Raw genomic sequence first — 129,227 nt, forward strand, 5'->3', positions numbered from 1 at the left:
GATTCGCCCCTCTGCCTCGTCCAGGCGCCCCGCGTTTATGGTTATCTTGTTGTTGATGTCAGGCAAAGCGTTTTCCAGGATTGTCACCTTGCCCCCTATCGCACTGAGCTGAGAGTTAATGGCATCTAATTTAGTGTTTAGTTCTGTACGTTGGGATCTCAACTCAGAAAGGATGTCTTCGACAGAGTGCGAGGTTGGCATTCGTTGTGCCTCGTGGGGGAGCGGGTTCTCTTGCTCCTGGCTAATGGCGCTAGTTTTTTCTGAAGCTAGCTTCTTCTTGGAGGCTTTTTCCGTCGCTAATACTCGAGTCCGGGTAAAAATGTCACCTGTAGTGTCGCCTTTTGTAGCCGCCATGACTTTTTCTTACTAAAGCTAAATGAGTTTGAACTTGAGTGGAGGTAAGATTAGGAATTGGAAACTACTTGTGCGGAGCTCTTAGTTCATGCGGCCATCTCGTCCAAGGGTCACGTGATCCCCCCACAGACATTATTTTAACAGTTTTGGAAACTTTAGAGTGTTGTCTATCGAAATCTACCAGATATATGCTGGGCTAAGCCTAAAATGTTTAGAAATCCTAGAAAAGCCCCACGGCATGTTCATAATGACACTCATATTCAGTCAAAATCACTAAATAAACCCACTTGTGTTTTGTCAAGGCATATATATCTGCAAAGTTTACCAAAAAATATAGGTTAATATAACAAAAAGATATGTTTCTCTTTATTTAAGCATACAAACCATATGATATTTAATACTGTTTGATAGCAAATTATCTTCAGTTTATAACATTCACACATTAAGCCATCCTTTGCTACACAACAATCCCTTTCTATTGGTCGAACAGGGTCTTGGGACCAATCAAAATACTTTGAACAACATAAATTGGAACACGTCTACAGTACACATAGAGATTGATAGATGGCGCACTGCCCATGCAGTTACAGAAACAATTAATGGCAAAATATAGGAGTGCCCTCTTTCTAACTCTGGAAAGAATTACTATTGCAACAACACATCATCAGTAGGGTAAAACTAACCTGTCTCACGACGGTCTAAACTCAGCTCAAGTTCCCTATTAGTGGGTGAACAATCCAACGCTTGGTGAATTCTGCTTCACAATGATAGTCATTAGTCACAGACAACTTTTCTCTAAACAGTAACAGTTAGAGTTAATCATTTTTAAATAAAGGTTGAAATCTTATTTTTTACTTATAGGGAGAGAAACATCTTTGCATGTTTTTTGTGCACATTGGGAGAGGAGGTTCGTTCTACAGTCGTGCAGCGGAGCAGGGTGGCGGTGAAATGGGGGTCAGGGGTGAGATTTCAAGGGTTGGAGAACAGAGTTCTTTCAGGGTACAGCTACTTTAAACGGGCTGCCAGTAACACTGTCATCCCCCCACTTGACGATAATGGTGTAGTTGTCCTTGTCTTTGACAGTGTAGGTGACGTTGTACAGGCGGTTGCCCATGTGTTTAACGTACACCTTTTCACAGGGCGTCCTGGGACCGTGCACTCCCACCAGTAACATGTTTGTACCTGGAAGAGGGGATGGTTAGGAATGGTACTAGAGGAGTGTGTGTATGTGTGTGTTACATATTGGTGTGGGTGTTACATATTCCTCGAGTCTGTTCTTCTCACCTGCTTTGCTGCAGTCCACATTGAATACATTCTTCTGTCCGACCAGAGCCTTGGTGAGCCCGCCGCCTCGACACACCACCTTGCTGGCGTCAGAGGTCAGTTTTGAGGAGGACGAGGTACTGTACGCTCCTGCTACCTTGGACGTCTTAGTAATCGTCTGTACCAGGACCGAGGACGTCTCGTGAAGGCTGTGACCACCAGACAGACGGGTACCTGAGGGAGGTTACAATGTTACAAAAGAGCTGCAGTAACAACTCAAACCAGACATTACATGATCTAACACCTCCCCTCCTCAGAACAGACAAGAGCACCATGAATGGGGGTTTCTTATGAGAGGGTGGGTGGCTACTTAGAACAACACTGTTAACCTGTAGGCTACTGTTTTCCCCATCTCAACATATTCATACAACATAGATTCCTCATACTCAGGGGGATTCTTTGTAACTTCACAACAACATACAGCATCGAGCCTTACTTTCTACATTTTGCCGGTGCTTCAGAGGATGCACTCAGTCTTCAGCACTGACGTCAGTGACTATTCAATTTCTCGTTTTATACCGAAAACCTCAACATCCTTTTCATCAAGATCTGCCAGTCATGCTGCACACACATGTCACACACCGAACACACACCTGTGACTTTGGCTTTGAATGGGCTGCCCACTATATGGTTGGGTCCTCCATATTTGATGGTGATGAGATAGTTGCCGGGGGCCATGGGTGTGTAGATGACCTTGTAGCCATCAAGGCAATCGGAACAGTCCATCTTCACCTTAGAGGGACCGTCGATAGTCACGGACAGGGCACCCGACCCCGCGTTACAGGTGTTCACTACAAACTCTGAGGCTACACCTAGAGGGAGAGAGAAAGACTACATGGTGAGGAGAGCTAGCATTCATAATGCATCATTTTCAGACAGCATCACAACTAGGGCTGTGGCGGTCACAAATTTCGTCAGCCGTGATTGTCAAGCAAATAACTGTCGGTCTAATGGTAATTGACCGTTAATTAACGTAAACACATTTAGCATCTCCTGGCTTCCACACATACCCTATACAAGCCACTGATGCAGACCTTTGGAACATATACATTTAGAAAAGTCTAATAAATCGATGTAATATAGCCTACACCTTCTCAATAAATCCATGATTTATTTTAGACAGGTCTAAAGAAGCATGATATGAAGAAAATGTAGTCTATTTCAGAAGAACAGAATAGCATACTCTGAGTTGTCCTTATGTTAGGTCCTGATCTGGCTATGCCAAATGGCTGTGGGCTACACTAGTTCATTTAGACGACAATATTTACTTAGAATTCCAAGGCATTATTTTATAGTATGAAGAATTGTAACGGCGTTCTTCGTTTGTTGAAAGAGAGGACCGAAATGCAGCGTGGTGGTTACTCATGTCTTTAATGAATGAAAATGACAATACATGAAATAACTTATAAATACAAAAAACAACAAACGGAACGTGAAACTTATTACAGCCTATCTGGTGAACACTACACAGAGACAGGAACAATCACCCACGAAAGACAAAGTGAAACTCAGGCTACCTAAATACGGTTCCCAATCAGAGGCAACGAGAATCACCTGACTGCTGATTGAGAACCGCCTCAGGCAGCCAAGCCTATACAACACCCCTAATCAGCCGCGATCCCAAATACTCCAAACCCCAATACGAAATACAATAACATAAACCCCTGTCACACCCTGGCCTGACCAAATATATAACGAAAACACAAAATACAATGACCAAGGCGTGACAGAACCCCCCCCCCCCCAAGGTGCGGACTCCCGGACGCACCTCAAAACCATAGGGAGGGTCCGGGTGGCCGTCTGTCCATGGTGGCGGCTCCGGCTCGGGACGTGGACCCCACTTCATTAATGTCCTAGTTCCTCCCCTTCGCGTCCTGGGATAATCCACCCTCGCCGCCGACCATGGCCTAATAGTTCTCACCCAGCACCCCACAGAACTGAGGAGCAGCTCGTGACTGAGGGGCATCTCGGGACTGAGGGACAGCTCGGGACTGAGGGGCAGCTCGAGACTGAGGGGCAGCTCGGGACTGAGGGGCAGCTCGGGACTGAGGGGCAGCTCGGGACTGAGGGGCAGCTCGGGACTGAGGGGCAGCTCGGGACTGAGGGGCAGCTCGGGACTGAGGGGCAGCCCGGAACTGAGGGGCAGCCCGGAACAGAGGGGAAGCCCAGTACTGAGAGGAAGCCCAGTACTGAGAGGAAGCCCAGTACTGAGAGGAAGCCCAGTACTGAGATCAAGCTCAGGTAGGTAGTAGGCTCCGGTAGATCCTGGCTGGCTGGCGGATCTGGAAGATTCTGGTTGACAGGCTGATCTGGAAGAATCTGGTTGACTGGCAGATCTAGAAGATCATGGCTGACTGGCGGATCTAGCTGCTCTATGCAGACTGACAGCTCTGACTGCTCCATGCAGGCTGACAGCTCCTTGCAGACTGGCAGCTCTGGCTGCTTCATGCAGACTGACAGCTCTGACTGCTCCATGCAGGCTGACAGCATCCTGCAGACTGGCAGCTCCTTGCAGACTGGCAGCTCCATGCAGACTGACAGCTCTGGCTGCTCCATGCAGACTGACAGCTCTGGCTGCTCCATGCAGACTGACAGCTCTGGCTGCTCCATGCAGACTGACAGCTCTGGCTGATCCATGCAGACTGACAGCTCAGGCTGCTCCATGCAGACTGACATCTCAGGCTGCTCCATGCAGACTGACAGCTCAGGCTGCTCCATGCAGGCTGGCAGCTCAGGCTGCTCCATGCAGGCTGGCAGCTCTGGCTTCTCCATGCAGGCTGGCAGGCAGCTCCAGCTGCTCCATGCAGACTGACAGCTCTGGCTGCTCCCTGCAGGCTGGCAGCTCTGTCTGCGCTAAACAGGCGGGAGACTCCGGCAAGCGCTGTAGAGGAGAAAGGCTCTAGCTGCGCTAAACAGGCGGGAGACTCCGGCAGCGCAGGAGAGGAGAAAAGCGCTGGCTGCGCTGGACAGGCGAGAGACTCCGGCAGCGCAGGAGAGGCGAGGCGCACTGTAGGCCTGATGCGTGGTGCTGGAACTGGTGGTACTGGATCGAGGACACGCACAGGAAGCCTGGTGCGGGGAGCTGCTACCGGAGGACTGGAGTGGATGGGCTAGACCGTGAAGGCGTACTGGAGATCTTGAGAGCAGTGTTGGCACAGGACGTGCAAGGCTAGGGATGTGCACAGGAGGCCTGGTGCGTGAGGCTGGCACTAACTTCACCAGCCGACTAACACGCACCTCAGGACGAGTATGGAGCGCTAACTCAGGTGCCATCAAATCCCCAACACTTTCCGTCGGGCGAATTCTATGCAAAAAGCACCAACACAGCAACTCCCTCATTTCTCTCTCCTCCAATTTCCCCATTAACTCCTTCACAGTCTCTGTTTCGCTCACCTCCAACACCGGCTCTGGTTCTGGTCTCCTCCTTGGCTCTTCACGATAAACAGGGAGAGTTGGCTCAGGTCTATCTCCTGACTCAGCCACTCTCCCTCTGAGCCCCCCCCCAATACATTTTTGGGGCTGCTTTTCAGGCTTCGCTCTGCGCCGCCGTGTCTTTCTTTTCTTTTCTCCAACTCCATTCGCCTATAGCCTTCTTCGCACTGCTCTAGCGAATCCCATGCGGGCTCCTGCACTCTCTCTGGGTCGGCCGCCCACCTGTCGATTTCTTCCCACGTCGTATACTCCATGCCATTGCTGTCCATAACGTCCTCCTTTCGCTGCTGCCTGTTAACATGCTGCTCGGTCCGAGTGTGGTGGGTGATTCTGTAACGGCGTTCTTCGTTTGTTGAAAGAGAGGACCGAAATGCAGCGTGGTGGTTACTCATGTCTTTAATGAATGAAAACGACGATACATGAAATAACTTATAAATACAAAAAACAACAAACGGAACGTGAAACTTATTACAGCCTATCTGGTGAACACTACACAGAGACAGGAACAATCACCCACGAAAGACAAAGCGAAACTCAGGCTACCTAAATACGGTTCCCAATCAGAGGCAACGAGAATCACCTGACTGCTGATTGAGAACCGCCTCAGGCAGCCAAGCCTATACAACACCCCTAATCAGCCGCGATCCCAAATACTCCAAACCCCAATACGAAATACAATAACATAAACCCCTGTCACACCCTGGCCTGACCAAATATATAACGAAAACACAAAATACAATGACCAAGGCGTGACAAGAATACAATTGAACAAAGCTAAATAAAATAGAAACAATATTTTCTCCAAATGAGATTTGAAGGAGTCCAGGTGACTCCACTGACGTGTAATGATGGTGACAGGTGTGCATAATGATGGGCAGCCTGGCGCGAGAGGGTGAGCGGGAGCAGGCGTGATGTTTGAGAGGTTTTTGACAATACACTCTAGATGTATGTGTTCCAGAGTAGAGAGTGTTCCAGAGTAGAGAGACCCACGGTAGTTACTTTAATTGAGTACTGGCAGTGTCTGCTGTGGCATGTGGGAAGGTGCAAATTACCTGAAAAATATCTAATCTCTCAATGTGTGTGTGTATATATATACACACAGTGGTGCAAAAAAGTATTTAGTCAGCCACCAATTGTGCAAGTTCTCCCACTTAAAAAGATGAGAGACGCCTGTGATTTTCATCATAGGTACACTTCAACTATGACAGACAAAATGAGAAAATAAATCCTGAAAATCACATTATAGGATTTTTTATGAATTTATTTGCAAATTATGGTGGAAAATAAGTATTTGGTCACCTACAAACAAGCAAGATTTCTGGCTCTCACAGTCCTGTAACTTCTTCTTTAAGAGGCTCCTCTGTCCTCCACTCGTTACCTGTATTAATGGCACCTGTTTGAACTTGTTATCAATATAAAAGACACCTGTCCACAACCTAAAACAGTCACACTCCAAACTCCACTATGGCCAAAATCAAAGAGCTGTCAAAGGACACCAGAAACAAAATTGTAGATCTGCACCAGGCTGGGAAGACTGAATCTGCAATAGGTAAGCAGCTTGGTTTGAAGAAATCAACTGTGGGAGCAATTATTAGGAAATGGAAGACATACTAGACCACTGATAATCTCCCTCGATCTGGGGCTCCACGCAAGATCTCACCCCGTGGGGTCAAAATGATCACAAGAACGGTGAGCAAAAATCCCAGAACCACACGGCCCCCCCGTGAATGACCTAGTGAATGACCTGCACAGAGCTGGGACCAAAGTAACAAAGCCTACCATCAGTAACACACTACGCCGCCAGGGACTCAAATCCTGCAGTACCAGACGTGTCCCCTTGCTTAAGCCAGTACATGTCCAGGCCCGTCTGAAGTTTGCTAGAGAGCATTTGGATGATCCAGAAGAAGATTGGGAGAATGTCATATGGTCAGATGAAACCAAAATATAACTTTTTGGTAAAACCTCTACTCGTTGTGTTTGGAGGACAAAGAATGCTGAGTTGCATCCAAAGAACACCATACTCTTTTTCTCGCACAATTGCATAGCCTACAGAAATGTTGCGCAACATGAGCTCATGGGCTTTCATGAAGTGTTTGATTAGATTTTTGAATACATTTGAATTGATGTCAGAGTGATTAGAGGGACAATAGAGTACCAGGCAGTTAGCACTTTGGTAGGCTACTAATGACCAGGAAAAGCCTAAATACCGTGACTAAACGGTCATGTGGAATTTGACTGCCTTCTTCATGACTCGTGAACGCCTGTGTGGCAGTAATACGGTCACCGCAACAGCCCTAATCACAATAGGCAAAACTGGTTGAAATGATGTCACTGCAACCAGATTACAACCAATGATTAATATACTGTATGTGTATTAATCATTGATGACAAACCTCTCCTACATGTGTTGTCAGTAGCAGAGGGTCTGTGTACAGCGGGAGTAAGAAGATAAGAAGAAGATATAGAGTAGTGTATGTACCTGTGGACCCTCCATCCAGTCCAGGCCCATAAACTGTCACCATGCCTGGGTCTCCAGCCTGTCCGGCCTCCCCCACCCTCACGTTGAACGGACTTCCAGGGATGTGGCTGCCATTGAACTTGACGTCGATGGAGTGCACGCCATTCTCACGGGGAATGAAGCGGATGGCGTTCTTGTCTGGGGAATATGAGTGATTAGATATAAATAAATATAATGTTATAAAGTTAATGTTTTGTTCAACATTAAGTAACACATTTGTCCCCATCTCTCCCATTTAATTTGGCTGAAGTTAGGAATAGTGTGTACAGAAATCCGAACCTCGAATTACAGTCTCTCCAGGCCCATGGACTACTTTCAGAGTAAGGAACCATATAACTGTGAGGTTTAACACCAAACCTATCCTTATATCTCACCACTGTCCAGGTCTGTGATGTAGCACTCCTCTGCTGAGCCGGAGGGGGTATGGACCTTAGCATCAACCACGCCCCTTGCCCCGTTACACTGTACAGCGAACAACGCTTCCTGGTTCACCTTTAGGTCCTTCTCCTGAGGGGAGGAGGAAGGAAAAACAGGGTCAGGGCCTGGTAAAGCTCTGTAAGCTTGCCTTGTGTGTGTAGAATGTGTGTTTTTAACTGTGACTCATCTTGTTTATGAAACTACAATAAGGAGGTAAGTCGAGAGATTCCCGGGCTGAGTGTGTGTAAGAGGGAGAAGGTGTTAAATGGGTTTTCTAGTGGGGGGTGATGAGCAGTACTGATAGCCATGAGTAAGACCCTTACATCCCTCTCACTCACCATTAAACAACAACACATTCAAATAGCCTTGGTTTCTGCTGTAGCCCACGCCTCCAGTTACAATTCCAAGGACAAACAAAGCCTGACCAACAAGCGACTATTGTTATGCTAAATTATGGTCTTGTGAGGAGTGTTCTAATACAATACTTAAATATGTGATTGTGTGTGTGTGTGTGTGTGTGTGTGTGTGTGTGTGTGTGTGTGTGTGTGTGTGTGTGTGTGTGTGTGTGTGTGTGTGTGTGTGTGTGTGTGTGTGTGTGTGTGTGTGTGTGTGTGTGTGTGTGTGTGTGTGTGTGTGTGTGTGTGTGTGTGTGTGTGTGTGTGTGTGCGTGCGTGCGTGCGTGCGTGCGTGCGTGCGTGCGTGTGTGTGTGTGCCTACCTGCAGGCTGGTGACAGTGAGTCGGCATGCCTCATCAGACAGCGTTGCTATGGGAACAACAAAGGGGCTGTCGGGGATGTGCTCGTTGTTGAACTTGATTGACACTTCATAGTCACCTGAGGACACACAGCGGAACCAGGGAGTTAGAGACAAATAACAGTGATCAGTTGATTGAAATCTAGCAGTAGGAAAGGAGAAAAACATGGCGTAAATTACATAAAAAGATCTCAGTTTAGTATGATCAGATCAATAGCTGTCATTGTCTCTGCTGAATATGAGAGCTTATCTGTTTCTTTGATAAACTGTGGGAAAGACTGATGCCTTGTAGTCAGTGTGTTTGTTTCTTACTGTGTCCTCATCCCTCTAACTGGGGACAACTGCTATGTAGCTTTTTAGACCAACTACTGCCTAGCCTACTGCTATGTAGCATCTTAGTGCTATGTAGCTTCTTAGTGCTATGTAGCTTCTTTGGATTTTAAATGCTACAATGTGGGTGAACCATTTAGAAATTACAGCACTTTTTGTACATGTTCCCCCTATTTTAGGGAACCAAAATATTTTAGACAAGTTTACTTATATGTGTAGTCAAAAGCTTAGTATTTGGTCACAAATTCCTAGCACGCAATGACTCCATCAAGCTTGTGACTCTACACATTTGTTGGATGCATTGGCAGTTCGTTTTGGTTGCGTTTCAGATTATTTTGTTCCCAAGAGAAATAAATGGTAAATAATGTATTGTGTCATTTTAATTGTAAATAAGAATAGAATATGTTTCAGAACAGTTCTACATTAATGTGGATGCTACCATGATTACGGATAATCCTGAATACACATACTGTATAAGTGAATTTGTTCAAATACTTTAGGTTTCCAAAAATGAGGGGACTATCAAAAGTGCTGTAATTTCTAAACAGTTCCCCCGATATAGATGAAAATACCCTCAAATTAACCTCACTCTCATAGTATAAATGAAAGTGCTGGTGTACAGAGCCCCCCTCTCAAAAAAAGTTTCACTGTCCAAATACTTTATTCAATTTTTGGTCCTTGGAGCTGGATGGGGTTTTTCTACCCTATCTCACCTGGATCCTGTACAATGTAGACCACCCTACAGGATCCATCCTTCCTGTCTTCAAAGGAGATCTCAGCCTTACTGGGCCCCTCTACAGCGATGGACAGACCGCCTGCACCGGCCTCCCGCGTCCAGATACTAAATTCAGCTACGGGGAGGGAGGGAGAGAGAGATGGGATTAACCTGGTTCAACTAAAGTAGGCAAAAAAATCACGTATTGAAAGTAAAACATTCTTAAAAAATATATGTGCTGTATGCAAAATCAGTGCTAGTTAGTGTAAAGGAAAGGACAAATACAACAGTTGTGTTTTTTTTTTCAAAAACAGAGAGGGTCAGGTCAGACTACTTACTTGGTGCTCCTGCCACTCCTCTCTCCAGCCCAGTGCCTCCGGCCCGAACCTTGTGGGACCCTCCTTCTCCCAGGGGTCCCACTGTAAACTGGAAGGGACTACCTGGGACGTGCTGCCCGCTGTACTTCACATTGACCGTGTGGGCCCCCATCTCCTGGGGCACGAAGCGGACACTGTAGGTGCTGTCCCCTCCATCTATGATCTCTGCCTGTTCTGTTTTACCCCCAGGGCTGGTAACCTGGGCCATCATACTACCCTTGGTAGCGGTTTCACCTAGGGGAGGGAGGAGCGAAGGATAGGGGGTGTCAGACTGGCTGGGAGAAAAAGGGTTCTTCGGCTGTCCACATAGGAGAACCCTTTTTGGTTCCAGATACAACACTTTTGGGATCCATGTAAAACCCTTTTCACAGAGAAAGGAACCCAAAAGAGTTCTCATCTGGGGACAGCTGAAGAAACCTTTTGTTATCAGTTTTCTTTTACGAGTGTAGTTGAAACAACCATATATCGATTATGATCATTGCAAGTAAAACCTTGCTCAATATTGTCGCTATCTGTAAAATCAGTAAAAGAAAAACAAGTACAACCGTTGAGTGTTCGTAAATTTGTATTTTTTCTTCATTCATTCTCACCTGGTGTGACTGTAGCGGGTATCCCAGCGAAGCTAGCCAGACTCTCTCTGCCCAGGAACTCTCCAAAAACATCTTTGAATGGACTGGCTCCTCCTGTTCCTCCCGTCTGGGTGCTCTCTTCGACCCTCACCTCCCTCTTCGTCTCGCCGCCCCGCATCTTGCTGATCTCCGTGCGCTCCTTGCGTGTGTACGTGTGGCTACTGGGTGTGAATGTGCGCGTCATACTCTCCTGGGCTGACACCATCTGGAACCAGTTTCCTATTGGTGGAGAGAGAGCAGGGATGGTTAGTGTTTGGTTAGTCTTAGATGCAAGCTATACTTGTGCTAGCTAGCTTAGCTTTAAAGCCAGCGAGCAAAAGCTGTATGAAAGTTGATTGAGAGTCGAGTGATAGGGGTAACAACCACCGTTGTGTTCATTCTATAGATGATATTAACACACTTCAGCACCATGAGAGTAATACTTGACCACATTGTGACCATGTTTAAAATGAAATAAACATCTAAATGTGTTTGTCACATGCTTCGTAAACAATGCTTATTTACTGGTACTTTTTCAAAAATGCAGATTTAAAGAAAAGATTTCACTATTTTTTTTAAATAGTGACAAGAAGAATAAATACAGAGAATACTGAATAACAATGACGATTAAAACTAACATGGTTATATACAGGGAATACCAGTAGCACATCGATGTTCAGGTGTAGGATGTTATTGAATTAGCTATGTACAATACAGTGCATTGGGAAAGTATTCAGACCCCTTGTTTTTTTCCACATTTTGTTATGTTACAGCCTTATTCTAAAATTGATTTAAAAAAAAATCCTCAATCTAAACACAATACCCTAAAATGACAAAATGAAAATGGATTTTTAGAAATTTTGGCAAATCTATGAAAATAAAATCAATATTATTGGAGCCCACTTGTGGTAAATTCAATGGATTGGACATGAAAGGATTTGGTAAGGTCCCACAGTTGACAGTGCATGTCAAATCAAAAACCAAGCCATGTTATCGAAGGAATCGTCTGTAGAGCTCCGAGACATTATTGTGTCGAGGCACAGATCTAGGGAAGGGTACCAAAAAATGTCTGCATGTCCACCAAGACTCTAGAGCTGGCAGCCAGGCCAACCTGAGCAATCGTGGGAGAAGGGCCTTGGTCAGGGAGGTGACAAAGAACCCGATGGTCACTCTGACAGAGCTCTAGAGTTCCTCTGTGGAGATGGCAGAAGCTTCCAGAACGACAACCATCTCTGCAGCACTCCACCAATCAGGCCTTTTTGGTAGAGTGGCCAAACGGAAGCCTCTCCTCAGTAAAAGGCACACGACAGCCCGCTTGGAGTTTGCCAAAAGTCACTGAAAGGACTCTCGGCATGAGAAACAAGATTCTCTGGTCTGATGAAACCAAGATTGAACTCTTTGGCCTGAATGCCAAGCGTCACATCTGGAGGAAACTTGGCACCATCCCTACGGTGAAGCATGGTGGTGGCCGCATCATGCTGTGGGGATGTTTTTCAGGAGCAGGGACTGGGAGACTAGTCAGGTTGGGGGAAAGATGAATGGAGAAAAGTACAGAGAGATCCTTGATGAAAACCTGCTCCAGAGTGCTTCGGGGACAAAGTCCTTGAGTGGCCCAGCCAGAGCCCTGACTTGAACCTGATCGAACATCTCTGGAGAGACCTGAAAATGGCTGTGCAGCGACGCTCCGCATCCAAACTGACAGAGCTTGAGAGGATCTGCAGAGAAGAATGGGAGAAACTCCCAAAATACAGGTGTGCCAAGCTGTAATCACTGACAAAGGTTCTTCAACAAAGTACTGAGTAAAGGGTCTGAATACTTTTCCAAACATTTGCAAAAATGAAAAAAAATAACTGTTTTTGTTTTGACATTATGGGTTATTGTGTGTAGAGTGATGAGGAAAACAAGGTGACAAAGGGGTGACAAAACAATTTAATCCAAAGATGAAAACTATTTAATCAATTTTAGAATAAGGCTGAAGCGTAACAAAATGTGGAAAAAGTTAAGGGGTCTGAATACTTTCCGAATGCACTGTAGGTGGGATAAAGTGACTAGGAAACAGGATAGATAATTGACAGTAGCAGCAGCGAGTAGCCATTTGATTAGCTATTTTGCAGTCTTGTTTGTTTAGCAGTCTTATGGCTTGGTGGTAAAAGCTGTTCAGGGCCCTGTTGGTTCCAGACTTGATGCACTGGTACCATTTTCCGTGCGGTAGCAGAGAGAACAGTCTATGGCTTGGGTGGCTGGAGTCTTTGACAATTCTTTGGACCTGCCTCTGACACCACCTGGTATGGAGGTCCTAGAAGGCAGGGAGCTTGGCCCCAGTGATGCAATGGCCATACTCACCACCCTCTGTAACAGTTGCCGTACCAGGTAGTGATGCAGCCAGTCAAGATGCTCTCAATGTTGCAGCTGTAGAAGTTTTTGAGAATCTGAGGGCCCATTGCCAAATATTTTCAGCCTGCTGAGGGGGAAGAGGCGCTATCGTGCCCTCTTCACGACTGTGTGGGTGTGTGTGGATCATGTTAATTCCTTAGTGATTTGGACACCAAGAAACTTGAAGCTCTCGACCCACTCCACTACAGCCCCATCGATGTGGATGGGGGCGTGCTTGCTCCTCTGTTTCCTGTAGTCCATGATCAGCTCCTTTGTCTTGCTAACGTTGAGTGAGAACTTGTTGTTCCTGGCACCACTGCCAGGTCTCTGACCTCCCCTTATAGGCTGCCTCATTGTCGTTGATGATCAGTCCTACCACCGGCGTATCATCAGCAAACATGATGATGGTATTGGAGTCGTGCATGGCCACGCAGTCGTTGGTGAACAGGGAGTACAGGAGGGACTAAGCACACACCCCTGAGAGACCCCCGTGTTGATGATCAGCGTTGTGGATGTGTTGTTGCCTACCCTCACCGCCTAGGGGGGGCGGCCCATCAGGAAGTCCAGGATCCAGTTGCAGAGGGAGATGTTCAGTCCTAGGGTCCTGAGCTTGGTAATGAAGTTGGAGGGGACTATGGTGCTTAATGCTGAGCTGAAGTCAATGAACAGCATTCTTATATTTCATGGCAATAGATGTGAGGGTTACAGGGTGATATTCATTTAGGCAGGTTACCTTGGTGTCCTTGGGCACGGGGGTGGGGACTATGGCACTGGGACTATGGTGTTCAGCTTGAAACATGGTATTGGTATTCAGGGATAAGTTTAACATTTCAGTGAAGACACTTTCAAGCTGGTCAGTGCATGCTCTAAGTATGTGGCCTGGTATTCCATCTGTCTCCGCAGCCTTGCGAATGCCAACCTGTTTAAAGGTGTTACTCACATACGGAGAGAGAGATCACACAGTTGTCTGGAACAGTTGGTGCTCTCATGCATGGCTCAGTGTTGTTTGCCTCGAAGCGAGCATAGAAGGCATTTAACTCATCTGGTAGGCTTGTGTCACTGGGCAACTCACAGCTCAGTTTCCTTTTGAAATCCGTGATAATTTGCAGGCCCTGCCACATCCGTCGAAAATCAGAGCCGGTGTAGTGGGATTCGATCTTAGTCTTATATTGACGATTTTCCTATTTGATGGCTCATCAGAGGTCATTGCAGGATTACTTATAAGCGTCCGTATTAGTGTCCCGCTCCTTGAAAGCGGCAGCTCAAGCCTTTAGCTCAGTGCGGATGTTACCTGTAACCAATGGCTTCTGGATCAGGTATGTAAGTACTGTACAGTAACTCTGGGGGCGATGTCGTCAATGCACTTATTAATGAAGCCAGTTACTGATGTGGTAAACTCCTCAATGTTATCGGATGAATCCTGGAAGATATTCAAATCTGTGCTAGCAAAACAGTCCCGTAGTTTAGCATCCGATTCATCGGACCAATTCTGTATCACTTGTACTTCCTGTTTGAGTTTTTGCTTGTAAGCAGGAAGCAGGAGAATAGAGTTATGGTCTGGTGATGGTTTTTGTGTGTGGAATAAAGGTGATCTAGAGTTTTGTCACCTCTAGTTGCACAGGTGACATGCTGGTAAAAATGAGGTAAAACGGATATAAGTTTTCCCGCATTAAAATCACTGGCCATGACAAACACTGCCTTTGAATGTGCATTTTCTTGTTTGCTTATGGCCCTATACAGGTTGTTGAGTGTGGTCTTAGTGGCAGCATCAGTTTGTGGTGGTAAATAGACAGCTACAAAACATATAGATGAAAACTCTTGGTAAATAGTATGGTCTGTAGCTTATCATGAGGTATTGTAATTCAGGCGAGCAAAGACCTGAGACTCCCTTAACATTAGATATCGCGCACCAGCTGTTGTTAGGCTGTGCTCACCAGGGATTTTGAGGTTGAGGCCACAGGCGCTGCCGACAGAAGCGATGGCGGGGGCAGTTCTCTTCCTGGTGATGCTCTCCTTCATCCTTCCTTCTCCTGTCACCTTCACTGTGAAAGGACTTCCTGAGGATCAGCCAATCAGAGAGTACCAGCAACAGCCAATTAGTGAGGTCAGGGAGAAGTGTATTAGCCAAGGAGAGGTCCGAAACCGGAATTGGTGCAGAAAAAAAATCACAGGTAACAGTGACTGACAATGTTGTTCGATAATGAAACGCAATCTCACCTAAACCAAGTTAATTTACGGATTTTACACATTTTTGATAACATTTACAAAACTGAAGTAAGACAAAGAAACACTAACCTGGGATGTGCTTGTCAGAAAACTTGATGTTGATGATGTGGTTGCCTAGCTCTGTGGGGCAGTAACTGACTCTGCACGTCCCATCCTCCACAACCTCACAGTTAATATCCACTTTACTCGGACCCTCGATCGACAACCCTAGACCACCATAACCTGAGAAAAAGAGAAAGATGTAAGGCAATGGAGAGAGCATTGTATCTGTCAATTAACTTTAGCAGATATGGGTTAGATTAGCTTAAAAGAAAGATATACCCATTTTGAATGTTGATGCGAAACTCGTCATACCGTCTGTATTTCTGCCTGCTTGAACGGCGAATAGCTCAGACACACATGAACACTTGAAATGACTCTGGGAATCGATAGAACATCACTCAGAGATGCACAAAAACTATAAACATTCAAAATGGGTGAATCTTTCCTTTAATATGTCTAACATGCCTTACCTGCATCCCTAGTGTCCACAAAGAACTCAGCCATTTTGAAGGTGTGTGCCTCCACCAGTCCTTTACCAAAGGCCTTGACCCTACTGGCCTCGCCAATATCTGACTGGCCAACCTGGATCTTGAAAGGGCTGTTGGTCACGTGCTTACCGTTCTTCTTCACGCTCACCTCGTGCTCTCCCACCTCCTTAGGGGTGAAGGAGATACCTGCAGATGGAGAGATGGAGGAGAGGAGTATGTAAGTAGATATTTGAACTGAATATTTAAACAGGGATTAGTTAAAGGATTCACAAATTCTGACAGTGCTGTCATCATTTTATGCTTCAAGAAAGTTGAACTCAGTGCTGTCTGTCTGTCGTGAGTCCCAAGACTGATGGTTTACACGGAGAAAAAGGTTACTTTGCTTCAGAGTAAGGAAACTAAACCATTTATTCTACCCACCAGCGCCATGTTATTGAAAGTCTCTAGCTCAGGCCAGACTAGTGGGTAGTATCTCACCTATGTATCTGCTGGGCAGTCTCTTGAGCAAACACGGCTCTTCGTTGCCTGATGGAGCTCTGATATTAGCCGTCAGCAGACTCAGGTCAGACTCTGTGATCTTCAGTGACAAGTCTGCTGCTGTCCCCACGTTGAGCTGGGATGTCCTGATAGAGTCATCACCTTGATAGAGAGAAATGGAAAACAGATTGACAAACCATTTATTAATATTTACTAACTACATAATAACATGTATTAACCATTTAGAAACCATTTACTTACCATTAACTAACAGTTACTAACATGTACAAACAATTACAAACATTCACTCACAATGACTGACCATTTACTTACACTTACAAATCATTTGCTAACCCTTTACTAACCATCCCGAATACCATTTTACGTAGTGCCCTACAACACATATGATTGATCAATATACCAGTGATTTCAAGGCAAAAGTATGAGTGGCATTGTGACTGCACCCCTGAGTGTTCTGGTCCAGACACACTCACCAGTGATTTTAGCAGTGAAGGGGCTGCCGGCAATGTGTTTGTTGTCAAACTTGACAATGATCTTGTAGTCTCCTGGTGAGGTGGGCAGGTAGGATACAGTACAGGTTCCATCCTTATTGTCTTTACAGGTGATCTTTGCCTTAGAAGGACCCTCCACCGCTAGGGACAGACCACCTGTGTGTGTGTGTGTGAGAGAGAGAGAGAGAGAGAGAGTTACTCTGTCTACATAGGATTAGATGGAGAAATGTTTTCCCATCATTGTGGACAGATAAGAAATAAGAAAAATAGTCAGAAGTACCTTCTCCAGCGTTTTTGGTGACCACAATGAAAGTGACAGGTTTGTTGATGGACCCTTGACAGAGACCAGGGCCGTGTGCTGTCACCAGACCACTGTTCATAGCATCCACATAAAACTGGAGGGGGCTTCCTGTGAGGGGGAGAGATTTAATGGAGGGAATGGACCATCAGAAAGTTTGTTCAATATTCATCAATGTTTATTTAACATTCATTTACATAAATACGCCTGTTTAAACACCTGAGCTGTCACGTGTGCTCCCTTTCTGGCCTCTAGGTCACCAGGCTGCTCGTTATGGTGCACACCTGTCATCATCGTTACGCGCACCTGGGCATAATCAGACTCACCTGATTATGATTATCACTTTTTGTTTTGGTGGGAATTTGGTCGGGTCTGGGAGCCGCTACAGGCTCTCATGCCTCAGACAGATCTAAAGGCTACCCTGCCTCCGTCGGTTCGTCAGGCTCTCATGCCTCAGCCGGATCACCAGGCTCCGCTGCCTCAGCCGGCTCGTCTGGCTTTCATGGTTTTGCCGGAGAGCCCGGCTCCCCTGCTTCTACCGGCTCGTCAGGCTTTCATGCCTCAGCCGGATTGCCAGGCTCCACTGCCTCAGCGGGTCTGTCAGGTTCCAGCGCCCCTGCCGGCGACAGGTTCCCGCGCATCAGCAGGGGTGACGGGTCGGCTCCTGATCCCCGGGAACGTCCCTTTGGTTGGCGTCCTGTGGCAGGAGCAGAACTCTCTGGGTAGGGGGAACCGTCACGTATGCTCTCTCTCCGGCGCTCTAGGTCGCAATGCTCCCGCTTCTCAGCCGGACTGACAGGTTTCCTGTGCCTCAGGAGAAGTGACCGGTCTGCTCCTGAACCGCGGGATCATCATTTTGGTCGGCGTCCTGCGGCTGGAGCCACGAGCCGGGGAGGGGATACTGTCACATGTGCTCCCTCTCTGGCCTCTAGGTTACCAGGCTGTTCATTCCCCAGGCGTTAATTATTTATTACATGAGCTGGATTTTTTGTCGTTGAAATATAAACATAAGAATCTTAATTGAGCATAACTACTTAAATTGAGTCTGGGTTTAAGTGTTTTCTCCTCTGGTTTTGACAGACACACTGTACCTTTAACGGTTGTCGTCTTCCTCTTCTGAGGAGGAGTAGGAAATATCGGACCAATATGCAGCGTGGTAAGTGTTCATCATATTTATTACACTGAACACAGGAAACAAACGAACAAGCGAATAAAGAAAAAACGAAACAGTCCCGAATGGTGAAAAACACTGAAATGGAAAATAACCTCCCACACCCAAGAGTGAGGAAACAGGCTACCTAAGTATGGTTCTCAATCAGAGACAACGATTGACAGCTGCCTCTGATTGGGAACCATACCAGGCCAAAAACATAGAAATATAAACACAAGAACAAAACATAGAATGCCCACCCCAACTCTTGCCCTGACCAACCTAAAGTAGAAACATACAAAAGGAACTAAGGTCAGGACGTGACAGTACCTGGGATGTGATTTCCTTCATACTTGATGTCCATCTCGTGCAGACCCTTTTCAGTAGGGTTGAATTTAACTGTGATGGTCCCATCATTGTCATTTATTATGTAGGGATGGGCAGTCTTACCGTAGGGCATACGCACCTCACCTGGAAATTCCAGGAAAGGAAAGTGAGTGTGTCATTGTGTCAGAAACAGTGAGAGTATCTACAGGTACCTGTGTACTGTTTTATGTGTTAATGAGTATCTGTTAGGATTACAACATTCTGTAAAGTTTCCCAAATGTCCAAGTTTTCCCCAAATCCTGATAGGATAATCTTTGCATCCTTGCATAAGTAGAGAGGGAATCCTTTAACTGGGGTTTTGGGGGAAAACCTGGGAAATTTGGGAAAGTTTCCGGAAAAGTCCCTGTACCTGTGATCGGTCCCTGCTGTACAGTGAACGGGATGACCAGGGTGAGAGGGCGGAACTGATCCATGCCGTCACTAAGGACAATGGGCTCCTTTGTTGCCTAAAAGGGCATATGATACATGTACGAGTAACTATAGCAAGCTATGTCGATACAAAGTAAAAATTTAACTTTAATGCAGCCTTTTGACTCAGTTAAAATGTTGTTAAACCCTTATAAGACATCATAAAGATTCATACATGATAACAACAAGTTATAAAGCATTAAGTGAAGTATTACCCAATGTTAGTATTGTCCCCCAGAATGCTCCACACCACTCTCTCAACAGACCGCCTTCACCCTAATTTGTGTCTCTGATTCAGGAGAAATGTATTTCTATTCCTGTGATACCCACCTAGCTACTTAAGATCAATACACTAACTGTAAGTCACTCTGGATAAGAGTGTCTGCTAAATGACAAAAATGTAAATGTAATTTTCAGGTAATCAAATTTTAGCTATTTTGTAGCTTTGGCAACTATGTGTCTGTTTTCTACCCCAGTTCGCTCCTCTCCCTGTAGGCTATACAGACACTCCCCACTCCTTGGCTGCTACCCTAATTTAGTGTACCCTGTGCGCATAACCCATGTGGAATTCCTGGTCTCTGGTAGCGTTTGGAACTGCCGATCTGCAGTCAAGAACGCCCGAGTTCATCTCAGTCTATACTGCGCTTCAGCCCCTTAACTTTTTGGCCCTGATGGAGACATGGATCACCCCAGACAACACTACTACTCTAGCTGCTCTCTCTCTTCATCTGATTATGTTTTATTTCATAGTCCGAGAGCATCTGGTCGTCGTCGTGGTGGCACATGGCTACTCATTTCTCCTAAGTGAATATTTAGGATTTTTCTCCCTCTCTCATCTGTCCATCCCCTCATTTGAATTCCATGATGTCACTGTCACTTGTCCACTCAAGCTTAACATTGTTGTCATCTATCGCCCACCAGGTGCCCTTAGAGAGTTCCTCAATGAGCTTGACACCATGATAAGCTAATTTCCTGACGATGGCTCACCGCTCTTCAGACTTGGTGACTTCAACCTTCTGATGTCTGCCTTCGATTAATTTCTTTCCAGCTCTCTCTTTCCCCTCATTGCCTCTTTTGACCTCAACCTTTCCCAGACCTCTCCCACTCACAAGGCAGGCAAATACGCTTGACCTCATTTTTACTAAAGGCTGTTTGCCCACTAATCTCACTGCAACCCCGCTCCAGCTCTCTGATCACAACTTTGTTTCCTTTTCTGTCTTCCTCTCCTCCAAACCTAGCCACTCAGGCCCTAGCCAGATGGTCCTACGCCGTCGCAATCTTCACTCTCTCTCTCTCCCACAAATCCCTCTCTCTTCTGCTAAATTATTCTCTCACCTGTCTCCTGATTCTGCTCTTCAACCCTACTCTCCTCCCTTTTTCTCATCCTATGACTCATACTGTCCCCTTTCTTACCAGCTGGCTTGGCCCTCCCCTCCTGCTCCGTGGCTGAGTGACTCATTGCAAGCTTACAAAACAGCATGTGGGCAGCTGAACAAAATTGGAGGAAAACTACAATTCCAGAGGATCTATCATCCCTCCACTCCATCCTGTCGGGCCTCTGTATCCACTGTTAAAGCCACTTTCTACTCTACATTTCAAGCTTCTGCCTCTAACCCTAGGAAACTCTTCACAGCCTTCCTTAGTTCTTCACCTCCTCCCCCTCCCTCCTCCATCTCTGCAGACTTTGACAACCACTTTGAAAAGGTTGACAACATCCGCTCCTCATTCACTCAGCCTATTGAGTCCACTGGTCCCACTCACACAGAACTACCCTACTTCTTGACCTCTTTTCCCCCTCTCTCTCCAGATTAAATCCTGCAACTAGTGTGGTCCGAACACCCGACAACCTACCCGCTCAACCCCACCCCCCCTCCCATTTCCAGACCATCTCTGGAGACCTTCTCCCATTCCTCACTTCCCTCATCAACTCATCTCTGACCACTGACTGCGTCCCCTCTGACTTCAAAATGGCCTGAGTCACTCCCCTCCTCAAAAAACCAACACTCGACTCCTTTGACGTAAAAACTACAGACCGGTATCCCTTTGTTCTGTACCTTTCAAAATACTTGAGCATGCTGTCTCTAACCAACTCTCTAACCAGTCATGCTTCAAGATGGGTCACTCAACCAAAACTGCTCTTCTCTGTGTCATGGAGGCTCTCTGCACTGCCAAAGCTAAATCTCTATCCTCTGTTCTCATCCTCCTAGATCTGTCCACTGCCTTCGACACATTGAAACATCAAATCGACCCTCTCAGGGCTGGGCATCTCTGCACACTCTTGGGTTGCATCCTACCTGGCAGGCCGATCCTACCAGGTGATGTGGAGAGGATCTGTGTCTGCACTACGTACTTTCACGACTGGTGTCCCCCAGGGCTCGGCCTCTTCTCTCTATATACCAAGTCAGTCAGCTCCGTCATATCCTCACATAGTCTCTCCTATCATTGCTATGCGGATGACACTCAACTACTTTTCTTCTTCCCCCCTTCTGACACTCAGGTGGCGACACGCATCTCTGCGTGCCTGGCAGATATATCAGCTTGGATGTCGGCCCACCACCTCAAGCTCAAGCTCGACAAGACGAAGCTGCTCTTCTTTCCGGGGAAGGCCTGCCCACTCAAAGACCTCTCCATCACGGTTGACAACTCCACAGTGTCCCCCTCCCAGAGTGGAAATCCTTTGCCGAGACCCAGGACAACACCCTGTCGTTCTCTGTCAACATAAAAGCAGTTACTCGCTCCTGCAGATTTATGCTCTACAACATCCGTAGAGTATGACCCTACCTCACACATGAAGTGGTGCAGGTCCTAGTCCAGGCACTTGTCATCTCCCATCTGGACTACTGCAACTCGATGTGGTCTGGGCTCCCGCTTGTGCCATCAAAGCCCTGCAACTATTCCAGAATGCTGCAGCCAACCTGGTGTTCAACTTTCCCAAGTTCTCCCATGTCACCCCACTCCTCCGCACACTCCACTGGCTTCCAGCCGAAGCTCGAATCCACTACAAGACCATAGTACTTACCAACTGAGTAGCAAGAGGAACTGCTCCTCCCTACCCTTCAGACTATGCTCAAACCCTACACCCCCTCTTACCAGTCCAAGCTCTTCTAGGTCCTGGCACACCAATGGTGGAACCAGCTTCTCCCTTCAGCTAGGACAGCAGATGCCCTACCCATATTCTGAAAACATCTGAAACCCGACCTCTTGAAAGAGTATCGTAAATAATCCCACAGCACCCTCTGTCACACTCGCTTACTATGACTGTGATATGTGGTTGTCCCAACTAGCTACAGTATCTTAATAAGATGAATGCACTAACTGTAAGTTGTTCTGCGTAAACACGTCTGCAGAAGACACAGACGTTTCTTCTGAAACTTGTCAGTCTATTCTTGTTCTGAGAAATGAACGCTGTGTACTACTCCCTTCACAGAACAGCGCAAACTGGCTCTAACCAGAATAAAAAGAGGAGTGCCTTAATTTCTCAGAACAACAAGTTTCAGAAGAAAGTTCTTTGTTTCTGGCCATTTTGAGCCTGTAATCGAACCCACAAATGCTGATGCTCCAGATACTCAACTAGTCTAAATAAGGCCAGTTTAATTGCTTCTTTAATCGGGACAACATTTTTCAGCTGTGCTAACATAATTGAAAAAGGTTTTTCTAATGATCAATTAGCCTTTTAAAATTGGAACACATGAGTGATGGTTGCTGATAATGGGCCTCTGTACAGGCCCATTAGGTAGATATTCCATAAAAAATCTGCCGTTTCCAGCTAAAATAGTCAATTACAACATTAATAATATGTACACTATATATCTGATCAATTTGATGTTATTTTAATGGACAAAAAATGTACTTTTCTTTTAAAATCTTAGTGACCCCAAACTTTTGAATAGTAGTGTGTATATATATATTAATTAACACACAAATCTATATTACTAATATGTACTCAACCGTAACATGGAAGGGGCTCTTGGGTATGTGCCCTCCTCCGAAGCGGATGGTGATGACATATTTTCCTGGTTCTGGAGCGGTGTAGTAGATGTCGACGGTTCCATCACGGTTTTCCTGCACATCCATGTCTAGCTCCACCCCCTCTGGGGTCATGACCGAGCAGGTCACCTTGCCCTTCCCAGCGGCCTTTGTGTCCACAGAGATGATGGCCTCCTCGTGCACCTGCATCTTAGTCAGACCTGATGCCAGGGCATGTCCTCCGATAAACACTGGGAATAAGGAGAGAGAAAATTGTCAGACTATTGAAAAGAGAAAATAAAATAGAAGAGAAGGGAAAATGAGAGGTGTACCAGTGAGCAGACACTTGCTGGCTTCTCCAGTGGGCAGGGCTAAGATATGGTAGGGAGAGTAGGGGATCTCATCGCCTCCATACTTGATCATGATTGTGTAAGGGCCGGTGGAGTCTGGTACGTAAGACACTGTGTAGGTCCCATCTCTGTTATCATAGATGGTAGCCTTCTTTGGCTTGCATTCTTGGTCCTACAGGGGAAGAAGATGTTAATGCGGTGTGGGGTGTGTGTGTGGGGGTGGGGGTGGGGGGTTACCCACCAGTATTTGTACAATGAGCAGTCCCTCTCCTGCGTCGCGGGCATCAATGGTGAACTCCACTGGCAGGCTGGCGGGCACACCTGACTTGTCCAGACCTGGACCGCTTGCACAAACCTTACTGGCATCATGACCAGGCTGAGATCTCACCTTGAATGGACTGTGGACAGAGAGAGAGAGAGAGAGAGAGAGAGAGAGAGAGAGAGAGAGAGAGAGAGAGAGAGAGAGAGAGAGAGAGAGAGCAAAAATATATAAATACAGTATATATATTTAATGACCCTATTGAAAATGTATGAAATGCATACAGAAAAGTAAATGAGGATATTACAGTAAGGGTTTCCGGTAAATCTAGTTTTGTCCAGTCTGTCTCACCTGCGAGGAACCTCCTGGTCTCCATATTTAACTGACACAGTGTAAGGGCCATCATGAACTGGAGTGTAGTTGACTGTGTGTGTACCATCACTGTTATTTTTTACAGCAACAGGCTCTGAACCTATGGGGAAAAGAGGACAGATTAGCTACGTTCAAATAAGTCACTATATGTAAACATTCATGTGTATGTGTGTGTGCGTGTTTATGGGTGTTTTTATGTTTGAGTGTGTGCATGTGTGAGTAAAGTCAAGTATGTCGAGTTCGTCTTACCTGATGGTCCTATGAGACTGACCTCCAGATTTGCCTGTCCTGCCTGTATAGTGTCCACAGTAAAGGTCTGAGGTAGGTGGGCTCTGACTCTGTCACCCAAACCTAGGCCTGAACATTTCACCTTACTGGGATCCCTCACTGGCACGCGGAACGGACTGCCTGCAGAAGACACATGTAGAGAGACTGTATGGTCAGCTTTATTATTAGCATGATAGGGAAGAAGGCAATCAGAGGCAGCCAGTGGAAGAGAGAGATATTGAGAAGTATTGGATATTGTGTTTTTGTGGTGTTTTTATCGTGAGAGCTGGGGTAAGATTTTCACTATTCATTATGCATAGCAAATAAACTTGAAACTTGTATTATGGTGATGATTCTGCTGCTTCTTCTCCATGCAGTGTGTATGTGTGTTTATGTGGGGACTATTAATTATTGGACTATCAATTGTTCCTCCCTGTATTATACTCACGCTAAAATATTGACTTTTTCCACATTTTGTTAGGTTTCAGCCTTAATCCAAAATTGATTAAATAAAGAAAATGCTCAGCAATCTACGCACAATACCCCATAATGATTAAGCGAAAACAGGTTTTTAGAAATGTTTGCAAATTTGTCAAAATAAATATATAAATAGGGAAATACCTTATTTAGATAATTATTCAGTTGCTTTGCAATGAGACTCAAAATTTAAACTTGATTGGAGTCCACCAGTGGTAAATTCAATTGATTGGACATGATTTGGAAAGGCACACATCTGCCTATATAAAGGTCCCACAGTTGACAATGCATGTCAGAGCAAAAACCAAGCCATGAGGTCGAAGGAATTGTCTGTAGAGCTCAGAGACTGGATTGTGTCGAGGCACAGATCTGAGGAAGGGTACCAAAACATTTCTGCGGCAAGGTTTGAGGAGGAAAAAAGCAATTACATCAATTGTACAATAATGATGTAACGTAACAAAATGTGGGTTCTGAATACTTTTCGAATGCACTGTATACATGTGAAGTGTCTGTCCCATGTTTCATGAGCTAAAAAAAAAAAGTCCCAGAAATGTTCCATATTCATAAAAAGCTTATTTTCCCAAATATTGTGCACAAATTTGTTTACATCCCTTTTAGGGAGCATTTGTCTCAAGATCATCCATCCACCTATCAAGAAGCTGAATAAACAGCATGCTCATTACAAAGGTGCACCTTGTGCTGGGGACAGTAAAAGGCCACTTTAAAATGTGCCGTTTTGCCTCACAACACAAATGCCATAGCTGTCTGAAGTTTTGAGGGAGTGTGCAATTGGCATGCTGACTGCAAAAATGTCTGCCAGAGCTGTTGCTAGAGAATTTAATGTTCATTTCTCTATCATAAGCCGCCTCCAACGTCATTTTAGAGAATTTGGCAGTACGTCCATCCAGACTTACAAACGCAGACCACATGTAACCCTGCCAGCCCAGGACCTCCACATCCGGCTTCTTCGCCTGCGGGATTATCTGAGACCAAGCCACGAGACAGCTGATGAAACTGTGGGATTGCACATACTATCAGAAACCGTCTCAGGGAAGTTCATCTGCTTGCTCGTCGTCCTCACCAGGGTTTTTCCTGACCGCAGCTCGGCGTCATTACCGACTTCAGTGGGCAAATGCTCACCTTCCATGGCCACTGGAAGAGTGTGCTCCATGGATGAATCCCGTTTTCAACTGTACCGGGCAAATGACAGACAGCATGTATAGCGTCCTGTGGGCGACCGTTTTGCTCCTGTCAACGTTGTCAAAAGAGTTCATCATGTTTCAGCATGATAAGGCACGGCCCTATGTTGCAAGGATCTGTACACAAATCCTGGAAGCTGAAAATGTCCCAGTTCTTCGCCTGCATACTCACCAGACATGTCACCCATTGAGCATGTTAGGGATGCTCTGGATCGACGTGTACGACAGTGTGTTTCAGTTCCCACCAATATCCAGCAAGTTTGCACATCCATTGAAGAGGAGTGGGACAGCATTCCACAGGACACAATCAACAGCCTGATCAACTCTATGCAATTTTGAAATTTGGTTGTGTATCAGCAGATTTTCTATTGTTATGTCAGTCACTGACAGTCACTCAATTTAGCCAATGTCTAGCCTGCTGTCAAAACTTGAGGTAATCATGGTAAAAATACTGACCGGGAGGCCCCCAATGATTTTGTTAGTCACTCTCACTAATATATCACAATCAAAACTACAAACATGTCTCTCCACCTTATGGCAAAATGAATAGAATTGCAGTAAATTAGCTGTTAAACTGCAAATTATTCTCTCCGCCCCATAGCAAAATTGCATGAAATTAAAAATAAATAAAAATAAATCTTCTCTCTGCAACATGTATAGAATTGCAGGAAATTCACTTTAAACCCTTTTTTTTCTCTCCGCAGTCATTTAGCCAGCCAGGCTATGGCTGTATGTGGGTGTATGGATGTGGGTACACAGACCCACGAGCCACTGCGGCCCCTCATGGTGAGTTCAGATGTTTTGTGGCCCCCACCCACATCAGCTGCCCATCCTTGATGTATACCATGTGTATCCTGTACAACTAGAATGTGTATGTGTATGAGGCATTACCTGGAATGGGGTGTCCTCCGAAGTTGATATTGACGTCGTACTCTCCAGGTGTGAAGGTAACGTACTCTACGCTGCAGCTGCCATCTTTGTTATCTTTACAGGTAATTTTTGCCTCTGACGCTCCCTCTATGGTCAGGTCCAGGCCTCCAGTACCAGCACCCCTAGAGAACACAGACAATGATCAACTTTAATGGTAATTTCACATCAATTACATTGCTTTCATAGGAAAGGCTTTCTCATTTTTGGAAGAATTGAAAGACATTGGAAATGTGTTCTTATGTGCTTAACTAGCTAAAATGTTATTGTCATCAATAAACCACATGGGAGCATAATAGATTGTAGTGTGCTGTCTCTTTTGAGCATTTACTGAACATATTATTTGATATCCAGCACCTGCTCAGAAACATTGGCTGTGTGTATGCAATATTTTCCTTTGCTGTGATTGTACCTGGTCTCGACGGTGAAGCAGTTGGGTATGTTGATGAGTCCTCCCTCGAGCCCTGGCCCGTAGGCCCTGACCCGGGTGGGGTCACATCCCTCCACCACTGACACCCTGAAGGGGCTCTTAGGGATGGCCACCTCGTCATACAGTACCTCAATCACATGCATACCTGGAACAGACAGACCAATCAGATGGTTTCAATATCTCACAGTGCTGTGTGTGTGTGTGTGTGTAGTGCTCTCAGTGGACAGATACACATGATTACAGGGGATTTTATGGCAGATATACTGTACATGATGTTGTATGATGGCCAAGCTGGTTTTACTATGCAGGCAATTAAGTTATATCTATTTAAGACGATTTTCAATGTATTTCTGATATTTTATCACGAGTGAACCTTTCTTCCTAAGATTCGTTCAGATAATGAATGAGACATGTGGTAACTATGGAGATGTGAGACTAATCATTAATACACAAAAATAACACATCTTCCCCCCGTTGTTATATTGTAATAACATTAACTTGACAGAACTCTATTAATACCTCCAGCTAGCCAATACTCCTGTATCTGAGAGAAGAGGCTCAGAGAAGGACAGAGCAGAGCATATATACCTGAGCTTCTGTTCTGTTCCAGCACTAACTCTATTTATAAAGCCCTCTCCCCTCTCTGCCTCTCTTCTCTACACCCCTCAGATCACCTCCTCTGCCTCATTCTGTATTTATACCCTTTCTATCTACTCTATCTATCTGGTCCTAAATGAACCCTCCTCTCAAACACCTGCATTGTGTCCAGCCACCCACCACCCGCCAACCCCTCTTTTACGCTACTGCTACTCTCTGTTCATCATATATACATAGTCACTTTAACCATATCTACATGTACATACTACCTCAATCAGCCCGACTAACCGGTGCCTGTATATATGTTATGGGATTTTTATGAATAATGACTAAATGATGTATACATTTAACGTAGAACTATAACTAACAGAATTCTATCCTGTCTGATGAAGAATATTTGTACATAGGCAAAGTGGAAGTGTTAACAGACTACTTGTGACAGACAACTTGTGACCACAGTGAAACTAACAACAGGAAAGATGTCTTGCCCCCACCCAGGGAGGGGAGAAACCATTGGACTTGCAGTAGATTGTGTAACATGTGGTAGCATATGATAAGCAATATGTATGTGTTGGAATGGAATTGAAAAGCAGCTTTGACATTGTCTGAGAGGAGGAGGGACATTTATGACGAAATGAGAGGTGTACATGAAATGATGGGCAGAACTCTCGAAAATAAACGTAACTGACTATTGTGGACTGGTCTGTATCTGATTAATTTAAACCAGAACCTTACAACTTCTGGGTCACAGACTGAGAATTCTAATTGAAGTTCAGCTTATGAACCTTGAGAATATATTACTCCTAACAATATAGCGTCCCTACTGTTATTCTTCACTGTATTTTTACTGTTGTTATTATTTCTTTACTTACCTATTGTTCACCAAATACCCTTTTTGCACTGATGGTTAGAGCCTGTAAGTAAGCATTTCACTGTAAGGTCTACAACCTGTTGTATTCGGCACACGTGAAAAATAAACTTTGATTTGATTTGAAAATATCTCGCTATCACTCTTTTCAAGGATTCCTTGTTGAACAAAACTGAATAAAATAACAAGTAACATGTGATGGGCTTGCCCTGTATACATCTACACTGTCCCTTTATGGTCCTTGGAGTCGGATAGCTATTAAACATATCCTACCAAGCAACCTAACTTTAGCTATCAGAAAGCTTTCAGAAAAGTTTTCATCTTCTACATGTTCTTACCATCCTCATAGGCGGTGTATTCCACTCTGAAGGTTCCGTCTCCCTTGTTTGTGATGTAGGTGTCTGTGTTGGTGCCTGAAGGGTTGATGATGCATGCTTTCAAGTGGTCACCAGAGGTCTTGGGCATTTTGCGGGCATCCACAATGAAGTGAGTGGTAACCTCCTTGATGACACCTACAGACATAGATGATCGCAAGGAAGGATCACAAGCTACTGTAATTGTTAGCATGTAATTGTTAGCTACAGTAGTGTTAGTAACCTTTTCCAGTAAGCTATAGTAGCTTTTTGCCAGTATGCTATAGTAGCCTTAGCTATATAGCCTTAATCAGTAAACTATACTTCGTTTTGCTCGTAAACTACTGTGTATAGTAGCTAGCTAGCCTTAGATTGAGGCATTTACCAAATTATAGTTAAATAGCTTAAGTAGCCTTTAGCTATAGGAGCCTTTGCCTACTTTGCCTACCTAAGCAAGGGTAATACTCCACCTTACCTCTGGGCTGCACTCCTGGTCCATAGACCTGCACACCGCCGGTATCAACAGCCGGCTCCACTTGGATGAGCGCAGGGAAGTTGGGAACCACATGACCCCCGTACTTAATGGTGATGGTGTGTGTGCCGTGGAAAGGTGGGATGTAGGTGACAGAGAAGGATCCCTCGGCTGTCTTCTGGATGTGGACCTCGGACTCAGCCCCGGACTCAGAGACAATCTCGATGGTGAGCTTAGCCTCTCCGGCACTGGTGCAGTCCACTGTAAAGTAGGCTGGTTCCCCTGCCTTGGCTTTATCTAGGCCTGGACCACTGGCAGTTACCTGTAGGTTTAGTTGATATTTTTAGAGATGCAGAAACATACACACAATCTCAAATTTGATGTCATACATTCCTGGAATGGAAAATATATAAACGATATAATCAGCCTGAATACACAACCAATAGGCATGTCAATAAATCAATAACTTGGCATATCGAAGGCATAAAGTATATTAAATAAAGTATCATCTCACCTGGCTGGGGTCCAGGCATGGCTTAACAGCTGCCTTGAAAGGAGACCCAGGGATGTGCTGCTTTCCAAACAGGATATTGATGGCATACTCTCCAGCCTCGGTAGGCAGGTAGGACACCGAGCAGGTACTGTGTCCATTGTCCTGGCACTCGATCTTAGCCTTGCACGACCCCTCCACAGTCAGGCCCAGCCCGCTGGGGCCCGCTCCATTGGTGTCAATGGCAAAGGGGGCTGGTTTACCCACAATGCCTCCCTTCAGGCCTGGGCCGTATGCACGCACCTGAAGGATAAAGTTAATAGATGTTAGAGAGACTCATAATGTCATGAAGAAGAAAGAAGAAGTCGATGCCAGTAGTGTAAACATTAGGACAAAAAACATCCATAATGCTTCACTAAGCTTCAGTACAGATTACATTTTGGAGTATCAGTCAGCGGACAGTTACTGTCTTTTCATGAGCCTCGCATTAATTTAGATCCCACTGAAGCTCATAGGGTCAAATGTTGTAGTCACTTTTACCTTTGATGGGTCAGCAGGCATCACTCCCTCCACAGCGAAGGGGGATCCAGGGACGGTGTTGCAATCATAGCTGACGTCCACCTTGTAAGGCCCCTCCTCTGGGGGGATGTACTTCACCGAGTTGGCTCCATTGGCTGTGTCCGAATCCAGCTTGTAAGGGATTGGTCGGCCAGAGGGTGAGGTCATCTTGACAGCCACCTCGCCCTGTCCTCCGGCTCCCTGGGTGTTGATGTAGAACTCTTGATCCTTGCCAACTTCCACCTCTGTAAAATAACAAGAACAAACATGCTTAAATCTTAAATTCATCAGTTTTAACAGCTACTCATTGAAACTATTGACAACACCATTGCAAATAAGAATTAACTATGGTATATAGCTATAATCTTGGGCAATGTCAGATGTACATGGTCCTAAGAAGAAGAAAATGAATAAGATAACAAGACCCAGTTTTCAAATGAATTACATTTTGGGCTCTACGTTGCAAAGTTACTGTGTACAATGTTGAGAACTTACTGGTGTCCAGTCCTGTAACCTTGACCTTTCCCAGATCTACAGGAGGAGCCACAGTAATATTGAAGGGGCTCTTGGGAATGGGGTCCCCTCCATGGGTGACGGAGATGGTCATCTGACCCTGATGAACAGCGGTGTACTTAACGGTGTAGGAGTAGTCATGGTTGTCTATGATCTCAAAGTCCCTGACAGCCTCTCCCTTCAGTTCTGCTGCTGATAACTGGACCTTTGGCTTGGCGTTGCCTGCTCCCTTTGTGAAGATGGTGAAGTGGGTCGGAGTGCCCGCCTCCACGCCTGTCTTGTTGAGTCCTGGACCCTCAGCCCTCACATTGCCAGCATCATGGGAACGATTCACCTTCACTCTAAACGGGCTAATGGGGATTTCCTGTAACATAAATATGGAATGGTTTTGCTGCTGTACGATTTTTTATAAAAATTAAAACACAAATAGAGATCCCAACTACGGCAACTTTTGTACCATTCGGGTCATCCTTAGAATGAATAGTTATAATTATTATAGTTCTAATGCTAAGCCACATAGTAACAGTAGGCAGGGCAAACCTGTTTTGGTGATTTCTGGTATATCATCAAAATAAATAAACCATAGCATAACCGATCAGGTACAATAACACTGGAAATTAATGCTGAATGTTCAATTTATATTCCTAAAACTTAAGTTGAAAATGATGCTGTCGCTGCTTCCTGTTGAGAAGACATTTTGATAAGAATGCCAATGTTAAAACAGAAACAGAAACAGTTTGTGATATACTGTATTGAAAACCTAAATATAAAATGTAGTATCTACACATGAAGTAAATGTGCAACAATAGTAATCATATTACATGTGTTTTTGTATAAACTGCACACGCACCAAAAACCCTATCGAATAGGGTTTAAAATCAGGTTGTACGCAATTGCTGAAACTAACACAACTAAAAAAACACATGGAAACTGGAGTTATTATTTACATCGCTGGTTAGATAGAGAACAACCTGCAGATGACAGTCAGCTATATTTTGGAGGGATGCATTTTGATTTGGGGGTCGCCAAAATGGAAAGAAAAACACAACACCTATTTGTCAATCACTCATGTCGATATCATGTTGAGTTGAATGGCGCTAGAGGGAGGAGATGAGGTTGCACGTCTTGTTAAAACGAATAAAGCTCAAAAACCACACAGGATCTCAAAATAATGTGTACATTCTGGTTAGAGGACAATTTGTAAAAGACAGCTAGCTACATTTTGAAGTGTTGCATTTGTTTTCAGGTGGCTCGCAAACCGGGTAAGTGTAACACAACACTTTTTTTTGTTAATCACTTCCATTGATATTACGCCAAAATCTATAGAACAGGGGACAAATGTTTGGGGTGTTGCACTGTTTAAACTAACACTATTCAAAGGGCACATGGAAACTTGGAATAACCTATACATGGTTGGTTAGATGAGAACTTATATCTATATTTTAATTTTGGATGTTGATTTTGGGAGGCTGCCATCACGGAAAAAGGAACAGACCACTTTTTCTGTTAGTTAACTTCAACATATCACGACGCGGCATAGGATATCAACAGGGACAACGGTTGGTTGCTATTTAACTGCTAGTTTGACTGTCAAAACCTTCTATTGGTGTGTGGCCAGCAACTTTTATAGAGAGACCACCCACTAATTTTCTGTGCCATTTCCTGGCCACTCCGCGTTCTAAGTCCGATGCGTCCCAGCACGTGTGACAAATTCAACGGATATTGATATTGATCAAAGATATTGATCTGTTTTAAGTAATCAATCTTATGTTATCATGATGACTAAACTTTTATTCGAACATCACCAATCTGAGGTAAAAAGGATGTTGAATTCCACTTAATTTTATGGTGAAAATGCAAGACTGTGAAGGTAGTAAAACAAATGTCCACATTAGGGAAATTAGTGCAAAATATACAATAATTGAATATGGCAAAATAATTCAACATGTCAATTTAAGATGATAGTATATGTTGCCCACTCAAACTAATGCAACAATGACATCTATTTCTCGCTCATTTAACAATTTAGAGAGTTAATAAAAAATGCGCTCAAACACAATTTAACTGGGCGCTCTAGATTAGAGCCTCCATAGTGTCTCCACATTTGATGTCCATTGTAACAGTAACTCTCTACTGAGGGACCCTGGGTAGTGTAGATTTAGTCTCACCTGTTCAGCGAACAACACCATGATGGTGTATTTCCCTGCACCGGGGGGGGTGTACTTGACAGTGAAGGTGTCATTGTCGTTCTTGATAATGTCAAAGTTGATGTCAGCCTCAGCTGGACCCACCACTCCTGGAGCACACTTGATCCCAATACTGATGTCTCCTGTGGGAGGTCAATATATATGTATATCTACCGGTCCAAATGAAGAAATCTCATAATACTGTGCCTATCAGTATCAATAACTTTCTGATCTTTTACAGTTGCAGGCACTAAAGTTAGGTTGGTATTGGCAGAACAAGTGCAAGACGATGCTCGTCCATATGGCGGCGCACAATAGGCCCAGCGTCGTTCGGGTTACGGTTTGGCCGGGGTAGGCCGTCATAAGAATCTGACTTGCCTAGTTAAATAAAGGTTAAATAAAAAATAAATAAACTGCCTTCTCAATGGAAGAAATGGTTTTAAAAGGGTTCCAGCAGGGTGAAAATGTTATACCTGGAACTCTACAGGGTTCTTCTACAGGATGAAGCCGAAGAACACTTTGAGTAGTATTTCCTATTAACACACATACCTTGTCCAGCCTCTGCGCAGTCCACAGTGAAGAAGTTGGGCTCATTTGCCTTGAGTCCTGTCTTCTCCACTCCTGGACCATACACCTTGACCTTGTCTGGGTGGCAGCCCTCTCCAACAATCACCTATACACACAGAAACACACAGTGTTATTCAGACATAGGCAACACTTGACACACAACACTATTGTTGCTACCTAAAGTACTCATATCCCTTTCTAGTGGAGTATCATTTTCCCTAAATAAGAGTAGGCTAGCTGGGCTTATGTAAACTTGTATGAGACCTGAAGACTTGTATTGGCCCTTACCTAATGCCTAGTCTTTAGTTCAGTGGGCTAACACGGTTTAGTGACACACAGGAGATCCCGGGTTCAAATCCCAGTGGGTCGGTCCTACTCACCCTGAAGTGGCTGTTGGGCACTTTGACATCTCCCCAGGTGATGATGATGGTGTGTTTGATGGGCTTGATGGGAACGTACACACACAAGAAGGTCCCGTCTCCCTTATCAGTTATCTTAATGTCGATGGTGACGCTCTCTGTATCCTTGGCGTAGATATTCAGATGGCCTTTGCCAGCCCTGCGGGCATCAATTGTGAACTCTGCTGGTTTGTTTACGATGACCCCTATGGGCTCCAGGCCTGGGCCGAAAGCTTTCACCTGCAACAGAGAGGTAAACATTAATGTGAGTTGCATATAGAGGTACAATTACATGTGTGTGTTGTTTGTACATCAGTGTGTTTTTGTGTGTCATAAAAACTACTCCTGTAAGGGTGGAGCTAGGCTGGTGTGGTGGGAGGAGCTAACCTTATCAGGGAAGCAGTCATTGGTTGCAGAGAGGATGTGGGCCATGAAGGGACTGCCCTTGATGTCTTCGTCATCACATATGACATGGACAGCATAGTAATCTGGCTTAGTGGGCCAATAGCGGACATCGCAGGAGCCGTCACCTTTATCATCACACTCTATTTTAGCCAGGGATGGACCCTCGATAGAGAAGCCTGGAGAGAGAACGTTTGACTTTAGTCTCCCAATCACTCGAGGCATATAGGTCATTTTCCTCTGCACACCTGTTAGAATACCAACTGAACTTGTGACTATAAAGAAGAAGTAATGTAAAATGTAAAGATAAATTCCACTAAAGAAGTTTGATTTTGTTACTGTCATCTAATCCATTACTCTACTTGTTCAACTACTTTACCCATAATGCCCCATGTCCCTCATGTCTTGGCTTACCCAGAGTTCCCACTTCCGTGCCGACGGCCTCCACCACGAAGTCAGCCGACTTGCCCACCCGGCCGGTCAACAGCCCAGGACCCCAGGCTCTCACCTTCTGAGGGCCTGCCACCTCACTCACCTCCACATCGAAGGGGCTGAAAGAGACACACAGAAATAGGTAAAGAAAAGGAAAGGAGGGTATGTTGCAGTAGACTATGTAGGTGCATTATGATAACTTTATAAATACTTTATATGCTATTATTAATTAGGATTTAATAATTAACAAACACTAATAGAACATTAAAAAAGCATTATAATTAATAAGCATTTCTACACATTACTAAGCATTTAAAACAGCTTATTGAAAGTCCTTACCTGTGTGGGATAGGCTGTCCTCCCCAGGTGATGTTGACGGTGTATTTACCAGTCTGGTTAGGAAGATATTCACATTCATAGACACCATCACCAATATCTTTTACTTTCACTGGCTCCTCATCTCCACATGGTCCAGTCACTGAGACCTTGAGCTCTCCGTTGCCAGCTCCCTTGGTGAAGACCTTGAAGTCTGCCACCTCCTTGACCCGCACCCCTTTTGGCTGAAGGCCTCTGCCCGTGGCACGACACGTGTCGGCATTGATGGCTGGAGAGAAGGAAAGGGGTGGAACCTGTTGCGACTCTAGGGGCGGTATTTTCATTTTTGGAAAAAAAAAAATCCCATTTAAAACGGGATATATTGTCAGGACAAGATGCTAGAATATGCATTGACAGCCTTGGATAGAAAACACTCCAACGTTTCCAAAACTGTAAAGATATTTTCTGTGAGTATAACAGAACTGATGTTGCAGGCGAAAGCCTGAGAAAAATCCAATCCGGAAGTGCCTCATGTTTTGAAAGCGCTGCGTTCCAATGAGTCCCTATTGAGCTGTGAATGTGCTATCAACCAGCTTACGCTTTCTACGTATTCCCCAAGGTGTCTACAACATTGTGACGTAGTTTTACGCATTTATGTTGAAGAATAGCCGTAGGCGGCTAAATTGCGTAAGTGGTCACCTGATGGCTCCCAGGGTGACTCTCGAGTAAAATACAGAGGTAGCCATTACTCTAATCGGTCCTACTGAAAAACGAATTGTCCCGACGGATATATTATCGAATAGATATTTGAAAAACACCTTGAGGATTGATTATAAACAACATTTGCCATGTTTCTGTCGATATTATGGAGCTCATTTGGAATATTTTTCACCGTTTTCGTGACTGCAATTTCCGGGGGATTTCTCAGCCAAACGTGAAGAACAAACGGAGCTATTTCGCCTACAAAAATAATACTTTGGGAAAAAAGGAACATTGGCTAGCTAACTGGGAGTCTCGTGAGTGAAAACATCTGAAGCTCATCAAAGGTAAACAATTTAATTTGATTGCTTTTCTGATTTCCGTGACCAAGTTACCTGCTGCTAGCTGGACAAAATGCTATGCCAGGCTATTGATAAACTTACACAAATGCTTGTCTGAGATGACAGGGTGATTAACAAAAGGCTAAGCTGTGTCTCAATATATTTCATTTGTGATTTTCATGAATAGGAATATTTTCTAGGGATATTTATGTCCGTTGCGTTATGCTAATTCGTTTCAGGCGATGATTACGCTCCCGCATGCGGGATGGGGAGTCAGTAGAGGATTTATTAAGGAGAGTGGTACACAGACTGACAGATTGACAGACTAACCTGGCAGGAGCATTCACATACGAAACAATGTCGTATGCAAACATGATGCAGGCAAGAGGCTATAATGAATTTCATTATTAAGGTCAATGAACATAATCAGTCAATCAATTCCATATGATGCTAGCTTTGAACTTTGACACAATGCAGTATAGGAATATCACAAGAGAGAATGCCAAGAGTGTGCAAAGCTGTCATCAAGGCAAAGGGTGGCTAGATTTGTTTAACACTTTTTGGGTTACTATATGATTCCATATGTGTTATTTCAGAGTGTTGATGTCTCCACTATTATTCTACAATGTAGAAAATAGTACAAATAAAGAAAAACCCTTGAATGAGTAGGTGTGTCCAAACTTGACAAGTACTGTATATCAATACAACTATGTATTGGTTGCAGCATGAAGAAACTAATTGAGCTTCCAGGCAACAACTGACTTAACAATTTGTCAGTCTAATAGAAACATTGATTGCAGGCTTGGTTACACTTAAAAGTTTGAAGCAATGAATACTAACCCAAATCAAGGAAACACAATAAGCCAAAACATTTAAAAATGCAACATTTCATAATGTAATCTGGGAAGAACTGACTCACTTAGACTAAAATCACTTTCCTGGAAAGTTTCCTACTAGTCAAGAACATTCACTTGGCTGCATAATAGAAATAAATGTATGAGATATCTGTCTCCAACACTAAGCTGCCACAGGCAAGGCAGCAACCGCCCAAGCAAGGCACTCTTTCTTGGCCCTCAGAGGGCATGGCATTGCCACAGGAAGCATACAGGGCATCGGGAAAATGGCATAGGGCACAGGACATAGGTATGGTGGGGGCCGGCTAGCATACCAATGGGCGCAGGCCTCCACCTAGACAACCCATACTAACTTGGTCTGCACTTTTTGCCTCTGAGGGTAGGGACACCACCCTTCTTTCCCTCTGGGTCTTTCTCCCCACCGGGAGAGGTGAATGCAGACTGGGGATTTATCTGAACTGGAAGAGGACCCACGATAGAGGGAGGAGTGAAACATCACAGACAGGAAGTTGGTTTAACTTCAACATAACACTGACTGGTCATCATGGCGACGTGTTGGCTGCGACGAGTGATTGAAATAACTGTGGAACTAGAGGGCGATAGATCAACATCAGAATGACACAATGCAACAGTAGTGCCAACAACAGTGATTTGTGTAGTGACAGTTGGTAACTGTTAGTGACAGTTGGCTCAGTGCTAACTTACCCTCTATGATTTGAACCTTGAAGGGGCTCTTAAGGATCTCCTGACCAGCAAACAGGATATGGATGGTGTGGGGGCCTTCCAACATGGGCCGGTAGGTGCAACGGAAAACACTGTCCCCCTTGTTTTCCAAGATCAGTTTCACCGTGTCTTTCTTCCCCTCAGGGTCCACGATGACAACGCTCACATCACCGTTACCAGCACCTAGACAGGATAACAGGAAGAGATCAATCAAAACACTGTTAACCAACCATGTGATCAAAACAAGGAAACGTGGGACATTGTTTTGGGCCCTCACAGTAAATTCCTTCTCTAGTTTTAGCAGTTTTGTAATGAACTCATCTGATCACTGCTACTAATGTGTTCCTTGTCTGGTGTGTCCCCACTCCTTACCTGCAGTGTAGATGTCAAAGTAGGTGGGTTTGTTGGCCATGTTGCCGGTAGCTTCCAGCCCTGGTCCTCTGGCCTGGACCTTGTTGGGATCACCTATGGCCTTGTCCACGTTCACTGTGTAGGGGCTCTTATCAACATCCTGCCCAGCAAATAGCACTTTCACCTGAGGAAAGAACCAGTAAAATGTTCCTTTGAAGGCCCAATGCAGACTTTAAAAAATATATATATTTCAAATAATTTCTGAGTAACAATTAAATAGCTTACTGTAATAGATTTACATTGGCAAAATTTGGGAGTGGTGTGAAATTTAGCTGTTATTGGCAGAGGTTTGGAACTTTGTTATTGGTTTTATTAACCAATTTACTGCATGGTGATGTCACCATGGAAAGCTGAAACTCCCGCCCATGCAAATCTGGTGATTAGAAGGCCCTGTGTAGATTGTATTTTCAACCAGAAGCTATCAGGAAATAACACTGATCACATATTTTCACACTTTTACAGTGTTAGTTTCATCAGCTGTTGTACAATATGATACAAAACAGGGGAAAATGACTTTTGACTGCATTGGGCCTTTAACTTTTCCTTTAAAGAGTTTCAATGGGCTAGTAGTACATTGTGATGATGAGATGTGTGTATAGTAAAGTCAAGTCAAGTAAGAATGTAAAGTTAAGTAAAATAAATCTATATGGGATATTGATGGTAGTGATCAGTTACCTTGTGGGCGCCCTCAACCTTGGGGATGTAAATAACGGTGTGGGTCCTGTTCTTGTCGTTGTTGAAGACCACCTTAGCCTCCTCAGTGTGTCCCTCAGGATCATTGACATACACCAGCACCTCAGCCTGACCTGCCTCTAGAGTTTCCACCGTGAACACTGCTGGCTTCAGAACCATGTTACCATTTGCCTCAATACCTATGGGAGAGAGAGGAAGATTACTTCATTGTACAATGTCCATGAATTTCCAGCAGAATTTATAGTTAGAAAAATATGTGTAAAATAGAGAGTTGGTGTAAGAAGTGCGTGACTGGCTGCAGGGAAGTCAGGTGCAGGAGAGCAGAACTGGGTAAAAACCGGAGCAGTTTAATAAGCAAAACCAACGGCACCCAGAACAACAAAATATGGTTACCAAATAACCCATTGCGAACCAGTCATAGTGCACAAACACTTGACAACAAACAATTTCACACACAGACATGGGGGGAACAGAGGGTTATATACACGACAAGTAATGAGGGAATGTAAACCAGGTGTGTTGCAAAACAAGACAAAACACATGGGAAATGACAGGTGGATCGGCAATGGCTAGAAGACTGGTGACGTCAACCGCCGAATGCAGCCCAAACAAGGAGAGGAACAGACTTCGGCGGAAGTCCTGACAGTTCGATGTGTTTGGGTCTATGGGCAGTATATGAAACAATACATTATGCTTATCAGAGATCCTGATTCACTTACATTACTTTAGTCATTGGGCAGGTGCTTTATCCCCAAGTGCATTCAACTACAGTAGGTAAAACAACCTCACAACTATCGCAAGTAAAACTTTCTTTATCTACTAAATCTAGGAGATGGAGATGATTGTGGACTTCAGGAAACAGCAGAGGGAACACCCCCTTATCCACATCGATGGAACAGTAGTGGAGAGGGTAGCAAGTTTTAAGTTCCTTGGCATACACATCACAGACAAACTGAATTGGTCCACCCACACAGACAGCATTGTGAAGAAGGCGCAGCAGCGCCTCTTCAACCTCAGGAGGCTGAAGACATTCGGCTTGTCACCAAAAGCACTCACAAACTTCTACAGATGCACAATCGAGAACATCCTGGCGGGCTGTATCACCGCCTGGTACGGCAACTGCTCCGCCCCCAAAATCGTAAGGCTCTCCAGAGGGTAGTGAGGTCTGCACAACGCATCACCGGGGGCAAACTACCTGCCCTCCAGGACACCTACACCACCCGATGTTACAGGAAGGCCATAAAGATCATCAAGGAGAACAACCACCCGAGCCATTGCCTGTTCACCCCGCTATCATCCAGAAGGCGAGGTCAGTACAGGTGCCTCAAAGCTGGGACCGAGAGACTGAAAAACAGCTTCTATCTCAAGGCCATCAGACTGTTAAACAGCCACCACTAACATTGAGTGGCTGCTGCCAACACACTGACTCAACTCCAGCCACTTTAATAATGGGAATTGATGGGAAATGATGTAAAATATATCACTAGCCACTTTAAACAATGCTACCTAATATAATGTTTACATACCCTACATTATTCATCTCATATGTATATACTGTACTCTATATCATCTACTGCATCTTTATGTAATACATGTATCACTAGCCACTTTAACTATGCCACTTTGTTTACATACTCATCTCATATGTATATACTGTACTCGATACTATCTACTGTATATTGCCTGTGCCGCTCTGTACCATCACTCATTCATATATCTTTATGTACATATTCTTTATCCCCTTACATTCTTTATCCCCTTCCCTTGTGTGTGTATAAGACAGTAGTTTTGGAATTGTTAGTTAGATTACTTGTTGGTTATTACTGCATTGTCGGAACTAGAAGCACGAGCATTTCGCTACACTCGCATTAACATCTGCTAACCATGTGTATGTGACAAATAAAATTCGATTTGATTTGATTTGAAATCAGTGCTAGATTCAACTCACCACTGTGGTAAAGTATGGTCCCTATCCCAGTGGTACCCACCTGGTCCGTAAAACTTGGCTTTTTTGGGGTACAGCTGAACCCCTTTAGGTTTGAGGGGAGCGCCAGGCCTCAGTTTAGACTTGGGGAACTGGGACAGGTAAGTCATCATGGACTGTTCATCCACTTCCGGATCTACAATCTCCTCAGGGTTGATCACCTAGGCCACAAGGAGAGTGTGAAAAATGACTTACCTAGTCAACAAGCAGAAAGTCATGGGTTAGGGAAGTGATTTTTAACCGGTGCCTTGAGGAACTCAGGTGTGCCACAAAAGTCTTCCTGATCTTGTACATTTTTTGGAACACACACCACGTGACCTGTGGAATGCATATGGAATTTGTATCACTGTTTCAAGTCTGGTGCATTGTTGTTTCATTATCATTTGAGCATCATGAGCAAAGGCTGTCATTTTACTTAGCCTGTGAGAAGCATTAGCACAGGCAGGTCTGATTAGGCTGATTAGGCTTAGCTGAGTGTCCGTGATTGCACCCCAATGCACAAAACCGCTCGTCTGTAGCCCAAAATGTTCAAAACTAAATTACTTTTTTACCAGAGCTAAACAAATATCTTCCTAGTGGGGAGTCACGGGACACTCTTAAAGAGGTACACACAAATGAATCTTCATGAGTAAAGAACTATGACAATAGTTCAAATAAACCCTATTTAATCTGTAAAAAAACATATTTGTCACTGAAAATAGAGGATTTGCACAATGGATCTGCCAAGAAGGAGGTCATTACCACTAAATTAATTAATAGGAACATTTTAGGTGTGCCACATCAAAATAAAAATAAATGGTTGGCAAACATTGGGTTAAGGGTCAATATAGCCACAATTGTCTTACTTGACTTAAACACTTTTGCCCCATGGGAAGCATAGGTCAAAGCACATCTGTATTTAACTTTATAGAGGATTGTTGTCTGGTCTTTACTGTAAATAGTCTTAAAGAAATCGATACAGGACTAAATGACTTAGTAGGCCTGGAAGATAGTCTGTCTACTTGGCAAAAGGTAGAACTTTGTTTAAGGACATAGACATAACAGACAGGCATAAAATACACCAATGTGATGGCACATTTCCACATTGCATAGATTCTATTTCTATTCTATTTCATTGACTCCCTCCTCCTCCACTCTCTTTCTCCCTCCCTCCCTGTTTTTGGCCATATCACAGTGTGGTGTAAATATCTTGACCCCAGTACAGCAGGGTTAAGCACTGCGGCCTCAGTAAGCCATGATTTAGCCCAGAAGCAAGCCCTCTCCCACACCTCATCTACAGCTCACAAGACAGCCCTCAGCCCGGGGAGAATTCAGCCCCCTAGTCCTGGGACCTGGGTATCCAAGACACATACCTTTGGCCTTATCTCTCACTACAATACACACCCTAGGCCAGCTCAATATACAGTATAACCGAGGCCAGTGTAACAGTATAACTTTAGACCGTACCTTCGCCCATACCCGGGCGTGAACCAGGGACCCACAAAGCATGGTTATCCATCGCTCCACAAAAGCCGCGGCCCTTGCAGAGCAAGGGGAACCACTACTTCAAGGTCTCAGAGCAAGTGACATCACCGATTGAAACGCTATTTAGCACGCACCACCGCTACCTAAGCGTGATCCGCGTCAACAGCATTAATGTAACAGTATAACTTTAGACCGTCCCCTCGCCCATACCCGGGCGCGAACCAGGGACCCTCTGCACACATCAACAACAGTCACCCGCGAAGCATCGTTACCCATTGCTCTTGCAGAGCAAGGGGAACCACTACTTCAAGGTCTCAGAGCAAGTGACTTCCCTGATTGAAACACTATTTAGCGCGCACCACCGCTAACTAAGCAAGCGTTTCACATCTGTTACACCAGCTCAATATTTAGTGACTCCCCATCCCGGGTCCGGGAGCGTAATAATCAACTGACCCTAATTAGCATAACGCAACGCACATAAATATTACTAGAAAATATTCCTATTCATGAAATCACAAGTGAAATATATTGAAACACAGCTTAGCCTTTTGTTAATCACCCTGTCATCTCAGATTTTCAAAATATGCTTTACAGCCAAAGCAAGACAAGCATTTGTGTAAGTTTATCGATAGCCTAGCATAGCATTATGTCCAGCTAGCAGCAGGTAACTTGGTCACGAAAATCAGAAAAGCAATCAAATTAAATTGTTTACCTTTGATGAGCTGTTTTCACTCACGAGACTCCCAGCAAATATTCATTTTTTCCAAAAATATCATTTTTGTAGGCGAAATAGCTCCGTTTGTTCTTCACGTTTGGCTGAGAAATCGACCGCAAATTGCGGTCACGACAACGCCTAAAAATATTCCAAATTAGCTCCATAATATCGACAGAAACATGGCAAACGTTGTTTATAACCAATCCTCAAGGTGTTTTTCAAATATCTATTCGATAATATATCCACCAGGACAATTGGTTTTTCAGTAGGACCGATTAGAAAAAATAGCTATTTTACGCAAGAATCACTCTGAGAGCCATCAGGTGACCACTTACACAATGTAGCCGCTTACGCTTATTCTTCAACATAAAGGCGTAAAACTACGTCACAATGCTGTAGACACCTTGGGGAATACGTAGAAAAGTAATCTGGTTGATAGCCCATTCATTGCTCAATAGGGACACATCGGAACGCAGAGCTTTCAAAACATGAGTCACTTCCGGATTGGATTTTTCTCAGGCTTTCGCCTGCAATATCAGTTATTTTATACCCACAGACAATATTTTTACAGTTTTGGAAACTTTAGAGTGTTTTCTATCCTAAGCTGTCAATTATATGCATATTCTAGCATCTTGTCCTGACAAAATATCCCGTTTACTTTGGGAACGTTATTTTTCCAAAAATGAAAATACTGCCCCCTAGTCACAAGAAGATACACCCTAGGCCAGCTCAATATACACCCTAAGCCATCTCAGCATGAATCCCACCCTTGTGATGCCTTGTCATGAATGGCCGTGCTTCACTGAGACTATGCACGTGTTGTATCAGATAAACAAGTGAACAACTAGATAAACAAGCACTCAAATTGTACATCTGACAGTGTCAGTATTGGAATTGAATTTGGCAAATCTATATCTCAGCATATACATCTATAATATGCTATAATCATGCACCTACTCATGCACATACTCAACACTCAAACAAATTAAAAGGGGGAGGCTTGCAACCTGAAGAACACCATCCCAACCGTGAAGCACGGGGGTGGTAGCATCATGTTGTGGGGGTGCTTTGCTGCAGGAGGGTGTGGTGCACTTCACAAAATTTATGGCATCATGAGGCAGGAAAATTATGTGGATATATTGAAGTATCATCTCAAGACATCAGTCAAGAATGAACCAGACTTGTGGAGGTCTACAAAAAAAAATCTGGGGTCTTGGCTGATTTCTTTTGATTTTCCCATGATGTCAAGCAAAGAGGCACTGAGTTTAAAGGTAGGTGTTGAAATACATCCACAGGTACACCTCTAATTGACTCAAATGATGTCAATTAGTTTATCAGAAGCTTCTATAGCCATAACACCATTTTCTGGAATTGGCCAAGCTGTTTAAAGGCAGAGTCAACTTAGTGTATGTAAACTTCTGACCCACTGGAATTGTGATACAGTGAATTATAAGTGAAATAATCTGTCTGTTAACAATTGTTGGAAAAATTCCTTGTATCATGCACAAAGTAGATGTCCTAACTGGCTTTCCAAAACTATAGTTTATTGGGAACAAGAAATTTGTGGAGTTTTTGAAAAATTAGTTTTAAAACTTCTTAAGGCTAGGCGGCCCGCTAGCGCGACAACTTCCGATGAAACTGGAGGGCATGCAATTCAAATAAATAATCAGAAAAATTATGGATTTTAAACATTTAGGTACATACAAGTGTCTTATATCGGTTGAAAGCTTAAATTCATGTTAATCTAACTGCACTGTCCGATTTACAGTAGCCATTACATCGAAAGCATGCCATGTGATTGTTTGAGGACGGCGCCCCACATCAAAATATTTTACTGACATACAAAGGCTTCATAAATTCACAAATAGCGATTAAATATTCACTTACTTTTTCAAAATCTTCATCTGATTTGTCATCCAAAGGGTCCCAGCTATAACATGTAGTGTCATTTTGTTAGATAAAATCCTTCTTTATATCCCAAAAAGTCTGTTCAGTTGGCGCCATCGATTTGATTAATCCACTCGTTCAACATGCAGAGAAAGGAATCCAAAAATGTACCAATAAACTTTGTTAAAAAACAAGTCAAAATACTTTTCTATTGACTCCTCAGATACCCTAAAATGTAAAAGATGAAAGAGGTATGTTCAATGTGTCTCCTCTTCTTCGCGCACGCATACACAAATTTCCAAGACCATGTCCCTGTAGTAAAACTCATTATTCTTACTCGTTTTAGAAGAAAGCCTGAAACCTTGAACATTGAGTGTTGACACCCAGTGGACGACATAGGAATTGCATACTGGGAGATAGATTACATTTTTCCCCTGTACTTTCCATTGTAAAAGCATGGGCTCTCTGGTTTTTCTTTGGGTTTTCTCCTACCATATCTATTGTGTTATAGTCTCCTACATTATTTAAAAATGTCTACAAACTTCAAAGTGTCTTCTTTCCAATGGTACCAATTATATGCATTTCCTGGCTTCAGGGTCTGAGCAACAGGCAGTTTACTTTGGGCACGTCAGTCAGGCGGAAATTGAGAAAAAAGGACCCTAGCCTGACTCCAACCAATGTGTATGTAAACTTCCGACTTCACCTGCATGTGGTTTCACATGTGATATTTTACATTTCTCATGTATGCTTTTGTAACTGCTGGGATTAGAACCCGGGTCTCCCACAGGAAAGCCAATGTCTTGACCTTACGAACGAAAGGAACAACACAAATTCTGAAGTTGCAGGCAGGCCTACTTCATCACGTGACCATGAAGAACCATGACCGACTCATCCACTACACTTTCACATGTGCATTTTTATATATTTATGTCAACTCGGGCAGTCAAATTATAAAACAATGTAATTGACTTTATCGCAGGATCTGCTGTGATTAATCACAATTAATCGTAAATTCATAATTTGCTCAAATTGAGCTGTAATTTAATATTTCTTATACAAAAAGCATTACAAGAATATTGAGTAACACTCCGAATGGATGGCTCAGAAATAAGAAATTATTATTTTTAAAGCACCTTAATTATTATACTCGTGGAGGCTAAGTTACCTTCTTCCAGAATGGCATTACATACTGTAACATTGCTACTGCAACATGTTAACACCACCTTTTCACGTGAGGAGAATAACGCTATTTCATCACTACATTTGAACTTGCAATTACACATGTGAAAGTGAGATTTTCACATGTGGAATTTTCTTACATGTGAAACTGCAAATTTGGATTTGGACATGTGGTTTGAAAATGTTAAACTGCAAATTTGACAAGCCTCAAGGGGCTTTCCGTGGACAGTAGTCCCCAGAGTAGTGTGTCTTACCTGGGGAACGCCCAGCCAGTCGTCAGCCTGCTGCATAGCCTCTCTGGCATTCTCCACAGGCTGGTTAGGGTCCCAGGCCGGCCAGTCAGGGCACAGACCTACAGGGAAAGAGAGAGGGAAATGATGGGAGAGAGGTAGAGAGGGAGGAAGGAGGGAGTGACTAAGTGGATTAAGATGGCATCCTCTCAGGGTTAAGATGGCATCCTCAACTAAAGCAACAGACGTCCTTTCACTTTCCCTGTCGGACACTGAGGGCTAAAGCAAACAGGCTAAACACTAGAAATAGACTTATTGGAATTAGCATTCCCATTCAAGTCAATGGGTCTATGATGTGTGGACCGCAATGTAATTCTATTTCTATGTGCTTATTTTTATTTATTTTTAAAGTACCTTTATTTAACTAGGCAAGTCTCTTAATTAAGAACAAATTCTTATGTACAATGACGGCCTACCCCGGCCAAACCCTCCCCTAACAGGGACGACGCTGGCCAATTGTGCGCCGCCCTTTTGGACTCCCGATCACGGCCGGTAGTGATACAACCCGGGACCAAACCCGGGTCTGTAGTGACGCCTCTAGCACTGCGATGCAGTGCCGTAAACCGCTGCGCCACTCGTGAGGCCACAAATGATGTGCCTTGTGCTGCTAATGCTTAATTAACTGTTATCAATGCAGTGAGTTCACTGACTCAAAGAACCCAGAGCTCAACAAGTCTAGTATGTCGTTATTACTGACACTGCGGTGCTGCTGTGTTACTGTAACATTATTGTGACGTTTAAACGTTTACATTACATTGATCTGGCGCTGGAATATTGGCAGGGATATACGAGAAATACTTTCTCAAACAAAGGTGGGGATGACTCTTGTTCTACCTGATTTCTCTATCTGTAACAAAACTATAAGTCTGTTAAGAATAAATACACTACCGTTCAAAAGTTTGGGGTCACTTAGAAATGTCCTTGTTTTTGAAAGAAAAGCTCATTTTTTGTCCATTAAAATAACATCAAATTGATGAGAAATACAGTGTAGACATTGTTAATGTTGTAAATTACTATTGTAGCTGGAAGTGGCAGATTTTTTTATGGAAAATCTACATAGGCGTACAGAGGCCCATTATCAGCAACCATCAAATCAAATTAAATCAAATCAAATTTTATTTGTCACATACACATGGTTAGCAGATGTTAATGCGAGTGTAGCGAAATGCTTGTGCTTCTAGTTCCGACAATGCAGTAATAACCAACAAGTAATCTAACTAACAATTCCAAAACTACTGTCTTATACACACACAAGTGTAAGGGGATAACGAATATGTACATAAAGATATATGGATGAGTGATGGTACAGAGCGGCATAGGCAAGATACAGTAGATGGTATCGAGTACAGTATATACATATGAGATGAGTATGTAAACAAAGTGGCATAGTTAAAGTGGCTAGTGATACATGTATTACATAAAGATGCAGTAGATGATATAGAGTACAGTATATACGTATACATATGAGATGAATAATGTAGGGTATGTAAACATTATATTCGGTAGCATTGTTTAAAGTGGCTAGTGATATATTTTACATCATTCCCATCAATTCCCATTATTAAAGTGGCTGGAGTTGAGTCAGTGTGTTGGCAGCAGCCACTCAATGTTAGTGGTGGCTGTTTAACAGTCTGATGGCCTTGAGATAGAAGCTGTTTTTCAGTTGTTTTTTTCAGTTGTTGTCCTTGATGATCTTTATGGCCTTCCTGTAACATCGGGTGGTGTAGGTGTCCTGGAGGGCAGGTAGTTTGCCCCCGGTGATGCGTTGTGCAGACCTCACTACCCTCTGGAGAGCCTTACGGTTGTGGGCGGAGCAGTTGCCGTACCAGGCGGTGATACAGCCCGCTAGGATGCTCTCGATTGTGCATCTGTAGAAGTTTGTGAGTGCTTTTGGTGACAAGACAAATTTCTTCAGCCTCCTGAGGTTGAAGAGGCGCTGCTGTGCCTTCTTCACGATGCTGTCTGTGTGGGTAGACCAATTCCTGTGTTCCAATGGTACATTGTGTTAGTTAATCCAAGTTTATAATTTTAAAAGAATAATTGATCATTTTGCAATGATGTTAGCATAGCTGAAAACTGTTGTTTTGATTAAATAAGCAATAAAACTGGCCTTCTTAGACTAGTTGAGTATCTGGACGAGCCTGATTACAGGCTCAAAATGGCCAGAAACAAAGAACTGTGTTCTGAAACTCGTCAGTCTATTCTTGTTCTGAGAAATGAAGGCTATTCCATGTGAGAAATTGCCAAGAAACTGAAGATCTGGTACAACACTGTGTTATGAATTTTTTTTTTTGTCATTTTAATCCATAGAGACGTGAAGGAGAAGCTCGTCGGATGTTGATCTCTTCTCGGCTGGGTCCTCATTTGGGACCAAAGTTCCTTGTTGTTAAGAGACATAATAAGGCATAATCTTCAGCACCTCATCTTTCAACGAGGACCCCAGGAAGAAGTCAATGATCTCAGACTCCTTTATGGGCAGGGAGTAGAGATAGATCTCCTCCAGAGACTTGATCTTCATGTCCTTAACAAGGCCCCTTCACAGAACAGCGCAAACAGGCTCTAACCAGAATAGAAAGAGGACTGGGAGGCCCCGGTGCACAACTGAGCAAGAGGACAAGTACATTAGAGTGTCTAGTGTCTAGCCTCACATGTCCTCATCTGGCAGCTTCATTGAATAGTACACGCAAAAAACCACTCTAAACATCCAAATTAAAGAGGCGATTCTGGGAACTTGGCCTTCTAGGCAGAGATGCAAAGAAAAAGCCATATCTCAGACTGGCCAATAAAAACAAAAGATTAAGATGGGTAAAAGAAAACAGACACCGGACAGAGGAAGATTGGAAAAAAGTGTTATGGACAGACAAATCTAAATTTGCGGTGTTCGGATCACAAAGAAGAAAATTTGCGAGACGCAGAACATTTTTTAAGATGCTAGAGGAGTACTTGACGCCATCTGTCAAGCATGGTGGAGGCAATGTGATGGTCTGGGAGTGCTTTGGTGGTGGTAAAGTGGGGGATTTGTACAGGGTAAAAGGGATCTTGAAGAAGGAAGGCTATCACTCCATTTGTGGACAGCGCTTAATTGGAGCCAATTTCCTTCAACAACAGGACAATGACCCAAAGCACAGCTCCAAACTATGCAATGACTATTTAGGGAAAAAGCAGTCAGCTGGTGTTCTGTGTATAATGGAGTGGCCAGCACAGTCACCGGGTCTCAACCCTATTGAGCTGTTGTGGGAACAGCTTGACCGTATAAGAAGTGAGAAGTGAGATGGGTAAGAAGTGCCCATCAAGCCAATCCTACTTGTGGGAGTCGCTTCAGGAAGCATGGGGTGGAATCTCTTCAGATTACCTCAACAAATTGACAACTAGAATGCCAAAGGTCTCTGCAAGGCTGCAATTGCTGCAAATTGAGGATTCTTTGACAAAAGCAAAGTTTGAAGGACAATTATTATTTCAATTAAAAATAATTATTTATAACCTTGTCAATGTCTTGACTATATTTCCTCTTCATTTTGCAACACATTTCATGTATGTTTTCATGGAAAACAAGGACATTTCTAAGTGACCCCAAATTTTTTGAACAGTAGTGTACATTACAAACTCACTCTAAGGATTTGAGCAGGGCAGGATTTGTCAACTTCCTAAATGATATCACATATTCAGTAAGGAACCTGGGCCTTGTATGGTCTCAGCTGTAGCTAGTTAGGTGTTTGAAAGTCGCTGTTTCATGTCAGGCTTTCTGAGTCATGTAAACATTCAACCACAGTGTTCTAGACTACTCTCTCTGTTCTATAACTCAAAATGAGACATTTAAAGCTTTATGTCAGAGGGTCAGATTGTGCAGTTGTCAAATTGGAGGCATTTCAAGTCAATGAGTCATCTCTGTGAATCTCCACTCCTCCTCCAATGCTTATCCTCGTGCTATCAATCTCTAGCACAGAACGGCCTGCTTTTTAACACCATGCCAAGCATATAAGCACATCTTCCTTGACAGATGAAGAGGAATCGTGCCAAAATTTGGGGGTGTTGTGTGGGGAGGCTGAAGAGAGCTACTTCACTTAGTCTGGGACAGCTGGTAGGGACGTACTAGAGCTCTTTCTCTCCTCTCTCTGTTGATTTTTCAATCACTCTCTTTCTTCTCTCTCCCACCTTCTCTCTCTGTCCTTGTCTCTGTCACTCTGTATTCCTCTCTCTCCACTCTCTCTTTCTTTACCACTGACTAAACAGGTCTAACGAGGCCCACTGCCACACCAGGGTGTGTAAGTTATACTATATCGAATACAACAACTGACTCATAGCTGACACTGACATCTCACCACAGTAACTTCCCACACGTGTCTGATGGAAGACAAAATGACCTGGCACAGCACTTACCAGGGATCTACCATTCTCCATTAGTCACATTAATAGCACCAAACTGTTCCCAATTCAGTTCGTACAGTAGTGTAAGGCCCAACTACCATTGTCCTTTAGTCACATTAACTAGCACTAAACTGTTCCCGAGTCAGTTCTTACCAGGGGCACAGTTAGGAAAATCGGTATCTTGAGCATCCCGAGATGTTACATAGAATTTCTGTCTCTCTGGCCTCCCGAGTGGTGCAGTGGTCTAAGGGACTGCATCGAAGTTGCTAGCTGTGACACTAGAGTTCCTGGTTCGAGTCCAGGGTCTGTCGCATCCGGCTGTGACTGGAAGACCCATGGGGCGGTGCACAATTGGCCCAGCGCTGTCCGGGTTAGGTGAGGGTTTGGCCGGCAGGGATGTCCTTGTCACATCACAACTCCTGTGGCGGGCCGGGCGCATGCATGCTGACACGGTCGCCAGGTGTACGGTGTTTCCTCCGACACATTGATGTGGCTGGCTTCCAGGTTAAGCAGGCATTGTGTCAAGAAGCAGTGTGGCTTGGTTGGGTTGTGTCCCGGAGTACGCATGGCTCTCGACCTTTGCCTCTCCGAGTCCGTACGGGAGCGTATCAGCGATCAGACAAGACAATGACTATCAATTGGATACCATGAAAAAGGTGTAAAAATGAATAATAAAAAATATATATTTTCTGTCTACCAAAAATGTGTATATTGACCATACCAAGATGTTATATACATTTCTGCCTCAAATTGAAATTGTTATCTTCAACATTGCGAGATGTTCGGATTTCTGCCTCGACCAGAAATTGACATCTTGATGTTTGTGATGTTTTGTATGTAATTGGGTTCTGATGAAGAGATGTTATCCTACCAGGAACTAAAGTTCCCATGGGAGAGTGCTGTGTCTGTCAGGGAGGTGTGTCCTGGGGACATATAAGGGGCAACATGAAATCCATATGTACTAACCAGGGGCACAGTTGTCTACCAGGGCTCCTAGGGCCTTGCCGTCCCTCCAGTCACGGTGGAAGTTGTTGATGGGCAGCTCAGGCACCTTGTTCCGGATCCAGCCAAGCAGCCTCTGCTTCGGGGTCAGTTCCTTGGCCTCCTCATCATCCTCGTCCTCCCACATGGGCATGGAGATGGAGTAGTGCAAGATCAGAGTCCAGATCAGACCCAGGATCAACTTCAGGTTCCCATCCACGATGGCCTTGGAGTCTGGAGGGGAGAGAAACACAGATCTAGAATCAGATTTTAGTTCCCATTCATCATGGTAAGAAGCAATGTTATGTGTATGGCTTTTTCTCAGGCCAAATGGACTGTTTGGTATCTGATTCTATCTGAGTCTTTAGATAATCAAAATGGCCTTGTGATTACATCTACATTTTAGTCATTTAGCAGACGCTCTTATTCAGAGCGACTTACTATCACATCTATCAAGTCTGACCTGACTTCCACTCTCTCACCCCACCCCAGACACTCCTCTCCAACACAAGAGTGACTGAGTATCCCTGGTATTCCACATACAGACAATGGGGCATGGTTGGGCTCAACAGCTGAGGACATAGAGTATGTTGATATGGAATCCTTCCCTAAGTCAACAGCACTTGCATTTCAATTGCTTTGAAAGTACTTTGGAAAATAAGTTATCTTAGTGTGAGATAAATCCAGGAAGATGCACTAAGTAGTAGGACAGTAAAGAGGCTGGTAATCATGCCAACAAACTTAACCAGTGTTCTTAGATCAGATTCTTAGATTCTTAGATCAGTCATTTCTCTTCGTACCTCTTCAAAACTAACCAAACTCAGAGACTATACATAAACCAAACAATAGCCTCATACTTTGATTAAGAGTAGACAAACTAGAGAGGGTAAAGTGTACCCCAAACCATTGTCAAATAGGCTAATACAAACAGAGTTGAAGTCGGATGTTTACATACACCTTAGCCTAATACATTTAAACTAAGCTTTTCACAATTCCTGACATTTAATCCTAGTAATCATTCCCTGTTTTAGGTCAGTTAGGATCACCACTTTATTTTCAGAATGTGAAATGTCAGAATAATAATAGAGAGAATGATTTATTTCAGCTTTAATTTATTTCATCACATTCCCAGTGGGTCAGAAGTTTACATAAACTCAATTAGTATTTGGTAGCATTGCCTTTAAATTGTTTAAATTGGGTCAAACGTTTCGGGTAGCCTTCCACAAGCTTCCCACAATAAGACGGGTGAATTGTGCCCATTCCTCCTGACAGAGCTGGGGTAACTGAGTCAGGTTTATAGGCCTCCTTGCTCGCACACACTTTTTCAGTTCTGCCCACACATTTTCTATAGGATTGAGGTCAGGGCTTTGTGATGGCCACTCCAATACATTGACTTTGTTGTCCTTAAGCCATTTTGCCACAACTTTGGAATTATGCTTGGGGTCATTGTCCATTTGGAAGACCCATTTGCGACCAAGCTTCAACTTCCTGACATATGTCTTGAGATGTTAATTCAATATATCCACATCATTTTCCTGACATCAATTTTGTGAAGTGCACCAGTCCCTCCTGCAGCAAAGCACCCCCACAACATGATGCTGCCACCCCCGTGCTTCACGGTTGGGATGGTATTCTTTGGCTTGCAAGCCTCCCCCTTTTTCCTCCAAACATAACGATGGTCATTATGGCCAAACAGTTTTTGTTTCATCAGACCAGAGGACATTTCTCCAAAAAGTACAATCTTTGTCCCCATGTGCAGTTGCGGTTTTGGAGCAGTGGCTTCTTCCTTGCTGAGCAGCCTTTCAGGTTATGTCGATATCGGACTCGTTTTGCTGTGGATATAGATACTTTTGTACCTGTTTCCTCCAGTATCTTCACAAGGTCCTTTGCAGTTGTTCTGGGATTGATTTGCACTTTTTGCACCAAAGTACGTTCATCTCTAGGAGACAGAACACGTCTCCTTCCTGAGCGGTATAACGGCTGCGTGGTCCCATGGTGTTTATACTTGGGTGCTATTGTTTGTACAGATGAATGTGGTACCTTCAGGAGTTTGGAAATTGCTCCCAAGGATGAACAAAACTTGTGGAGGTCTACAATTGTTTTTTGAGGTCTTGACTGATTTCTTTTGATTTTCCCATGATGTCAAGTGAAGAGGCACTATGAAGGTAGGCCTTGAAATACATCCACAGATACACATCAAATTGACCCTAATGATGTCAATTAGCCTATCAGAAGCTTCTAAAGCCATGACATAATTTTCTTCAATTTTACAAGCTGTTTAAAGACACAGTCAACTTAGTGTATGTCAACTCCTGACCCACTGGAATTGTCATACAGTGAATTATAAGTGAAATAATCTGTCTGTAAACCATTGTTGGAAAAATTACTTGTGTCATGCACAAAGTAGATGTCCTAACCGACTTGCCAAAACTATAGTTTGTTAACAAGACATTTGTGGAGTGGTTGAAATACGAGTGTGAATGACTCCAACCTAAGTGTATGTAAACTTACAACTTCAACAAGACATTTCAACTGTATATATATATAAGGGCCATTTTTCAACTTCATATTCATCATCTCCAGCACCAGCCCAACATCAACATATGTGAACATGGCAGGTTTTCTATGTTTTGTAGTAAAAAATATAGAGGAAGATACACAGTAATCCATGTATTGTATACTCAATGTATTCAGCGAGGGAATGGGCAAGACAAAAGATTGATGTTCCTTTGAACAGGGTATGGTAGTTGGTGCCAGGCGCATCGGTTTGTGTCAAGAACTGCACCACTGCCTTGATTTTCAAGCTCAACAGGTAGGGGGGCTTGATGTAGTTTTAATACTGCCTATCACCACCTATCAAAAGGTGTGTGCCAGTGACACGTACTCAGTATCACGTACTCAGTTGCTGTGACAACACAGAAAAGTTATTTTATGGTTTGTTTTCACTGTTCACTTGGTGTTGCTGCATCAAGTCTCAAGAGGCAGGCGTCAGGAGAGGAATGACAGCGCTGCCGTTATCGTGTCCCGTTTCTGTCAGACTGACAAGGTCGCAAGTATAAACACCTTCTCTGCCTGCCACTCCCCAACAAACACACTTTGAGGTGGGCATTGTGTGAATGACCCCTAACTTCTTTGCTGACACTATACTGCAGGACGTTGGGACATTCCAGAGGTATGAGGTCCATCGCTCTCCATAGAGACTACCCCCGGGCATCACGACACACACGCCATGCCCTTCACAACCACCCGCTCAAAGCGGCGGTCACACTAGGAATTTCATTGCGCAGTGTGGGGAGAGAAATCAGTCAGTGTCATGGGTTTAATAACCCATCTACTTAGTGAAATGTGAGTCTGGAAAACGCTAGCTAGGCTTCTCATAGTCCTAACCCTTATCATATCATAAGATGGTTATGTAAACATACTGTACAGTAGACAAAATTAAAGAAATAACTAGCCATGGTGCTTAAAGAGCACTTTTCATGTCTCATTTGTTGGGTGTCTCTTCAGCAGTCAACTACAGTAAAGGGCATATTTCCTTCTAAACAAAAACCCTCTGTCTGTATCTTGTGACACATCAATATTGAAATGAATCAAAATGTCAATATGAAGAGTTTCTTTCCAAAACGCTAAATCCACCAATTTTTCACATTTGTTTTCATCAGAAATGATTACTTATGGGTACATTTGTGTGTGTAAAATATTGCTGTTCTCAGATATATAATTCATAGATTATATTCTATTATTTTTTGCTAAATGCTATTTAGTGCATTCGGAAAGTTTTCAGACCCCTTCCCTTTTTCCACATTTTGTTACGTTACAGCCTTATTCTAAAATGTAAATATATAAAAATAAATCCTCATCAATTTACACACAATACCCCATTCTGACAAAGCGAGAACATGTTTTTTGAAATTGTTGCAAATTTTTATATACATAAAAAAAACAGAAATACCTTATTTACATAAGTATTCAGACCCTTTGCTATTAGACTCGAAATTGATCTCAGGTGCATCCTGTTCCGATTGACCATCCTTGAGATGTTTCTACAACTTGATTGGAGTCCACCAGTGGTAAATTACATTAATTTGACATGATTTGGAAAGGCACACACCTGTCTATATAAGGTCCCACAGTTGACAATGAATGTCAGAGCAAAAACAAAGCCATGAAGGACTTGTCAAGGCACAGATCTGGGGAAGGGTACCATCATTCTTAAATGGAAGAAGTTTGGAACCACCAAGACTCTTCCTAGAGCTGGCCGCCCGGCCAAACTGAGCATTCAGGGGATAAGTGCCTTGGTCAGGGAGGTGACAGAGCTCCAGAGTTCCTCTGTGAACCAGAAGGAAGCCTTTTTAATTTTATATATATATATATATATTTTTTTGTACTTTTTATTAGTAGTTAAAGTCTTGTCCCAATGCTTCAACTCCCATATGGACTCGGGGGAGGCGAAGGTCGAGAGCCATGCATCCTGTCATGTACTGTATTCATAACTGCTTTCATGGTGAAAAACTGCAAAAGAATTTCAAGCATTTTTGTTAAGGAAAACACTGTTCACTGCTGGTCCAACACATATGCGACGAAGCAGATGATTATAATAATGTGTATAAAACCTTGGTTGTACATGTAAATGTAGCCCTACACGTCTATGTAATATAGCCTGTACTAAAGTAGCAACGATTATTTATGTCGGTCTGCAAGTGCGATTCCAACAAGAAGCTTCTCAGTAAATGTATTTTGCTAAACAATAAATGTAATTCTACATTTCAAAAGAAAAATGTATATGTCTGCTGGTATTCGAACTTGCAGAACATAGCAAAAAATCACCAGAAGCCAGGCTTGCAACACTGTCAGCTAATCTGTCAGCTAAACCAATGCGTGTTTTAATAACTTTCATTAGCAGATGGTGCCGTTTGATCGCTGTTAAGGATGCTCTCATGGTAAAGTGTTCTATCCCTTCCAACTACATCAGTGATTTTAAAGAGTTAATATTGAGTTTGAACCGGATATAATCACAGCTACCTGGTGACGTTAGCATAGGGCTAAATTTACCAGGTTGCATGATGGGAACAGCTTTTGATCACGTGCAACTGCATCAATTATTGAAATTGGCTTACGCTTAAACTTAAAACTTTGAATGTTCGCAGGTATGGCGCCAACATGTCCAGGATGCCCTCTTACCTCATACATACACTTAGGCTACTCTTTCAGTATCTCTATTTACCTAGTCTCTCGTCAACTGACTATTGAGCATTAGTTCTGGGTTAACTGAGATAACTGTTTATCTAAAGCTACTGCTAAGTTTGCCCCCTGCTTATTCAACCAGTACACAACCTGGCCAGTATAAAATTACATTATTGCAACCAGCTCTATCCACTGGAAGTACTGTATGTGTCTATGTCTAGCTAGTAGCTGCTGCTAAGGGAGTCCAGGCTCCACAGAGTCCAAGGTTCAGCAATCTGTGCCTCAATCACTCATCCCGGGGTTTGGCTACCTCTTTGAACAGAATACCTCTATGATTATCCCTAACACATCGCACATGCTTGCAGCCAGCCTAAACCTCACCTCATAACCACACCATCCCAGGAGGATTCTAGCCATGCACCCACTGTTCAGCTAGACTGGGCCTAGATCAGTTTTGTATTACAGCCAACTCCTATCATCTTTCTCATAATTCCTCTGATCTACAAAACAATGAACATAGGATTTGGCTATGCAGCCCTAACTGATCTGGGACCACCAGGCTATTTTAGTGTTAAGCAGGCCATAGAGTTAGTGCCTGTCGACATAAACTCATTTCCTGTCCCTCATTTCCTGTCCCTTGGCCTGACTCATCTGATCTTCAGTGAGTGTGATTATGAGGTGCGGGAGTGAGTGCAGAGTGAGAGGGGTGTGTGTGTTGTGGGTGTGTCCGTCTGTGCACGCATATGCACAACATTGTTGTGTGTGATTCTCATTAACATGGTCTTACTGAATTTTCAGAGGCCAGAGTGATGGCCTGCCACTGCCCACCTCAGTAGATTTGAGAGTTTAGGATGGATGGCTGGCTTCAGCTTTGGCCCTGACATTTTTTTATTAAAACTTTATTTAACTAGTCAAGTCAGTTAAGAACAAATTCTTATTTACAATGATGGCCTACCCCGTCCAAACCCTAACTCAGACAACACTGGGCCAATTGTGCACCGCCTTATGGTACTCCCAATCATAGCCAGTTGTGATACGCCTCAAGCACTGAGATGCAGTGCCTTAGACTGCTGCGCCACTCAGGAGCCCCATGGGGGTGTGATCGCAACGGCACCTCTGCTGTAAGAGTTTCCAGAGAGCTGACTAACCCATGCCTACTTTGTGAAAGCCATGCATCAGTAGAGCACCTGACAAACTGGCAGTGGCGTGTATGAATACAATTATAAAATCAGTTATATTCCGTCTCTCTCTGTGTTTACATCCTTTTCAGTAAATTAGCAAGTGGCTGAATCTCCCTGGAGAAATCATCCGAGCGAGGGAAAGAGCGCCTCTCTGTCTCAGTATGTGTACCCCATGTATCTGATGCTATCTGGACCAAAATAATATAACATGTTGCCGCCGTAGCATTTGATTGATTGATGCCAGCAAGCATATGGTCTCCCTTTTTTCAATATTTTTGCCATGGACAGCCACATGATTTTTAGCAACATTGATTAGACTAAATTGTTTTTGGTATCTTTAAGTTTGTTTTTAGTGTATTAAAATAAGCATACATAGTCTTGTTGATTTGATGATGTTTAAATGTTTAAGTTGAAATGGTGCTGGAATAGCAGAGGCAGTGCTCCTGTTGTCTTTGTGCTGACTTTCGGTAACTCTGTGGTTCTAAATCTTGCTTGACCATACTGCAGGTGATATAACTGTTTGGTATGTGCAATATTTGCTTCATGAACTGCTCTCCAGTTTTGTAATGAAACAAACATATGCGTTGTTGAATTTATTCTGACAATGTGTGACTTGTCTTTTTGTTCTCTAGGCCTTATTGTATATCACGTTGGCATATGAACAAATAGGTTATAGAGCAAACAACACAATTATCACAACCTAATATGGCTTTTTTAATGGCTTAGCTTCATCAGTGATTTTACCCACGCACCTCTACTGCAAACTGGGTTTACAGAGGTGCCATAATACTGCAGTGTGGATGGATGTTTAGTCACTCAGCTGAATGATTCAAATTGGTCTTTCAATAATATGTGGTCGACAATCTAAGATCCACTAATGTGTAAACACATATTATTACTCTACTGTGTATTAAGTACAAATATTTTGTGAAATGACACTGACAGTCTATAATGAATGTATTATCCATTGATTAATTAATAATTGATGCATTCATTTCTGTAGAGTCTATATTGTAACCTAAAGAAAATAGATTTATGAATCAGTAAAAAAGCTATTATCTTGATATATTTTGTTAAAATAAATAAAGGCACATGTATTGTCATGTACTGTACACATGTACTGTTACTCCCTCTGTCCCGATTATGCACCGGAGTTTGATTGAACTCCCTCTCTCTCTCTCTCTCTCTCTCTCTCTCTCTCCCCCTTTCTCTCCCAAAGATGAATAACAATAAATAAAGAATTGCCCCCAAAAGCTTAATTATCACTTACCAATAGACACCAACTTGATGTGTTCCCCGTCCAAGAATTCAAGGGCCACCGACACATTTTCCAGTTTCATCTGTCTGAAGTTGGGTCTATTGTGATGCTTTCTGTACATCTTCTTCTGACTCAGAACTTCCAGGAGCCCGATCAGCTTTAAACCGTCACCAACATCCTTCTGTAAGTCAGTGATGCTCTTGTTGATGCACTTGAGGTGCTCATTGCACCACCTGGTAAAAGTGTTCTGTTGTATTTTCTTCCATGGCGCATCCTCGGCAAGGTCCTTCTCTGTAGCCGGCATCTCGTCTTCCTTGTCCCCTTCAGAGTTGTCAGTGCCCTGGTAGTACTGTGGTGGATGGCTGTCGTCATAGTAATGTGCATTATTGCTTGACATGCTGGCAGTTTCTGTGTGTGGCTTTTTATACCGAAAGATAGACCGATGTGTGAAATTATCTGCAAAAAAGTTTAGCTTGTCGATGCCAAGCGTGCGCACTATTCGCTGTTGTAAAAGTTCAAAACTTGGAGAGATGAGTTTTAAAACCTGTTCCCCCAAAGGCTTTTCGGATGTGAAGAAGTCACTTCTTGTTAGGTAGGACAATGATGAATTAAATGGTCCGATTTACAGTCCGATTTACAGCCGGTCACTGGTTGTTAATTGGCAGTGGATTGACAACTGTAGTTTCTGTTTCTTAATAGATAGGCTTAGAGAATAATGTCACTTTCTGAGAAATGATGCTTCAGTTCAGTTTGTTCTATAGCTGGTGAGTATTAAAGCAGCAGTTTCACGCACAGTAGTTCATTGAGGTCTGTATGAAAGTCAGTTAAACTTGAATGGTGTGAGGTGTGCAAGAGTGGAGTATATAAAGGAACCATCGGACTACGTCACACCCGTCGTAGACCACCATGTCATAACTACAATCATAGCCTATTTTCTATATGTGAATAACGGGAGGGGTCAGAATTGGCCATAAGGGATGATATGGCAGTGATTCATTCACTGTGGGTCAGATCCTGTGCATGCAGCAACAGTTGTGACAGTGCGCTCTATTTTTAGACACTCCGATTTGGGTTGTGGAGCCTAGGACTTCTTGAGAGTGGTTAAACAATTGATCCAAGACAGGAAAATTATGTATCCTAAAATCAAGTGGGCCTCATTATGTGGCTTAGTTGCGGAATGTATTTGGTATTTTATGGTTATTTTGTACTTTTGTACTTTCGTACCCTTTTTCCCCTTTGCTAAATCCTTGTAATAGCCTAATCTTTCAATTGATAGGATATATTCTTTTCGCAAAGAGAGAGATTTAGGAAGGCCTCATAAAACTTGAGGTCCCATAGCCTATTGCTAGTAGTTCATTGAGCTACAAAGCCACTGCATTGGAAGTTTATATACACTTAGGTTGGAGTCATTAAAACTAGTTTTTTCAACCACTCCCCAAATTTCTTGTTAAAGAACTATAGGTTTGGCAAGTTGAGTAGGACATCTACTTTGTGCATGACACAAGTCATTTTTCCAACAATGCGTTACAGACAGATTATTTCACTTATAATTCACTGTATCACAATTCCAGTGGGTCAGAAGTTGACATAAACGAAGTTGATTGGGCCTTTAAACAGCTTGGAAAATTCCAGAAAATGATGTCATGGCTATAGAAGCTTCTGATAGGCTAATTGACATCATTTGAGTCAATTGGAGGTGTACCTGTGGATGTATTTCAGGCCTACTTTCAAACTCAGTGCTTCAGTGCCTCTTCGCTTGAAATCATAGGAAAATCAAAAGAAATCAGCCAAGACCTCAGAAAAATAATTCTAGACATCCACAAGTCTGGTTTATCCTTGGGAGCAATTTCCAAATGCCTGAACTTAGGGAACATTTCTAATTTCTGTTTCACATTTCTGTTTTCCTCAACAATGTATTTTCTGTATGATTAAACATGTGCAAGTATGTCTTGAGGAATGAAGGTTGGTAACTCAGTTTCCTAAGGGATAAAGCTTACATGGAAATAAGGTACTCGACATTGAAGGGATTTGATTCTCAATTGTTGTTATATAATTCATATAATCCGCAACGAACATTAGTAAGGTACCATGTTACTGTTCTGATTCTTGAGAGGGGAATGTGGTGGAAGAATCAGAATTAGTTCGGGAACATAGATAATTAAGATGTCTTATCTGCATAATATGCTAATATGATATGCTTGTTATTAGAATGTATCGCTTTGGACTCTGGTGTTGGCAGTTACCATTCTTCCCTCAGCTGGGGCTCAGTCATCTGGGACCCAGAGAGGGGAGAAGTCAGACTTGTCTTTTACTTGTCCCTGGTGCTATGCAGAATGTCAGAAAGAGAAAGAGGACAGGAGGGAACATTGTCTTCATATGTGAATGTGTCTTTACCTATTCATAAACCATGTGAAGGGATGGCGTGATTAATGGGGAACCAATTACCTGTCTCCACAATGTCTGTGCGCCAGTCACTCCCTCCTTTGGCCTTGGGGGAGATAAGGTTTGAGACAACATATGTGTGGGGTAGTGTCTGGAGCCATTGTATGTCATCTCTGATGTTGTACTTATCCTGGAATAGTGTATGACCTAGAGGCTCACTCCCCTCAGTGAGCTTGTCCAGGCGTGTGGTCAAGAAGGGGTTTTACTTGAGATGGGAGTATCTGCAGTTGATTCATGCCATAGGTGTTTGTGTTTTTGTGCTATGAAGCACCAGGAATGAGATCGGAGCCTCGTCTTAGGGGCCAAACTGAACGATAAGAACAGAGTTTATAGCAAGTGCTATCTGGCTGCGGGATACTCACCTTGTGACCCGTTCCAAACATATGTGGTTTGTTATGTAGACTAGGGGGTGGATCTTTGCTATAAAAGATTTTAGTAGCCTTTTTGTCATGGCTCTCAACGAATCATCTGAGGGTGGTTTGTCGACCTGCCATCGCAATTGCAGAATTCTCGCTAATAAAGATTCAGTTAAGTATGACTCTGACTTGTGTGATAAATTTGTCTCTCTTCATTTGATAATACAGAAATGAACCACTCCTCTCTCTTACACGTGGACATGGATGAACGCTTCTCCCTCTCTGTCTTGGGTGCCATGGTTGCCCTTAGTTTGAAGATGTGAAGATGACAGGTGTTTTATACAGACAAAATAAAAAAACATGATGCATAGAGTCTGGGCCTGATCCTCCATGGCCATCTAGTCGGTGACTTCCGGCATCTCCGGTCCCCCATCCTCAGGGTCTGGTGGGCAGAATGGCACGGCTGGCGTGGATCCAAGTAGACCTCTCAGCTACACGAACTGCAGTGGGGGTAATCAGCATTACCTGGTATGGTTCAGTCCACCTCTGCTGGTTCCAATGCTTTCATCTCAGGTGTTTCACCACCACCCAGTCACCTGGTTGCAGTTTGTATAGGATCCCCACCAGAGGCTGGGGCAGAGACACATTCACCCTGGGAAAAATAGCCTTCAGAACATTGTTTAGAGCAGTACAATAACTTACCATGTCATCGTCACAGCCCATCAGTGTCAACTTGTTCTGTGGGAAGGGGGAATTGATCATCCTCATTGGTCTACCTGTCAGAACCTCATGAGGAGCCAATCCAGTGGTTCTGTGGGGCTGCCCTTGCATGTACATCAGAGCCAGGGGCATCACAGTGACCCAGGAAAGTCCTGTCTCTGCCATAAACTTCACCATCTTCAATTTTAGGGTCTGATTAGCACGTTCAACTAAACCGCCTGATTGCGGCCTATAGCTACGGCCTAGGCACTACACAAAATGCTGAAATAAAATATTAAATATGCATTACCTTTGACGAGCTTCTTTTGTTGGCACTCCAATATGTCCAATAAACATCACAATTGGTCCTTTTGTACGATTAATTCCGTCCATATTTATCGAAAATGTCCATTTATAAAGCGCATTTGATCCAGAAAAAAACAGCTTAGAAAAACACAACGTCACTACAAAATATTTCAAAAGTTGCCTATAAACTTTGCCAAAATATTTCAAACTACTTTTGTAATACAACGTTAGGTATTTTTAAACGTTAATAATCGATCAAAATGTAGACGGGGCAATCTGTATTCAATACATGAACGAAACGATACCAGCTCTGCTCTTCACGTCTTACGCAACTCACAAAAGTGTCCCCTGTTCCGAGATGGCCTACTTCCTCATAAGACAAAGGAATAACCTCAACCATATTCCAAAGACTGGCGACATCGTGTGGAAGCGGTAGGAACTGAAAATAGGTTCCTATTAAATATCCAATGGCAAAGACAATATAGGGGAAAGAGATGGGAAGAAAAAAATCTGAAAAATTAGTCCTCTGGGTTTTGCCTGCTACATAAGTTCTGTTATACTCACAGACATGAATCGAACAGTTTTAGAAACTTCAGAGTGTTTTCTATCCACATCTATGATTATATATGCATATCTTATATTCTTGGCATGAGTAGCAGGAAGTTGAAATTGGGCACGCTATTTATCCAAAAGTGAAAATTCTGCCCCCCAGCTTTATTAAATAATGCACACTCTAGAATGCCCTTCAAGCCAGAAACGAGTATTCAACAATGCCATGGTATAATAAGGCCAGAGGAGGTATGGTATATGGCCAATATATAACGGATAATGGCTGTTCTTATAAGATTCAATGCAGAGTTCCTATATATTGGCTATGTACAACAAACCCCTTAGGTGCCTTATTGCTATTATAAACTGGTTACCAATGTAATAAGACTAGTAAATAATATTTTTTGTCATACCCATGTATGATATACCTCGGCTTTCAGTCAATCAGCAGTTAGGGCTCAAACCACCTGCTCTATAATTCATCCACAGAGCATGATATACAATAACAATAAGAAACATCAAAATGACCAGGTCTCCTTTTTCTTTTTTTAAAGAGGTATTTTGACCTAATAACCTGTTACTACAGGGACAACGTGGTAAAATAAAACGCTTTAAATATTGTATGACTGTTTTATTTCTGTGTGTTTTCAGGCCTTGTGGGCGATCCTGAAGATAGTGTTGTTGTGCGAGACTCAGCAGCAGACAGTGACAGAGCAGTGACACCGGATGCCATCCACCACACTGCTAGGCCCTCTCCACCATGCCGCAAGGTCAGAATGAAGGGAGACACCGTTTCTGGGCCACGTATTTGAAACATATTTTTGAGTCGTTTTTCATGAACATGGCTTAAAGTCATGTTTATAGTTCCTCTCCACCATGCCGCTAGATCAGAATGAGGGGAGACACCATTTCTGGGTCATGAATTTGAAATATATTTTTGGGCAGTTTTTCAGGCCATCTCCACCATGTCGCTAGTTCAGCATCGCCTTTTCTTCTCTTGACTTTATGTCGCGATTGTCGACTTTCATAAATTAGGTGCATTTCCGCCACTGACCTCGTTCATCTTTCAGTCACCCATTTGGGTTTAACCAATTAGGAGTTGGCACGTGGGTACCTGCTTCTATAAACCAATGAGGAGATGGGAGAGCCACGACTTGCAGCGCGATATGCGTCAGAAATAGAACTGACTGCTGTTTTAGCGCTTGGCAACGCAGACACCGTTGGCGCACGCGAGCAATGTGGGTGCAATAATCGAATAATATAGATTTATAAATGTATTTTGCCTGTAATACCCTGACTACACCGATCACGGAGTCAATAAATTTAGAAATCTATATTGACCGTTTTATGTGCGGATTATGTGTCGGAGTAGAGGACCTTGTGCATTTAAGGTAAAATAACAACTCGATGTGTATATCCCAGGACAAATTAGGTAGCAGCAGCAAGCTAGCTAAATAGGACAAATTAGCTAGCAAGTGCAAGCAAGCTAGCTAAATTGCCATAAGTGTTTAATGCTTTTCAACCTGTCCCCAAATTAATGTAATTGGTTCAGAATTTGTTTTGATATTTTAACTGCGTGTTGTGATCGTGTTTGGTGTAGGGGGACAAAATAAAGTTCTGCACGAAGCCGCGAGCATCGCAAATTAAATTTTGAAATCCATGTTATTCAATTATTGCACCGACACTGCTCACGCGCTTCTGACGCAGATCCTGCCTCTCCCATCTCCTCATTGGTTTATAGAAGCAGGTACCCATGTGTCGTGGGTGACTGAAAGATGAACTGTTTTGCCGGTAGTTGTGGTAATACAATGAAAGTTTAGACGATGAAAAGCCTGGAAGGAGGAGAGATGACTAGAAACTATTCGGTTGGCCGTTTTATGTGTGGATAAATTTTCGTAGAGGTCCTTGTGCATTTCAGGTAAAATAACAACTCAATGTTTATATCCTAGGACAAATTAGCTAGCAACAGCAAGCTAGCTAAATAGGACAAATTAACGTTAGCTAGCAAGTGCAAGCTAACTAGCTAAATTGCCATACATGTTTAATGATTTTCGACCTGTTGTTAGTGTTTAAATACTGGAGAGTTGAGACCAAATCACGGACGCTGGACAGAGTGGATTTCAGTTGTAACAAAAGACAGTTTTAATGAGTCAAAGATATCTTGTCCTGCAGTTTTACGTGCACGGATCTAGTTCATTTAACTCGGTAAGGAGTCAGGTGAAAAAGAGAGCTTATACAAAGGTTACATGAATTTTTATACATAGAATAAAGTAGGTGGAGTCTTGTCATTTTGGTCTTCTGACTGGTCCAAAAAGGTTGGAGGCGGACCTGCTCTAATCCAGAGCATGAGCCCCATTGGTACAGAACAGAGTCTTGTTCTCTGAGCTCCCGACCAGTAGAGGGGGTGAGATGTGTGTTTATACTAGGAGATATTTGTGTCAGGGGTTCGTGAGGTAGAGGGGCAGTTTTTATGGCTGGGTGTATGTGTTCATGCGATGGAATGTCTTTGTTTCCTGGGGTCGGGAGACAACCAAGCTGAGGGGATAGTTTTAGGGGGGTAGTTTTATTGCTGGCTGTGTGAGCTAGTTCCTGTTTTAGCAGGGGTACGTAAGATGACTTGAGTCAGGTGGTTTAGCTTAGCGCTGTATAATATATGAGCTATGTGTATGAATATTTATATAACACTGTCCCCAAATTAATGTCATTTGTTCAGAGTTTGTATTGATATTTTAACCTGCGTGTCGTGATCGTGTTTGGTGTGGGGGGCAAAATAAATTTATGCACGATGGCGCACGCGCGCAGCCGGTCTGGGTTCCGTGTTACTCTCGTTCCCGAGAGAGCGGCATACTGGTAAGTCAACTTTGTTTTCAAACTTTGTAATCGTCTGTAAAGTTGTTTTTACATGCAGTCATGCAAGCTAGATATATATTTGGTTTAAAAGCCTGTTGTTTCTTTGGAGCTAGCTAAGTTATCACTAGCTAGAGGTGGATAATAATGTGATGTACAGTAACGTTACAATATTACTGATTGACGATATAGCCTTGTCACTACTAGTTGGCAAATTGGTTGATATGGGGTGCAGTAGGCTAGCGTCCTTGTTATTCGTTGGGTCCCTTGACAAAATTATGTTATTTCTCTCTCGGTAAAATAAGATAATGGTTGTGTGCACTGTCACTAGATAGAATTGTGTGGTTTGGTGGCAGATTTTAAAAAGAAAATCAACATATACACTATATCATCAGCAATTCTCAATCAGATGAGATGCACAGCAAACCCCATATTGAATGTCATTCATAAATGTGGACTCTAATTATTGTTAATATTCCAATTCTCTAGGCCCTCCATTGCCAAACCTGAAGCCCCCTGTCCCAAGCAGGAAAGAGTAGGAAAAAGTGTTGGCTTAAAGTACAACTTCCTATTGAGAAAATTAGACCACTCAATGTCCTGTTTATATTTACTGACATGAAAAGAAGTATATACAAGCAATCTATTAAATTTATTTTATAAAACCCCTTTTACATCAGCAGTTATCACAAAGTGCTTATACAGATACCCAGCCTAAAACCCCAAAGAGCAAGCAATGCAGATGTGGAGGAAACCTAGAGAGGAACCAGGCTCTAAGGCGTGGCCAGCTGTTTAGCCAGATTATTCTTCAAGATGTTTAAACATTCATAGATGACCAGCAGTAACAAATAATAAAGGTTTATAGAGGGTGCAATAGTTCAGCACCTCAGGAGTAAATGCCAGTTGGCTCTTCAAGGCTGAGCATTTAGAGGTTGAGACAGTAGGTCCGGTAGAGAGAGACAGAATCAAACAGCGGGTCTGGGACAAGGTAGTACCTCAGGTGAGCCTTGAGCAGGTCAGGGTTCCATAGCTGCAGACAGAAACAGCAGAGACTGGATCAACTAGGTGGACTGGAGACAGGGACAGCCAAGAGTCGTCCGGCCAGGTAGCCCTGAGGCATGGTCTTAGAGCTCATGTCCTGCATCCTTTATTTAACTTGAGTGTAGACTAAGCCCTAGAGGTTTGTAACTTGACATGATTTAGCCTACTTGTCAATCCAGATCTAAATATTGGATATACTTTTTACTGTACACTGTTGATAGTAATTTTTCCCAAGCTAATCACTGAATGGCCTAGTACAATGATGTGGTCAGGTTGAGACTTCTAAGTCATAATAACACAGAACACACACACACATCAGATTGCAAGGTCAAGTACAATGAGCAGTTGGGAAAATGAAGTCTGCTGTGTGGGTTGCCAGATATACACACCCAATCTTAATTCATTTGTTTTATTGTATTTATTATGGATTCCCATTAGCTGCTGCCAAGACAGCAGTTGCTCTTCTTCGAGTCCAGAAAAATTAAGGCAGTTATACAATTTTAAAAACATTACAATACATTCACAACACATTAAGTGTGTGCCCTCAGGCCACTACTCTACTACCACATATCTACAACAACAAAATCCTTGTGTACGTGTGTGTACAGTGCGTATGTTATTGTGTGTATGCATGTCTATTCACAGTCCCCGCTGTCCCATAGGGTGTATTTTTATCTGTCATTTAAATCTAATTTTACTGCTTACATGAGTTTGTTATTGTGGAATAGAGTTCCATGTAATCATGGCTCTATACTACTGTGCGCCTCCCTTAGTCTGTTCTGTTTAGGTTAGTGTGTAGTCAAGGCTTTGTCATTAAAATTATATTGTGCCCATTTTTCAGATCTGCCAACCTGCTCAGTGGGTGACGGGTAACTGTCTTTCCACCAAGCTGTTCCAGGCCTGGAATGGCACTCTGGAACTTCCAGAGGCTTGTAGACCTGAAGCAGTGTTATGTGGTCCAGGTAATTATCAAACACACTCACTCAATCAATCACTCTGTTTTGTTGTGTAATTCTTTTAACTTGGGGAAATTGTTCCTCTCTCTTTTAGATCTGACACCCCTTTTAGCTCAACCACAGTCTTCACAGCTGCAGTTTGCCCCCGTATCTGCTACACCGGTCATGACAGCTGATTATCACATGCATGTATACACACATGCACACACTCCCTCGCTTGGGGCTCTATTCAATCCGTCCACTTTAGCCGACATCCACATAGTGGTTGTTTTGGCGGTGTCTCAGGTGGAACTGTGTTAGAGCTGTCAAATTCACAAGCGGTTCCTGGCATTATACCTAAAGCGGACATTGTCATTGACTGCACGGTGTCGCATTAACAGAAATCTCATGCAGCCCTGTTTACAAGTTAGAACACTGGAATTTGAGATGTAATCTACACTTTGATTAGGCTGATCGAAATCCTCATTATTTAGTTGAATGATTTTGAATTTGAGCGGCAAGAATTCTATTTTCTCGTTCTGAACTTGTAACAAGAGTAGGACGGGTGTAGTTTTGTGACAATGATCAAGAGCTGCTGCTTACTGATTTGATAGATCCAACGCAGTTACACCTCAGACACTGGCAAAACATCAGCTATGTGGGTGTCGGCTATCTCCGGTTAACACTTGATCTGATTTAGTCTAGGTTTATACTCACAGTCTATTTAGTTGTATAATTATTGTCAGTGAAGAAAATTGTGCCTCTCTTTTAGATATGCCACCCCCAGCAGATCAGCTGCTGTCACAGCAGTCCTCTGCTGTGGTATTTAATTTACTGGCTGCACCAGTTCCTACTACACTGGACGTGAAGGGAGAAACCTTTCAGGATTCCCAGATGGATACAGGTATTACCGCTCAACAACATGTCTGTATGTACATCTGTTGGTGTGACTGAGCATATGTAATATAATTCTGAATTACCTGTATCCATCTGGGAATCCTCAAAAGTTTCTCCCTTCTTGGCCAGTGTAGTTGGAACTGGTGTTCCAACTACACTTAAAGTTAAAATACAAGTACAACAAAACAGAGTGATTGATTGAGTGAGTGTGCATACGTGTGTTTGATAATTACCTGGACCACATCACACTGCTTCAGGTCTACAAGCCTCTGGAAGTTCCAGCGTGCCACTTCAGGCCTGGAACAGCTAGGTGGAAACAACAGCTCGGGACAATAAAAGGCCACTAAAATGTGCAGTTTTGTCACAAAACAACCCCACAGATGTCTCAAGTCAGGGGAACGTGCAATTGGCATGTTGACTGCAGGACTGTTTACCAGATAATTTAATGTTCATTTCTCTACCATAAGCCACCAATGTTGTTTTAGAGAATTTGACAGTACATCCAACCACAACCGCAGACCACGTGTAACCACACCAGCCCAGGACCTCCACATAAGGCTTCTTGAAGTCACCTTGATCGTCTGAGATCAGCCACCCATACAGCTGATGAAACAGGAGTATTTTTGTTAGTAATAAATCCCTTTTGTGGGGAAAGCTCTGGCAGGTCTTGGCTCCCCAGTGGGTGGGTCTATGGCTGTGGCCCTTCCCAGTCATATAATATCCATAGATTAAAGTCCAATGAATTTATTTCAATTGACATTACCATATGAACTGTAACTCAGTAAATTTGTTGAAATTGTTGCATGTTGCGTTTAGTTTGTTCAGTGTAGTGTATTTGTTCATATTTTAAGAAAAATATACAGTTGAAGTCGGACGTGTACATACACCTTAGCCAAATACATTTAAAGTCAGTTTTTCACAATTCCTGACATTTAATCCTAGTACAAATTCCCTGTCTTAGGTCAGTTAGGATCACCACTTTATTTTAAGAATGTGAAATGTCAGAATAATAGTAGAGAGAATCATTTATTTCAGCTTTTATTTATTTTTTATTTCTTTCATCACATACCCAGTGGGTCAGCAGTTTACATACACTCAATTAGTATTTGGTAGCATTGCCATTAATTTTTTAAACTTGAGTCAAACGTTTCGGGTACCCTTCCACAAGCTTCCCACAATAAGTTGGGTGCATTTTGGCCCATTCCTCCTGACAGAGCTGGTGTAACCGAGTCCGGTTTGTAGGCCTCCTTGCTCGCACACGCTTTTTCAGTTCTGCCCACAGATTTTCTATAGGATTGAGGACAGGGCTTTGTAATGGCCACTCCAATACCTTGACTTTGTTGTCCTTTAGCCATTTTGCCACAACTTTGGAAGTATGCTTGGGGTCATTGTCCATTTGGAAGACCCATTTGCAACCAAGCTTTAACTTCCTAACTGACGTCTTGAGATGTTGCTTCAATATAACCAAATCATTTTCCTTCCTCATGAAGCCATCTATTTTGTGAAGTTCACCAGTCCCTCCTGCAGCAAAGCACCCCCACAACATGATGCTGCCACCCCTGTGCTTCACGGTTGGGATGGTGTTCCTCGGCTTGCAAGCCTCCCACTTTTTCCTCCAAACATACCTATGGTCATCATGGCCAAACAGTTCTATTTTTGTTTCATCAGACCAGAAAACATTTCTCCAAAAAGTATGAGATATTCATCTACTTTTCTGCAGGTAGCCTAGTGGTTAGAGCATTGGGCCAGTAACCGAAATGTTGCTGGATCGAATCCCTGAGCTGACAAGGTAAAAATCTGTCTTTCTTCCCCTGAACAAGACATTTAACCCACTGTTACCCAGTAGGCTGTCATTGTAATAAGAATGTGTTCTTAACTGACTTGCCTGGTTAAATAAAAAAAATTCTGCTATTCATTTATATTCACTACAGAACTTACGGTACAGCTGTTTTTGTAACTGCATTACCACTTGCTATTCAAAAAAGTTCCAAGTTATGACATCTTTCCCTACTTCTCTGCTTGACAAATCAAAAATCGGATTTGAAATCGAGCCTACCAATCTGTAACTAGAGCTGTTTTCGTAGCCAATCACCTGTCTCTTTCTAGCTGCTGTAAATGATTTCAGAAGCAAGTAAATTCATTACCGTTTTGACCACTAACCCAACAAGTTAGACAAAAATATTTTTTAATCTTCCCCTAATCAGCTTGTGAAATCCGAATTGTTTTTAAAAATCGGGTCTACTATTCTCTAGGAAGCGAGCAATTTAAGTAACCCCTCACCTGCTCTCTTCTAAAAACAGCTCTCTGTGTCCTTATTGAAATTCCAAAACGGAACCGTTGCTAGGATACTGAGGGCCAAAATGATGAGGAGAGAGAAGACAGTGGCTACGTGAAATCATACAACTTTTTACCCAAATCAGCTAATAATTCCACTTTGCAACCATTTAGAGAAAAAGTTAAATCCTTAACAGCTTTGTCTACCTCTCTGCTACTGAAATCTGGCGTTTGGACAGAATGTTTTTATTCGGATCAAATAAACAAATAAAAAGTAAAAGATGTGTCTTGGTTTTTATTTATTTTTATTTCACCTTTATTTAACCAGGTAAGCTAGTTGAGAACAAGTTCTCATTTACAACTGTGACCTGGCTAAGATAAAGCAAAGCAGTGCGAAACAAACAACAACACAGAGTTGCACATGGAATAAACAAGCGTACAGTCAATAACACAATAGAAAAAAAAGAGTCTATTTACAGTGTGCAAATGGCTAATTGTCTAATTTTAATGCTGAGTATGAGGTCTTTCCCAATTCAGACATTGGTATCAACCTGTCTTTCAGTCAGAGGACTCCATGACCAAATCCTCTCTCCTGTCTTCCATCTGTTGAAAATCGAGGTAGAGATGAAGAGTGACACATGTATTCATGACACATGCGGTGGTGTTATCTTGTCTGTAAATTCAGTTTGTCTGCCTGTAATTTCTGTTTATTGAGTCAAGTTCCTGTGCATGCAAATGTATTTGGCGAATAAAGGTGATTCTGGTTCTGATATTGCTAAACACTTGTGATGTCCTGTCTTATTAGTAATCACCACTTGTCCCTTGGTCTTTGCCAGCACCAGTAGATCAGCTCCAGGCCCATCTCATCACAGATACTGTTCATGAAGGAGCCTGATTTACAGATCCGACCCAGCTCCAATCACAGAGAAAGAGAGGATGGGAGAGCGAGAAAGACTGCCACCAAATTATCATGGAAGCCAACATAAAATACACAGTTGAACATAGCCAACCAGAGATTATGATTCACAGCTAATTCACAAGGGACATGTAAATATATATATATATATATATATTTACACCTTTCCTCGCATACATTTTTATATATTTTTTTCATTTTCCATTATCTCATCTTCAAAACACTCTCCTGCAATCCGCCTCACCAATTTATATTTAAAAAAAAGAAAGTATTATTTACCTCAAATCTGTAATCCTCCATAGAAGCTAGCCAGAAACTAATCCAGAAGCTAGCCTGAAGCTAACCAGAAACTAATCAGAAGCTAGTTAGCTTCTTTACTGGCTAATCGTTAGTATTCAGCTAACCACGGTTTGTGGTCATCAGCTGTCTTTTAGCTCGAAAATCTATCGCCAGTTTTGTACGTCGCGGCTCGGACCGGAACATACCGGACCTATTTTTCTCTCCATGTCCCCGGATTTCAACCGCTAACTCTGGACATTTATACCTGGATCTCGCAGCTAGCTAGCTGCTATCCGTGTGACTTTCGGCTTACGTCGATTCCGGAGCAAACATAAATTATTCCGGAGCTAGCCAGCTGAAGAGTTCCATCAGTCACTCCTGGGTTTTACTGCCAACGCGGAGCCCCACCGGGCCTTCACAACTGGACTACCGACGTTATCTACCCGAGGGAGTTATCCGGCTGGCTCCTCCGTCGCGACGTTACCTGAACGCCCATCTGCGGTCCGCTAATCATTAGCTGTCTTATCGGCTGCTATCTGATCGGCTGCTATCTGAATAGACCTATCGGACAATTATTATTATTTATTATTATTTTTTATTTTTATTGGGCCCCAACCAACCTCACTACTCACTGGACTCTTTTGATCACTCTACTAAGCATGCCTCTCCTTAATGTCAATATGCCTTGTCCATTGCTGTTCTGGTTAGTGTTTATTGGCTTATTTCACTGTAGAGCCTCTAGTCCTGCTCACAATACCTTATTCAACCTATTAGTTCCACCACCCACACATGCAATGACATCTCCTGGTTTCAATGATGTTTCTAGAGACAATATCTCTCTCATTACTCAATACCTAGGTTTACCGCCACTGTATTCACATCCTACCATATCTTTGTCTGTACATTATACCTTGAAGCTATTTTATTGCCCCCAGAAACCTCCTTTTACTCTCTGTTCCAGACGTTCTAGACGACCAATTCTTATTGCTTTTAGCCGTACCCTTATCCTACTCCTCCTCTGTTCCTCTGGCGATGTAGAGGTTAATCCAGGCCCTGCATTGCCTAGCTCCACTCCTATTCCCTAGGCGCGCTCTCTTTTGATGACTTCTGTAACCGTAATAGACTTGGTTTCATGCATGTTAACATTAGAAGCCTCCTCCCTAAGTTTGTTTTATTCACTGCTTTTAGCACACTCTGCCAACCTGGATGTTCTAGCTGTGTCTGAATCCTGGCTTAGGAAGACCACCAAAAGTTCTGAAATGTTCATCCCAAACTACAACATTTTCAGACAAGATAGAACTTCCAAAGGGGGCGGTGTTGCAATCTACTGCAAAGATAGCCTGCAGAGTTCTGTCCTACTATCCAGGTCTGTACCCAAACAATTTGAACTTCTACTTTTTAAAATCCACCTCTCTCATCCAAGTCTCCCACCAATGCCGCCTGCTATAGACCACCCTCTGCCCCCAGCTGTGCTCTGGACACCATATGTGAACTGATTGCCCCCCCCCCATCTATCTTCAGAGCGCGTGCTGCTAGGCGACCTAAACTGGAACATGCTTAACACCCCAGCGATCGTACAATCTATGCTTGATGCCCTCAATCTCACACAAATGATCAATGAACCTACCAGGTACCTCCCCAAAGCCTTAAACACGGGCACCCTCATAGATATCATCCTAACCAACTTGCCCTCTAAATACACCTCTGCTGTCTTCAACCAAGATCTCAGCGATCACTGCCTCATTGCCTGCATCCGTAATGGGTCAGCGGTCAAACGACCTCCACTCATTACTGTCAAATGCTCCCTGAAACACTTCAGCGAGCAGGCCTTTCTAATCGACCTGGCCGGGGTATCCTGGAAGGATATTGATCTCATCCCGTCAGTAGAGGATGCCTTTTTTAAATGCCTTCCTAACCATCTTAAATAAGCATGCCCCATTCAAGAAATTTAGAACCAGGAACAGATATAGCCCTTGATTCTCCCCAGACCTGAATGCCCTTAACCAACACAAAAACATCCTATGGCATTCTGCATTCGCATCGAACAGCCCCCGTGATATGCAAATGTTCAGGGAAGCTAGAAACCATTATACGCAGGCAGTTAGAAAAGCCAAGTCTTTTTCAAGCAGAAATTTGCTTCCTGCAACACTAACTCAAACAAGTTCTGGGACATTGTAAAGTACATGGAGAATAAGAACACCTCCTCCCAGCTGCCCACTGCACTGAAGATAGGAAACACTGTCACCACTGATAAATCCACTATAATTGAGAATTTTAATAAGCATTTTTCTACGGCTGGCCATGCTTTCCACCTGGCTACCCCTACCCCGGTCAACAGCACTGCACCCCCCAAAGCAACTCGCCCAAGCCTTCCCCATTTAAATCCAGTCAGCTGATGTTCTGAAAGAGCTGCAAAATCTGGACCCCTACAAATCAGCCGAGCTAGACAATCTGGACCTTTTCTTTCTAAAATGATCTTCCGAAATTGTTGCCACACCTATTACTAGCCTGTTCAACCTCTCTTTCGTGTCATCTGAGATTCCCAAAGATTGGAAAGCAGCTGCGGTCATCCCCCTCTTCAAAGGGGGGGGACACTCTTGACCCAAACTGCCACAGACCTATATCTATCTTGCCCTGCCTTTCTAAGGTCTTCGAAAGCCAAGTCAACAAACAGATTAGCGACCATTTCGAATCTCACCATACCTTCTCTGCTATGCAATCTGGTTTCAGAGCTGGTCATGAGTGCACCTCAGCCACGCTCAAGGTCCTAAACCATATCTTAACCGCCATCGATAAGAAACATTACTGTGCAGCCGTATTCATTGATCTGGCCAAGGCTTTCGACTCTGTCAATCACCACATCCTCATCGGCAGACTCGACAGCCTTGGTTTCTCAAATGATTGCCTCGCCTGGTTCACCAACTACTTATCTGATAGAGTTCAGTGTGTCAAATCGGAGGGTCTGCTGTCCGGACCTCTTGGGAGTCTCTATGGGGGTGCCACAGGGTTCAATTCTTGGACCGACTCTCTTCTCTGTATACATCAATGAGGTCGCTCTTGCTGCTGGTGAGTCCCTGATCCACCTCTACGCAGACGACACCATTCTGTATACTTCCGGCCCTTCTTTGGACACTGTGTTAAAAACCCTCCAGGCAAGCTTCAATGCCATACAACTCTCCTTCCGTGGCCTCCAATTGCTCTTAAATACAAGTAAAACTAAATGCATGCTCTTCAACCGATCGCTACCTGCACCTACCCGCCTGTCCAACATCACTACTCTGGACGGCTCTGACTTAGAATACGTGGACAACTACAAATACTTAGGTGTCTGGTTAGACTGTAAACTCTCCTTCCAGACCCATATCAAACATCTCCAATCCAAAGTTAAATCTAGAATTGGCTTCCTATTTCGCAACAAAGCATCCTTCACTCATGCTGCCAAACATACCCTTGTAAAACTGACCATCCTACCAATCCTCGACTTTGGCGATGTCATTTACAAAATAGCCTCCAATACCCTACTCAACAAATTGGATGCAGTCTATCACAGTGCAATCCGTTTTATCACCAAAGCCCCATATACTACCCACCATTGTGACCTGTACGCTCTCGTTGGCTGGCCCTCGCTTCATACTCGTCGCCAAACCCACTGGCTCCATGTCATCTACAAGACCCTGCTAGGTAAAGTCCCCCCTTATCTCAGCTCGCTGGTCACCATAGCATCTCCCACCTGTAGCACACGCTCCAGCAGGTATATCTCTCTAGTCACCCCCAAAACCAATTCTTTCTTTGGCCGCCTCTCCTTCCAGTTCTCTGCTGCCAATGACTGGAACGAACTACAAAAATCTCTGAAACTGGAAACACTTATCTCCCTCACTAGCTTTAAGCACCAACTGTCAGAGCAGCTCACAGATTACTGCACCTGTACATAGCCCACCTATAATTTAGCCCAAACAACTACCTCTTTCCCAACTGTATTTAATTTTAATTAATTTATTTATTTTGCTCCTTTGCACCCCATTATTTTTTATTTCTACTTTGCACATTCTTCCATTGCAAAACTACCATTCCAGTATTTTACTTGCTATATTGTACTTACTTTGCCATCATGGCCTTTTTTGCCTTTACCTCCCTTCTCACCTCATTTGCTCACATTGTATATAGACTTGTTTATACTGCATTATTGACTGTATGTTTGTTTTTACTCCATGTGTAACTCTGTGTCGTTTTATCTGTCGAACTGCTTTGCTTTATCTTGGCCAGGTCGCAATTGTAAATGAGAACTTGTTCTCAACTTGCCTACCTGGTTAAATAAAGGTAAAATAAATAAAATAAAAAGATTACTGCACCTGTACATAGCCCACCTATAATTTAGCCCAAACAACTACCTCTTTCCCTACTGTATTTATTTATTATTATTTTTTTGCTCCTTTGCATCCCATCATTTTTATTTCTACTTTGCACATTCTTCCACTGCAAATCTTCCTTTCCAGTGTTTTACTTTCTATATTGTATTTACTTTGCCACCATGGCCTTTTTTTGCCTTTACCTCCCTTATCTCACCTCATTTGCTCACATCGTATATAGACTTGTTTATACTGTATTATTGACTGTAGGTTTGTTTTACTCCATGTGTAAATCTGTGTCGTTGTATGTGTCGAACTGCTTTGCTTTATCTTGGCCAGGTCGCAATTGTAAATGAGAACTTGTTCTCAACTTGCCTACCTGGTTAAATAAAGGTTAAATAATTTTTTTTATTAAATTTGTGAGCAAACGTCACAAGGGGGAGACATTGAGTTAGATTATACTCAGTCACATCCCTTTAAGGAGGATTCAGGCTATGAATAACAGGTGGCAGATGAGGTGTCCCCCACACAGTAAGTTATCCTAAACCTCTCATGTCATGAGCCCCCATACAAACATTATCATGAGAGAAGGAAGTACAACACATTCCATGTATAGTGTTGTTATTATAACTATTGGGAGTCTGCCACGGCTATTGCTCTTTTCTATCCATTTTATCACGTGGGGCAGTGGGTTGGAGACTAGGCTTTCTAAATGTCATCTTTTACAATTACTAGTTACCTGTCCTAAATTTGAATCAGTAACCTAACTTTTGGATTACCCAAACTCAGTAACGTACTCTTTTTACTTTCTGCTTAAGAGGATGTAGAAGAATACAAAAACGATCCATCAAACGCATTGTATGTGTCATCATAGTGTTCTCTGATTTGTGGTCAGACTCACTCAGGTGGAGCAAACTTAAACTTCCGCCTTTATCCATACTGAATTGAATGTCATTGAGAAAACAGAAATTAATCATAATGTTTTTTTCCCCCCGCAAACATCCTTGATGAATTTAAAAGTATTGCAAGATCTGTAATCTGATTACAATATTTTTGCTGGTAACATAACTGATTACATGGCTGCCTGTTGGAGACTTTTGCATTTTTTTAACACCTGAAACTGTTTTTTCCTGCAATCTAGAGCTTAATTTTATGTAAAAAAAATAAGTCAATTCTTCTGCATATGTAAGCATGCCTCTTGAGCTGTTTGTATATCCTTCTGACTTTTTTTTAAGAGACTAAATATGCTTCTTTGCATCTCTGCTAAAATCTGGGTAAAAGATAGAAAGGAATCTTATTCAGTACATTTAGATATTGTTTGCTTTTCTAAAGTCTACCAAACTTGCCAGCAGGCTTGCCAGTCAGACAAGCTAGCTACACTAACTTGATTGATACCTTGAAATGAGGTTGAGAGATAGGTTCCCAATCTGGGCTTAGCTAAAACCAACTTCATTAATTTTGCTAGGAGGCTATTATTACTACAGAGAAACAGCAACAAGATTTTAAAATAAATAAATTGAATTGGACAAATCTGAGTGGGCACGTACCCCCTATGGGCAATGACGCCTCTGATTACAGTTAAAGTTTTTGTGTAATTCGATTACATGTAATCAGTTACACCCCATCCCTGATCATGTTATAGTGTTAGATGTTTACAGCAGCAACAGTCCTGTTAGAACACTGGAGCACAATGCATTAAAGACAACAGGGACAACACAAGATGTGTAGCCTACATAATGTGTATGAGGCATCCTGGGATATCTTGTTTGGTGCCATTTTTCTGTTTATGTGATGTGACTGGGTTTCAGTATGATGAAATAGAACGGACCCAAAATGATATCCTCACACTATATAAAAAGGCGTCTGTTCAAGAGTAAAGAAGGGCTACTGGAGGGATTCCTCTGATGATGCACTTGGGCAATAGCACAGAAAAGTCTATGCAGAGACACATTAACCGAGCGTGGCGCGCACTACCGTATCCAAGAGCACAGCAATTACGTTTGCTCTGCATCGACGTGACATTTAACACTGACAGGTTTGGTATGATTCATATGTAATCACGCAATGTCTACCGGGCACCCCTAAGCTATTTAAATACCGTGAACCTCCCCATGTGCTCCATTGCTGCAGAAAAGCTGCATCCAGCCAGGGGAGAAGAGGCCAGCCGAAGACATTCCAACTCACTTCTCAGTGTTGTTTCCACATCACTTTCACTAAACCTTCAAGGTGAGACATCAGATTTTGTGATCAAGTAATGGGATGGGTCATTCCTACTTTGCGTGCCTTTTGGACCTCAAAACATTAGGGGAGGAAAGTACCTGTTTAATTTTTTAGGGGTATTCTAGCACTTTTAGTGGTCAAGCTCAAGCAGTCCTTAGCTGTGGTATATTGGACAAATACCACATTCCGTGGGCTTATTGCTTAATTATACCAGGCATTGTTGAATACTTGATTCTGATTGGCTTGAAGGGCATTCTATTTGCCTATAATGCACGCTAATATCAGCATGGTAGAATTCAATGGCTATAGTTCATTCTTACATGTTCTATTCAGCTGCTTTTGAAAGCAAAAGTCGAATTGAAAACATTATTGGCATTGTTGAATTAGATGCTCATAATAGAAAGCTAAGACTGATGGTTTGGTTAGCTAAACTAGCAAATCTTTATTAAGGGATAATCAACGAGAGGATATATGTTCTCTGGAAAATAATGCAACTCCGTGGAAGGTTAGTTCCATTTCGCTAGAGCGTCGTGGAGCACACCTTCCACATGGTTCATTATTCTCCAGAGAACGCATAGCCTCTCGTTGATTATCCTGATACTGACCTAACAGGAGGAATTGAAGCACAACAGGGTATTAAGCAAAAAGAAAACGTGGTGGAAAAACCAATAATGAATACAAGATCCTAACAGGGTGGAGATTTGGAGCCTAAAATAGCTGAATGCTGTTGTAGCTGTGTCATCAATTTAATGTCATATTCTAAACAGGCCCTTTACCATCGTTCTCCCCGAACCAGGAAGTATAAATAGCACCCATGTCATGACACCATTGCCACCCCATAATAGTTTGTGGTCAGTTAGGCAGGGCAACTGGAAGCAGGAGCAGAAGGGTGCGGGAGAGAGAGAGGCATTGCTATGGATACCCAGTGTTGCTGTCGGTCAAATAGGAGATAAAGATTTTATGCTGGTCTCTCTCTCTCTCTCTCTCTCTCTCTCTCTCTCTCTCTCTCTCTCTCTCTCTCTCTCTCTCTCTCTCTCCCTCCCTCTCTCTGGGTCTGTCTGTCTTTCAGATGACTACCAAGGAGAAGCTGATCACCCATGTGTTGGCTGGTGAGCCTGTTGGCTCCCGGAGCAAGGTGACAGTTGTTGGCGTCGGCATGGTTGGCATGGCCTCCGCAGTCAGCGTCCTACTCAAGGTGAGACGAATGGAGGGGGTGGGGGGACCCCCTTACAAAAAAGACTGCAGTTTTTAAACTACAGTAAAAGTGCAGTAACTGTGAAAGGGTGTAAGACTTTTAACCAGAGTGACAGGGGTATTAGGTGTTACAGTGTGAATTGTGGCGGCAGTGGGTAGTGGGAATGAGGGAGATAGAGGACAGAGGTAATGGGTGTTTAGGTAAAGTGCATGAAAATGAATGAACATAAGAAGTTAGACAGACATGACTAGGACACAATGTCCAGGGTCGTGTTCATTTGGCACCAAACAGAAGAATACGCACCTAAACAGAGAGGGACTGCATGTACATGTCCAATATGACATTGTTTTCTATTGAAAAATGTAAACACAAAAAACAAATCTGTTGCGTGCCCTAATAAACATGAACCAGGCCATTAGCTCCATTGTTCTAACTGGTAAGATAAAATATTAGAGAAAATAACACAGGAATCTGTTCAAGAGCTCCAAGATCATTGGTCTAAAACCCAACCCCTCTGTATTCAGTCTGGCTTTGTCTTATACACCACCAGCCAGAGTAAACAGGCTAAATGAAGTGAAGCTGATAAGTGAAGTACATTCTTTAAATGTTTGATGGATTCCAGTTCTCTCTGCATCAGGGAGTGTCAGAAACATTGAGAGACGTTTTTATACTCTAGCCATCGATACACCTTGCATTAACATCCCACTGAGCACACACTGGTAGAATCAACATGAAAACTACATTGAACCATCGTGGAATAGACATTGATTGGACTGTGCCCAGTGGGATGTAGTTGTCGTCATCCGATCAAGATGATCCGATCATTATCTGATCGAGATTTGTTGCGTCTACACATGGTATTAAAATGTGTCTCTTATCTGCCCACTGCATCCGTATTGTGACCAAAATCCCTGGTCCCTCCCTGTATGCAAGTTAATGTAACCAGCCTTGGACCTTGGACTCTCATTACGACATAAGCTTTATAAATCGACAAAAAACAGCACACTTTTATTGTCAATAATATGACACTCTCATCATTAAAAATGTATAAAGTGGAAATAGATAAAAAGTGCAAAGCAAATACTATGACTTTATTAAGGAATAAAGTGTCAAACTAAAAGTAGCCATGCTTACAGAAAGCAATGTGCCTTTACTCATCAGTTTGGACATATTCTACAATTTAGGAGAGAGTGCGGTAAGGAGAGACTTTTTTTTACATTCAGCATCACTCCGTCAAGGGAAATATAGTATTATTTCAAACAAATACATATCCATATATTTCAGGATGTTGTGTATCCCTAGAAATAAATCAGAATTCATGTAAACATTACAGTTTTGAAAAGATAATAGTCTTTTGGCACAACCTACTGCTGCCTACACATTTCTGTGCTGAATGAAATATTACCACTAGCTTTTTAAAACCATGTCTACCTTTGTTTTAAATTGTGGTTAGAAAATAATCACAATTGTTTTTTAAATATTTTAATCATTTTAAGCATATTTTAAAACAGGCTTAACACCTTACAAATACTTTGTACTTTTTAAAAAAGCTTAACATAGGCCATTATTGCAGTATTACTTTAGTGCCCTTTTGCAAACAGGATTTATGTTTTGGAATATTTTTTATTTTGTACAGGCTTCCTTTTTTCACATATTCAATTACTCCTTTTTAAAAAATATTTTTTTACCTATCTACCAAAAGGTGCCTGAAAACCTCCATGGTCTTTGTGGTTGAATCTGTGTTTGAAATTAACTGCTCGACTGAGGGACCTTACATATAATTGCATGTGTGGGGTACAGAGATGAGGTAGTAATTCAAAAATCATGTTAAACACTGTAATTGCACACAGAGTGAGTCTTATTATGTGACATGTTAAGCACATTTTTCTCCTGAACTTATTTAGGCTTGCCATAACAAAGGGATTGAATACTTATTGACTGAAGACATTTGATGTTGTTTTTAATTTGTCAAAACAATTTGACATTATGGGGTATTGTGGTTAGGCCAGTAAGCAAAAATCTTAATTTAATCCATTTCAAATTCAGGCTGTAACTCAACAAAATGTGAAAAAAGTAGAGAGATACTATCTAAAGGCATTGTACCGCTTTATTACTTTCATATCTGATATAGCAACTGAATTAAACTATTCACATTACCAAAAAAGTTGATAAAGCGCTCAGCAGCTTTCCCTCAATATTGACACAGCACTGTCTAGAATGAACAACAGACGGGTGTTGGGATGGTCACCCAATACCGCGTCCAGCTCTGACTAAAAAATGGCTATCGGGCACTCCCGTTCCCACTCCTGCTCTTGCAGTCCTTGGCCTTTCTGTACAATGTTTTCAAATATTCGATTTTGCTCTGGCATTGGACATGGAATGGGGAACCCTTATTCCCATTCGGAACAATATCTTTTTTTATAAATAGGCCTCTTAATTTCTATGTGCGTTATCTAATTTCAATTGGACTGTGCATCCGACCACAGTGCCAGTAGGCACTACTGGTTGAATCAAAGTTATTTCCATGTCATTTCGACCCCCAAAAATCTATGTGATGGCGTTGAATCGACAGGGGATACTGATTGGATTTGCAAAAGTAATCAACATAAGGGCGTCTCATCTTTTTTGGTCACCATATCATTTGAACCTACAATAAATCCAATGACGTGGTGACATTTGTTGTTGATTTCATGTTAAATTCACGTTAGTTGACAACTCAAGCAAATGTACACTGAATAAATTCCTGAGGCCCTAATCTATGGATTTCACATAACTGGGAATACAGATATGCATCTTAAAAAAATGGTTGGGGAATGGATCAGAAAACCAGTATCTGGTGTGAACACCATTTGCCTTATGCAACATGACACATCTCCTTCACATATCGTTGATCAGACTGTTGATTGTGGCATGTGGAATGTTGTCCCACTCCTCCGCAAATGCTGTACAAAGTTGCTGGATATTGGCGGGAACATGCTGTCGAACACGTCAATCCAGAGCATCCCAAACATGCTCAATGGGTGACATGTCTGGCGAGTATGCAGGCCATGGGAGAACTGGTACATTTGCAGCTTCCAGGAATTGTGTACAGATCTTTGAGACATGGGGCCATGCATTATCATGCTGAGAGATGAGGAGATGGAGGCGGATGAACGGCACGACAATGGGCCTCAGGATCTCGCCACGCTATCGCTGAGCATTCAAATTGGCATCAATAAAATGCAATTGTGTTTATTGTCCATAGCTTATACCTGGCCATACCATAACCCCACCGCCACCATGGGGCACTCTGTTCACAACTTTGACACCAGAAAACCGCTCGCTCACACATCTGCCATCGGCCCGGTTCAGTTGGAACCGGGATAAATCTGTGAGGAGCACACTTCTCCAGCGTGCCAGTGGCCATCGAAGGTGAGCATTTGCCCACTGAAGTTATGATGCCGAACTGCAGGCAGGTCAAGACCCTGGTGAGGACAATATTCGGTTGTGCAAACCCACAGTTTCATCAGCTGTCCGGATGGCTGGTCTCAGACGATCCTGCAGGTGAAGAAGCTGGATGTGGAGGTGCTGGGCTGGCGTCGTTACACATGGTCTGCGGTTTTGAGGCTGGTTAGACATACTGTCAGATTCTCTAAAAGGACCCTGAAGGCAGCATATGGTAGAGAAATTAACATTCACATATCTGGCAACAGCTCTGGTGGACATTCCTGCGGTCACCATGCCAATTGCACGCTCCTTCAAAACGTGAGACATCTCTGGCGTGACAAAACTGTACATTTTAGAGTAACCAGCAATTTTCCCCAGCACAAGGTGCACCTGTGTAAAGATCATGCTGTTTAATTAGCTTCTTGATATGCCACACCTGTCAGGTGGATGGATTATCTTGGCAAAGGAGAAATGCTCACTAACAGGAATGTAAAGAAATGTGTGCAAAATAATTGGGAGAAATAAGCCTTTTGTGCATATGGAACATTTCTGGGATCTTTTATTTCACTCATGAAACATGGGACCAACACTTTATATTTATATTTTTGTAAATCAAAACTAGACATTGAACTGACATCTGTTTCCAGTGGGTTGGTTTTTAATGAAGACCAACGTCTTAATTCTGGAGAAATTGTAGAGATATCCTTGTCCATATCTACTTTCCACCGACACATTGGTGCGTCTGGCTTCCGAGTTCAGCGAGCATTGTGTCAAGAAGCAGTGCGGATTGGCAGGGTCATGTTTTGGATGACGCATAGCTCTCGACCTCCGACCTTCGTACGGGAGTAGCGATGGGACAAGACTGTAACTTCCTTTTGGATATCACGAAATTGGGGAGAAAAAGGGGGTAAACATATATATATATTTTTTTAAAGACCTATAAACAAGGCTCCTGACTATTGTGTCCCAAATAACACCTATTCCATATTGTACTACCTTTGACCTCACTGGCATAGTTTGTGTCCCAAAACATTAAGAACAACTACTCTTTCCATGACATACTGTAGATTGACCAGATGAATCCAGGTGAAAGCTATGATCTCTTATTGGTGTCACTTGTTAAATTCACTTCAATCAGTATAGATCAATGGGAAGAGACAGGTTAAAGAAGGATTTTTAAACCACTCAGATGGTGAATGGGCAAGATTAAAGATTTAAGTGCCTTTGAACGGGTTATGGTAGTAGGTGCTACGCACACCGGTTTGAGTGTGTCAAGAACTGCAATGCTGCTGGGTTTTTCATGCTCAACAGTTTTTCCCATGAGTATCAAGAATGATCCACCACACAAGTTGACATCCAGCCAACTTGACACAACTGTGGGAAGCATTGGATTCATCATGGGCCAGCATCCCCTTGGAATGCTTTCGTCACCTTGTAGAGTCCATGCTCCGACGAATTAAGGCTGTTCTGTGGGAAAAAGAGGGTGCAACTTGATCTTCGGAATATGTTCCTAATATTTCGTACACTCAATGTATTGTCATACACCATGTGGGCCCTGGTCGACAGTAGTACACTATACATGGAATAGAGTGCCATTAGGGATGCAAACTAAGCCAGTGAGAAAACAAAGGCTTTACAGGAAATAGACCTAAGCTGAGAGCTGTGCATGTCAAGTCTGCCGAGATGATCTGAGTGGAGTGAGCCGGAGGTAACTGGTGGGCTGTCAGTGTGTTTTTTCCAGGGCTTGTGTTATAACCAATCAGTAGAAGGTTATTTTATCCAGTTGTTCAATAGGCCTATTTGGCATGAGACTGGTATCAATGAGACAATGGACTGGAGGGAAGTGGTTTTAGGCCTCTACGTGTGAGATGGGCCTGGTCAGTTGTCAAAATAAAACACAGTGAAAATGCATTTTAGACATAACACATTTTTAAATAGGTTAAATTGTTAAACACTACAAAGTGTATTACTAAATAATGATCATTCCACCATTAAATGTTTTAGTAAAATAGAGCAGGAACAGTTTCCCTGGACACAAATAAAGCATCGTCCGGGACAAAAAAGCAGTTTCAACGGTGAAATAGCTTTTTATGCCAAGATTTTGCCCTAATTTGTGCCCGGGAAACCAGCCCCTTATGTACAGTATAGCCATATACTTTTCTATATTGTATATGGCCAATATACATTGGAGAGCATGAACCATAATATTCCTGGTTTGCATGTGTTGACCAGGACCTGTGCGATGAGCTGTGCCTGATTGACGTGATGGAAGATAAACTAAAGGGTGAGGTCATGGACCTGCAGCATGGCAGCCTCTTCTGCAAGACTCACAAGATCGTGGGCGACAAGGGTGAGTGAAGTGTCATACACTTATGCACGCACACTCTGAAACACACATATGCACAAACGAGTTGTGCACACACACACACAAACATACAAGCACAAGTTGAGCAGACACACAAACGCACACACACATACAAACGCACACACATATACAAACGCACACACACATACAAACGCGCGCGCACACACACACACACACACACACACATTTGTTGCGGGGGTGCTTCGGAACACTAGGTTGCATTTGTGTGTGTTTAACGTGCATCTTATATCTCACTCAAGACTACAGTACGACTGCCCACTCCAAGGTGGTGGTGGTCACAGCCGGTGCTCGTCAGCAAGAGGGTGAGAGCCGTCTGAACCTGGTGCAGCGCAACGTCAACATCTTCAAATTCATAATTCCCCAGATCGTCAAGTACAGCCCCAACGCCATCCTGCTGGTTGTCTCCAATCCTGGTACGAGGAGAGAGGGATAAGAGAGAAGGAGGGAGAGAAAGAGAGAGAGGGATAAGAGAGAAGGAGGGAGAGAAAGAGAGAGATGGATGAGAGAGAGAAAGAGATAGCAATAGAACAGGAAGGTAGACAGATGGAGAGTACAATAAATAGAAAAGTGGAAGTGAAGGTAATTCGGTTGAACATCGTCTAGTGACTTGATCATTACCCTAGCATTATGATAAGTGATTGATAGGTTTGAATAATGTTAGTCCTGGGCTGGAATAAAAGCCTGCTCATCCTGTAGCTTTCCATGACCAGGGTCAGGTTACATTACCATTAACAACTCCACGGTCCTATTGCTGACAACTCCTATAAAATGTGTCACTCCTTCACCCCTCCTCCCCTCTTTCGGTCCCCAATGTTTGACCAATCTGCAAAGTCAATATAGGCTATACAGTGAACATTTCTACAAAGAAAATATATAATTTTAGGCATAATGTTAGTGATATGTTAAGGATAGGGTAAAGGTTAGGGTTTGTTTTGTTAACTCAGATTGTGCTAATATTTGTCACCCCCCTTCTTCCAACATCCCAGTTGACATCCTAACCTACGTGGCTTGGAAGCTGAGTGGTTTCCCCCGTCACCGCGTCATCGGTTCCGGCACCAACCTGGACTCTGGTCGTTTCCGCCACCTGATGGGCGAGAAGCTACACCTTCACCCATCCAGCTGTCACGGCTGGATCATTGGAGAGCATGGAGACTCCAGCGGTATGTAGGCTATGGCTTCAAATACACTCCACACCCGTCTATCTGATTACAATATTGTGGAAGACTTTCACATACATTGGTACTGTGTCTATGACAGTCTGACTGGATGCCTGTCTCTTCTCTTTCTCCCAGTGCCCGTATGGAGCGGTGTGAATGTTGCCGGTGTTTCCCTGAAGGGCCTGAACCCAGACATGGGCACAGACGCAGACAAGGAGGACTGGAAGCACGTCCACAAGATGGTGGTCAATGGGTGAGTCTTATAAACACACATCGGCTATATGTTCAACTTTATCTTTACTTATCAAGGGTCATGTTAATCAGGGATCACCCTTTTAAAAATGTTTGCAATGGGAAATGCGTTACTTAGTGGAGAAGTTCAGATAGTACTCCATTCATATAGTACTCACTCCTTTTCGGCTCGTTTTCTTCCGTTTCATGCCTAATGAACACAATGGTTTTATTTAAAAACAAAATATTTAACTAGGCAAGTCAGTTAAGAACAAATTCTTATTTACGATGACGGCCTACCCCGGGCCAATTGTGCGCCGCCCTATGGGACTCCCAATCACGGCCAGATGTGATTCAGCCTGGATTCAAACCAGGGAATATAGTGTCACCTCTTGCACTGAGATGCAGTAGACCGCTGCACCACTCGGGAGCCCTAATGGTTGGGTAAAGCAGAGCTCAGAGACTACTGTAGCACACGAATATACAGTCGTGGCCAAAAGTTTTGAGAATGACACAAATATTAATTTTCACAAAGTTTGCTGCAGTATCTTTAGATATTTGTCATGTTACTATGGAATACTGAAGTATAATTACAAACATTTCATAAGTGTTAAAGGCTTTTATTGACAATTACATGAAGTTGATGCAAAGAGTAAATATTTGGAGTGACCCTTCTTTTTGAAGACCTCTACAATTCGCCCTGGCATGCTGTCAATTAACTGGGCCACTGATGGCAGGAGTTTGTCAGAATTTGTGTTTTTTTTTTGTCCACCCGCCTCTTGAGGACTGACCACAAGTTCTCAATGGGATTAAGGTCTGGGGAGTTTCCTGGCCATGGACCCAAAATATTGATGTTTTGTTCCCCGAGCCACTTAGTTATCACTTTTGCCTCATGGAAGGGTGCTCCTTCATGCTGGAAAGGCAGCATGTTCGTCACCAAACTTTTCCTGGATGGTTGGGAAAAGTTGCTCTCAGAGGATGTGTTGGTACCATTCTTTATTCATGGCTGTGTCCTTAGGCAAAATTGTGAGTGAGCCCACTCCCTTGGCTGAGGAGCAACCCCACACATGAATGGTCTCAGGATGATTTACACAGGACTGATGGTAAAAGCTCACCTTTTCTTCTCCAGACAAGCTTTTTTCCTGATGCCCCAAACAATCGGAAAGGGGATTCATCAGAGAAAATGACTTTACCCCAGTCCTCAGCAGTCCAATCGCTGTACCTTTTGCAGAATATCAGTCTGTCCCTGTTGTTTTTCCTGGAGAGAAGTGGCTTCTTTGCTGCCCTTCTTGACACCAGGCCATCCTCCAAAAGTCTTCACCTCACTGTGCATGCAGATACACTCACACCTGCCTGCTGCCATTCCTGAGTAAGCTCTGTACTGGTGGTGCCCCGATCCTGCAGCTGAATCAACTTTAGGAGACGGTCCTGGCGCTTGCTGGACTTTCATGGGCGCCCTGAAGCCTTCTTCACAACAATTTAACCGCTCTCCTGGAAGTTATTGGTGATCCGGTAAATGGTTGATTTAGGTGCAATATCCTTGCCTGTGAAGCCCTTTTTGTGCAAGGCAATGATGATGGCACGTGTTTGCTTGCAGGTAACCATGGTTGACAGAGGAAGAACAATGATTCCAAGAACCACCCTCCTTTTGAAGGACATTCAAACTCAATCATGACAGAGTGATCTCCAGCGTTGTCCTCGTCAACACTCACGCCTGTGTTAACGAGCGAATCACTGACATGATGTAAGCTGGTCCTTTTGGGGCAGGGCTGAAATGCAATGGAAATGTTTTGGGGGGATTCAGTTCATTTGCATGGCAAAGAGGGACTTTGCAATTAATTGCAATTCATCTGATCACTCTTCATAACATTCTGGAGTATATGCAAATTGCCATCATACAAACTGAGGCAGCAGACTTTGAAAATTAATATTTGTGTCATTCTCAAAACATTTGGCCACGACTGTACTATTTATATAATTAGAGACCTGATGTAGTGAACTTGTAGCCTGTCATACATGGAAATACTCTGCTTTTAGGGCCAGTTTCATGGACACAGCCTAGTCCTGGACTAAAAAGTATACTCAATGGTGAATCTCCATTGGAATAGATTTTTAGTCCAGGGTTCGGCTTAATATGGAAACTGGTCCATAGAGTTGAACTCCAAATGAATCAGTCTATACTGTATAAATCATTAACACAATGGTTGAGGTAGAGTTAAATTACTACAGGCCTAATAAAATCTAATGGACTTTGGTGTAATGGAGGAAGGAATTTGGAAAACATGCTGGACTAACACAGTAAGCACTGACTACGCCAATGACTAAAGCCTTTTACTTGCTGTTATGGAATGCTGTAGACTGTAATGGCATTACCATTAATTACACGTTTTTACTTGTAATTCACAACCCACTTCATAACTACATTAATGGCATTTGTCCCTGCTGTTTTCAAAATAGACTAAATATACAAAACATTCAGAAAGCTACACTGCTCTTTCCATGACATAGACTGACCAGGTGAAAGCTAGTGAAACCTTATTGATGTCACTTTTAATCATGTGTATGTGTGCCATTCAAAGGGTGAATGGGCTAGAACAAAACGTCAGGCACACCGGTTTGTGTCAAGAACTGCAACACTGCTGGGTTTTTCACACTCAACAGTTTCCCATCTGTATTGTTAGGTTCCAATTATCAGAGTAAGAACTCAACGGACACTATGAAATCTTAAACCAAGTATATTCATCCCAGAAGGTTGAACAGCTGAACCGACAAAAACATATTCACACAAGCACGGATATTTTTTATTTTTATTACCCCCCTTTTCATGGTATCCAATTGGTGGTAGTTACTGTCTTGTCTCATCGATGCAACTCCCGTACAGACTCGGGAGAGGCGAAGGTCGAGAGTCATGCGTCCTTCGAAACACAACCCAACCAAGCCGCACTGCTTCTTGACACAACGCACATCCAACCCGGAAGCCAGCCGCACCAATATGTCGGAGGAAACACTGTACACCTAGCGACCTGGTCAGCGTGCACTGCGCCCGACCCACCACAGTAGTCACTAGTGCGCGATGAGACAAGAATATCCCTGCCGGCCAAACCCTCCCTAACCCTAACCCTAACCCTGATGACGCTGGGCCAATTGTGCGCCGCCCCATGGACCTCCCGGTCGCGGCCGGCTGTGACAGAGCCTGGGCTCGAACCCAGAATCTCTGGTGTTCTTCCTCACTTCATCTGACCTGACCTCTGCCCCAAAGTCCTCACTCCCCAACTTACGGCTGTCATGGTGACTGGTAACCAGACTGTGTCTCTTCTCCTCCCAGAGGCTCCCTCCAATAGGATCCCTGATGGCTAACAATAACATATCCTGACATAATGTAAAGGTTATACATTAACTTCTCTCCCTCAGTGACATGAATACTTATATTTAATATTCTCAGAAGCCAACAGTATCAAGAATGGTCCACCACCCAAAGGACATCCAGCCAACTTGACACAACTGTGGGTGGGAAGCATTGGCGTCAATATGGGCCAGCATCCCTGTGTTTAATGCTTTTGACACCTTCTAGAGTCCATGCCCCGACCAATTCAGGCTGTTTTGAAGGCAAAAGAAGGGGGGTGCAACTCATTATTAGGAAAGTGTTTCTAATGTTTGCTATCTTAGTGTATATCTTCCACTAATGGTTTTTAGCATTTACAATAGGAAACGCTACCCATATTTCCCCCAAAATTTGATGGTTGTTTTAAATGTTTTATGAACGTTATACCTATCTTATAGGTTAAAGAGGTGTGGGTTATGTTAGAGGTGTAGGTTAAAGGTGTGTGTATAAAAGTGTTATGAAGGTTACACATATGTTATATATAGATTATATAGATGTGTTTAAAGGTGTGTATGTGTAATATACACTATATATACAAAAGTATGTGGACTCCCCTTCAAATTAGTGGATTCAACTATTTCAGCCACACCTGTTGCTGACAGGTGTGTGAAATCGAGCACACAGCCATGCAATCTCCATAGACAAAAAGTGGTAGCATAATGGCCTTACTGAAGAGCTCAGTGACTTTCAATGTGGAACCATCATATGATGCCAGCTTTCCAACAAGTCAGTTCTTCAAATTTATATTAGAGCTGCCACTATCAACTGTAAGTGCTGTTATTGTGAAGTGGAAACGTCTAGGAGCAACATGGCTCAGCCACAAAGTGGTAGGCCACACAAGCTCACAGAACGGGACTGCTGAAGTTCGTAGTGCGTAAAAAATGTTCTTTTCTCGGTTGCAACACTCACTACCGAGTTCCAAAATGCCTCTGGAAGCAAAGTCAAGACAAGAACAGTTTGACAAGAACTGAGTCCAACAGACAATTCTGGGTTTGGCGGATGCCAGGAGAATGCTACCTGCCCAAATGCATAGTGCCAACTGCAAAGTTTGGTGGAGGAGGAATAATGGTCTGGTGCTGTTTTTCATGGTTTGGGCTAGGCCCCTTAGTTTCAGTGAAGGGAAATGTTAATGCTACTACATACAATGACATTATAGACAATTCTGTGCTTCCAACTTTGTGGCAACAGTTTGGGGAAGGCCACCGTGCACAAAGTGAGGTCCATACAGCAATGGTTTGTCGAGATCAGTGTTGAAGAACAGGTCAAGACTAGCCTGCAGAGAGCCCTGACCTCAACCCCATCAAACACCTTTGGGATGAACTGGAACGCTGACTGTGAGCCAGGCGTAATCACCCAACATCAGTTGCCAGCAGCATACCACCCTGCATACCACTGAAGCTAAGCAGGGTTGGTCCTGGATGAGAGACCAGATGCTGCTGGAAGTGGTGTTTGTGGGCCAGTAGGAGGCACTCTTTCCTCTGGTCTAAAAAAATATCCCAATGCCACAGGGCAGTGATTGGGAACACTGCCCTGTGTAGGGTGCCGTCTTTCGGATGGGACGATAAACGGGTGTCCTGACTCTCTGAGGTCATTAAAGATCCCATGGCACTTATCGTGAGAGTAGGGGTGCTAACCCCGGTGTCCTGGCTAAATTCCCAATCTGGCCCTCAAACCATCACGGTCACCTAATAAACCCCAGTTTACAATTGGCTCATTAATCCCCCTCCTCTCCCCTGTAACTATTCCCCAGGTCGTTGCTGCAAATGAGAACGTGCTCTCAGTCAACTTACCTGGTAAAATAACTGATAAATAAGTACTCGACATCACTAATGCTCTTGTGGCTGAATGGAAGCCCCGCAGCAATGTTCTGACATCTAGTGGAAACCTTCCTAGAAGAGTGGAGGCTTTTATAGCAGCAAATGGAGGACCAACTCCATATTAATGGCCATGATTTTGGAATGAAATGTTCGACGAGCACGTGTCCACATACACTACATGACCAGAAGTATGTTTGTATCTTGGATGTTCCCCTCTAACGCCTCCCCTCGTTTCACTCTATGTCATATAGTGCCTATGAGGTCATCAAGCTGAAGGGTTACACCTCCTGGGCTATCGGCATGTCCGTCGCTGACCTGGTTGAGAGCATCCTGAAGAATCTCCATAAAGTCCACCCTGTATCCACCCTGGTCAAGGTAAGAAGACCATATGCCCGGAGTCCATCTGCCAAAATGGGACAGATGCAATGTTGCGTATTCTATCATTGCCTGTGGTTGTAGACTAGGAGTAAAGTCTTTCTTTTAATATTTTTTTTAGTCTCAAACCGACAGGAAATCTATATGCCAAAGCATATACTGTAACCAATGCTTGTTAAGACTGAAGATGTAAGGATTAAGTTGGCACACACATGCTAATACGCACCCTCCCCCACATACACACACCTACCTCTCATGTACACACATGCCCCTCCGTCCACCCCACCCAAACCAACACTCCAGCTGTGTTTGGCCCTTAACCAGTTTCTCTCTTTGCCTCCATCCATCCCCCTCCCTTTCTCAGGGGATGCACGGTGTGAAGGAGGAGGTGTTTCTCAGCGTGCCCTGCGTGCTGGGAAACAGCGGTCTGACCGACATCATCCATATGACTCTGAAGCCAGAGGAGGAGAAGCAGCTGAGCAACAGCGCTGAGACCCTATGGGGCGTACAGAAAGAGCTCACCTTGTAAAGAGTCCTGTGTGCCCTTCTGTAACATCCCCAACCCCCAATCCCACCTTCTCTATACCCGTCCTTGTTCTCTCCTATAGTCTTACTATTGATGGTACAAATGAAGCCTTTTAGGCAGGATCAATTATGTACAGTAGCTTAGAAAAATTATTTGTTTGCGCGGGAGAAGTATCTGGTATGATGTCGAATTTGGAGGAGTCATTTTGCTGTTTCTAGATATTAATGTGTTGGCTTGTACTATGTCATCGATGTTTCTTGTCTTATTCACACTCTTTTCCTGTTAATGTTTTAGAAAGTGATTGAAATTGTGAGCAGGTTGATTTCCACCATTGCACTCTTTGTTTAGTGTGTTGGAAAGTTGGCCAGAGCCATTCAGTTGCAAAACTAACCGTAAGTGCACGGATGCGAGTCTCTCTCAATGAAAGGTGTGTTTGTTTGGTATCGGTAGAAAGTAAGACTAGGATCAGGTCTGAAGAAAGGCAGTGGGTTTAAACACACTGCCAATTGCACTGTACCTGCTGTTTTGTATGTCAATAACAAAAAGCGTTAATAAACATTGGAATTGTCTGGGCGCTCACATAAAAAAAAAATCTGATGGCACTTTCCAATGTTATGTTTTGGGTTAAAACCTGACCTGTAAGTAACTGATGGTTACAATCAATGTTCTGTGCACCCTAAATGTCTGCTCAGTTTTGTCACCGTTAATGATGATTTCTCAAAATCGGTCTCTCCATGTGGCTTTGGACTGAAGCCTCAGTGGCCCAAACTCCGCTGTGATGGTACTGCGATAAAGGTATTATGAGCTGAACTGGAACTACGGCTCTGTACTGTGCTTGTCAAGGCAGCTGGTCCGATCCGATTTTCTTCACCACCAACCAAATAAAACTACCAGGATGAAACAAGCCTCTCTTTTGTCACTCTCTGTGTGTCCGTGCACGTGTGAGCTATACCATGCCTGTATGGGAGTTGTGTTTACGTGTTAGAATTGCAGCTGGTTCTACTGATTCTTCTAGGCAGAGTTGCAAAGAAAAGGCCATATCTCAGATTGGCCAATAAATATAAAAGATTAAGATGGGCAAAAGAACACAGACACTGGACAGAGGAACTCTGCCAAGAAGGCCAGCATCCCGGAGTCGCCTCTTCACTATTGATGTTCACTAAAGCCGCTCTTAATTGTTCAAGATGCCAATTGGATCAATATTGACAGAACAGTTGAGATAAATAAGCAAGGGGGACTGGGAGCACTATCCAAGGTCGCCTGCTCTCCTCAGTCGGCATTGAGGGAAAAAAAGAAGTTCAGATTGTACCTCCAAAGGTTTCCAAATGGTTTCGTGTCAACATGAACGCGACCCTGCCCTGAGAAAGCATGCTCGAATTCCAAGTTGTTGTGGCTAACATTAGCTAGGTGGCTACCGCTACCTTCGGTCTTATGTAACCATACCAAGCGTCCCGGATTTTTATGTCACGTCTGGTCTATGAGACCAGCCTTGATAGGGGTTACCTAGAATTGCACAAGGACTACAGGTGATGGTCAGCCATTGAAGGATATGGAGGTTATTTTCTTCACAAAAGTAACAATGTCATAATAATCCATCTAACAGGCTTATACTTACTAAATTACACCATAAATGTGAAAACTGACTTAAGTTGTGGAATTGTTTTATGTTCTCTTTCTTTCTTGTCAACCAGGGTTCCCCAACCGGTTTACAAGGGGGGCACTCTGTATTGTATCTGAACTAGAGTCAGCAACATGAATGTCATGGTTAATCTCATGGTGAACCTTGTCCTCTTTCACCCCTCTACTCCCCTCCTAGTGCAGTTCTTAAGGGGTAAATGTCTACCCAGAGGTTAAATATAGCTCAGTGTCCTGAGGGGTTTGAGACCACCACATCCCTTGACCTTTCGGTCAACCTACTCTGGTTACAGAGAAGACCTTTCTGAGGCAGCCCGGCACTCCAGTGAGGTCACAGAGGGAGGGGAACAGAGCCCAGCCAGAAGGTTAAAGGTCAGGTTCAATGAAAGGCAATTGTGTAAAGTAATTAAGTATATATACTTTAAAGTACTACTTAAGTATTTTTGTGGGTATCTGTACTTTTCTTTACTATTTATATTTTGGCTACTTTTACTTCACTACATAAAGAAAATTATATACTTTTTACTCCATACATTATCCCTGACACCCTAAAGTACTTGTTACATTTTGAATGCATAGCAGGACAGAAAATGGTCCAATTCACACACTTATCAAGAGAACATCCCTGGTCATCCCTACTGCCTCTGATCTGGCGGAGTCACTAAACACAAATTATGTCTGAGTGTTGGATTGTGACCCTGGCTATCCGTAAATAAAAAAACAAGACAATTGTGCCATCTGGTTTGCTTAATATAAGGAGTTTTAAATTATTTGTACTTTTACTTTTGGTATATTTTAGACACTACATTTACTTTTGATATTTAAGTACATTTAAAACCAAATACTTTTAGACTTTTACTCAAGTAGTATTTTACTGGGTGACTGACTTTTACTTGAGTAATTTTCTATTAAGGTATCTTTAGTTTTACTCAAGTATGAGAATTGAGTACTTTTCTACCACTGATGAAAGGTCAACAGAATGACGGGCAGTAGATACAGAGTTCACGTGGATTACAACAGATAACAATGCTTGTCTACTTTTTATTTCATTTTGATATTTTTTGGTCTAATGATTATAATTTTGGATAGGTCTTCATCGATTAAAGCAAAGATCCAGGACAGTGTGCGGTGTCTACATTTGCCCTATTAATTATTGTTTTACTGTCTATTGGTCATTGGTTGTGTGAGATGTATTTGAACAAAGATAATGTAACTTCTGAAAGATTACAACGTAGTTTGTGAAATGCACGTTTCGATACAATGGCATGTAGAACATTAATATTGATCATGTGAAACATTGGCATACAAGGAATTATAATGGTGTCCAATATTGAGTATTGTACTGCATTGTTGGTTAAGGGCTGGTAAGTAAGCATTTCACTGTAAGGTTGTATTCAACACCTGTTGTATTCGGCGCATGTGACAAATACATTTGATTTGACATTGAACATGTTCTCTGTCATCTTTATATATTTCACACCGTGTGTGGATGCCACCTAGAGTCAGATAAGATAACTGCACAATTTGGGAGAATAATTTAGTCTCACATATTAGGCTGTGGAGAAATATAGTTTTCTTGTTTATGCAGAGACGAAATGTCCTCTTACAATGAGCGAACTGTCTCTAGAGCAAAAAGCGCCGATTAATGCTATCCATACTGCTGTGTTCCTCAAATCTTTCCTTGAGGACCTCCAGACGTTTCCCAATAAAGATGTAGTCCTGAACTAGCACACCTGATTCAACTAATTCAGTGTCAGAATGCGTCATTGACAATAAACTGGTCTTAACATAAATAGAAATGCAACTTGCAACAATTTCAAAGATTTTACTGAGTTACAGTTCATATAAGGAAATCAGTCAATTCAAATAAATAAATTAGACCCTAATCTATGGATTGCACATGACTGGGAATACAGATATGCATATGTTTGTAACAGATTAAAAAAAAATAAAAGTAGAAAACTAGATACTATCTGGTGTGACCACCATTTGCCTCCTGCAGTGCAACACATCTCCTTCAGATAGTTGATCAGGCTGTTGATTGTAGCCTGTGGAATGTTGTCCCATTCATCTTCAATGGCTGTGCAAAGTTGATGGATATTGGGGGGGAACTGGAACACGCTGTCATACAGGTCGATCCAGAGCATCCCAAACAGTGAGTGCTCAGTGGGTGACATGTCTGGTGAGTATGCAGGCCATCGAAGAATTATAATTTTTTTGTGTACAGATCCTTGCGACATTGGGCCATGCATTATCATGCTGAAACATGAGGTGATGGTAGCGGATGAGTGGCACGTGGATTTCATCACGGTATCTCTATGCATTCAAATTGCTTTAGATAAAATGCAATTGTGTTCATTGTCCATACCTTATTTCTGCCCATACCATAATCCCACAGGCACCATGGGGCACTCTTCACAATGTTGAAATCATCAAACCGCTCACCCACAGGATGCCATACACGCTGTCTGCCATCTGCCAAGTACAGTTGAAACTGGGATTAATCCGTGAAGAGAACACTTCTCCAGTGTGACAGTGGCCATCAACTTTAAAACGTGTAGACTGGTCAGAAGTTCAACTTTTTTATATATTTTATACTTTTTACATTATAATCGATCTTCATTCACTTTCATGACATTTTCCTCAACATTCTAAAGCTCCCCATTGTGACATCATCACTTCCAACTGCCATTCACTGTCAATGCAAAAATACACCTTTGAAACAAATGATCTACTTTGACCACTTTTTTAACAACTTAGACAAAAAGTTAGAGGGTATTACATCTCGGTCTACTACTATGGAATTCAAAACTGAAATAATAACACAAATATCCAAATATCCATCTCTAACAATATAGCTGTTTTAGTTACCTCATCAACATTTTCTCTACCGTTTTGACCACTACCCCAAAATGTTGACAAAAACGTATAGTGTATGAGTCTTCCTCTACTTTTCTGCTATTCAAACTGTATCTCTTCGCGGAAACAAAATATTCACTACGGATCTTACGGTACAACTGTTTTAGAAACTGCATTACCACATTTTCCAAAACCTTTTCTAAACAACTGCCATTTGACCACTCCCCCAACAAGTCAGACAAAAACATAGGGGGTATGAAATCTTCCCCTGCTGCTCCGATGTCAAATCTGAAAACAGATTAGGCATAGCGTCTACCAATTTTTAAATAGTTGTTTTAGTAACCATCAACTGTCATCTTTCAAGTGGAACTGAAACTACATTGGACAGAAATAAACACAACATTACCATGACTTATTAAAATTCAATTTTAAAACCATGGCTTCTCTGCGTACCACTCATGAACAGTAAAACAAAAACAACAAACTATTTAAGTCATGTCAGAATCTAGCAAATTCATTATTTACCAACAGCTACAAATTTCAAGAAAAATACATCACGTTTTGAAGATCACTTTCTCACGCGTTGTTTGACACTATAAGGAATCTAGCAAAGAAGTTTTGTGGATCAGAGTGCAGTATTTACAGTTGAAGTCGGAAGTTTACATGCACCTTAGCCAATTTAAACTCAGTTTTTCACAATTCCTGACATTTATTCCTAGTAAAAATTCCCTGTTCTAGGTCAGAAGTTGTATTTATTTCATCACATTCCCAGTGGGTCAGAAGTTCACATACACTCAATTAGTATTTTGTAGCATTGCCTTTAAATTGTTTAACTTGGGTCAAACGTTTCGGGTAGCCTTCCACAAGCTTCCCACAATAAGTTGGGTGAATTTTGGCCCATTCCTCCTGACAGAGCTGGTGTGAGTCAGGTTTTGTAAGGCCTCCTTGATTTGCACATGCCTTTTCAGTTTGGCCCACAAGTGTTCTATAGGTTTGAGGTCAGGGCTTTGTGATGGTCACTCCAATACCTTGACTTATTTTGCCACAACTTTGGAAGTATGCTTGGGGTCATTGTCCATTTGGAAGACCCATTTGTGACCAAGCATTAACTTCCTGACTGTTGAAATATTGCTTCAATATATCCACATCATTTTCCTGCCTCATGATGCCATCTATTTTGTGAAGTGCACCAGTCCCTCCTGCAGCAAAGCACCCCCACAACATGATGCTGCCATCCCCGTGCTTCACGGTTGGGATGATGTTCTTCGGCTTGCAAGCCTCCCCCTTTTTCCTCCAAACATAACGAGGTTATGTAACAAATACAAGGAAATGGAACACAACTTATGCACACCCTCAACACTATGGCCAAATAGTGCTATTTTTGTTTCATAAGACCAGAGGACATTTCTCCAAAAAGCACGATCTTTGTTCCCATGTGCAGTTGCAAAATGTAGTCTGGCTTTTTTATTGGGCTACCTCTCGGGCTTCTGTGCTAGCCGTGTAACTTCATATCGTTGCTGTTCCTCTATTCTCTTGTATTTCTCCTCGTAGTATCGCCGTTCCGCTTTTGCTGCCTCTAACTCCCCCGGCTGTGTCCAGGGTCCTGCACCATCTAATACCTACTCAAATGACTGTGCCGAACCGGACACGGCTTTTCACTGTGAAAGAGACTGTGTCTATGTTAGTTAGTGATACGGATTCGAGACGTCCTTGCACTTTCAAAAGCGATGATGTCGAGGTGAGTGAAATAAGTGAACAGCAGATATATGTTTGGTGTTGTCTGTTTGATGCTGTTAAATTTAGTGAATAGCTCTCAGATTAGCAAATCATGTCATTATGACTTGGTTGATACAGGCAAGTACATCAGCGGTGTAGCTCAAATGATTGCTCTCTGTCTCATGGAAAATGTTGCTGTGTTTAGCTGTATATAGTCAGCTTAACTAGTTGGTTGATTTAATTCATATGGAAACAGCCCAAGCTGCTTACTATAGCTAGCTAACAAATTTGCGCAACCGCAGCATTCAAACAAGGCTGCAATGAAACTAATGGGACTGTAGCGACTGTGTTGGCATCAAAAACCCGGGGTGTGAACTAAGTTTTGATTCAGCGTTGATTGACATGGTAATAGACCGATTTTATTCAAGAAAATATTTTTAAAAACGGACCCTTCTGACGCGGTACGTTACATCATGACGTGTCACTACATAACGTACATTTGCAACTCATTTTGTGCTGTACGCCCTTCTCTTGCAGATTAAAAATATGCTTAACCGTATACATTATAATTTTTCCTGATTTTCGTCTTAATGGCAATTAATATTATTATTAAACAAATATTTCATGAGTAGGGTGCTAATTGCAATGTGGTCATCAATAACACAAACAATTAATCAATCAATAATAAATTGCATAAGACTGTGATGTGCAGAATCTCAAAAATAATATACCACTGCACCGAACCTCTGTTCTGCATTTACAAATCAAATCAAATTTTATTGGTCACATACACATGGTTAGCAGATGTTAATGCAAGTGTAGCGAAAGGCCGTCTCTGCTTCTAGTTCCTACAATGCAGTAATAACTGACAATAACTGACAAGTAAATCTAACAAATTCACAACAACTACCAATATACACACAAATGTAAAAGGGATAAATAAGAATATGTACATATGGATGAGCGATGGCCGTGCGGCATAGGCAAGATGCAGTAGATGGTATAGAATACAGTATATACATATGAGATGAGTAATGTAGGATATGTAAACATTATTAAAGTGCCATTATTTAACGTGACTGGTGATACCTTAATTAAGTCCATTTATTTAAGTGGCCAGAGATTTGAATCTGTATGTTGGTGGTAGCAGCCTCTCTAGTTTAGTGATGGCTGTTTAACAATCGGATGGCTTTGAGACAGAAGACAGTTTGGCTGAGGTGCTGTTGACCCTTCTTCACCATGCTGCCTGTGTGGGTGGACAAAATCAGTTTGTCTGTGATGTGTACGCCGAGGAACTTAAAACTTTCCACCTTCTCCACTACTGTCCTGTCGAGGTGGATGGGGGCGTGCTCCCTCTGCTGTTTCTTGAAGTCCACAATCATCTCCTTGGTTTTTGTTGATGTTGAGTGTAAGGTTATTTTCCTGACACCACACTCCGAGGGCCCTCACCTCCTCCCTGTAGGCCGTCTCGTCGTTGTTGGTAATCAAGCCTACCACTGTAGTGTCATCTGCAAACTTGATGATTGAGTTGGAGGCGTGCTTGGCCACGCAATCGTGGGTGAACAGGGAGTACAGGAGAGGGCTGAGAACCCACCCTTGTCGGGCCCCAGTGTTGAGGATCAGTGGGGTGGAGATGTTGTTACCTACCCTCACCATCTGGGGGCAGCCCATCAGGAAGTCCAGTACCCAGTTGCACAATGCCAGGGTCTCGAGCTTGATGACAAGTCGAGGGTACTATGGTGTTAAATGCTGAGCTGTAGTCGATGAACAGCATTCTCACATAGGTATTCCTCTTGTCCAGATGGGTTAGGGTAGTGTGATTGCGTAGGGTGTTAGGTAGGGTGGAGGTGATATGGTCCTTGACTAGTCTCTCAAAGCACTTCATGATGACGGAAGTGAGTGACTACCGCCCCGGTAGTCATTTAGCTCAGTTACCTGAGCAGGAACAATGGTGGCCCTCTTGAACCATGTGGAGACAGCAGACTGGGATAAGGGTTGATTTAATATGTCCGTAAACACCCCAGCCAGCTGGTCTGCGCATGCTCTGAGGACGCGGCTGGGGATGCCATCTGGGCCTGCAGCCTTGCGAGGGTTTAAAACATAAAAATGTTTTGCTCACGTCGGCTTGAGGGAAGGAGAGCCCACAGGTTGTGGTAGCGGGCCGTGTCAGTGGCACTGTGTTGTCCTCAAAGGGAGAAAATAAGTTGTTTAGTCTGTCTTGGAGCAAGACATCCTGGTCCGTGACGGGGCTGGTTTTTCTTTTATAGTCCGTGATGGACTGTAGACCCTGCCACATACCTCTCGTGTCTGAGCCGTTGAATTGCAACACTACTTTGTCTCTATACTGACGCTTAGCTTGTTTGATTGCCTTGAGGAGGGAATAACTACACTGTTCTATTCGGTTATGTGGTCAGCTTTTCCGAAAGGAGGGCGGGGGAGGGCCTTATATGCATTGAGGAAGTAAGAATAACAATGATCCAGGGTTTTACCAGCCTTGGTAGCACAATCCATATGCTGATAGAATTTAGGGAGTCTTGTTTTCAGATTAGCCTTGTTTGATTCCCCAACTACAATGAATGTAGCCTCAGGATATGGGGTTTCCAGTTTACATAGAGTCCAATAAAGTTTGTTTAGGGCTATCGATCTGTCTGCTTGGGGGAGAATATATGTGGCTGTGATTATAATAGAAGAGAATTCTCTTGGTAGATAATGTGGTCGACATTTGATTGTGAGGAATTCTAAGTCATGTGAACAGAAGGACTTGAGTTCCTGTATGTTGTTATGATCACACCACGTCTCGTTAATCATGAGGCATACTCCCCCACCCCTCTTCTTACCAGAAAGATGTTTGTTTCTGTCAGCACGATGTGTGAATCAACCAGCTGGCTGTACCGACTCCGATAGCATGTCTCGAGTGAGCCATGTTTCTGTGAAACAAAGAACGTTACAGTTCTGATGTCACTCTGGAAGGCTACCCTTGCACGGATTTCGTCTACCTTGTTGTCAAGAGACTGGACATTGGCGAGTAGTATGCTCGGGAGCGGTGCGCAATGTGCCCGTCTACGGAGCCTGACCAAAAGACCACTTCGTCTGCCCCTTCTACGGCGTCGTTGTTTTGGGTCGCTGGCTGGGATCCAATCTATTGTCCTGGGTGGTGGGCAAAACAGAGGATCTGCTTCGGGGAAGTCTTATTCCTGGTCGTAATGTCAGTGAGTTAACTTTGCTCTTATATCCAATAGTTCCTCTCGACTGTATGTAATAAAACCTAAGATTACCTGGGATAACAATGTAAGAAATAACACATATAAAAAAACAAAATACTGCATAGTTTCCTAGGAACGCGAAGCGAGGCGGCCATCTCTGTAGGCGTCGGAAGTACAAGCATGCATTCCTGCTTGGACATGTTAAACAATTTACTTAAAGAATCATACCATCTAGTACATATCTTATTGAAGCACGTTTAATTACATTATAAATTGTTTAGGCTACTCATATTTTCCATTGCATGACCTCCACAAAAATGCTGTGTGATCATGAGCTGGTGCCCCAAATGAAAACGTTCGTAGGGAGCCCTGTGACGATGCACTCACACATAGAATATACATTATGTGAATTATAGTCTTTTAAGGACCTTTATGATCTCACACTATTCTGTAATTTGGATCCAGTCATGTTCTAAATTTAATTATGCTTATGTAAGTGCATTTTTTAAAAACGTTATACAATATGTCTTGGTGTTAGAATCAAATCAAATCAAAATGTATTTGTCACATGCGACTAGAGGACACTGGTTTGAATCCCCTAGCTGATTAAGTGAGAAATCTGTCGATCTGCCCTTGAGCAAGGCATTTAACCCTGATTGCTCCTGTAAATTGCTCTGGATTAGAGTGTCTGCTAAATTACTAAAATGTCTATCGAACAAAAATATAAATGCAATATTTTCAAAGATGTTACTGATTTACAGTTTATATGAATTTCACATGACTGGGAATACAGATATGCATCTGTTGGTCACAGATACCTCAAAAGTAATGGGCCTCACAATGGACCTCCGGATATCGTCACGATATTACTGTGCATTCAAATTGCAATCGATAAAATGCAATTGTGTTTGTTGTCCGCAGTTTATGCCTGCCCATACCATAACCCCACCGAGGCGGCTTATGGTAGAGAAATAGACATTCAATTCTCTGTCAACATCTCTGGTGGACATTCCTGCAGTCAGCATGCCAATTCTGCACTCCCTCAAAACTTGAGACTGTGACATTGTGTTATGTAACAAAATTACACATGATTGGGCCTTTATTGTCTCCAGTACAAGGTGCACCTGTGTAATGATCATGCTGTTTTTCTTGATATGCCACATCTGTCAGGTGAATGGATTATCTTTGTAAAGGAGAAATGCTCACTTTCAGAGAAACAAGCTTTTTGTGCGAATGGAACATTTTGGGGATCTTTAATTTCAGCTCATGAAAGATGGGACCAACACTTTACATTATATTTACATTTATATTTTTTGTCGGTGTAAATGTAAAAATGTAAACAAGACGTGTAGACTAACAATTAAATGTTAGTCTACATATATTAACACAAGACTATTTACACAATAGATAATGATAACTTGGCTATAAACAAGGATAAATAAAAAGTGAGGGGTGGAGATGTCAGGAAACTCCAAGTGGGCTGTCATGTGCCTTTAACTGAAGAGTGGCTTCCATCTGGCCACTGTACCATAAAGGCCTGATTGGTGGAGTGCTGCAGAGATGGTTGTCCTTCTGGAAGGTTCTCCCATCTCCACAGAGGAACTCTAGAGCTCGGGTTCTTGGTTACTTCCCTGAACAAGGCCCTTCTCCCCCGATTGCTCAGTTTGGCCGGGCAGCCAGCTCTAGGAAGAGTCTTGTTGGTTCCAAACTTCTTCTATTTAAGAATGATGGAGGCCACTGTGTTCTTGGAGACCTTCAATGCTGCAGAAATGTTTTTGTACTCTTCCCAAAATCTGTGCCTTGACACAATCTTGTCTCGAAGCTCTGACATGAACTGTCAACTGTGGGACCTTATATAGACAGGTGTGTGCCTTTCCAAATCATGTCCAATAAAATTAACCACAGGTGGACTCCAAGTTGTAGAAACATCTCAAGGATGATCAATGGAAACATGATGCACCTGAGCTCAATTTCAAGTCTCATAGCAAAGGGTCTGAATAGTTATGTAAATAATGTATTATTTCTAAAAACCTGTTTTCGCTTTGTCATTATGGGGTATTGTGTAGATTGCTGAGTTAAAAAAAATAAATTAGAATAAGGCTGCAATGTAACAAAATGTGGAAAAAGTCAAGGGGTCTGATTACTTTCCGAAAGCACTAAACAAAGTTTACTGCAGAGATAGCCTGCAAAGTAATGTCATACTTTCCAGGTCCATACCCAAACAGTTCGAACTACTAATTTTGAAAATTACTCTCTCCAGAAATAAGTCTCTCACGGTTGCCGCCTGCTACCGACCCCCCTCAGCTCCCAGCTGTGCCCTGGACACCATTTGTGAATTGATCGCCCCCCATCTAGCTTCAGAGTTTGTTCTGTTAGGTGACCTAAACTGGGATATGCTTAACACCCCGCCAGTCCTACAATCTAAGCTAGATGCCCTCAATCTCACACAAATCATCAAGGAACCCACCAGGTACAACCCTAACTCTGTAAACAAGGGCACCCCCATAGACGTCATCCTGACCAACTGGCCCTCCAAATACACCTCCGCTGTCTTCAACCAGGATCTCAGCGATCACTCCCTCATTGCCTGTATCCGCTATGGAGCCGCAGTCAAACGACCACCCCTCATCACTGTCAAACGCTCCCTAAAACACTTCTGTGAGCAGGCCTTTCTAATCGACCTGGCCCGGGTATCCTGGAAGGACATTGACCTCATCCCGTCAGTTGAGGATGCCTGGTCATTCTTTAAAAGTAACTTCCTCACCATTTTAGATAAGCATGCTCCGTTCAAAAAATGCAGAACTAAGAACAGATACAGCCCTTGGTTCACCCCAGACCTGACTGCCCTCGACCAGCACAAAAACGTCCTGTGGCGGACTGCAATAGCATCGAATAGTCCCCGTGATATGCAACTGTTCAGGGAAGTCTGGAACCAATACACGCAGTCAGTCAGGAAAGCTAAGGCCAGCTTCTTCAGGCAGAAGTTTGCATCCTGTAGCTCCAACTCCAAAAAGTTCTGGGACACCGTGAAGTCCATGGAGAACAAGAGCACCTCCTCCCAGCTGCCCACTGCACTGAGGCTAGATAACACGGTCACTACTGATAAATCCATGATTATCGAAAACTTCAATAAGCATTTCTCAACGGCTGGCCATGCCTTCCGCCTGGCTACTTCAACCTCGGCCAACAGCTCCGCCCCCCCCGCAGCTCCTCGCCCAAGCCTCTCCAGGTTCTCCTTTAACCAAATCCAGATAGCAGATGTTCTGAAAGAGCTGCAAAACCTGGACCCGTACAAATCAGCTGGGCTTGACAATCTGGACCCTCTATTTCTGAAACTATCTGCCACCATTGTCGCAACCCCTATTACCAGCCTGTTCAACCTCTCTTTCATATCGTCTGAGATCCCCAAGGATTGGAAAGCTGCCGCAGTCATCCCCCTCTTCAAAGGGGGAGACACCCTGGACCCAAACTGTTACAGACCTATATCCATCCTGCCCTGCCTATCTAAGGTCTTCGAAAGCCAAGTCAACAAACAGGTCACTGACCATCTCGAATCCCACCGTACCTTCTCCGCTGTGCAATCTGGTTTCTGAGCCGGTCATGGGTGCACCTCAGCCACACTCAAGGTACTCAACGATATCATAACCGCCATCGATAAAAGACAGTACTGTGCAGCCGTCTTCATCGACCTTGCCAAGGCGTTCGACTCTGTCAATCACCATATTCTTATCGGCAGACTCAGGAGCCTCGGTTTTTCGGATGACTGCCTTGCCTGGTTCACCAATTACTTTGCAGACAGAGTTCAGTGCGTCAAATCGGAGGGCATGCTGTCTGGTCCTCTGGCAGTCTCTATGGGGGTGCCACAGGGTTCAATTCTCGGGCCGACTCTTTTCTCTGTGTATATCAATGATGTTGCTCTTGCTGCGGGCGATTCCCTGATCCACCTCTACGCAGACGACACCATTCTATATACTTTCGGCCCGTCTTTGGACACTGTGCTATCTAACCTCCAAACAAGCTTCAATGCCATACAACACTCCTTCCGTGGCCTCCAACTGCTCTTAAACGCTAGTAAAACCAAATGCATGCTTTTCAACCGGTCGCTGCCTGCACCCGCATGCCCGACTAGCATCACCACCCTGGATGGTTCCGACCTAGAATATGTGGACGTCTATAAGTACCTAGGTGTCTGGCTAGACTGCAAACTCTCCTTCCAGACTCATATCAAACATCTCCAATCGAAAATCAAATCAAGAGTCGGCTTTCTATTCCGCAACAAAGCCTCCTTCACTCATGCCGCCAAGCTTACCCTAGTAAAACTGACTATCCTACCGATCCTCGACTTCGGCGATGTCATCTACAAAATGGCTTCCAACACTCTACTCAGCAAACTGGATGCAGTTTATCACAGTGCCATCCGTTTTGTCACTAAAGCACCTTACACCACCCACCACTGCGACTTGTATGCTCTAGTCGGCTGGCCCTCGCTACATATTCGTCGCCAGACCCACTGGCTCCAGGTCATCTACAAGTCCATGCTAGGTAAAGCTCCGCCTTATCTCAGCTCACTGGTCACGATGGCAACACCCATCCGTAGCACGCGCTCCAGCAGGTGTATCTCACTGATCATCCCTAAAGCCAACACCTCATTTGGCCGCCTTTCGTTCCAGTACTCTGCTGCCTGTGACTGGAACGAATTGCAAAAATCGCTGAAGTTGGAGACTTTTATCTCCCTCACCAACTTCAAACATCAGCTATCTGAGCAGCTAACCGATCGCTGCAGCTGTACATAGTCTATTGGTAAATAGCCCACCCTTTTTCACCTACCTCATCCCCATACTGTTTTTATTTATTTACTTTTCTGCTCTTTTGCACACCAATATCTCTACCTGTACATGACCATCTGATCATTCATCACTCCAGTGTTAATCTGCAAAATTGTAATTATTCGCCTACCTCCTCATGCTTTTTGCACACATTGTATATAGACTCCCCCTTTGTTTTCTACTGTGTTATTGACTTGTTAATTGTTTACTCCATGTGTAACTCTTTGTTGTCTGCTCACACTGCTATGCTTTATCTTGGCCAGGTCGCAGTTGCAAATGAGAACTTGTTCTCAACTAGCCTACCTGGTTAAATAAAGGTGAAATAAAAAATAAATTAAAATAAAACAAAAATTTAAACGCAACATACAATAATTTCAAAGATTTTACTGAGTTATAGTTCATATAAGGAAATCAGTCAATTGAAATAAATAAATTAGGCCCTAATCTATGGATTTCAAATGACTGAGAATACAGATATGCATCTGTTGGTCAGAGATACCTTAAAAAGGTATGGGCGTGGATCAGAAGCAGTCAGTACCTAAAATGGCATTGGATGCAGATCATGGTAAAGAAATTAACATTAAATTATCTGCCAACAACTCTGGTGGACATTACTGCAGTCAGCATTCTAATTTCACACTCCCTCAAAACTTGAGACATATGTGGCATTGTGTTGTGTGAAAAAACTATACATTTTAGAGTGACCATTTATTGTCACTAGAACAAGGTGCAACTTGATCATGCCGTTTAATCAGCTTCTTGATATGCCACACCTGTGAGGTGAGATGGATTATCTTGGCAAAGGAGAAATGCCCACTAACAGGGATGGAAACACATTTGTGTTTAAATTTGAGAGAAATAAGCTTTTTGTCAGTATTGAACATTTCTGGGATCTTTTATTTCAGCTCATGAAACATGAGACCAACAGTATGATATAATGTGGTCTTCTGCACTAGATGGAGCCTTTGAGTGACAATGAGGTCAATCCATTTTAAACAGTCTATGGGCCTATCATTATATGGATAATTAATATTGAACACAGTCAATACATATTACCACTTTTCAAAGCACATTCACTCACATTCAGACTTTAAAATCCCACACAGACATCCGAAAATGTGTACTTTACACCATGTCAAGAGTTTATTTGACAGTATTTCAGAATATCTTTCAGTAAACAATTATTACATTTTTTGGCAAAATGTAATATATCCAGTCACATAAAAAAAAATAGTTGTCCACTTTGAAACTACAGTATCAATGGTACAATAAACCATATTTTGTAGGAATTCAGCTGTACATGGTGGATAATACATGGTTAACACAACACAGGTATACTGAGCTTAATGAGGGATTCATGAACATGCCATCCTTCACACAGATTTATCATTATTCATAAATCACTCACAGCAGGCAGGCAGGCAGGCAGGCAGGCGGGGGAAAGCCTCCACGGACACACCGAGGGTTGAGCGATATTGTCCGCGTTCCTAGCTGATTACATTGCAGACGAATGCCAGATCTCACAACCACTGGATAGGTGTTTAACATATCAGCTAACCACATCCTATGATATTGCAATCTGATGGCCGAATGCACAGTCGATGATGTAGCACACAACCATTGGTTGATGCATGTAGTCTACCTGGAACGCAACCAGTATCAATTTGTTCACATTTGACCTTTTTGTTTTTACCATAGAAATGATATGTTTATCGTCTGGACTGGAACACTGCACTGTCTAGTGAATCTGCATTGAGAGAAATCGTTTCATAGAGGAATGAAGACATGTTTTCGGAACAGCTGGCATCCGTGCCAGTGTGAGCATCAGTAGTTTCATCCTCTCTGCAACATATGCAACTTAACACTCAAAATTCAATTACTATTGCCAAAGAAGAGATGTATAGGTTCTGTGATTTTTTTGGGGGGTGAATTTCCAAATACCTATAAAGATAGTAGGAGTTCCCAACATTGGTCCTCAAATTACCCAGTGGCAGGATTGCACTCCAAAAGAACACACACTCGTATTTGGCCTGGTGTGGCTTTTCATGATAAAATAACAAGAGTCAACTTTGGGCAACAGGAATCAAAGTCTGCTCCAGGATGACATTTTTCCCTAGGTACAGATCAAAGATCATATTCCCCTCCCCAATACTGGCCTTAACCATTAGTGGAGAAAATGCTAAACTGACCAAGGATTCAATGTCTACGGCCTCTAGGAAGGCACTGAAGGCCATTCCCTCTAGGGCCTCTAGGAAGGCCCCTAGACACTGAAGGCCATTCCCTCTAGGGCCTCTAGGAAGGCCATTCACTTGGACCTTCATGCTACAGTACAGGCCAGGGCAAGAGAGTTTCGATTAGAGATATGATTGAGAAATAGATTGAGAAATATACATTTGACCTGTTGGCACCAAAAGCTAAAAGACTGCAAATATGAGTGTAATTGTTTGGTGCCAACATGACTGGCTCTGCATTTCTATGTCTAGCCTCTTCTACAGGCTACACATAATACCCATAGGAAAGCCCAAAATGCATTGTACTCAAACAATTCATTTAGGGACCCATAATATGATGAAAAAGCTAGTAGGCTAAAGAAGATTCTTCTGCATATGATTATTTCGCACTGTAAAGTTTCAAAATGTTTTCTGACGCTGTAGACCAAACAGAAACAGTAGGCTTACACCTTGGTACTAGCCACTGATGATGTGCTGTTTGATATGTGTACTGAATAATACTGTATAATCTGTCACTCCAGTTCTGCATTTCAGCTCCCTCAAGCTGAAACAAAAGCTGCAACGCAATGCTGCAAGGCAAACGGCGCGTTCCATTAGAAATTAAAGTACTTCTGGTGTACCAAAATGCATTGACTCCGTCGCTGTGATCGAGGCGAAGGGCACTCTGCCCCACCTCGTATCCCATGTAAAACCTCCGCTCCTCAACAAATCCTATGCGCCGAACCCCCACAGTGTTGTGGTTCATGATGCACAGTAAAAGGCATAGAAATGGAAAATATAAAATGGACAGCTAGAGTTCTCTGTTTCACGTGCTGCTGACATATACATACAGCATAGTCCAGCTCAAAATGTCCATAGTTATAGAATCTACAGTGGCAACTCGTCATTCAGGACACCAGTTTTGAGCCCCACATTTGTAGGGGGGGGGGGGGGCTTTCCTGTTGGCATTAATAGTTGTCACATACAGTGCCTTGCGAAAGTATTCGGCCCCCTTGAACTTTGCGAGGTGCTTCTCCACCTGCATTGCTTGCTGTTTGGGGTTTTAGGCTGGGTTTCTGTACAGCACTTTGAGATATCAGCTGATGTACGAAGGGCTATATAAATAAATTTGATTTGATTTGATTTGATTTTGCCACATTTCAGGCTTCAAACATAAAGACATAAAACTGTATTTTTTTGTGAAGAATCAACAACAAGTGGGACACAATCATGAAGTGGAACGACATTTATTGGAAATTTCAAACTTTTTTAACAAATCAAAAACTGAAAAATTGGGCGTGCTAAATTATTCAGCCCCTTTACTTTCAGTGCAGCAAACTCTCTCCAGAAGTTCAGTGAGGATCTCTGAATGATCCAATGTTGACCTAAATGACTAATGATGATAAATACAATCCACCTGTGTGTAATCAAGTCTCTGTATAAATGCACCTGCACTGTGATAGTCTCAGAGGTCCGTTAAAAGCGCAGAGAGCATCATGAAGAACAAGGAACACACCAGGCAGGTCCGAGATACTGTTGTGAAGAAGTTTAAAGCCGGATTTGGATACAAAAAGATTTCCCAAGCTTTAAACATCCCAAGGAGCACTGTGCAAGCGATAATACTGAAATGGAAGGAGTATCAGACCACTGCAAATCTACCAAGACCTGGCCGTCCCTCTAAACTTTCAGCTCATACAAGGAGAAGACTGATCAGAGATGCAGCCAAGAGGCCCATGATCACTCTGGATGAAATGCAGAGATCTACAGCTGAGGTGGGAGACTCTGTCCATAGGACAACAATCAGTCGTATATTGCACAAATCTGGCCTTGATGGAAGAGTGGCAAGAAGAAAGCCATTTCTTAAAGATATCCATAAAAAGTGTCCATAAAAAGTGTTGTTTAAAGTTTGCCACAAGCCACCTGGGAGACACACCAAACATGTGGAAGAAGGTGCTCTGGTCAGATGAAACCAAAATTGAACTTTTTGGCAACAATGCAAAACGTTATGTTTGGCGTAAAAGCAACACAGCTCATCACCCTGAACACACCATCCCCACTGTCAAACATGGTGGTGGCAGCATCATGGTTTGGGCCTGCTTTTCTTCAGCAGGGACAGGGAAGATGGTTAAAATTGATGGGAAGGTGGATGGAGCCAAATACAGGACCATTCTGGAAGAAAACCTGATGGAGTCTGCAAAAGACCTGAGACTGGGACGGAGATTTGTCTTCCAACAAGACAATGATCCAAAACAAAGCAAAATCGTGTTAGAATGGCCAAGTCAAAGTCCAGACCTGAATCCAATCGAGAATCTGTGGAAAGAACTGAAAACTGCTGTTCACAAATGCTCTCCATCCAACCTCACTGAGCTCGAGCTGTTTTGCAAGGAGGAATGGGAAAAAATGTCAGTCTCTCGATGTGCAAAACTGATAGAGAAATACCCCAAGCGACTTACAGCTGTAATCGCAGCAAAAGGTGGCGCTACAAAGTATTAACTTAAGGGGGCTGAATAATTTTGCACGCCCAATTTTTCAGTTTTTGATTTGTTAAAAAAGTTTGAAATATCCAATAAATGTCGTTCCACGTCATGATTGTGTCCCACTTGTTGTTGATTCTTCACAAAAAATACAGTTTTATATCTTTATGTTTGAAGCCTGAAATGTGGCAAAAGGTCGCAAAGTTCAAGGGGGCCGAATACTTTCGCAAGGCACTGTATCAGTTTGCAAACAATGTAAAAAATAATATACATCATTGAGTTAATAAAGCAGCATACAAACATGGTCTCTTTTTTGTTTTCTTGAGTAAGGCAACTCCAAAATGCAGCTGTTTCAGCCTAGCTCAGTGCTCTCTGTGGTGGGGCAAGCCAGCAGAAAATACGGAGCGCTGTGCCGTGATTGGCTCAGTGTTCTGTCACTCATGGGGACACTACTTCACCCCTTGGATGCTGCCATAGAGTTACATTAGAAGTGTACATCCAAGAAGGCTCAAGGTCATTGGCCACAGATAAAATGACGTCAAATCACGTTATATGTATAGAGAGTCTGCATTGAGAGAAATCATTGAGAGAATGCATTGAGAGAAATCGTTTCATAGAGGAATGAAGACATGTTTTCGGAACAGCTGGCATCCGTGCCAGTGTGAGCATCAGTAGTTTCATCCTCTCTGCAACATATGCAACTTAACACTCAAAATTCAATTACTATTGCCAAAGAAGAGATGTATAGGTTCTGTGATTTTTTGGGGGGGTGAATTTCCAAATACCTATAAAGATAGTAGGAGTTCCCAACATTGGTCCTCAAATTACCCAGTGGCAGGATTGCACTCCAAAAGAACACACACTCGTATTTGGCCTGGTGTGGCTTTTCATGATAAAATAACAAGAGTCAACTTTGGGCAACAGGAATCAAAGTCTGCTCCAGGATGACATTTTTCCCTAGGTACAGATCAAAGATCATATTCCCCTCCCCAATACTGGCCTTAACCATTAGTGGAGAAAATGCTAAACTGACCAAGGATTCAATGTCTACGGCCTCTAGGAAGGCACTGAAGGCCATTCCCTCTAGGGCCTCTAGGAAGGCCCCTAGACACTGAAGGCCATTCCCTCTAGGGCCTCTAGGAAGGCCATTCACTTGGACCTTCATGCTACAGTACAGGCCAGGGCAAGAGAGTTTCGATTAGAGATATGATTGAGAAATAGATTGAGAAATATACATTTGACCTGTTGGCACCAAAAGCTAAAAGACTGCAAATATGAGTGTAATTGTTTGGTGCCAACATGACTGGCTCTGCATTTCTATGTCTAGCCTCTTCTACAGGCTACACATAATACCCATAGGAAAGCCCAAAATGCATTGTACTCAAACAATTCATTTAGGGACCCATAATATGATGAAAAAGCTAGTAGGCTAAAGAAGATTCTTCTGCATATGATTATTTCGCACTGTAAAGTTTCAAAATGTTTTCTGACGCTGTAGACCAAACAGAAACAGTAGGCTTACACCTTGGTACTAGCCACTGATGATGTGCTGTTTGATATGTGTACTGAATAATACTGTATAATCTGTCACTCCAGTTCTGCATTTCAGCTCCCTCAAGCTGAAACAAAAGCTGCAACGCAATGCTGCAAGGCAAACGGCGCGTTCCATTAGAAATTAAAGTACTTCTGGTGTACCAAAATGCATTGACTCCGTCGCTGTGATCGAGGCGAAGGGCACTCTGCCCCACCTCGTATCCCATGTAAAACCTCCGCTCCTCAACAAATCCTATGCGCCGAACCCCCACAGTGTTGTGGTTCATGATGCACAGTAAAAGGCATAGAAATGGAAAATATAAAATGGACAGCTAGAGTTCTCTGTTTCACGTGCTGCTGACATATACATACAGCATAGTCCAGCTCAAAATGTCCATAGTTATAGAATCTACAGTGGCAACTCGTCATTCAGGACACCAGTTTTGAGCCCCACATTTGTAGGGGGGGGGGGGGCTTTCCTGTTGGCATTAATAGTTGTCACATACAGTGCCTTGCGAAAGTATTCGGCCCCCTTGAACTTTGCGAGGTGCTTCTCCACCTGCATTGCTTGCTGTTTGGGGTTTTAGGCTGGGTTTCTGTACAGCACTTTGAGATATCAGCTGATGTACGAAGGGCTATATAAATAAATTTGATTTGATTTGATTTGATTTTGCCACATTTCAGGCTTCAAACATAAAGACATAAAACTGTATTTTTTTGTGAAGAATCAACAACAAGTGGGACACAATCATGAAGTGGAACGACATTTATTGGAAATTTCAAACTTTTTTAACAAATCAAAAACTGAAAAATTGGGCGTGCTAAATTATTCAGCCCCTTTACTTTCAGTGCAGCAAACTCTCTCCAGAAGTTCAGTGAGGATCTCTGAATGATCCAATGTTGACCTAAATGACTAATGATGATAAATACAATCCACCTGTGTGTAATCAAGTCTCTGTATAAATGCACCTGCACTGTGATAGTCTCAGAGGTCCGTTAAAAGCGCAGAGAGCATCATGAAGAACAAGGAACACACCAGGCAGGTCCGAGATACTGTTGTGAAGAAGTTTAAAGCCGGATTTGGATACAAAAAGATTTCCCAAGCTTTAAACATCCCAAGGAGCACTGTGCAAGCGATAATACTGAAATGGAAGGAGTATCAGACCACTGCAAATCTACCAAGACCTGGCCGTCCCTCTAAACTTTCAGCTCATACAAGGAGAAGACTGATCAGAGATGCAGCCAAGAGGCCCATGATCACTCTGGATGAAATGCAGAGATCTACAGCTGAGGTGGGAGACTCTGTCCATAGGACAACAATCAGTCGTATATTGCACAAATCTGGCCTTGATGGAAGAGTGGCAAGAAGAAAGCCATTTCTTAAAGATATCCATAAAAAGTGTCCATAAAAAGTGTTGTTTAAAGTTTGCCACAAGCCACCTGGGAGACACACCAAACATGTGGAAGAAGGTGCTCTGGTCAGATGAAACCAAAATTGAACTTTTTGGCAACAATGCAAAACGTTATGTTTGGCGTAAAAGCAACACAGCTCATCACCCTGAACACACCATCCCCACTGTCAAACATGGTGGTGGCAGCATCATGGTTTGGGCCTGCTTTTCTTCAGCAGGGACAGGGAAGATGGTTAAAATTGATGGGAAGGTGGATGGAGCCAAATACAGGACCATTCTGGAAGAAAACCTGATGGAGTCTGCAAAAGACCTGAGACTGGGACGGAGATTTGTCTTCCAACAAGACAATGATCCAAAACAAAGCAAAATCGTGTTAGAATGGCCAAGTCAAAGTCCAGACCTGAATCCAATCGAGAATCTGTGGAAAGAACTGAAAACTGCTGTTCACAAATGCTCTCCATCCAACCTCACTGAGCTCGAGCTGTTTTGCAAGGAGGAATGGGAAAAAATGTCAGTCTCTCGATGTGCAAAACTGATAGAGAAATACCCCAAGCGACTTACAGCTGTAATCGCAGCAAAAGGTGGCGCTACAAAGTATTAACTTAAGGGGGCTGAATAATTTTGCACGCCCAATTTTTCAGTTTTTGATTTGTTAAAAAAGTTTGAAATATCCAATAAATGTCGTTCCACGTCATGATTGTGTCCCACTTGTTGTTGATTCTTCACAAAAAATACAGTTTTATATCTTTATGTTTGAAGCCTGAAATGTGGCAAAAGGTCGCAAAGTTCAAGGGGGCCGAATACTTTCGCAAGGCACTGTATCAGTTTGCAAACAATGTAAAAAATAATATACATCATTGAGTTAATAAAGCAGCATACAAACATGGTCTCTTTTTTGTTTTCTTGAGTAAGGCAACTCCAAAATGCAGCTGTTTCAGCCTAGCTCAGTGCTCTCTGTGGTGGGGCAAGCCAGCAGAAAATACGGAGCGCTGTGCCGTGATTGGCTCAGTGTTCTGTCACTCATGGGGACACTACTTCACCCCTTGGATGCTGCCATAGAGTTACATTAGAAGTGTACATCCAAGAAGGCTCAAGGTCATTGGCCACAGATAAAATGACGTCAAATCACGTTATATGTATAGTAGCTTTGATTGGACTGATCATGTCAACATCATACTTTCAAAATCTTAGCTAGCAGTCATCATCATGAATCAAGTCAACAAAATCCTTTTTAATCCTTGTCATATGAAGAGAAATAATGAAGAGAAATCATAGATAAAACATATCGGTGCTCATTGGCCATTGGACATAAACATTACACGACAAGTTGGAAATTGCAAAATCAACAATGAGTGATTTGGAAGGAATCAGTGACAGTGGCTGTCTGGTCCCAAATCTGGGATTGAGGGGGCTCTTTTCCAAGTTTAAAATGATAATCATTCAACAATGGAGCATGATTTGTGCCACGCTCAAAACAACTGTTAACTCAGAACTGCGGAAACTTTGCTTCAGTGAGTTCAAGACAACTGGGAGGTCGGGAATAAACAAGCTCCGACATGAAAAATACATTTTGAACGGTCATCCAACTCGGTATTGTAAATCTGGCCTCTTTCTAGAGCTACGACCTGAAGATCAATCAAGTCCTCATGATTCAACCTTGCTTTTTTTGTTTTGAAAGCACCAGAAATCCAGAGAAATCCAGAGAATATCAGAGTTTGATGACAAAATTTGCCCACCAAGGACCGCAGCACCACCTTCCTGTTCAAGTGAGCTTCAGCACAACAAGGCGAGTACAAAAATGTATTGTATGCTGCTGCATAAATGTTGTAATATGCCAGGGCGATATGTATACTGTAGCTAAGAAAGTAATACTAAGTGTATGCTGTGTAGTAAGATGTTAAGAGCTAATTAATGTCTTAATGGAAATTACGATAGACTCTTATCCGCGCGTCGTCCCCTTATGGCATAGTTTGTACATCTCAATTGTCATTAGAATGTGTTTAAGCAAGTCAGCCATATCAGCTATGTTTTTTTAAAAGGCAGTAAATGAGTCTGAATGAACTTTTCGCTGCCAGCCAGCGGAGCCTTGTGGTAAGATGTCGGGACTGCTGTTGCTGCAGGTCTATGTAGGACCTAACTGCTTTGCTGGCATGCGTCCCACTTCTTTTTTTTCGTCTTTTTTGTTGTTGTTGCCCCACCAAGATCTGCATGCTAAATTCGCCACTGAGAATCTAGTCTATTTCTAGTAACATAAAACCAAGGGTTTTCCAAACTCGGTCAAAACCAACTCACTTATGTTTACATACACAACAACTGTAATATATCATTCAGTTTTTAAGGTGGTGGGTTGTAAATCATCTTGAGAGAGAGAGAGAGAGAGGTAGAGCGAGAGAGAGAGAGAGGTAGAGCGAGAGAGAGAGAGAGGTAGAGCGAGAGAGAGATAGAGCGAGAGAGAGAGGTAGAGCGAGAGAGAGAGGTAGAGCGAGAGAGAGAGAGGTAGAGCGAGAGAGAGGTAGAGCGAGAGAGAGAGGTAGAGCGAGAGAGAGAGAGAGGTAGAGCGAGAGAGAAAGAGAGGTAGAGCGAGAGAGAGAGGTAGAGCGAGAGAGAGAGGTAGAGCGAGAGAGAGAGAGGTAGAGCGAGAGAGAGATCCCTCTTGCATCTGATGGTGTGAGTGGTGGGTTGGATTTGGGAGCCTAGTGTATACCAGTAAACCAATCTCCACCGCCTCCGTTCAGACTCACACTCAGGTAGGAAGAGTCATAGGGCCATGCGGCAGTGTGCGGAGCCTGCGTGGGTGTGTGTGCACTCCCCACCAGGGGTGCCGGTGCTGCTGCTCTCCATCCTCTCAGCTGAGTTCCCTCTGAGAGCTTTGGGGGGCCACAGCGTAGGCTGGGGCTCTTTGGGTCCCCCCTCCACCTACCCAGGCCCATGTGGGGTTTCCTGCTTCCAGACTGTGCACTTGGTTAGGGAACTGCCACCTGTAGCCCCTCTCATGGAGCTGGGGTCTGGAGCCTGGGCTGCCGTACGCGGTGAGGCCTCTAGAGAGAGCAGGTGGGGGGAGTCTAGGGTGGAGGCTGAATGGGATGAGAGAGATGAGGTGGGCGGCTGCTGGGGGTCAAGGGTCACTTCCTGCAGGGCAGAGAGGGCTGGAGGAAGGGTATCCCAGGGGGAGGCACCGTCTACTGAGAGAGGATGACACCCAGTCAGAGACACAGACAGACAGACAGACAGACAGACAGACAGACAGACAGACAGACAGACAGACAGACAGACAGACAGACAGACAGACAGACAGACAGACAGACAGACAGACAGACAGAGAGAGACACAGAGACACAGAGACACAGAGACACAGAGACACAGAGACACAGAGACACAGACAGACACCCAGTCAGAGACACAGACAGACAACCAGTCAGAGACACAGACAGACACCCAGTCAGAGACACAGACAGACACCCAGTCAGAGATGCAGACAGACACCCAGTCAGAAACAGACAGAGACAGAGAGACAGACACCCAGTCAGAGACAGAGAGACAGACACCCAGTCAGAGACACAGAGAGACACCCAGTCAGAGACACAGACAGACACCCAGTCAGAGACACAGACAGAGACAGACACCCAGACAGAGACAGAGACAGACACCCAGACAGAGACAGAGACAGACACCCAGTCAGAGACACAGACAGAAACAAACACCAAGACAAAGACAGAGACAGACACCCATACAGAGAAAGAGACCGAGAGACAGACACCCAGTCAGAGACACAGACAGACACCCAGTCAGAGACACAGACAGACAGAGACAAACACCCAGACAGAGACAGAGACAGACACCCAGACAGAGACAGACACCCAGACAGAGACAGACACCCAGACAGAGACAGACAACCAGACAGAGACAGAGAGACAGACACCCAGTCAGAGATACAGACAGACACTCAGTCAGAGACACAGACAGACACCCAGTCAGAGACACAGACAGACAACCAGTCAGAGACACAGACAGACACCCAGTCAGAGACACAGACAGAAACAAACACCCAGACAGAGACAGAGACAGACACCCAGACAGAGACAGAGACAGAGAGACAGACACCCAGTCAGAGACACAGACAGACAGAGACACAGACACACAGACAGAGACACAGACACCCAGTCAGAGACACAGACAGACACCCAGACAGAGACAGAGACAGACACCCAGTCAGAGATACAGACAGACACCCAGTGAGAGACACAGACAGAAACAAACACCCAGACAGAGACAGAGACAAACACCCAGACAGAGACAGAGAGAGACACCCAGTCAGAGACACAGACAGACACCCAGTCAGAGACAGACACCCAGACAGAGACGGACACCCAGACAGAGACAGAGACAGACACCCAGACAGAGACAGACACCCAGACAGACAGACAGACAGACAGACAGACAGACAGACAGACAGACAGACAGACAGACAGACAGACAGACAGACAGACAGAGAGAGACACAGAGACACAGAGACACAGAGACACAGAGACACAGAGACACAGAGACACAGACAGACACCCAGTCAGAGACACAGACAGACAACCAGTCAGAGACACAGACAGACACCCAGTCAGAGACACAGACAGACACCCAGTCAGAGATGCAGACAGACACCCAGTCAGAAACAGACAGAGACAGAGAGACAGACACCCAGTCAGAGACAGAGAGACAGACACCCAGTCAGAGACACAGAGAGACACCCAGTCAGAGACACAGACAGACACCCAGTCAGAGACACAGACAGAGACAGACACCCAGACAGAGACAGAGACAGACACCCAGACAGAGACAGAGACAGACACCCAGTCAGAGACACAGACAGAAACAAACACCAAGACAAAGACAGAGACAGACACCCATACAGAGAAAGAGACCGAGAGACAGACACCCAGTCAGAGACACAGACAGACACCCAGTCAGAGACACAGACAGACAGAGACAAACACCCAGACAGAGACAGAGACAGACACCCAGACAGAGACAGACACCCAGACAGAGACAGACACCCAGACAGAGACAGACAACCAGACAGAGACAGAGAGACAGACACCCAGTCAGAGATACAGACAGACACTCAGTCAGAGACACAGACAGACACCCAGTCAGAGACACAGACAGACAACCAGTCAGAGACACAGACAGACACCCAGTCAGAGACACAGACAGAAACAAACACCCAGACAGAGACAGAGACAGACACCCAGACAGAGACAGAGACAGAGAGACAGACACCCAGTCAGAGACACAGACAGACAGAGACACAGACACACAGACAGAGACACAGACACCCAGTCAGAGACACAGACAGACACCCAGACAGAGACAGAGACAGACACCCAGTCAGAGATACAGACAGACACCCAGTGAGAGACACAGACAGAAACAAACACCCAGACAGAGACAGAGACAAACACCCAGACAGAGACAGAGAGAGACACCCAGTCAGAGACACAGACAGACACCCAGTCAGAGACAGACACCCAGACAGAGACGGACACCCAGACAGAGACAGAGACAGACACCCAGACAGAGACAGACACCCAGACAGACAGACAGACAGACAGACAGACAGACAGACAGACAGACAGACAGACAGACAGACAGACAGACAGACAGACAGAGACACAGAGACACAGAGACACAGAGACACAGAGACACAGAGACACAGAGACACAGACAGACACCCAGTCAGAGACACAGACAGACAACCAGTCAGAGACACAGACAGACACCCAGTCAGAGACACAGACAGACACCCAGTCAGAGATGCAGACAGACACCCAGTCAGAAACAGACAGAGACAGAGAGACAGACACCCAGTCAGAGACAGAGAGACAGACACCCAGTCAGAGACACAGAGAGACACCCAGTCAGAGACACAGACAGACACCCAGTCAGAGACACAGACAGAGACAGACACCCAGACAGAGACAGAGACAGACACCCAGACAGAGACAGAGACAGACACCCAGTCAGAGACACAGACAGAAACAAACACCAAGACAAAGACAGAGACAGACACCCATACAGAGAAAGAGACCGAGAGACAGACACCCAGTCAGAGACACAGACAGACACCCAGTCAGAGACACAGACAGACAGAGACAAACACCCAGACAGAGACAGAGACAGACACCCAGACAGAGACAGACACCCAGACAGAGACAGACACCCAGACAGAGACAGACAACCAGACAGAGACAGAGAGACAGACACCCAGTCAGAGATACAGACAGACACTCAGTCAGAGACACAGACAGACACCCAGTCAGAGACACAGACAGACAACCAGTCAGAGACACAGACAGACACCCAGTCAGAGACACAGACAGAAACAAACACCCAGACAGAGACAGAGACAGACACCCAGACAGAGACAGAGACAGAGAGACAGACACCCAGTCAGAGACACAGACAGACAGAGACACAGACACACAGACAGAGACACAGACACCCAGTCAGAGACACAGACAGACACCCAGACAGAGACAGAGACAGACACCCAGTCAGAGATACAGACAGACACCCAGTGAGAGACACAGACAGAAACAAACACCCAGACAGAGACAGAGACAAACACCCAGACAGAGACAGAGAGAGACACCCAGTCAGAGACACAGACAGACACCCAGTCAGAGACAGACACCCAGACAGAGACGGACACCCAGACAGAGACAGAGACAGACACCCAGACAGAGACAGACACCCAGACAGAGACAGACACCCAGACAGACAGAGACAGAGAGACAGAGAGACAGAGAGACAGAGAGACAGAGAGACAGAGAGACAGACAGACAGACAGACAGACAGACAGACAGACAGACAGACAGACAGACAGAGACACAGACAGACAGAGACACAGACAGACAGACACACAGACAGACAGACACAGACAGACACAGACAGACAGAGGCAGACAGACAGAGACACAGACAGACACCCAGTCAGAGACAAAGACAGACACCAGGTCAGAGACACAGACAGACACCCAGTCAGAGACACAGACAGACAGACATACACCCAGTCAGAAACCCAGTCAGAGGCTGACACCCAGACACCCAGACAGAGACAGAGACAGACAGACAGAGACAGACACCCAGTCAGAGACACAGACAGACACCCAGTCAGAGTCACAGACAGACACCCAGTCAGAGACACAGACAGAGACAGACACCCAGACAGAGACAGAGACAGAGAGACAGACACCCAGTCAGAGACACACACAGACAGAGACACAGACACACAGATAGACAGAGACAGACAGAGACAGAGAGAGACAGACAGAGAGACAGACAGACACCCAGTCAGAGACACAGACAGACACCCAGTCAGAGACAAATAGAGACAGACAGACACCCAGTCAGAGACACAGACAGACAGACAGACAGAGACAGACACCCAGTTAGACACCCAGTCAGACAGACAGACACCCAGTTAGACACCCAGTCAGAGACAGACACCCAGACAGAGATAGACAGAGACAGACACCCAGACAGAGATGGACAGAGACAGACATAGACACCCAGTCAGAGACACAGACAGACAGACACCCAGTCAGACACCCAGTCAGAGACAGAGACAGAGACAGACAGACAGAGACAGACACCCAGTCAGAGACACAGACAGACAGAGACAGAGACAGACACCCAGTCAGACACCCAGTCAGAGACAGAGACAGACAGACAGAGACAGAGACAGACACCCAGACAGAGACAGAGACACAGACACACAGAGTCAGACAGAGACAGACACCCAGACAGAGACAGACACACAGACACACAGAGACAGACAGATACAGACACCCAAGACAGAGACAGACACCCAGACACACAGAGACAGACACCCAGACAGAGAAAGACAGAGACAGACAGACACCCAGTCAGAGACACAGACAGACAGACAGACACCCAGTCAGAGACACAGACAGACTGAGACAAACACCTAGACAGAGACAGACACACAGACACACATAGACAGACAGAGACAGACAGAGACAGACATCCAGTCAGACACCCAGTCAGACACCCAGTCAGAGACAGAGACAGACAGAGACAGACACCCAGTCAGAGACACAGACAGACAGAGACAGACACCCAGACAGAGATAGACAGAGACAGACACCCAGTCAGAGACAGAGACAGAAACCCAGTCAGAGACACAGACAGAGACAGAGACGGACAGACAGAGACAGACAGATAGACACCCAGTCAGAGACACAGACAGACAGAGACACAGACACACAGAGAGACAGAGACAGACAGAGACAGACACCCAGTCAGAGACAGAGACAGAAACCCAGTCAGAGACACAGACAGAGACAGAGACGGACAGACAGAGACAGACAGACAGACACCCAGTCAGAGACACAGACAGACACCCAGTCAGAGTCACAGACAGACACCCAGTCAGAGACACAGACAGAGACAGACACCCAGACAGAGACAGAGACAGAGAGACAGACACCCAGTCAGAGACACACACAGACAGAGACACAGACACACAGATAGACAGAGACAGACAGAGACAGAGAGAGACAGACAGAGAGACAGACAGACACCCAGTCAGAGACACAGACAGACACCCAGTCAGAGACAAACAGAGACAGACAGAGACAGAGAGAGACAGACAGACAGAGAGACAGACAGACACCCAGTCAGAGACACAGACAGACACCCAGTCAGAGACAAACAGAGACAGACAGACACCCAGTCAGAGACACAGACAGACAGACAGACAGAGACAGACACCCAGTTAGACACCCAGTCAGGGACAGAGACAGACAGACACCCAGTCAGAGAGACAGACAGAGACAGACAGACACCCAGTCAGAGACACAGACAGACAGACAGACAGACACCCAGTTAGACACCCAGTCAGAGACAGAGACAGACAGACACCCAGTCAGAGACACAGACAGAGACAGACACCCAGACAGAGATAGACAGAGACAGACACCCAGACAGAGATGGACAGAGACAGACATAGACACCCAGTCAGAGACACAGACAGACAGACACCCAGTCAGACACCCAGTCAGACACCCAGTCAGAGACAGAGACAGAGACAGACAGACAGAGACAGACACCCAGTCAGAGACACAGACAGACAGAGACAGAAACAGACACCCAGTCAGAGACAAACAGAGACAGACACCCAGTCAGAGACACAGACAGACAGACAGAGACAGACACCCAGTTAGACACCCAGTCAGGGACAGAGACAGACAGACACCCAGTCAGAGAGACAGACAGAGACAGACAGACACCCAGTCAGAGACACAGACAGACAGACAGACAGACAGACAGACATCCAGTTAGACACCCAGTCAGAGACAGAGACAGACAGACACCCAGTCAGAGACACAGACAGAGACAGACACCCAGACAGAGATAGACAGAGACATACACCCAGACAGAGATGGACAGAGTCAGACATAGACAGCCAGTCAGAGACACAGACAGACAGACACCCAGTCAGACACCCAGTCAGACACCCAGTCAGAGACAGAGACAGAGACAGACAGACAGAGACAGACACCCAGTCAGAGACACAGACAGACAGAGACAGAGCCAGACACCCAGTCAGAGACACAGACAGACAGAGACAGAGACAGACACCCAGTCAGACACCCAGTCAGAGACAGAGACAGACAGACAGAGACAGAGACAGACACTCAGACAGAGACACAGACACACAGAGTCAGACAGAGACAGACACACACACAGAGACAGATACAGACACCCAAGACAGAGACCGACACACAGACACACAGAGACAGACACCCAGACAGAGAAAGACAGAGACAGACAGACACCCAGTCAGAGACACAGACAGACAGACAGACACCCAGTCAGAGACACAGACAGACTGAGACAAACACCTAGACAGAGACAGACACACAGACACACATAGACAGACAGAGACAGACAGAGACAGACAGACAGACAGACAGACATCCAGTCAGACACCCAGTCAGACACCCAGTCAGAGACAGAGACAGACAGAGACAGACACCCAGTCAGAGACACAGACAGACAGAGACAGACACCCAGACAGAGATAGACAGAGACAGACACCCAGTCAGAGACAGAGACAGAAACCCAGTCAGAGACAGAGACAGACAGAGACAGACACCCAGACAGAGACAGACAGAGACAGACAGACACCCAGTCAGAGACACAGACAGAGACAGACAGACACCCAGTTAGACACCCAGTCAGAGACACAGACAGATAGAGACAGACACCCAGTCAGAGACACAGACAGAGACAGACACCCAGACAGAGATAGACAGAGACAGACACCCAGTCAGAGACAGACAGAAACAGACAGACAGAGACAGACACCCAGTCAGAGACACAGACAGACAGAGACAGAGACAGACACCCAGTCAGAGACGCAGACAGACAGACACCCAGTCAGACACCCAGTCAGAGACAGAGACAGACAGACAGAGACAGACACCCAGACAGAGACAGAGACACAGACACACAGAGACAGACAGAGACAGACACCCAGACAGAGACAGACACACAGACACACAGAGACAGACAGATACAGACACCCAGACAGAGACAGACACTCAGACACACAGAGAAAGACAGATACAGACACCCAGACAGAGACAGACACACAGACACACAGAGACAGGCAGAGACAGACAGACAGAGAGACAGACAGACACACAGTCAGAGACACAGACAGACAGAGACAGACACCCAGACAGAGACAGACACACAGACACACAGATATAGACAGATACAGACACCCAGACAGAGACAGACACAAAGACACACAGACACACAGAGACAGACAGACAGAGAGACAGACAGACACCCACTCAGAGACACAGACAGACACCCAGTCAGAGACACGGACAGACAGACAGACAGACAGACAGACAGACAGACAGACAGACAGACAGACAGACACCCAGTCAGACACCCAGTCAGACACCCAGTCAGAGACAGAGACAGACAGACAGAGAAAGACAGACACCCAGACAGAGACAGACAGACAGAGACAGACACACAGACAGACAGAGACAGACACACAGACAGACAGAGAGACAGACAGCCACCCAGTCAGAGACACAGACAGACAGACAGAAAGACAGAGACAGACAGACAGAGACAGACAGACAGAGACAGACAGAGACAGACAGACACCCAGTCAGAGACACAGACAGACAGACAGAGACAGACACCCAGTTAGACACCCAGTCAGGGACAGAGACAGACAGACACCCAGTCAGAGAGACAGACAGAGACAGACAGACAGCCAGTCAGAGACACAGACAGACAGACAGACAGACAGACAGACAGACAGACAGACAGACAGACAGACAGACAGACAGGCAGACAGACAGACAGACAGACAGACAGACACCCAGTTAGACACCCAGTCAGAGACAGAGACAGACAGACACCCAGTCAGAGACACAGACAGAGACAGACAACCAGACAGAGATAGACTGAGACAGACACCCAGACAGAGATGGACAGAGACAGACATAGACACCCAGTCAGAGACACAGACAGACAGACACCCAGTCAGACACCCAGTCAGAGACAGAGACAGACAGACAGAGACAGACACCCAGTCAGAGACACAGACAGAGACAGAGACAGACACCCAGTCAGACACCCAGTCAGAGACAGAGACAGAGACAGACACCCAGACAGAGACAGAGACACAGACACACAGAGTCAGACAGAGACAGACACCCAGACAGAGACAGACACACAGACACACAGAGACAGACAGATACAGACACCCAAGACAGAGACAGACACACAGACACACAGAGACAGACAGACAGACAGAGAGACAGACAGACAGACACGCAGTCAGAGACACAGACAGACAGAGACAGACACCCAGATAGAGAAAGACAGAGACAGACAGACACCCAGTCAGAGACACAGACAGACAGACAGACACCCAGTCAGAGACACAGACAGACTGAGACAGACACCTAGACAGAGACAGACACACAGACACACATAGACAGACAGAGACAGACAGAGACAGCCGGCCCCCCATGTCAGAATCACAGACAGACAGACAGACATCCAGTCAGACACCCAGTCAGACACCCAGTCAGAGACAGAGACAGACAGAGACAGACACCGAGTCAGAGACACAGACAGACAGAGACAGACACCCAGACAGAGATAGACAGAGACAGACACCCAGTCAGAGACAGAGACAGAAACCCAGTCAGAGACACAGACAGACACCCAGTCAGACACCCAGTCAGAGACAGAGACAGACAGACAGAGACAGACAGATAGACACCCAGTCAGAGACACAGACAGACAGAGACACAGACACACAGAGAGACAGAGACAGACAGAGACAGACAGAGAGACAGACAGACACCCAGTCAGACACACAGACAGACACCCAGTCAGAGACACAGACAGACAGACACCCAGTCAGACACCCAGTCAGAGACAGAGACAGACAGACACCCAGTCAGAGACACATACAGACAGAAACAGACACCCAGTCAGAGACACAGACAGAGACAGACACCCAGACAGAGATAGACAGAGACAGACATAGACACCCAGTCAGAGACAGAGACAGAGACAGACAGACAGAGACAGACACCCAGTCAGAGACACAGACAGACAGAGACAGAGACAGAAACCCAGTCAGAGACGCAGACAGACAGACACCCAGTCAGACACCCAGTCAGAGACAGAGACAGACACCCAGACAGAGACAGAGACACAGACACACAGAGACAGACAGAGACAGACACCCAGACAGAGACAGACACACAGACACACAGAGACAGACAGAGACAGACACACAGACAGAGACAGACACACAGACACACAGAGACAGACAGAGACAGACACCCAGACAGAGACATACACAAAGACACACAGACACACAGAGACAGACAGACAGAC

General features: G+C 43.7%; 2 protein-coding genes across 2 annotated transcripts; one reads left to right on the plus strand and one right to left on the minus strand.

Moving 5' to 3' along the window:
* Positions 1-1,205: 1,205 nt before the first annotated feature.
* On the minus strand, positions 1,206-60,192 carry LOC109888738 (filamin-C). The gene is made up of 42 exons (XM_020479909.2): positions 59,808-60,192; positions 52,158-52,406; positions 46,791-46,888; positions 41,296-41,452; positions 39,290-39,486; positions 38,576-38,738; positions 38,186-38,386; positions 35,611-35,875; positions 35,254-35,390; positions 34,825-35,018; positions 34,420-34,677; positions 34,022-34,145; positions 33,455-33,615; positions 31,269-31,650; positions 30,756-31,018; positions 30,240-30,518; positions 29,729-30,047; positions 29,239-29,412; positions 27,418-27,580; positions 26,970-27,130; positions 24,385-24,543; positions 24,115-24,235; positions 23,746-23,902; positions 23,487-23,676; positions 23,137-23,405; positions 19,130-19,226; positions 18,724-18,864; positions 17,226-17,354; positions 16,928-17,101; positions 16,434-16,595; positions 15,939-16,142; positions 15,496-15,648; positions 15,135-15,257; positions 10,810-11,067; positions 10,181-10,453; positions 9,841-9,978; positions 8,762-8,877; positions 8,002-8,134; positions 7,589-7,765; positions 2,271-2,489; positions 1,639-1,851; positions 1,206-1,536 (listed from the first exon to the last, which is right to left on the minus strand). Exons 1-42 carry the CDS (start codon positions 60,190-60,192, stop codon positions 1,349-1,351), a joined length of 8,124 nt encoding a protein of 2,707 aa, XP_020335498.1. The 3' UTR covers positions 1,206-1,348.
* A 19,439-nt stretch (positions 60,193-79,631) lies between these two features.
* LOC109889702 (L-lactate dehydrogenase A chain-like) lies at positions 79,632-95,299 on the plus strand. The gene is made up of 8 exons (XM_020481323.2): positions 79,632-79,905; positions 80,969-81,094; positions 86,753-86,870; positions 87,146-87,319; positions 87,893-88,066; positions 88,199-88,316; positions 93,745-93,868; positions 94,233-95,299. The coding sequence occupies exons 2-8, from the start codon at positions 80,969-80,971 to the stop codon at positions 94,395-94,397; spliced, it is 999 nt and encodes a 332-aa protein (XP_020336912.1). The 5' UTR covers positions 79,632-79,905; the 3' UTR covers positions 94,398-95,299.
* Positions 95,300-129,227: the final 33,928 nt, after the last annotated feature.

The sequence above is a fragment of the Oncorhynchus kisutch genome, linkage group LG4, assembly GCF_002021735.2.
Source record: "Oncorhynchus kisutch isolate 150728-3 linkage group LG4, Okis_V2, whole genome shotgun sequence".
Taxonomy (NCBI): Eukaryota; Metazoa; Chordata; class Actinopteri; order Salmoniformes; family Salmonidae; genus Oncorhynchus; species Oncorhynchus kisutch.

Coding starts and splice junctions, on each gene's coding strand:
- LOC109889702 (XM_020481323.2), top strand. CDS start 80,969: ATGACTACCAAGGAGAAGCTGATCACCCATGTGTTGGCTGGTGAGCCT. Junction 88,317..93,744: donor CACAAGATGGTGGTCAATGG/GTGAGTCTTATA, acceptor TATGTCATATAG/TGCCTATGAGGTCATCAAGC. Junction 93,869..94,232: donor CTGTATCCACCCTGGTCAAG/GTAAGAAGACCA, acceptor TCCCTTTCTCAG/GGGATGCACGGTGTGAAGGA.
- LOC109888738 (XM_020479909.2), bottom strand. CDS start 60,192: ATGTCAAGCAATAATGCACATTACTATGACGACAGCCATCCACCACAG. Junction 52,407..59,807: donor CATCAAGTTGGTGTCTATTG/GTAAGTGATAAT, acceptor TCTCCCCTCCAG/ACTCCAAGGCCATCGTGGAT. Junction 8,135..8,761: donor TCACTGTCACCAGCCTGCAG/GTAGGCACACAC, acceptor TCCTCCCCTCAG/GAGAAGGACCTAAAGGTGAA.